This window comes from Mobula hypostoma, chromosome 4 (assembly GCF_963921235.1).
Source record: "Mobula hypostoma chromosome 4, sMobHyp1.1, whole genome shotgun sequence".
NCBI classification, from domain to species: domain Eukaryota; kingdom Metazoa; phylum Chordata; class Chondrichthyes; order Myliobatiformes; family Myliobatidae; genus Mobula; species Mobula hypostoma.
Window position 1 is genome coordinate 5,259,577 of NC_086100.1, and position 134,957 is coordinate 5,394,533.

At 42.5% G+C, this 134,957-nt stretch overlaps 2 protein-coding genes across 2 annotated transcripts; both read right to left on the reverse strand.

Annotated features, from left to right (window-relative positions):
- Positions 1-485: 485 nt before the first annotated feature.
- On the reverse strand, positions 486-82,915 carry LOC134345051 (deleted in malignant brain tumors 1 protein-like). Its single transcript, XM_063045184.1, has 17 exons — positions 82,723-82,915; positions 81,490-81,576; positions 81,315-81,401; positions 61,878-62,018; positions 51,494-51,805; positions 38,480-38,800; positions 35,204-35,518; positions 30,741-31,055; positions 25,276-25,587; positions 23,633-23,947; positions 9,509-9,823; positions 8,858-8,932; positions 7,839-8,144; positions 6,895-7,026; positions 5,143-5,229; positions 4,971-5,057; positions 486-911 (listed from the first exon to the last, which is right to left on the reverse strand). Exons 1-17 carry the CDS (start codon positions 82,913-82,915, stop codon positions 880-882), a joined length of 3,432 nt encoding a protein of 1,143 aa, XP_062901254.1. The 3' UTR covers positions 486-879.
- Positions 82,916-83,693: 778 nt separating this feature from the next.
- On the reverse strand, positions 83,694-117,668 carry LOC134345052 (deleted in malignant brain tumors 1 protein-like). The gene is made up of 7 exons (XM_063045186.1): positions 117,455-117,668; positions 114,990-115,304; positions 109,778-110,092; positions 99,710-100,021; positions 98,113-98,427; positions 85,308-85,622; positions 83,694-84,007 (listed from the first exon to the last, which is right to left on the reverse strand). Exons 1-7 carry the CDS (start codon positions 117,666-117,668, stop codon positions 83,694-83,696), a joined length of 2,100 nt encoding a protein of 699 aa, XP_062901256.1.
- Between the last annotated feature and the right edge of the window lie 17,289 nt (positions 117,669-134,957).

Consider the following 134,957-nt stretch of genomic DNA (forward strand, 5'->3'; position numbering starts at 1 on the left):
TCAAATATATGCCAGCATTCTTACCCTCATGGCGGGAGGCACCGGTGACAATATAAAGATTACGACTATAGTTCCTTGTATTTATCGATAAAGGAAAGTGTTAAAGTCCTCGCACTCGGAAAATGCTCTATTCTCTGCAAAGGAACTCGACGAGTGAATTAATGCAATGTCCCTCCTGATAGGTCCGAAGTGTCATTTACCTCCACTTCAGGACATTAGTACGTGAATCGTATCTATCCTTCTGCATAACCATTTTAAAGGTAACATAATTATTTTACCTCAACGCAAAGTGCTTGACGACAGATACCTCCACCATTTGTCCAACTTTATTGCTTTGGAAAATGTTAAATGTTGTAGATTAATAAAGGAAGCTTTCCTGCGCACATTTCACAAATTCTCCAATATCAAAACTCTTGTTTTCCAAAAACACTATTATAAAATTTACTGAAGTTAACGATTTGAATTCCGTTTTACGTCCATAGTTACCTGTCATTCAGCCATACACTCGAATACGGCCAAGTGAAACAGCATTCAGCCGGAGCCAGGCTACAAAACACAGCGCCAATAGTTACATCCAGCTCAAAGCACATATAACACATCAAATAACGTAAGCGCTAAATTCAATTTGAAGCCGTTTTACATTTTGCGTCATTGGTATCTCCCAAACTGTTCAGAAGTTTTGCTTTGTTTTCCACTTCCGGAAGGATCTCACTTCAAATCACAGAGGGGGTTGAATTCCAATGTACAATTTTACATTAAATGAATTACAAAACATACAGGGAAATTGCACGGTGGTTGCAAATCACCATAAAATGTTTCATCTGAATGATTATAATTCGCATTTCTTCAAGCGCATTATTCAACATCGTCATGTTCTTCTCAGAAATTTTCGTCAAGCGGCAAAGGGGATTCTGAAAAGTGAAAGACAATTCCTGAGTGTATTGCAGAAAATGCTGCCACAACATATTAAATAAAGTGAAGTTAACTGCCAATAATCCACCTTAAGTACCCATTCGGCTCATTCTCAACAAAGTATTTGTCACTGTCTCCAGAGATCTGAACAGTACACATGTTGCAAATAGGAAACAAGGACAGAGAAAACTTCTAATCGTGAGCAGGTTAGGTACCAATGTCCGACACAGGAATAAAGTTAACGTTACCATAAGACCAGAAGACATAAGAGCAGAATTAACCATTAGGCCAATCAAGTCTGCTCCGCCTGTCTAATGGCGATAAATCACTTCCATTATACACCATTACATCTTTGTTCTTATATTCGTGTCCTCTCAAGAATGTTCACATTACACTTGTCTTCCGCACCAGCGACTCAACCCTGGAGGTTAACCTTTACGGAATCCCACACGTGGCTTGTAAAATGGCTCTGCAACTCTGAATTTTCGATTTTATTTATGTTAGAAAATAGTCTACGCATGTATTCCTCGGGTAAGTTATTTAATCGATGAGTAGACGGTAGACACTAGAATACTACAGCACAGTACAGGCCCTTCGGCCCTCAATGTTGTGCTGACCCATATATTCCTTTAAAAAGTACTAAACCCACACTAGCTCTTAAATAACCCTAATATTTTAGCCTCCACCACCATCCCTGGCAAGTCATTCGAGGCACCCACAACCCTCTGTGTAAAAAACTTAAAACCTTAAACTTCAAAAATGCTTCATCCTATTTTCAGCATCAGGACGTTGCTCTCAAGCCCATTCCGAATTACGTTTTACTACGTAATGCTGAGCCTTGGTGTTGTATCGCCCTCGTCCTGCTGTGAAACCAAGCACGAACTTCTGCTCTCAAACCTCTGCAATGGAGGTTCCCGAGCCCGGCTGCGAAAGAAGGAGGGTTGGGCATTGGTTTAGCAAACCCATCCTGAAAATGCCCAGAGCTAGAGAAACGTCAACATAAACTACACAGTCCTTACACCTGAGAGAAAAAGGATCGATATCGAGAGGGGATACAGCTGGGAATTACCTGAAAGGCTGGCCCAGGACTGAGATCTCTTGCAAACTTTGTCAGCAGCCTATATCCCAGCAGAGATGATGGGCTTAATTAAATAAGTTGAGTAACCATTTGGTACTAGAAATGCCCAGCAAAAAGTTTAAGGTAGCCATGGGAAAGGTAGCCAGTGACCTTGCCTGAGATCATTAAACGAGACCTAGCAAACTACAAAATGATTAAGCAAGAACTGGAGATAGTTAATTGAGAGCAGCTATTTTAGGGCAATTCCATATCGCAGATGTGGAGGGTGTTGAAATACAAACTGCACTGACAGCAGTGAGAGGGAACGACCGGATGGCAATGTAGCGGAACCTCGGATATCGAGAGAGCTGGTATGTTTATTCAAGCACTGAAAAGAAACTAAAATAAAATCGATCCCTTCAAGATAATAAAGAAATGGGTTCTATGGTTTTATATATTACATCTATGTATTTCTGTATTTTATGGCTATCTAGTGAAGACAATTCTTAAAGTTGAGTCTACTTATATTTTGATTTAAAAAAATGAACGTTGGATTCTGTGAAGATAAGGAATACCTAATGAAAAGGATTAGGAGATCCATCAAGAGTCATGAAATGACATTGACAAGCTAATTGAAGAAAAACGTAAGATATTCTATATATAAAGCAAGAGCAAAAGGATTACCAGGGAGAGGTTTGAACCTCTCAAGGATACAGGAGGAAAAATGTATTTGGAGGAGGAGGATATGTAATTGTCTGTGCTTTGGTATCTACAAAGGAGAGGGACATTAAGGATAAGATGGTTTCTAATATACTATAGCATTTGGATAAGAAGGGAGACGTATTGTTGGATCTACTGAAGAAGATGAAGGTAGATAACTTCCACCAAGCACGATGGGAGATATACCACATATTAAGAGAGGTACAATGTCCACGGTTTTCATGTTCCATGATGTCGCAGCAAACTGAAATTAGTTAATGTTCTGTTATTCGATAGAGAACATAGGAATAACCTTGGAAACCATAGTCCTGTTACTTTCACGTTAGTCGCAGGGAGGATATTGATAGATAGATAGATAGATATACATTATGAATCCCGAGGGAAATTTGGTTTTGTTACAGCCGCACCAACCAAGAATAGAGCGCAAATTTAGCAATACAAAAAACCCCGACAATCAAGCACCAAAATGCAAACTATGCCAGATGGAAAATAAGTCCAGGACCATTCTATTGGCTCAGGGTGTCTGACCCTCCACGGGAGGAGCTGCACGTTCGATGGCCACAGGCAGGAACGACTTCCCGTGCTTCCAAGTGTTGGATCACGGTGGAATGTGGCCGAAGTCCAACAGTAAAAAGTTCAATATCCAGTCTGCAAACACGTTCCTCGATCGTAATATACCCCGGATTGCACCATCCGTTGTTAGCCAGACCAGTAAGCACCGAACTCCTTTAAGCTTACTGCTCTCAGTGTACTTCCGCTCAGTCGTAACGGTATTACCCACCGAACTCCTCTTCTCCAAAAGTTTCTGTGTCTCGACCCGGTCCTCTATCCTCGGCTTTGTGATCCTCCTCAGTGAGTTTTCCTCCGGATTTCAGCAGGGATGTCCACCGCTCTGTTCGCTAAACCGGCCGTTCCTTGCTGGTCAGTGAAATACACAATGCGACCTTGCTTCTGTCCCGCGTGTCGGGATGTAATATTTTCCAGCGCTAAAGAAAACCCAAATAAAACTCTCTCTACCAGCATGTTAGAGAGGGTGCAGCTTCGGCGTGTACCGTGAGAAAAAAAAACAAAAAATAACGTATTTTAAAAAGTAAGACGAAGACTGTAAGAACAGATCGGACCGTCAGTACCAGCCGACTTGCACGACCGGCGCATGCGCACTTAACCTTACTTTGTTGGAAATCATTCATAGGGATAGGATTTATCAACACAGATTAATTAGGAAGAGTTATCATGACTGACTGCGAGAGAGGCTGTGTCTTACTTAACTGAGATTTTCCGGTAGGCAAAGGTAATAGATGAAGACAGATATGAGGACGATGTCCTTATGGGATTTATTGTGAGGTGTTTGACTATGTCTCATAAATTGGGCTCAACCGGAAGAATAAAATGTACAGGATCAATAGTGACTTGTCTGTTTGGACTCGGGGAGGTTTGCCCACAGACATGGAGAAAAAAAGCACAGTGCTCTTTGGGACATTTGGCTTGAGGTCTAATCACTACTTTAATTAGTTTGCATAACATCGTGAACCAGAAGTTCCACTGTTGCACTGTCCCATGTTCTATGTCCCGTTCAGTTGACTACGGATAATGTTAATAGGATGTGTAGAGATTATGTCTCCGTTGACGCACACATTTTGTTTTTACAGTATTTCTTACAAGAATAGGTTAATATCACGAGATATTTCCGGCAGCCTATTTCTTATGCATCCTCTAAAGAAGGCAGGGATACTTTCTTCGGTCATATCTTTAAATCTATCACCCATTATAATATGTTATTTTAATGTTTGAGGAAAGTTATTGCATTCCAAAGTTTACAGTAAATCATCAGATATAAAAGCCTCAATAACAGTAATAGTTAGTACGTACATTTTTGAAAGAAAACGTGATCTAATTGTGTGCATGTTAACGAGATTTGGGTGCAGAAACGTCAGTATGTTATTGAGATATTCCTGATGAAAATATTTCGATCTGAAATATTGTCTCAGCTTTTTTGTTGCCCCTGTTGTTCATTGTTTTTGTAGGTATTGCTAAATGATTAGATTTCCCGATATTTTCCATACTTCTCTTGGCAGAAGGCTCGATGGGCAGAAAGGCTAAAATCTGCTCCAATGTGTTATGGTATTCTGATTCAAATGTTCTCAATCTGCATTTGATTGATTCCATTTTAATTATATTCGTTGTTGTGTCTTGTAATGTCCTTGCGTCTGGTTCTAAGACCATGACTTATTCCGCTTTCTTCTGATGAGACAATTGTGAGGTAAGGTTTTATCGAACTTACCTTCCATATCTTCATTTTGGTAGCCATGCAAATCACCGTCCAGGAAATATTCTAATTTATCTGCTGAGATGATGGATTGCGAATCTCCTGATGAAAGAAAAACCTGGACTTAATATAAAATAATTCACTCACATTGAAAGATAACTGATACATACTGTTTAAATACAATTACCGACTCCAGGCCCAGTCTCTTGAATGGCGATCTCTTCATAAAACGGCTCAACAAACTTGTGTGTAGAAGGCCGTGACTTCTTTTCGCCTGAAATACCAAATTTTATCCGATGAAGAAAACGGACAGAAATGTCTCCTGCTTTTGTCCTCTTTTCTTTACATCCGGGGGGAGGTGGTGGAGCGTGGAGGGTGGAAAAGAGAGAGAGAAAGAGAGAGAGAACAGAAAGCCGCATAGTCGCATATTTACTTTAGTTACTTCTCTGTTGACTATACGTTACTTCTAACATACTTATAAGGTACTGGGTAGTGGCTCCATATGTCACGACTGCAGACCGTGACATCCTGCCTTACACGAGTCCCGCGCTCAGCTGGCTCCGGCTGACAGTACCCGGTATGGGCCCCTATCCAGTGTTACGGTTCCCACTGCCTTGTGGGTATCTTCGGGAGAAGAGAAGGCTAAGGAGTAAACCCTGCACAACTCCACAATGGAACCCCTAACGCGGTTCGATGACGTATCACGTCACCTCCCAGCAGATGCTGCAGCCAAGCTGATGCAAATGTACTGCTTCGCATTCCTTGGAACTACATCCGCGAGGCCGAGAGGGGGATCTTGATGTCTGCGAAGCCCAGGATCTCCATATTCATCTCCCAGACAGGCGCATCCGTTGTCTACTTAAACAGACGGAGCTATTACATTATTACCTTCATTACTTAATTAACATCCTTCCATTTTATCAATACATTAAAATATCCTAGAAACGTTCTTCGCAACACTCCTTTGTGTGATAGAATTAAAAATAAAACCAACGACATCGTCTGTGCCTTCAGCAAATTCATCTGCATAAGTTCCAAAGTGCAGTGACCCATCATCTCAACCACACCGAATTATTTGTCATTACTGACTGCTCTCTGTTAATCAGACAATCTTCAACATCCAGCAGTATTCAGAATTGTCTGCTAAACATTGTGTAAGCGGACTAGTGTTTTCTTTCTGCAGTGAAGGACGATAAGAAGTAGCTGTTGGAGGCATGCAAAATGATAAGAGGCATAGATCAAGTGGATATAATAAGCATTTATTCCAGGGTGGAAATGGAAAATACGAGTGAGTTCAATTTTAAGGTGATTGGAGGGAAGTATAGGGCGGAAGTTTTTTTTTCCACAGAGCGGCGAGTGATACGTCTTCATACGGGTGGTGTTGGAGGCAGATATACGAGGGACACTTACAAAACAATTAGGTAAACGTACAGGTAATAGAAAAATGGAGAGCTACGTGTGCGGCATGGGGTATATGGAAATTTGAGTAAGTAAAATTGTCGGCACAACACGGGAGGCAGAAGGGCCTGTACTGCGCCGTAATGCTATGAGTTCAGTAATAATGTCATCCCAATTCCCAGAATGTGTTTCTTTCTGCAACAGCCTCCGCGTTACTTCCACGTGCTGTTTCGTCCGTCCATCCAGCGAGCAGATAAGCCTGACAGTATCATTTCGCCTTACATAAGCTGCATTCAGCAGTACCCTTCAAGCTGCGTTGTGGCGCAAACTTGTATTTTCTGGCTCATCTTACCAAGGAAAAGTACATTTACAGAGCACGCCTAAATAGTCGAGACCTGAGTATTGTAGACAGCCATTTAGAGTCTACCTATGCGTTTATGGACTCTCAATTCATGCAACATACCATATAGCAAGGAATCAACATGATGAATGTTAAATTAGTTCATAGTAATGAAGGCTTATGAGAATAGATTTAACCAACCATTCTGGAACTGTCTTCGTTTGCTTTTGATCAGGTAGAGAGAAACGATGACCAGAAGAGAACCAAGAAGGAAAGGGATGGCGTAAATGAAAGATCTCAGTTTCCTATAATTAGGAGTATGTGGTTCGTGATCTGAAAGAAAGAAATTACAAAAATTTAAATATATTTTGTCAGGAGCAGCACGGAAGCGCATAGGGTCAGAAACCTCGGTTCAATTCCACTGCTGTCTGAAATTAGACCACTCCTCCTAACAGCGTGGGTTTTCTCCAACTTTTCAACGATGTAGTGGTTATTACGTGAATTGGTCACCTGACTGCAATTGGGTGGAGCGGTCTTGTTGGGCCAGAATTGCCTGTGACCGTGCTGTATCTCCTAGTAAATGAATATCACAAAGCATATCCTTCATTAAATCACGGATTCAGCTATCAGAGCCGATAAAATTTGTCAGACTGCGTTAAGTGACATTTCCACGCGTTTCTCAGGATTTGATTTTAATTCTGAATATTATGATGTTAAATGCCAACTTAAAAGTACTTCTCAGTGAAGATAAAGGTATATAAATACTAATCTCACACAGGCTTTTTCCCGGAAGTTCGAAGTCGTGTGAAAATTACAATTCGAACACCAGCGGCGTCACAGGGGTGCAAATAATGCGTAACATTTTCAGAGGTAAGGGGATGGAAATCTGGATTTAAAGGATGGGCTTCAAGAGAAGTAAATGCTCGAGGAAAATTACAGGTATACAGAGGAAGAAAATTGTGTTGAACATAGATGTAGAACGGCACCAGCAGCTGAGGACTAGGACAACAAATGCTGGAAAGGATAATTCTGTGATACCCATTCGAAAATATCAGGGTTTCTTCTCGGGTTGTGTTAAGAAATTGAGATATGACGAGAACATAAGGGGAATTGATGAAACTTAGCAGAATAATTCGATTACTGACCAGAACATATCACACCGACGGTTTCTTTGTGCCCACAATCATGACGATGCAATGTAGAAAATTGGCAATCCGACAGAAAATTCTCACTCCCTTTGCATTTGACCTCGTCCATCCAAATAGTGCCGTTTCCAAGGGGGAATAGCATCCCCCCGGAAGCCAGGACTGGATCCCCACAGTTTAATTGGCGACAGACGACTGCAGCATCGTGTCTGTCCCATGAATCGTCACAGACCGTTCCCCACGTCCCACTGAAGAAAACTTCAATTCTTCCAGAGCAATTATCGAACCCCGCCACGAGCCGCAGGTCTGAAACAAAAGACGCACGAGTTCTTATTTGAGAATTAACTTGTACTGCAAGTGTTATGTACCAACATCTCCCTCTCAACTACTAGAGATGAGTCATGTGTTTAATGTTTTGGGATGCTAATTGTTCGTGGAAATAATCGGACCATAAAGTTGAAGAGCAACACGTTCGATAGAATATGTTGATCCATTCCGGTGCTGTCAATATTTTCATTGAAAACAAATATGCATAAAGGTATGTAATAGCCTATATTGCCATGTCATGCTAGAATTCAGAATTTAGCAAAACATGTGCCAGGATTTGCAACGGCGTCATTATACTCTTTTGCATTGAACGATGAAGTGTTATTTTTTTTTTGAAATCTGAGCCATACGCCGGTAATGTCTGGCACACAATTGTCTGTCCTACTGCAGTTAAACGTTCCAGTACTCTCCAAATTTAGTCTATCTCGAACTTTTGATAACAATTATTACATTCAGGAAGAATATTCTGTCGTTTTTGTTAAAGCAGCGAATTAGCCTACATTGTACTTAAATGTTCCCTGCACTGACACGACAAGAAATGAAGTGACAGCAGAAAAGTGAAATTGGGGGAGGAAAAGTTTGCATCCTTCTGAGACCAGGAATAGAAAAGACGACTTAAAACAAGAACCATGAAAAGAAAACAAATGCATGCATGTTGCATATTTTTGAATAATGAAAATATCAGTAACTACCGGCGGCTTTTGGAAATGGATTGATATTCTTCTCCTTCTTGACCTTCTTAATTAGCGGTTTCGATGGCCAGATTTCTGTAAAACATTCAACTCATCATTTCAGTGAAATATTCCAAATGCAGGTCCTTACGTTTGCAGATAAATAATAAAATAAAGATATCAATAACATGGCCAGCGTGCAGAGAACATCGTCAATTATGCAGCCAGGATTTTAGGCTATGAGTTATAGGGAAAGGGTGAATAATGCAGAAAGTTATACCCTAAAACGTAGAACAATGAGGTGTGATTTGTTCGAGATAACCGCCATTATGCGTCCCTTAGATAGGATCCATTCAAAAAGGCTTTTTTTCCACTCAGGTGCAGGAAGTCTAGAACTACAGTTCTTAGTTTAAGGGTAAAATGTGAAGTCTTTAAGGGAAATATAAGGGGATATTTCTTCACTCAGATTGCGGAACGACTAGTCTGCTGAACTGTGGGAAAGTGTTTATTTGAACAGTTAAGAGAAATTTGGACAGGTCCGTGGATGGGAGGGAAATGAAGAGCTATGATCCGGATACAAGCTGATGGGGCTAGGAAGATTAATAGTTTGGCACGGGAAGGTAGGCCGAAAGGTCTGTTTCGCAGTCTATAACCCTATGACGATATAATTACCTGAACAAATGATCCCAACATCCTCCTCATGTTTGCAGTTATGCTGGCCCCATGATGAAGATGGGCATTGCCATAAAAGTGAGTCGCCCAACCGACAGCTCACGTCATCCAGCCAGATCGGTCCAGTACCTTCTCCAAATGCTGCGCTGTCTTCTATTAATTTTGCCGAGCCGCAGTTGAGCTGGGAGCAAACAACTTGTGCATTCTCCATGCCAAAAGAATCAGAGCAAACTGTTCCCCATGTTCCGTTAAATAAAACCTCAAGTCTGCCCTGGCAGGGATTCTCCCCATTGGACAACCTTATTTCCCTGTGATCTGAAGAACAAAGAACAAACCTTATTCTTGATTATGGCTTCATGCTAATAATTACCTGTGATGTGGGTATATGGTGATCAGGGATGTGCAGCACCTCTGATGATGGGGCTTATGATGTCCAAACTCCCCTTTAGACACTCAGCTTTCACCAATGACTCAAGGTAGCTGTTTGCATGCGACACCGACCACACATTGGTGCACCGCTTCGACAGGCAAGCTGAACCACGCGAGGGGGAAGGCGGAATCCGCATCGCAGAGAGATGTTCACATGCCTGCGCTGGCATGAGAAGACAGCTCCGGCAGAGTGGACGTAAAAGGTCTACAGTGAGATTCAACGGACAGGAAGGGTGCAATAGTTCGATTCAAAACTAGTGTATTATGGCGGAACAATGGGATGAGGGAGGTATTGGCTCGTGTAGACTGGGAACACAGAAATGGTTAAGGAACAGTGGAAAACTTTCAAAGAGATTTTTCACGGTACTCAACAAAAGTATATTCCACTTAAAAGTAAGGACAGTAAAGGTGGGGAGATAAGAAGAGGAATGGTACATTGCATCCGGAGTTTCTCCGGTTAGCGGACGATGGTTGGACACACGAAAAACTGCCCAACGGTCACAGCCTTTTCACACTGCGACAGCCACTGATCGATCCTCCAAGAACGCACCTTTTCTGTGGGCACAACAAAGCTCATTCAGTGTCCAACGCCATGTGTCTGTCAGTCTATCAGCTACCCTTCTATTTATCTCATCATGCTGAACACCAGCTGTCCATCAAGCAGCTCCTCCCTTCTCTCTCTTTGAGATCACAGAAGCTGCCAGTGTGCTTGCAAAGTGCAAACATGCTGCAAGGAAACCATAACACCATATCAAAGCAGTCCTCACCTCTCTGTCTCTCTCTCTTAAAAATAAGGTGTCTGGTATTGAACAACTCTCTGTCTCTCTCATTTCAAAAGCACAGTTTATTCGGGTAATTCAGGACCTCGTCACACTGATGATACCATACTGAGTGGAAACGTAAACTGTGCAGAAGATACAGAGAGTCCGCAAAGACCCATAGATAGCTATAGTGAGTGGACAAGGGCGTGGCAGATGGCGTACAATGTTGGTAAATGCGTGGACATCCGCTTGAAAAACGAAAGAGCAGATCATTATTGAAATTTTAAAATATTGCCGCACGCTGTTGTGCAGAGGGGCTTATGGGGACTTGTGCATGAAGCTCAAAAATTTGGTTTACAGGTACAGCGGGTTATATACAAATTAATGGAATGTTGGCCTTCATTGCTAGTGAGATTGAATTTAAGAGCAGGGAGGTTATGCTGCAAATGCACGGCGTATTGGTGAGGTCACACCTGGAGTACTGCGTGCAGTTCTGGTCTCTTTACTTGAGGAAGAATATACTGGATGCGGAGGCGATAAAGAGGAGGTTAAGCAGGATGATTCCAGAGATGACAGAGTTAGACAATGAAGAGGGAATGAGGCGCGTTGGACTGTACTGTCTGGAATTCAGAGAGCAGATCTTATAGAAATATGTGAAGTTATGAAAGGGATAGATAAGATAGAGGCAGGAAAGTTGTTTCCACTGGTAGGTGATACTAAAACTAGGGGATATAGTCTCAAAACTCTGGGGAGTAGATTTAGGACGGAGGTGAGGAGGGACTGCTTTTCTCAGAGAGTGATGAATCTGTGCATTTATTGGCCCACTGAAGCAATGGAGGCTACCTCATTAAGTGTATTTAAGACAGGTTGCATAGATTTTGCATTGCAGTGGAATTAAGGGTTTTGGAAAAATGCAGATGGGTGGGGATGAATCCATGGTTTAGAAACATAGAAACGTAGAGAACGTACAGCACAATACAGGCCCTTTGGCCCACAAGGTTGTGCCGAACATGTCCCTGCCCTAGAAATTAATAGGGTCAACCTAATCCCTCTATTTTCTAAGCTCCATGTACCTATGCAAAAGTCTCTTAAAAGACCCTATCGGATCCGCCTCCACCACCGTTGCCGACAGCCCATTCCACGCAGACATCACTCTCTGCTTAAAAAAAACTTACTCCTGACATCTCCTCTGTACGTACTTCCAAGCATCTTAAACCTGTGTGCTCTTGTGGAAACCATTTCAATCCTGGGAAAAAGGCTCTGACTATCCACCCGATCAATACCTCTCATCATCTTGCACACCTTTCTCATGTCACCTCTCATCCTCCGTCGCTCCAAGGAGAAAAGGCCAAGTTTACTCAACCTGTCCTCATCAGGCACGCTCCCCAGTGCAAGCAACATCCTTGTAAATCTGCTCTGCACCCTTTCTATGGTTTCCACATCCTTCTTGTCGTTTGGCGACCAGAACTGAGCACAGTACTCCAAATGGGGTATGGCTAGGGTACTATATAGCTCTGGGTTCTTAAAATCAGTCCCACAGTTGATGAAGGCCAATACACCGTATTCTTTCTTAACCACTGAGTCTAACTGTGCAGCTGCTTTGAGTGTCCTATGGTCTCGGACCCGAAGACCCTCTGATCCTCCACACTGCCAAGAGTTTTACGATTGATTCTATATTCTGCCATCATATTTGAGCTACCAAAACGAACCACTTCACGCTTCGCTGTGTTGAACTGCATCTGCCACTTCTCAGCCCAGTTTTGCATTTATCAATATCCCGCTGTAATCTCTGACAGCCCTTCACGCTATCCACAACACCTACAACATTTGCGTCATGATCAGCCATGATCTTACTGAATGTCGGAGCAGGCTCGACTTGCCCGATGTCCTACTCCTGCTCCAATTTATTATGTATTTGTGCTTCTATCTTCAAAGGATAACACGTGGCACAGAATTGGTCATTCACTGCAGCTACGGAAGACCCCAGTTTGTGCGACTACTGGTACCACTGGACACGTACTTTCGAGGTCGAGAGAATGGAACTGTCCCAGTGCAACGTGTTTTAATTAAAATTCTACTCTCTCTACAGGATTCCTGTCATTGTTGGAGACAACTGACAAAGAAAAGCCTTAGACTATAGCGTGCTGTGAACTCAGAAATGAAGAAAGCATTATATCTGCGTCTCAAGTTCGTAGTCCTTACATCGCCAAGATGTGCAGTGCAATCTTTCGGAACCAATGAATCTTAACTGCATAATCAGATTTAGTGTGTGTTTTACTAGATATATTTCTATAAGGTCATAACCTATAGTTATAGAATTATAAATACGAGAAATTCTGTCGAAACTGGAAATCCAAAGCGACAAACACAAGCTGCTGGAAGAACGCAGCAGATCAGGAAGCTTCAACGGAACAAGTCGACATTTCAGATCGAGACCTTTCTTCTGGACATTCACAATTTTCCATTCTACCGGAGCCATTCCAGAATCTACAGATTCTTGACAGATCATCACTAATGCCTCCACGATCTCTTTAGCAACCTCTTTCAGAACACTAGGGTGTACACAATTTGGACCAGGTGATACGTACCTTCGCAACTTTTAGTTATAGAAGAACCTTCTCTCAAGTTCTGGTAACTTCATGCCTCCGACACCTGGAACTTCCACCATTGTACTTGCGTCTTCCACAGAGAAGACTCATGGAAAATATTTATTCAGTTCGCCTGCTGTTTTGTTGTCGCCTGTTGCAACTCTACGGCTTCGTTAACCCGTGGTCTGATATCCATTCTCACATCTCTTTTACACTTTATGCATCTGAAGAGACGCTTCCGAGCCTCTTCAATATTATTGACTAGCTTGTGTTCTTATTCCATGGTTTACCTTCTTAACGACTTTTTACTTGCCTTATGTTGGTATTTGAAAGCTTGCCAATCCAATAGCTTCCGACTACTTTTTGCTCTATTATATGCCCTCTTTTTGGCTTTTATAGTATTTTTGACATCTCTTGCTAGCCACGGTCGTGTCGTCTTTCCTTTCGAATACTTTTCCACTTTGAGATGTATATATCGAGTGCCTACATATTTTCTTCTAGAAATTCCAGCCATTGCTGCTCTGCCGTCATACCTGCCAGTGTTCTTTTCCAGTCAGTTCAAAACAATTTGTCTCTCATATCTCTGTAATTCTTTTTTCTCCACTGAAATACTGATACATTTCACTTTAGTTTCCACTTCGAAAATTTCAGGATGAATTCGATTGTATTCTGATCACTTGCCCCGGATGGTTCTTTTACCATGAGGTCTCAAATCAGCTATGGTTCATTGTACAACACTCAATCCAGTATGCACGATCCTCTAATAGGCTCAACTACGATCTGCTGTAAAAAGCTATCTCGTTAGCGCTCTGGAATTTCCACCTCCTAGAATGAGGCACCAACCTGATTTTCCCAATATTCCTGCATATTGTAGGGTATATGGATTTCAGCAAGGCATTTGATAATGTACCCTATGCAAAGCTTACTGAGAAAGTAAGGAGACAAGGGATCCAAGGGGACATTGCTTTGTGGATCAAAAACTTACTTGCCCACAGAAGGCAAAGAGTGGTTGTAAACGGGTCATATTCTGCGTGGAAGTCTGTGACCAGTAGTGTGCCTCAGGGATATGTTCTGGGACCCTTACTCTTCGTGATTTTTTTAAGTGACCTGGATGCGGAAGTGGAGGGATAGGTTAGTAAGTTTGCTGATGACACGTAGGTTGGGGGTGTTGTCAAGGGTGTAGAGGGCTGTCATCGGTAACAACGGGACATTAATAGCTTTCAAAACTGGTCTGAGAAGTGTCAGATGGAGTTCAACCCAGTTAAGTGTAAAGTGTTAAATTTTGTTAGGTCCAATAGGATGGCAGAATATAGTATTAATGGTAACGCTCTTGGCAGTGTGGAGGATCAGAGGGATATTGGGGTACGAGTCCACAGGACGCTAAAAACAGCTGCGCAGGTTGAATCTTTGGTTAAGAAGACATACCGTGCAGTGATCTTCAGCAACCGAAGGATTGAGTTTAAGAGCCGAGAGGTAATGTTCCAGCTATATAGGACCCTGGTCAGACCCCATTTGAAGTACTGTGCTCAGTTCTGGTCGCCTCACTACAGGAAGGACGTGGAAACCATAGAAAGAGTGCAGAGAAGACTTACAAGAATGTTGCCTGGATTGGGGAGAATGCGTTATGTAAACAGTTTGAGAGATCTCGGTATTTTCTCGTTGGAGCGACGGTGGAAGAAAGGTGACCTGATAGAGTTGTATAAGATGATGAGAAGCATTGATCGTCTGGACAAAAATTGGCTTTTTCTCAGGGCTGAAATGGCTGTCATAAGAGGGCACAGGTTTAAGGTGCTTGGGAGTAGGTACATAGGAGATGCCAGGGATAAGTTTTTTTTTATGCAGAGAGTGCTGTGTGCGTGGAATGGGCTGCCGGCAACGCTAGTGGAGGCGGATCAGATAGAGTCTTTTAAGAGACTTTTGGATAGGTATATGGAGCTTAGACAAATAGAGGGCTATAGGAGACCCTAGTAATTACTAAGGTGGGAACATGTTTGGCACAGCTTTTGGGACCGAAGGGTCTGTATTGTCCTGTAGGTTTTCTATGTTTCTATGATTCCATATTGAACATAGAACATAGAACACTGAATAGTACAGCACAGTACAGGCCCTTCGGCCCTCAATTAGCTGCCGACCCTTAATCCCTGCCTCCCATAACCCCCCCCACCTTAAATTCCACCATATACCTGTCTAGTACTCTGTTAAAATTCACTAGTGAAACTGCGTCCACCACTGACTTCAGGCAGTGCATATCACGCACCAACCACTCTCTGTGTAAATAAACCTTCACTAATATCCCCCTTGAACTTCCCACCCCTTACCTTAAAGCCATGTCCACTTGTATTGAGCAGTTGTGCTCTGCAGAAGAGGCGCTGGCTGTCCACTCTATCTATTCCTCTTAATATCTTGTATACATCTATCATCACCTCTCATCCTCCTTCTCTCCAAGGAGTGAAGCCCCAGCTCCTTTAATCTCTGATCATAATGCATACTCTCTAAACCAGGTAGCATCCTGGTAGATCTCCTCTGTTACCTTTCCAATGTTTCCACATCCTTCCTATAGTGAGACGAGCAGAAATGGACACAGTACTCCAAGTATGGCCTTACCAGAGTTTTGCAGAGCTGCTTCATTGTACAGCTACAGATTGACAGGTATGATATTGTGACTATCACTGAGACGTGGTTAAAAGAAGCATGTCTCTGGGAGCTGAACGTCCAAGGATACGGTGTATCGGAAAGATAGCCAGGTAGGCAGATGGGGTGGCGTGGCTTTATTGGTAAGAAATGATACTAAATCATTAGAAAGAGGTGACATAGGATCGGAAGGTGCAGAATCTTTATGGGTTGAGCTAAAAAAATCGCAGGGGTTAAAGGACTCTGATGGCAGTTATATGCAGGCCTTCTAACAGTTGCAGTGATGTGGACTGCAAATTACATGAAGTGATAGAAAAGGTTTATCAGAAGGGCAGTCTTATGATAATTGTGGGGGATTTTAACATGCGAGTGGATTGGGAAAATCAGGTCGGCACTGGATCTCAAGATAGAGAATTTGTAGAATGTCTGCGAGATGGCTTTTTAGAACAGCTTGTTCTTGAGCCCACTAGGGGATCGGCTGTACTGGATTGGGTATTGTGTAATGAACCAGAGGTGATTTGGGAGATCGAGGTGAAGGAACCTGATCATAACATGACAGAGTTCACTGTGAAATTTGAGAAATATAAGCCGAAATCGACGTGTCGGTGTTTCAGTGGAGTAAAGGAAATTACAGTGGCATGAGAGAGGAACTGGCCAAATTTGACTGGAAAGGGAGACTAGCGGGAAAGACGGCAGTGCAGCAGTGGCTGGGGTTTATGCGAGAAGTGAGGAAGGTGCAAGACAGATATATTCCAAAAAGGAGGAAATTGTCGAATGAAAGTCGAATGCAACCGTGGCTGACAAGAGAAGTCGAAGCCAAAGTTAAAGTAAAGGAGAGGGCATACAAGGAAGCAAAAATTAGTGGGAAGACAGAGGATTGGGAAGTTTTTAAAAACTCACAGAAGGAAACTAAGAAGTCATTGAGAGGGAAAAGATGAACTATTAAAGGAAGCTAGCAAATAATATCAAAGAGGATACTAAAAGCATTTGCAAGTATATAAAGAGTAAAGGACAGGTGAGAGCAGATATAGAACAGATAGAAAATGATTCTGGAGAAATTGTAATGAGAGATAAAGAGATGGCGGAGGACCTGAACGGGCATTTTGCATCAGTCTTCACTGAGGAAGACATCAGCAGTATACCGGATACTCAAGGGTGTCAGGGAAGAGAAATGAGCGCAGTCACAATTACGATAGAGAAAATACTCAGGAAGCTGAATAATCTAAAGGTAGATAAACCTCCCAGACCAGTTAGAATACACCCTCGTATTCTGAAGAAAGTAGCTGTGGAGATTGCAGAGGCATTAGCAATGATCTTTCAAAAGTCAATAGATTCTGGCATTGTTCCGAAAAACTGGAAGATTGCAAATGTCACTCCGCTATTTAAGAAGCGGGCAAGGAAGCAAAAAGGAAAATATAGACCTGGTAGCTTGACATCTGAGGTTGGAAAGTTGTTCGAGTGGATTGTCAAAGATGCGGTTACGGAAAACCTCGAGGCATATGACAAGATGGGCAGAACTCAGCATGGTTTCTTTAAAGGAAAATCCTGCCTGAAAAACTCACTGCAATTTTTTGAGGAACTTACAAGTAGGCTAGACAGTGGAGATGCAGTGGATGTTGTATATTTGGATTTTCAGAAGGCCTTTGACAAGGTGCCGCACATGAGGCTGCTTATCAAGTAAGACCCATGCAATTTCGGGAAAGTTGCACACGTGAATAGAGTATTGGCTGAGTGGAAATAAGGGATCATCTTCTGCTTGGCAGCCGGTTACCACTGGTGTTCCACAGGGGTCCGTGTTGGGGCCGCTTCTTTTTACGTTGTACATCAACGATTTGGAATATGAAATAGATGGCTTTGTGGCTAACTTTACTGATGATACAAAGATAAGTGGAGGGGCCGGTAGTGCTGAGGAAACAGAGAGTCTGCCGAGAGACTTGGATAGATTGGAAGAAAGGGCAAAGAAGTGGCAAAAGAAATACAATGTTGTAAAGTGTAGGGTTATGCACTTTGGCAGAAGAAATAAACGGGCATACTATTGTTTAAATAGGGTGAGAACTCAAAGTTCTGACATGCAACGAGACTTGGGAGTCCTCGTGCAGGGTATCCTTAATGTTAACCTCAAAGCTGTGTCTGTGGTGAAGAAGGCGAATGCAATGTTGGCATTCATTTCTAGAAGAACAGAGTATAGGAGCAGGGATGTGATGTTGAGGCTCTATAAGGCACTGGTAAGAACTCACTTGGAGTACTGTGGGCAGTTTTTGGCTCCTTATTTAGGAAAGGATGTGCTGACGTTGGAGAGGTTTCAGAGAAGATTCACCGGAATGATTCCGGGAATAAGAGATTTAACATATGAGGAACATTTGTCCGCTCTTGGACTGTATTCCTTGGAGTTTAGAAGAATGAGCGGGGACCTCATAGAAACATCTCGAATGTTGAAAGGCATGGACAGAGTGGATGTTGCAAAATTGTTTCCCATGATCCGGGAAGTCGAGTACGACAGGGAATGAATAAAGGATTGAAGGGCACCCGTTCAGTAGAGAGATGCGAAGATTTTTTTTTTTAGCCACAGGGTGGTGAATCTATGGAATTTGTTGCGACGGGCGGCAGAGGAGGTCAAGTCATTGGGTATATTTAAGGCAGAGATTGATAGATACCGGAGTAGCCAGGGCATCAAAGGTGATGGTGAGAAGGTGGGGTATGAGACTAAATGGGAGAATGGACTAGCTCATGATACAATGGCGGAGCAGAATCAATAGGCCGATTGATCGACTTTAGCTCCTTTGTCTTATGGTCTTATGGTTTTAAAAACCCTATCTACCTGTGAGGCAACTTTCAGGGATCTGTGGACTTGTACCCCCAGAACCCTCTGCTCCTCCACACTACCATGTATCCCACCATTTACTTTGCACACTGCTTTGGAGTTTGTCCTTCAAAGTGTACCACCTCATGCTTCCCCGGGTTGAGCCCCATCTTCCACATCTCAGCACACTTCTGCATGCTATCAATGTCTCTCTGCAATCTTGGACAATCCTCAACACTATAAACAACACTACCAACAAATGTGTCATCTGCAAACTTGCCAACAAGCTCTTCTACCCTCACATCCAGGTCTTCAAAAAAAAATCACGAAAGCTAGAGGTCCCAGAACAGATCCTTGTGGGACACCACCAGACCCAACTCTCCAATCCGAATGTAGTCCCTCCATCACGACCCTCTGCTTTCTGCAGGCAAGCCAATTCTGAATCAACCTGGCCAAACCTCCCTGGATACCATGCCTCCTGACTTTCTGAATAAGCATACCGTGTGGAACCTTGTCACATGCCTTACTACAATCGATGTGGATCACATACACTGCACTACCCTCATCTATGCGCCTGGTCACCTCCTTGAAGAACTCTATGAGGCTTATTAGTCACGATCTGTCCTTCAAAAAACAATGCTGACTGTCACTGATCAGACCATGATTCTCTCATAGATCATAGATCCAATCTCTATGAATCTTTTCCAACAGCTTTCCCACCACAGACGTAAGGCTCACTGGTCTATAATTACAAGGACTATCTCTACGATCTTTGTTGATCAGGAGGATAACATTTCCCTCCCTGCAATCCTCCGGTACTATTCCCGTGGACAATGAAGACATAAAGATCCTGGCCAGAAGTTCACCAAACTCTTCCCTCGCCTCGTGGAGCAGCCTAGATAATATTCCGTCAAGCCCCGTGGATTTAATGAATTTTAACAACTCCAACACTTACTCCCCCCTTAATAACAACATGTTTCAGAACATCAACCTCACTCATACTGTCCTCGCGATCAGTAAGTTCCCTCTGATTGGTGAATACCGAAGAGAAGTATTGATAGAGGACTTCGCTCACTTCCACATCCTCCAGGCACATCTTCCAACCCTTTTCTCCAATCGGTCCTACCTCACTTCTGTCATCCTTTTTTTCTTCACGTAATTGAAGAATGCCTTGGTGTTTTCCTTTACCCTACTCGCCAAGGTCTTCTCATGCCCCATTCTTGCTCTCCTCAACCCCTTCTTAAGCTCCTGTCTTGCTACCGTGTATTCCTCAATAGAAACATCTCATCCTTGCTTCTTAAACCACCTGAATGCTGCTTTCTTCCACCTGACCAGAATTTCCACCTCACTTGTCATTCATTTTTCCTTCACCCTACCATTCTTTATCTTCCTCACCGGGACAAATTTATCCCTAACATCCTGCAAGAGATACCTACACATCGACCACATGTCCATAGGACACTTTCCTGCAAAAACATTATCACAATTCGCACCCGCTAGTTCTAGCCTTATAGTCTCACAATTTGCCCTTCTCCGATTAAAAATTTCCCTGTCCTCTCTGATTCTATCCTTTTCCATGATAACGCTAATGTCGTGGTCCGGTCCGTGAATTCCGTTTTCCAGTTCACGGTCCGGTCCATCGACCCTTGATCCAGGTTTTCCTGCTTACCCTGTTTCTGTTCCTGTTAAACACTAAATAAGACAGCTGATGCTCATTGGGGCTGGCTGCATAAATACCTCCAGAGACCAGAGCGTGGCTGTTGGATTGTTCTTGTCCCTGCTCCTTGTATCCTTTGCTCTCCCTTCTGTTTCTTCGCATGAAGCCCTGCCTTGTCTTGCCGGTAACTCTCGCCTCGCCTGAATTTCTCGTATCGCCTTGCTTTGCCAGAAGCCACGCCTTGTCTTGTCGGTAACTCTCTCCTCGTCTTGCCTGCAGTCTTGTCCTGGATCCACCCCGTACGTAGCTCCCTTCCTGTCCCTTGCCTCCACCCAGGCATGCCAGGCCGTCTTGCCGTTACCTGGGGTTGGTTCTGTTCCTTCCTGTCCCTTGCCTCTGTCGGGTGGTGATCCGCGCCCTGCCCAGGAGCATGGCGCCCTGCGCAAGAGTACCGCACCGCACCCAGGAGTACCGCGCTCTGCCCAGATCCGTGCCCTGCCCAGGAGGAGCCTGCCAAGCCTCGTGTCAAGTATCCTGCCTCCAGCCTCCAGCCTCGCCTCGCTTCAAGTCTCCTGCCTCCAGTCTCCAGCCTCACCTCGCCTCCAGTCTCCTGCCTCCAGCCTCCATCCTCGCCTCGCCTCGTCTCAAGCCTCCAGCCTCCAGCCTCGCATTGCCTCGTCTCAAGCCTCCAGCCTCCTTCCAAGCCTCGCCTCAAGACTCCAGCCTCCTGCCTCCTGCCAAGGCTTGCCTCTAGCCTCAAGCCTGAAGACTCCAACCTCGCCCTTGCCTAGTTCTGGGCTCCGAGCCAGAAGCAAGACCCAGGTACTGGGTCCTATTCCAGTCTCTGCCTCGGAGTCCATCCTGCCTCCTACCAATCCTCGCCTGTAGCCTCAAGCCTCAAGCCTGAAGACTCTAGCCTCCAGCCTTCTGCGAAGTCTCTCCTCCAGCCTCGTCCTGCCTGCCTGCCAAGCCTCCTCCTTGCCGGGTTCTGTGGTCCGAGCCAGAGGCAAGATCCAGCTACTGGGTCCTTCTCCAGTCTCTGGCTCGGCGTCCAAGGCCGGGCTCCTAGCTCTCATGTCCAGTCCTGTTCCAGGTTCCTGGTTTCCCTGTCCATTTCCCTGCAATCGCCCTGTATCCTAGTCCTGTCCCTAGTACTTCAGTGTCTGTCTCTTGCAATTGACTCCGTCCCAGCCACCAACTTATGACAGCTAAAGGCCAGGGAGCGGAGGTCACTGTCCCCCAGATACTCACCCACTGAGAGATCTGTGACCTGACCCGGTTCGTTACTTAATACTAGATCTAGTATGGCATTCCCGCAAGTCGGCCTGTCAACACACTGTGACAGGAATCCGTCCTGGACATACTTAACAAACTCTGCCCCGTCTAAATCATTGGAACTAATCAGGTGTCAATCAATATTAGGGAAGTTAAAGTCACCCATGATAACAACTCTGTTATTTTTGCACCTTTCCAAAATCTGCCTTCCAAACTACTCCCTTGTATCTCTCCTGCTACCAGGGGGCATATAGAATTGAATTCATCCATTACCATTTTAATACGGTCCTTTTGACATTCATTTTGTATCTTCCGTTATAATTTGTAGGACACGTCCTTACTGCTGTTCACCGGTCTGTGTACAAATCCCATCAGTGCATTTTTACTTTTGCAGTTCCTTAGCTTTATCCACAATGATTGAACACCTTCCGACTCGATGTCACCTCTTTCCATGATTTGATTTCATTTTCATCCAACAGAGTTATGCCGCCCCCTCTGCCTTCCTGCTTGCCCTTTCGATGCAATGTGTATCGTTGGACATTATCTTCCAAGCTATAATCGTCTTTCAGCCATGATTTAGTGATACCTAAAACATCCTACCTGCCAATCTGCACTTGTGCTGCAAGTTCATCTATCTTATTCTGTGTACTGTGTGCATTCAAATACTGTATCTTTAGTGCTGTATTCACCCTTTTTCGATTTTGTCCACCATTAACGTTGCAACTCATCCTAATGACTTCAATTTTGCCCGATCAACAGCCTCAGCCTCTCCCGACTACCTATTGCCTCTATTTAAAAGCCAGTGACCACTTCGCCCGCACTATTATCGGCCTTTCTCCGATACGTCTTGTATTGAAATACATGCAGCTCAAGACATTGTCACACCATGCTCAGCCTTTTCATTCCTAACTTTGTTTGAGGTCACACCAACATATGCCTCCACAAACTCTCCACTAACTATTCTGGCATTGTGGCTCCCATCCACCGACAGCTCTACTTCCAATCACACGCAGGATCAACAAACCTTTCTTCCAGGGTATTAGTCCCCCTCTAGTTCAGGTGCAAGCTATTCCTTCTGTACATTCCTTATCTTCCCAGAACCCAATGATCCGGAAATCCTATGTCCCCCTGTTACACAAACTCCTTGGCCGCGTATTAAATTGCATGGCATTCCTAGTTCTGCCCTTACCTGCACTTGACACGAGTAGCATCCTGAGATCACAACGCGGGAGGATCCGCCCTTTAATTTAGCACCAATCTCTCTGTCATCCATTTTCAAAATGTCGTCACTCATGCTACGCACGTCATCGGAATCTACGTCGACCACCTCCTCTGGCAGTTCACCTTCTCACTAAATACTGCTGATATATCTCAGATCGTGGCACCTGGGAGGGAACATGCCATCCGGAATCTTGTTCTCGCCCACAGTACCTCCTGATTGCTGCCCTGACGAATCCACTGTCACCACAGCGTGCGTCTGCTCCCCACTTCGCTCCTGAGTCACAGGGCCAGACTCAGTGGCAGTAACCAGAGACGCATATAACTTGATCTGTAGAGTTCTATATATAAAAAAAAATTCCAACCACCCATACGTGCCGATGAAACCTTGCCCGGAAACCTCGATTGGAAACCAACAAAAGCAAGTGAGAGGGAGAGGGACATCGCTCAAACGCTGACAGACGATGTCGAACATACCGTTCTCGGCTTCTTTGGAGAGAGGATAGATCAGTATCGTTTCCCTTTAGAGTACCACAGGAATCAAAACCGAATTTAAAATATATAGTACTATTTTCGATTTATTTCTAGTTAATTCATTGAACATTTGTGGGTTTTGTGGTAGTGTTGGTGGACTTTCAATGAGAAATGATGACAATTTTATCGATTACCATTACGAAATATTCTTACACGGGTATATCAAAGATAGACTTCATCAGAGTGAGAGAAAAACATTCTTATGTCTGCATGCCTTAAGAAACTCCTCACCTGAACAGATAACTCCAGCATCTTCTTTGTGAACACAATCGTTCTCGCCCCAAGGTCTCGCCGGACATTGCCACAAGGCCGAATTATTCGCTGAACACTTGAGGTTGTCCAACCAGATTGGACCTGAGCCTTGGTCAAACCAACTGGAATTCGTGATATTAACAGCATGTCCACAATTCAGTTCGTTGCAGACAACATGTGCATCTATTAAATCCCAAGCATCATCGCACACGGTGCCCCAGATTCCGTCATAATAAACTTCTACCCTTCCGGCACAACGGCTTGCACTATTCACCAGCCTTACGGGAACATTATCTGCAGCACGAAATATTATTAATTAAATGAGTTGACTTTCTGGAAACAACTTGACTAAAGCTTGTAAACAAGCAGGCTGAACGGATAATTGTCAAGTGTAACTTCATTACTCTGCTTAATATAAATTCGCAAAACATTGGCCATTTATAAGAAAGGAGAGGGATGCGTTATGGGTGCTTGCAATCTTTAAGCTCAAGGTCAAATTAAAGATTGTTTAATTTTGTTTCCAGCACACAATTGAATAGGAGAACGTAATATTTTTCCTCCGGTTTCGATGCAGCGGGAAAAAAAAAAGCCCAATTAGATAAATAACCCAAAAATTAACCTACGTAATAAATATAAAACAATGTTTATAATGTGATACAATGCACAGGACTGCCTGTACAGAAGGTCACTCTGGTGACTGGAGTTTTTGATTAGTCTGACTGTTTGGGAAAAGTAACTGTTTTTGTGTCTGGTTTGCCTGCCGTGGATACTACGTAGCCTCTTCCTGAATGGGATTGGAGCAAACAGTCTATGAGCAACCACGTTTTGAAAATTGTTCCTTGAAGAACTGAGGATATTAGCGATGGATTACAGATTGTTCACATCCATTCAACATTTTTCTGCACTTTCTGAAAGTGCAATCTTTCTTAATTTCTTCCAGTCTGTAATTCAATTTTTCGCAGACTTGATCTGACAGGAGTGCGTAACATACATATATATATGTGTGTGTGTGTGTGTGTGTGTGTGTGTGTGTGTGTGTGTGTGTGTGCAGCTGTGATTACCACTGCCCTTAGAATGTGATTGTAAACTTGAATTAGAACAGTTTGGGGCTCTTACTGTGGCGATGGCCAACCGTATCAATATCTCAACATGTACATGTAAGTAAAGATAACTGTAAATTGTGATATACATAAGAGGTTCTGCAGATGTTGCAAATGAAGACTTACACACGCAAATTGCTGGTGGAACTTAGCAGGTTAGGAATCATCTTTCCAGGAATGCAGAGTGGTCGTTTTGGGCCAAGACCCTTCACCACGACAGAATTGTGGAAAGGCTAACAGTAACAGTATTAGGTGGATATTTGCCTTCCATATGTAAGTGGAAACAGGGAAACTAGAAGGCTAAAGTTGTGATAGATTATCCTTTGTTATCATAACTTGGTGCGGAAGTCGTGTCTTTTAAATTTAATTGAATTGTTCGTTAGGTAAAAATGATCACAATTGTAGTTTGATCCAGAAGACCACAGCAAATGAGATCCATTTGAATGGCATATTAGCACAGAGAATACACACTCTATCACTGCACAGGAGTACATACTTTATGAAGGAACAGAATGTTCTTACCAGAACAAAAGACACCAACATCACCACTGAGAAGTAAATGCTCCGCTTGTGTGTAAGTGCAGTTCCAGAGGTAGGATTCACTTCCAGTACAATTGACGTTGCTCATTATCACAGGTCCTTTCCCAATTCCATACTTCCGGTGGTTGTAAACATTTACTGCGGAGCCGCACTTCAGCTGCCTGCATACCACATCTGCGTCTTTGAAATCCCACAAATCGTCAGTCACTTTGCCCCAGACACCGCTGTGATAAACCTCCACTCGGCCATCGCATCGGCCCTCTCCAGCAGCCAGCCGCAAATGCCAGTGATCCGCTGAAAAATATAATTGGTTATCGATGTCCTTCGACATTCAGCATCAGCATATTGTAAACAACAGTTACACATCCACATGTGTCCAAGCTGGTTAAAAATAATTAAGTTAGACTCTTTTGTAAATATGCTATGCGACTGTTACTGGGAAGAAACAGAATAAAATGCTTACGCTCCACCATACTTTAAGAACATGACCTAACCGTGGTGGACAGAGGACACCTGGCAGACTCAAGGAATGTGATGATTCAGATCATCTTGGAGGGAAGGTTGGCCGGAGGTTCGTGAACCTCAGATGTGAATGTTATCAGAAATATGCACCATCATAGCAAGTTAGGTTACTTTGCTCCGTCCCTCAGAAAATAACTTCTGAAGACAAAGCTGGATTTTAATATCATGTGCTGTAGTCTTTCTACAATAACTTCATCCGTCGAGGATAACCTGCTGCTGATGTTACTTGATTGGGTGAATAGCTCATCTGTCATTTTAGGCTCATATGCTCAACAGAGATGTTTACGAAGTTTAAACCCTGCAGCTTAGCCGAAAACTCATTGAAATAGTATAGGTATGCATGGGCTTCAATTATTTAAATTATTTTATGCATTATCTTGAAATTATTGTTAATTAGCGGCCGAAAATTTAAGTTTGTATATGAACCAATGTGGATTATAGATAATTAGTATTCAATAATTATGTTCTCAGGAAGTTTCAGCACTGAAAGTTCTTCATTTATTATTATATGTAGTTACTTAACGTTAATATAATATTTACTTGAGCTACATTCTTATTTATATATTTCTTTATTTTTATGTATTTTATTTTGTCAGGTTAACATAGATTGCATTAATCCATTAGTTAATAGTGAATAACTGGTTATCAATATTTGTAAGTCATGGATGAACCACCAAGATATTCGTTTTTTTATGATAAAAGCACATCAGCAGGTGCACTCTTAATCATTGCTGCAGATTGGTTAGTGAATTTCCGTATTGTTTCCATGGCGCAGCGTCTTTGTTGTAGTGAATACACAGTCACAGTGTCATAATAACTTTAAAGCCGTGTCAGGTGAGAATACTACAGAGATTTGTTCAGAGATGTGTTGTAAGCTCCATCCTTGTAAATATATAAAACCAAGAAAATGGAGAGGGATTGCTGGGAATTTGCATGTTTCACAATTAGAAACTCGTTTGAGTTATTCCAAATGGCAGAGTTGCACACTGCTATATCTGTTTCCGTGACTATTTTATGTAATGTAACAGTGATGATAGGATATTTTCTGACCAATACAGAAATAAACTAGCCCTCATGATTTCGGATTGTAGATTAAAATCTTTCAATTGCCCGTCACTTTAAGTCGCTTTTAAATTGTTTGTAAAACATATGATGCAAAGACAATTTAGCATGGTAATTCTACGTTGTACAAATCGATTGGCCTTGGTTGCAGCTTACATAGCAAGTCGATTCCAGAGCACGACTGTTATATAGAGCTATAATTACGGATTTTTTTTTAAATTTCCATTGCCTTGCAAGTTGCAGACGAGTTGTATTTATTCCCATGCACAACCAGAAGCTGTTTCCACAATCAAGAGGCCATTTTGAATTACATTCCTCGGCTATTTCTGATAACTTCATGCCACGAACTCAGCTCCTCTGGCTCTTCAGATGCTCAGTACGTCTGATGACAATTTCAATATTCACTGATGTTTAAAAACAGCCAACATGAACTAACAAAAGAGCTAGGGGCAGACCCCTAATGTCGCCATGCATGCCCGCTCCAGCCCAGCATTCCCACAACGCTGGGCAGAACCACTGAAGCAGCAACAGCAAAAGCAACAAAACAATAGCAAAGCACCTTCGCTTCTTACGTTCAGACTACACTCTGCCGCGCAGGGAGAATTCACCATGATTTCTGTAAAGATAGATCTTGCCTGACAAACCTGTTAGAGTTATTCGAGGAAGGAACAATCAGGGTGGACAAAGGTGCGGAAGTAAGTGCCTTCTAATTGGATTTCCAGAAGGCCTTTGATAAGGTGCCATAAACAACATTGTCATATCTAATCTGTTCAGGTCTTTTAGCATTCAGATTTTTTTTCTATGAGATCCCCGCCACAATTCTCCCGAACTCCAAGGAATACAGCCTAATTTCCTCATAAGGTAACCCTTTCATTCCTGGAATCATTTTCGTGAATCTTCTCTGAACGCTCTTCAATGTCAGTACTTCATTTCTAAAATAAGGAGAACAAAACTGCACACAATACTCCAAGTGTTACGACTGCCTTACTGAGCCTCAACATCACATCGTTCCTCTTATATTCTGTACCTCTAGAAATGAATGGCAATATTGCCTTCTCCTTCTTCACCACCAGCTCAACCTGGAGGTTAACCTTTAGGGTATCCTGCACAAGGACTCCCAAGTCCCTCTACATCACTGCATTTTGAATGCTCTCCCCATCTAAATCATAGTCTGTCCGTTTATTTCTTCCACCAAAGTGCATGACCATACACTTTCCAAACATTGCATTTGATTTGACACTTCTTTGCCCGTTCCCCTAAACTATCTACGTCTCTCTGGTGGCTCTCTGTTTCCTCAACACTACACGATCCCCCAACTATCTTTGTATCATCGGCAAAATTAGCCGCAAATGCATTAATTCCATAGTCCAAATCTTGTACATACATCGTAAAAAGTACCGGTTACAAAATGCTCCACCCATGTTTGTAACTTCCCTGTAATTCCATGGACTCTTATCTTGCTAAGCAGCCTCATGTGTGGGACATTGTCAAAGGCCTTCTGAAAGTCGAAGTACACCACATCTACTGCATTTCCTTTGCCTATCCTGCGTGTAATCTCAAAAAAAATGTCAGTAGATTAGCCAGGCAGGATTTTCCTTTCAGAAAACCATGCTGGTTTTGGCCTATTTGGTAATCTGGTTTTAGGTACTCCGTAATCTCATCCCCAACAATCGATTCTAACAACTTCCCAACCACTGATGTCAGGCTAACAGATCTAGAATTTCTTTTATGTTGCTCCCCACCCTTCTTAAATAGCGGAGTAACCTTTGTAATTTTCCAGTTATACGGTACAATGCCAGTCTCTATCAACTAGGTATTCATTTAGCTAGCTGAATTCGTTGTATTAATTGTCACATAGCCAAGCACATTCATTTCTTAATGTCTGACAACGTTCGGACTATTCAAGTGGTGTTTAATATTGTGTCTTTCCGAAGATTAATGTAGATTTTACTGTGTAGTCCTAATTGTTTAATATCATTGTGGAGTGCGTTTGGGATGATAATAGTTGCAGATATTACTAGCGGAGCAATGTAATTCCATTAAATCGACAAATTTCTGGTGATTTTAAATAACTGATTTCTGTATGTCATGTGTGTTTGGAAAGGCTATACCTATTGATCTTGTTTGTTTATCTGTACTATCATATCTTGATGGTGATTATGAATTGTCCTATCTGTAATAACGGATCTGCCGTGATATAAATTTTGGGAAGCTGACTGTAAAACTAGATCAAGATTGTATTTATAATAAGGTCTGACATATTTCATCAGTTCGTATTTTAAAGCAAGAATTTGGTGGAAGATATTTGCCACTTGATTGTGCCTGTGCAAGTAATCAGATTGAGTTACACTTCTGCATGATCTTGTAATGTGTTGGATTGTTTCTGGTTTCACTTGGCATGTTCTGCATTTATCATATTTAATTTGTTGTTCTTTTATTATGGATTATTGATAATACTTTTGGATTAACCTGTCTTGCCAGAAGCAAACCTCTGTTTCTGGAAAATTTTCTTTATTCCTTGTTCCTGTTCTATTGTGTTTCAATTTCCTGTTTTTAGTCAGCACTTTTCATAGATAATTGATTATTATTATGATTATTATCCTTCTTTAAAAATCTGCTGAAGCTTGTAATCCCCGCGGCACGGTCGTAGCCAGCCAGCTCAATTGACAATTACGAGGCACTTTCGGACTATTCTTGTGGTGTTAAGTGTTGTGGTTTTTTGAAGATTCACATAAGTAATACTGTGCAGCCATAACGGTTTTATGCTATTGTGTAGTGACAACAGTTGTTATTACAATGTGTATCTTATCATGTTCCAAAGTCTTCCAATTGCCTCTTTTAATTCAGCAAATTTCTGGTGCTTTTCACTTACTGATTGCTTTAAGATTTCTTTGTTTATATTTGTGTTCTTCCTTGTTTATCCTGTTCCATTATATCTGGACGGTAATTTTATATTGTCCTATCTGTAATTAGTGACCGATTATAATATAATTTGTGGTGTCCTGACTCTAAAAATAGATCACTGTTATTTTTTTTTACTGAGGTGAGATTACATTTATGAATTTGTGTTTTAAAACAAGATTCTGATGAATGATGTTTGCCACTTGACTATCCCTGTATAAGTAATCAAATTGTGTTAAACTGCAACAGGATCCTCTAATGCGTTGGATTGTTTCTGGTTTTGCCCAGCATTTTCTACATTTATCACCTTTAATTTGTTGTTCTTCAGCTGTGTATTTCTGATATTTTTTTGTGTTAACCACCTGGTCCTGTATTTGCACAAGGAACCCCTCTGTTTCAGAGAGGAGGTCTACAGCTCTGAGTCAGGCGTGGAACGCTTCTTTGTCGACACCTGGTCTCTCAGATTGTGGGGATGTCTTCCCTACAGGGTCCTGCTCTAGCGTCGGTTAACGTTTTCATTTTCCTGGGCTGTGGTATCATTTAAGTTTAGTGGTGTATATTTCTTTTCGCCATTGCAAATGCTTGCCTGGAGAGCTGATAACAGAAATTCTGCAGATGCTGTAAATTCAAGCAACATACATCAAATTTGCTGGTGAACGCAGCAGGCCAGGCAGCATCTCTAGGAAGAGGTGCAGTCGACGTTTCAGGCCAACACCTTTCGTCAGGACTAACTGAAGGACGAGTTAGTAAGAGATTTGAAAGTTGGAGTGGGAGGAGGAGATCCAAAATGGGAGGGATGGAGCCAAGAGCTGGACAGGTGATTGGCAAAAGGGATACGAGATGATCATGGGACAGGACGTCCGGGAATAAAGACGGGGGGGGGGGGAGGGAATTATTATTAATACTTTCGAACTATTATTATTATGATAAGCGTGGCCGATTCTTATTGTCAAATCACCTACCGGAACAGATAACGCCGGCGTCATTTTGGTGTGTACAGGGTTGGTCTCCCCATGATGAAATGCGACAGTCATTCAAACGCATTTCATTACCGCGACATTCAGTGACGTCCTTCCAAATCGAGCCATTTCCCTCACCAAAGAATGCTCCCGCTTTCGCTGATAAAACTGGTCCACAATGGAGATGATTGCAGACGACAGAGGCATCCTTTAAATCCCAGAAAACATCGCAGACCGTTCCCCATGTTTCGCCGCGTAATACTTCCACTCTCCCCGAACAATTGTCCCTGCCGCCAGTTAACCGCAGTCCCTTTTGTCCTTTTGATCAAAAACATCAGGGGAAAGATGCTTACAATTCTCTGGCTAAAAAAATTCCTCCTCATCGCCTTTCGAAAGGCACGCCCCTCTCAGTCACCACACCTCCCCTCCCACCCGCTTGGTAGATAGTTCCCTGGTCTATACTGTGCGGTTCATCTTGAGAAATTCCAGAACCGTGTGTAATTGGAGGGATCTGTGACGCCTCAGGAGCTGCGCCTAGGGTGCACTATCACAACTGGAGACTCGGCAAAGCAGCAGATTCGACAATTACGTTCGTGAATATGCACATGATAGCTAGTTATTATTTATTATTGCGGTATTTAACTGTTTTCCTTTCGTTGTTGTAGCGTGTGTGGGGACTTGAACAAAGTACAGCAACACTACACTGCCTGATTGCATTCGGCCTTGACTGAGAGAGTGGACAATCGAATGGGCTGCCTTTGAAGACGAGTGGCATTCGTTTTATATTTAAATATTCGCTTTCACATGGTATTGGCATATAGTTCTCCGTTTGAGAGTTCCAGTTAACGGCCCTGTTTTTCCCAGCGTTCTCAGATCCGTCGACCTGCTTGTAAACAGCTTCGGTCTTAGCATTCTGCTGCCCGTACGATTGATGAGGATAAAATTAACCGGGTGAAGAAGAGAGCCCACCTGGATTAACGAGAGTTGAGTGTCTTTGCGTCCTGAATGTAGGACAGTTTCTTGTGATCTGCACAGATCAAGAATGACGCTCTTCCCCCTCCAACTAATGCCGCCATTCCCCCCCCCCCCCCAAGGCCTCACCGACAGTTAAATTGTCGCGATTCGCAATATCGTCGTTACTATCGGCAGGAGTCAAGCGACAGGAAGAAAAGCACAGGAGTGTAGCCGGCTATCCGTTACAAAGCCGACATCGACCATGCATGGCAGTGATGTGTCAGGGTGGTGCGGCACAGCAGCTGCTGTGAAACTTCGCTTCAGCTCCGAAAATGCTTGGTCGAGACCGTCTGTCGAATGGAATCCTGCCAAGTTCTTTCTGGTGAGGATATTTACGGGAGCCGAAATTCCCGATGTTTTAGAGTAAAAGTTCGCAAGCCCTATGAAGTGCCGTAACTGTTTGACCGTGGATGGTTTGAGCTACCTTGTACCTGCTTGAACATTACTACCCTCCACTTGAACACTAAATGGGGTAAGACATAGCCCCAATACGCATTTCTCGTGTTTAGAGTACAGGTTATTTTTGAGGAGCCGTCTGTGAACCCTCCAGGAATGCTGGACGTGTTCCTGATGAGAACGGAAATAGATAAGGGTGTAGACTAAATACAGAAAAGCAAACTGTTTCAGCATGTCTTTGAGCACATCGTGAATTGAGGCCTGGAAAACAGCGGGGGCGTTGGCCAGATCAAAAGGCAGCAAAAGGTACTCATAGTGGCCATGAGAGTTGTTGAAAGCTGTCTTCCACCCATCTCTTCCTCTCACATGGACCAGATTACAAGCATGGAGTGGATCAATTTCGGAAATCATAGTACTCTGTTGAGAAGTTCGAATGTAGACACCAGCGGAAGAGGGTAGTTACTCTTCACAGTGATGTTATTCAAGGGCCAATAATCGATGTTGGGACGGAACGTGCTCCTGCCGGAGATGATGATGTACCAATCAACCCCATAGCCGTTGCCTCATTGAAGCACTCCTCCATACCACCGTTTCAGGACGAGAGAGAGGGAAAAGTGCCGGTCCTGCGGAGGGTTAGTGCCAGGTAGGAGGTTGAAGGTGAAGTCGTCTGTCTGGTATGAAGCAGGGAGATGCTTTTACTGAAGACCTCAAGAAGATTCGTATATTCAGCCAGAATCAGAGGCAGGTCCATATCCTAGGGCACAGGACACGATTTAGGTGGAGCTGGATACAGACTGGTAGACAACCACGCCGGTCTCCACTCTGAGTGATTTAACAGACCAATTATTCCGTGGGTTACGTCGGGATATCCAGGGATTTCCAAGCACAATTAGCAGTTCAAGCGAATCGACCAGATAGAAGGAGAATTCTTCACTATGGTTGTATTCGAGCACAACTTTGACAGGTTCGGTGGAAAGTTGGATCTGGCCAGTGCTCTGAGATCGCCCACCCATGGTCTTTCTCTCAGTTCCTGAGTTGGGAATTCCCATCTTTGAGCTACAGAGATGTCCATGACATTCCCGGCTGCAACAAAGTCGATAAATGACGTAGTTTCATTGGCTCGAGACCCCCACGACCAGGAAGCTGCGAACATAACACAATTAGGGGAAACTGATTGCAGGGAGAAGCGACTCAACAGAGTTTCCTCATTGCTGACGTGCATCCTTTTACCGGACCTTTGGGAAATGCCGCCGGGAATTGTTCTGTATCACCACAATAGAGACCTGAAGCAGTCCTGTGCCACTCTCAGTTCGCCTGAAACATGCATATGCGCCCCACTCCCATTGACTTTCCGTGGACTGGGTGCTGGGTGATCAGGGAGAGAGAAAGGATAGACGGCGATTAGGTGGTATGTGGCATGCTTGAGATATTCTTACTCTGCGCCAAAGTTTCCCGGTCTTCAACGAGAAAAGCCACATTAATTAGATCATCCAGACAATCTTGCTCTTCAAGACAGCGACTGAACGATTCCTCGTTCAGTCCATCGGGAAGGCATTGAGGAGAGATTATGCTTTCCATCCCGGATCGACTGCAAATGTGCGGAATTTGACTGCTGAGGCCCTCCCCATGCCTCGCCTTGCCGCATCTCCTGAAGTTAGTGGACAGGCTTACCAGGTAATGAAAGGGCAGTAATCCTCCTTAACTCTGCAACGAAATGCCGGAACGACTGGGCTGCAGTGTATCTTTGTTCCCGTAAGGCGTTGAACTGCTTGAGTGTAGGAGCACCTAGGAGATTGACCACGTACGTCTATTTCTGTGCATCATGACCAAAATGTACAGGCAGGTCTTGGGATATCAGCTCGCATTTCGCTAATGAAATTCCGGCAGCCACCGAGATCCCCCGGTGATGGAATACTGGGTTCTTTTACAGTCGAGTGATTCCGTGGTGGTCGGAAAGCAGGAGGCATTTCTGAACCAGGCCGAATGTGGGAGCAGTAGTGTCAGAGGTTGTCGGGCAGCAGGAAACGAGAACCTGCTAGATGCTGGGAGAGGTACTGGGGCGGCCTGAGGCTGCTGAATTGCTTTGGCAAGAACGCTAATTGCTGTCAGCTGAAGCTGGCTGTCCGCAGTGACCTCGGTGACGGTGTTTGTAAGAGCAAAAATTGCAGGCACATCATTCCGATTGTTTGCGTTGAGTTACTAAACAATTACTGCGAGGGATGATTGCTGTTTCTCTGAGACTGGACTTGTCGGCACGAGTCTATCTGTCTCATTGCTGCAGTACAGATTGCATCATTTAGAACAGATTCAATTCCCTGTAGCTATTCTCCTACCTGACCAATGAATCACAGGGCCAAGATCAACTGCTCTCCCTCTCCTGTGTCTGTCTTGTGTGTGCTTCGAGATTTATTGTCACTGCATTCAGATATGGCCCAAGTGCGGAGAGAGAGAGACACTGAAGCAGGTTGATAATTCATGTATTTTAATGCGAATAGTGTTTAAAGGGAAAAGAGAACAACAAACGCGAGGCCAAACAGGGCAGTTATATAAATCTCTCAGACTAGATGCCAACACCGCGGCTAAAAGGAAATATCTAAATTCAAAACGAATACCGGAGGTCTTCTGCGTCAGTCGACTCGATAGACCACTTTCTCAGGCATGGTCGAGTGCAAGCAGACTAGTAACGTTGTTTTGCTTAGCTCAAGACTCGGCAAGCGCTACAAGAAGTGAATTAAGTACTGTGCCGCAGGAATGAAATAATGACTACCTGATACGTGCATATCAACGAGCACAGTTGCCGAATTCTATTGCAACATTTTTTTCTCTATTTGCTGTGAATACACGCAAGAAAATTAATCTTAGTGTCTTCAAAAATAAATTTACCTTTGAACTTTGAAATCCAGTATTCTGATATACCCTTTGTCCTCTGATATTTACTTCTCTGTTGAAGAGTTAGCATTTACCAACCAAATCATCAGGACTAATGCACTGTTTAATCCTGCAGTCAGTTCTCTCCGCTATGTAAATCCAGCTGTATAAACTACTGAAACACTCACCTGAACAAATGACGCTCACAGCACTTCCACCCGAACAGTTGTGTCCATTTCTTGGTGTGGTTGCGCAATCCCAGATAATGGTCTCATTGCCTTGGCATTCATAGGAATCCTGCCACATGGGACCACTGCCCTCTCCAAAGTATGCCCCTCCTAATACTGATATCACTTCCCCACATTTCAATGATCTACACACCACGCCTGCGTCCTGTAAATCCCAATTCGAATCGCACACGGTGCCCCACGTCTCTCCATGCTGTATCTCCAATCTTCCAGAGCATTCGTCGTATCCATCAATCAGTCTGGGCTTTCTATGTCCTGCGGTATATTAGATGAAAATAAAACTCCAGATTTAAAGGATAATACACAGATTAAAGCATGACAATAACTAAATTCATTAGGCGTTTGGGGAGACTTAGTATGTCACTAAAGACTCTCACATATTTCTACAGATGTACCGTGGAGAACATTTTGACTGGTTACAGCAAAGTCTGTTGTGGAGGCTCTGCTGCACAGTATCTGGAAAAACTGCATAATAGTGCAAAGGCGGACAGCACCACCTTTGACTTTCCATCACAGACAGCATCTTCAGCGATGCCTCAAAGAAGCAGAATCTGACATTAATGAAACAAACACTCAGGACCTCTTCGGATTACTACTATGAAACAGGAGATGCAGAAGCCTAAAGAAACACACTCAATATTTTGGGAACAGCTTCTTCTCAAAGTTAGATTTCTGAATGGACGGGGAACCCATGTATACTACCTCGCTCTTTGTAATGTTTTATTTTCGATTTAATTCATTTTTATATTTGTTCTTATTATAATTTGTATACTTTTTATTGTTGTGTATTGCACCAGACTGCTGACGGAAAACAACAACAACAACAAAAAGCATGACATTCCATTTGCCATAAGATCACAGCACCATAAGACAGAGGAGCAGAATTAGGCCAGTTGGTCCATCGAGTCTGCTCCGCAATTCAGTCATGGCGGATCTTTGACAGTGAGATTAACCAGGATCCTGAGATCCTGTGATCATCTGCTGACACAACTAGCGACTCATTTGGAATCTTGCAGCAAAGCCAACAGATCTAACCGTGTTTACTTTGGAAATCATACCACCTGAGACTGTTTCTTGCCCCTACATAGAAGCAGAAGCTGAAATGAGTTGATTTATTACAGAATTTACTTAAGTGCTGATTCAGGGAAACAGGTGACCTTCTTTGCGCCTGAGAGCGTACACTAGCCCATGTTTATTTGTGCAACTACCTATCTAGATGTGTTTGTCACTACAATCACTGGTTTAATCTGTAAGTGTGTTGAAGACTCTGTACTAAACTGAAAAATCTTGCTCAGAAGCCGGAAATCAACGTTGGCATTCATTTCTAAAGGAATAGAGTATAGGAGCAGGGATGTGATGTTGAGACTCTATAAGGTGCTGGTGAGACCTCACTTGGAGTATTGTCGGCAGTTTTGGTCTCCTTATTTAAGAAAGGATGTGCTGACGTTGGAGAGGGTACAGAGAAGATTCACTGGAATGATTCCTGGAATGAGAGGGTTAACATATGAGGAACGTTTGTCAGCTCTTGGACAGTATTCCTTGAAGATTAGAAGATTGAGAGGAGACCTCATAGAAACATTTCGAATGTTGAAAGGCATGGACAGAGTGGATGTGGCAAAGTTGTTTTCCATGATGGGGGAGTCTAGTACGAGAGGACATCACTTAAGGATTGAAGGGCGCCCATTCAGAACAGAAACGCGAAGATTTTTTTTTTTTAGTACGAGGGTGGTGAATCTATGGAATTTTTTGACACGGGCAGCAGTGGAGGCCAAGTCATTGGGTGGATTTAAGGCAGCGATTGATAGGTATCTGACTAACCAGGGTTTCAAAGGTTATGGTGAGAATGCAGGGGAATGGGACTAAATGGGAGAATGGATTAGCACATGATAAAATGGCGCAGCAGACTCGATGGGCCGAATGACCGACTTCTGCTCCTTTGTCTTATGGTCTTATGGTCTTCTCATGTTTAAACTGACTGATAACGTTGATGTCTGCAACATTCAAATCAGCCGACTCTGATCTTTACAAGCAATCGAGAAACGGCCTCCGGAGGTGTCTCATGGATACCAAAGAGCCTATAGTCAACTCGACAAACCACAAGTGTCATTCCAGCCGTCAGTCGTGGCAGGGCTTGCATTCTATACCGGACTATGAAACGAGGTCTGGCAGCATTACTGGCAACAACATCCTTGTCCAAAGAGGTTAACGCATTCTTTACACTTTGAAAACGGGGAAGGATTGGTATGCCACCACGCACCCCGCGGCCTGAATTGTAGCTGAATGCATAGTCATCGTTGCAGATCTAAGACCTGTCGTCCGGAGGATGATAGCACGGATGACATATGGGCCGAATATTCTCCCAGACCGTGAATTTAACTCCTGTGCAGATCAGCAGCTCGGCGGATTTCCAAATATTTTCCTACCTCCGTGTTTCGGTCCTCTTTAAGCGACGCAGTGTAAAAGGTATACATTTTGTATGCATCGCGGTTTATAAGGCAACGGGTTTGACGGTAACAAGTATTGTCTCTGATAATTGCTAAACATATACAGTCAGCCTCTTCTTACTTGCTGTATATGTCCTCACAACTGTTGTCAAAATAGTAATTTGGCGAAATTTTGTTATAATTTTTCACAGAGTTCACACATTAAATATTGCGTTTACACATAAGTGCGTTATTTATATTACAAAATGTTCCTCAATAGCAGCTGGGGTTTGCTTCGGGTGCTCCGATTTCCTACCATAGTCCAAAGACGGACTAGCCAACTAATTGATTAATTTCAAATTGTAAACTATTCTGTGATTAGGCTTGGGCTAAATACGTCGGTTACTGAGCGACCAGGCCCATTGGCCAAAAGTGCGCTGTAACGCTAAATAAGCAAATAAATACATGCCCACCCCCTTCTTTATATTTACTACTTGATAAATCCAGTTGGTACCTGGAACTTTGCTTCTGCATTCAGATTAAATATCTACCTTTTCTCTGCTTCATTTTTCGATATTTTTACACTCGATGCTACATTAGAATTTTGTCTAGACATTGAATTGCCTAATCGGTTAGTTGCAATAAAATGGCCACATAAAGATTTCAGCCATCATTCTGATCGGTAGTATGTGTGATAAACTATTAGTTCTTGCCCATTTATGTCCTTCGGTGCTTTTGGTGGCCTGTTGCGTGATCCCAATTTTATGGAGAATACAAAAAAATAGGACTTTACCCGAACAAATAACGCCGGCTGTTTCGCTTTCCTTAGAGCAGTTACTGTGAGCTAAGATTCTCCTCTCACACCTCCATGGGTCGCCCTCTGTACCATTACAATGAAGTTCTGCTTGCAAAACGGGCCATTGTCCATGTCCAAATTGTGAATTCCTTGATGCAGATACGGCGTCACCACAGCCGGCGAAATTGCACACAGTCTGGGCTTCATTCATACCCCAATTACGACCACAGAGGATCACGAAAGAAGGTAACCTGCTGCTTGCCTCCACTCGCCCTGCACAAGGGCTGCCTCCACCTGACAGCATTAAGTGTTGCTCAACTGTAGTATAAAAACAAGAATGCATAGAGTTAGTCCTCCACAGACACTGCGAAATTGAAACATGGCTCAAGGCATTCATAGAAGAAGTTCAGTTCGCTGACAGAAATATATGACCTTTATAAATAACACGTAACAATAAAAGATGAAAAGACGGCAAAACATATGAACAGAATTTACCCATTCGGCAAAACGAGTGGGCTCCTCCAAAACGTGGCTGATCCATGGCCCCTCCCAAATACATTCTCTTGCCTTATCCCGTAATCACAGACACCCTAGCTAACATAAGACCAACAAACTTCTGCTTTAAGTACATATAATTGCATGTTCTCCGCAGTCACCTGTGGCAATCAATTCCACAGATTCATCACACTTCGGCGAAAAATAAATCCTCTTCATCACTGTTCTAAATCGACGTCCCTCTATTCTGGGGTTGTGCCCTCTGGTCCAGGCTCCCTCACGAGAGGAAACATCCTGTACCTATGCACTCTGTATGTGTTTTTCATAATTCAATCGTATTCAATGACATCCTTCTGCATTATTCTAAATTCTAGCGAGTAGAGACCCAGAGCCAACAAGCATTCCTCGTGATTATGTTTGTCAACCTACTCTGGACGCTCTCGAACGTCATCACATTCAACATTAGATTAGTGGCACAAAACTGTTCAAAACCCCTCATGTAAGATCTGGCAGATACTTTATAAAACCTCAGCATTGAAATCTTGTTTCTATAATTTAGCCGTCATGAAATTAATGCCAACATTGCATTTGCCTTCAGAGATCCAAGAAATCAAAAGAGGATGGTATAACTACAGTTCCTCAGAGTGTAATCAGTTCCCAATATCTATGGCTTAGTACTGATTTCCTTAAGATCATAGACATAGGATAATAATTGGCCCCTTTGATCCATCGAGTCTGCACCGCAATTTCATCATGGCTGATCCAATTGCCCTCTCAGTCCTAATCTCGTACCTCCTCCCTGTTTCTCTCTTTGCACAGAGTAATTAGGAATCATCAACCTCTACCTTAAGTAAACCATTTGACCTTGCTTCCACAGCCGCCGTCGCAGCGCATTTCACATACTTACCACTTTCTGGCTAAAATAAAATCTCCTCATGTTCGTTCAAAAAATGACGTTCCTCGAAACCATGGCTGTGTGCTCTGGTCTTACACTTGCCCACCATAGAAAATATACGCTCCACATCCATTGTTTACAGACTTTAAGACTTAATTGTGTCTCCCGTTCTTGTGAATTCCAGCGAGAAAAGGCCCAGAGCTATTGAACGCCCGTCATATGACTGTCCTTTCAAACCGGGATTTATATATATATATATATATATATATGAGAGCCTCCTTTGAACCCTCACCAATGTCACCCTTCCTTAAATATCGGGCCCTGAACTACTCACAATACTCCAAGTGAGACGTCTCCAGTGTCTTATTGTCACGTACCCCAAGACAGGTAAAGAACCAGCAGAACTGAAAAACACTCTGGAGTCCGCTATTGCTATTAACTAATGGTATTTATTAGTAACTACACAATACAGTAAAATAAAATCAGATATACAACACAAGTTAGAAATGATTAGATATGTATAAGTGTGGAAGTATATGAAAACCAAGCTTCTTCAGGACTAGGGGCAAATAGATAGCCGTACGATGATGAGTAAAGTTCAGTGAAGTTCGTGGTATGGAGTTGAGTGGTGATAGAGAGAGAGAGAGGGTTGAGTCTTCAGGTGAGCTCACGCCTTCTTTCTTCCCGTTGTCCTCCCAAATCCTTTAGAAGTTACCGACTGTGACCACCACAAAGGGGACCGTTCTTCTGTGGTGGAATTATCAACCCAGGCAAGAATGGCACACACGAATAACTCCTCATCGTTCACACCCTTTTCACACTGCGAGAGCCACTGATCGATCCGCCTGATCGATCCTCCAACAACCCACCTTTTCTGTGGGCACAACAACGCTAATTCAGTGTCCAAAATAATGTGTCTGTCAGTCTGTTGGCTGACCTTCTATTTATCTCACCGTGGTGAACAGCAGCTGTCCATCAAGTAGCTCCTCCCTTCCCTCTCTCTCTGTAAAATCACAGAAGCTGCCAGTGTCCTTGCAAAGTAGAAACCTGCTGCAGAGAAAGCATAACACCATCTCAAAGCAGTCTTCGCCTCTCTCTCTGTCTTAGTAACAAGGTGCCTGGTGTCGAACAACTCTCTCTCTCTCTCTTTTCAAAAGCACAGTTCATAGGGATAATTCAAGACACGTCACACTTACCAATTCTCAACATTACATCCTTGCTTTAACATAATGGTCCTCTAGAAATGAATGCCAAATCGCATGTGTCTACCTCATCTCGAATCAACCTGTAAATTAACCTTCATCGAATCCCGCGCAGGCACTCCCAAATTCATTTGTGCCTCGGTATCTTTGTACTTCTCTTCATGTTAAAATGAGTCAATCATGTAAATTCTTCTATCAAGGTCCATGATAATACAATTCATTACACCTGCCATTTCTTTACCCTTTCTCTTCATCTGTCTAAGTCCTTCTGCAGCTACTGTACTTCCTAAAAGCTACCTTCTCCTCCACCAGAGAAGGCTCCATTTATCCCAGGTTTTGCCTCTTGCCAATCAGCCACTGTTTTATCCGCGCTGGTATCTTTTCTGTAACGCCATGGGTTAATTAATTGTTAGGCAACCCCATGTGCTACAATTTGTCAAAGCCCTTCTGAAGATTCAAACATCTACTGATCCACTGTGTGTATGACATCGTCCACTGATTCTCCTTTCTCTATCTTGCTTGGCATTTTCTCGAAGAATACCAACAGATTTGCCAGGCAGAGTTTTCTCTGAAGGAGACCATGTTGACTGCAGTCAATTTAATCATGTGCACTCAAGTACATATTGCAGCGGAAATTCAAGCCAACTCGCTGGAACTTTGGAGCATTGTTCTATCCACCACACTACCGTGCTGCTCAAATTAAAATTACTTATTTTAGTTGTCTTCTGTTGGTTCTTAAATGCCAATATTCTTCTAACTTCTCAGTAATTTTGTTTGGTATATTTGCCGTCTATTTGTTTATATATATATATATATATATATGTGTGTGTGTGGCTCTTTTCAGCCACAGTTGTGACAATAAGGAATAATTATATAATTATTACTCTTTGGGATGTACATACCCTGCGTCTTCAGAAGTGTTTCGAGGAATTCCAATCACTGCATCCTTGTCGTCGTTAGTTTTGGCCAGCTCGTCGCTTTTGCCCCATGTGATTACTTTTAATCCTCTGTAATACTGATACAACTGAAATCAGGTTCTCTTTCTCAAATTCCGAGGTGAATTCAGTCACATGATGATCACCACCCCTAAAGGTCCCTTTGCCGTGAGCTGTTTAATAAAATCCGCTTTATTGTGCAACGCCCAGTCCGGGACAAATGCCCCGTCTGTGGCATCAAAAGCGAGCTGCTCTAAAAAGTCGCCTTTTCTAATGGTTGTCTCTAAACGATTCTGCTCCTCCCTAATTTTCCCAAACTACCTGCATTTTAAAATCCCCCATGACTATCGCAATATTGCCCCTTTGATATGCATTTTCTATCTACCGCAGTAATGTGTAGCCCACATCCTGACTACTGTTCAGGGTATTTTTACCGTTGCAATTCCTAAGCTCCACCCGCAACTACTCAACACATTCCAACACTATGCCATCACTTTCTCATGATCTGATTTCTGCTTTGACCAACAGAGCTAAACAAACACCTCTGCCTACCTGCCTGTCGCTTAGATACAAAGTGTACAGTTGACGCTAAGCTCTTTGCTGTGCTCTTCTGTCAGCCAGGATTCAGTGATGCCCACAACGTCATACATGCCAGTCTGTCGCTGTTCTATCTACCTTATTCCACAGAGAACACCCATTAAGATATAACACCCTCAGACCTATATTCATCCTTTTCTCTTTTGTCTGCCATTTAAATTGTAACTCATCCTTTTTTCTGCAATTTGCCCTACGATCAGCCTCTCCTTGCTTGCAGACTCATTATGCACTGTCGGTGTTTGTTACCCAGTTCCCGATCCTCAGCGCTATCACAGGAAACATTAGTTTAAATCCTCCGGAAAAAGACGTGCCTGCAAGGAAGTGGTCCCCTTCTGGTTCAGTCTTAACCGCCCCTTTTGTACAGGTCGTCCGTCCTCAAGAAGAAATCCCAATGATTCATCACTGAGCCTCTGTCGCCTCCACCATTTCCGCAGCCATGCATTCACTTGCGAAATTGTGCTCTTCTTACTTTATTGGAGCGTTTTTACATAGTCACAGTCATAGTCATAGTCACACTTTATTGATCCCGGGGGAAATTGGTTTTCGTTACAGTTGCACCATAAATAATAAATACTAATAGAACCATAAATAGTTAAATAGTAATATGTAAATTATGCCAGTAAATTATGAAATAAGTCCGGGACCAGCCTATTGGTTCAAGGTGTCTGACCCTCCAAGGGAGGAGCTGTTAAGTTTGATGGCCACAGGCAGGAATGACTTCCTATGACGCTCTGTGCTGCATCTCGGTGGAATGAGTCTCTGGCTGAATGTACTCCTGTGTCCAACCAGTACATTATGTAGTGGATGGGAGACATTGACCAAGATGGCATGCAACTTAGACAGCATCCTCTTTTCAGACACCACTGTGAGAGAGTCCAGTTCCATCCCCACAACATCACTGGCCTTACGAATGAGTTTGTTGATTCTGTTGGTGTCTGCTACCCTCAGCCTGTTGCCCCAGCACACAGCAGCAAACATGATAGCATTGGCCACCACAGACTCTTAGAACATCCTCAGCATTGTCCGGCAGTTGTTAAACGATCTCAGTCTCCTCAGGAAATACAGACGGCTCTGACCCTTCTTGTAGACAGCCTCAGTGTTCTTTAACCAGTCCAGCTTATTGTCAATTCGTATCCCCAGGTATTGGTAATCCTCCACCATGTCCACTCTGACCCCCTGGATGGAAACAGGGGTCACCGGTAACTTAGCTCTCCTCAGGTCTACCGCCAGCTCCTTAGTCTTTTTTTACAGTAAGCTGCAGATAATTTTGCTCACACCATGTGACAAAGTTTCCTACCGCAGCCCTGTATTCAGCCTCATCTCCCTTGCTGATGCATCCAACTATGGCAGAGTCATCCGAAAACTTCTGATGATGACGAGACTCTGTGCAGCAGTTCAAGTCCAAGGTGTAAATGTTGAAGAGAAAGGGAGACAAGAAGGTCCGCTGTGGAGCCCCAGTGCTGCTGATCACTCTGTCGGACACACAGTGTTGTAAGCACATGTACTGTGGTCTGCCAGTCAGGTAATCAAGAATCCATGACACCAGGGAAGCATCCACCTGCATCGCTGTCAGCTTCTCCCCCAGCAGAGCAGGGCGGATGGTGTTGAACGCACTGGAGAAGTCAAAAAACATGACCCTCACAGTGCTCTCTGGCTTGTCCAGGATGGCATCATCAACTCCTAGTCGGGGCTGGTAGGCGAACTGGAGGAGATCTAAGTGTGGCCTGACCATAGGCCGGAGCAGCTCCAGAACAAGTCTCTCCAGGGTCTTCATGATGTGGGAGGTCAATGTCACCGGTCTGTAGTCATTGAGGTCGCTAGCGCGCGGCGTCTTCGGCACAGGGACGAGGCAGGACGTCTTCGACGGTATAGAAACCCTCCGGAGCCTTAGGCTCAGGTTGAATACATGGCAAAGTACTCCACATAGCTGAGGGGCAGGGGCTTTGAGCACCCTGGTACTGACACCATCCGGTCCTGCAGCCTTGCTTGGGTTGAGACGTTTCAGCTGTCTTCCCACCCTTTCAGCTGTGAAGCCCACCCTGGTGGTTTCGTATGGGGAAGGGGTATAGTCATGAGAGCAGGGTGGGGGACTGTGAGGAGGTGTAAGAGGGGAGAGTGGATTTTGTGTTGGTTGAGGGCCGACAACAGAAGACTCATGTGTGGGACGGGCAGGGACCACAACGTCAAATCTGTTCACGAACAGTTTATGTTCATTGGCCCTGTCCACACTGCCTTCCGCTCCTCGGTTGCTAGTTTGCCGGAACCCAGTGATGATCCTCATCCCTCTCCAGACCACTCTCATGTTGTTCTGTGGGAGTTTCCACTCAAGTTTCCTCCTGTACCTGTCTTTAGCCTCCCTGATCCTGGCTTTCAGGTTCCTCTGTATTGCCCTCAGCTCCTCCCTATTTTCATCTCTAAACGTCCTCCTTTTAGCGTTCAGGATGTCCTTAATGTCCTTTGTCACCCATGACTTGCTATTTGAATAACATAGGACAGTTCTTGCTGGAACATTGCAGTCCACGCAGAAGCTCATGTAATCAGTGATTCACTCCGTGAGCCCATCAATATCCTCTTCATGTGGCGCACAGCGTGCCTGCCAGTCTGTCACCTCAAAACAACCCTAGAGCGCCAAATAACCCTCCGACGACCATCACGATCATACAAATGATCCTAAACGAGCATTTGTGTCCAGCAATCTAGAAATTACAACTCTGGAAGTACTGTTATTCAGCTTGCTATCAAGCTCCCTAAAATTTCTCCTCTAAACCTTTTCATTGTTTCTATATTTGTTTCATTAAGAAGCAGGACATCCGGTTGTCATCCATACCTTTGAGAACGCCGGAAACCCATCTATGACATCCCAGATCCTGACTCTTGGGAACATCCGAGTGTCTCTATCCAGCCCAAAGAATCTCGTTTATATTCTTCTCTCTCTGGAATCTACCCCCTCCATTGCACTCCTTCTCATCTATCTTCTCTTCTGAGCCACAGCACCACACTCATTGCCAGAGACCCGGTACTGCGGCTGTCTACTCTCAGGTGTTTTCCTGTACAGTATCTAAATTGTTATAGTTATCGTTGAGCGGAATGGTCACAGCGTTACTCTGCACCGGCTGCGCATTTCCCTTCCTGCAACTGAGACTCACCCAGTTAAATGTCTCCTGCTACCTGGGAGCGATAACCTCCCTGTATCTCCCGACAATCACCTCTTCATTCTCCTGTATGAGCCGGTCTTCGATCTGCAGCTCCTGTTCCTCGATACGACCTCAGAGAGCTTCAGCTTGCATCACCTGGTGCAGATGTGTTTATCCGGAAGACTGGAGGTCACCCAGAATTCCCACCTCTAAAACACAGTACAAAACACAGCTCATGTTGCCATTCACAGCTCTGTCCTCAAAGACCAGGAATGAAGAATTAAGAACAAAAATTGAAACTTGTCAGATACCTTACCTCGCCTGAGCCGATGTCGAGAATGCCGGTGAGCTGAAGACACTCTAAGTATTGCCACACTTACAACAATGACCGATCCAATTCTGCTTGCGATTTTTATTAGTAACTTCAGGAAATATACTTAAGACAAGGTTCGGTAGATTTTTCATAGGAGAGGAATTAAGGGTTGTGATGAAAAGACAGGCAGTTAGAGAAGAAACCAGGGCCAGATCAGCGATGATCTTGCTGTAGGGCAGTGTAGGCTCGATGACACAGACGGCCTAATGCTGCTTCTATTTCTTATGTTCTTATCCGTTCGCCCTTTCGAATGATTACCACTGAGCGATTAGCCGCAGTCCAACTCCGGAAAAGCTGTTGCAAAGTTTCACCATTTTAATCTTGAGTGTGGACCTGGTTTAAATGATAACTCTGTTCTCCTATTATCACTTAGCAATTAGTGCCAGTCGAACTTCCAAAAACCTGCACCAAGTACTGCCTTAGTAATCTTGATTTTCGGAGATCAGTGGTCCTCAGTCGTCACTACCCCCCCCCCTCCCCACCCCCGCCACCGCCCCAGGCCTCTGTTGTTTCTGAATAGGAACCGGCTTTTGGGATCTATGTGCCCAACTATTCAGCATGTACAGGAGATGCGACAGATGGTAAGCTACCTCAGGTCGGCAGTGCATGTTATTTCAATGTGTGCGACCCTCAGCAAACTAGACGCCAAATGAAATGCTGCTTCGTCATTAAACAGAGAAACATGCAAGCGCCGCAGGTCATGAACTACCAGACTTCTTTTTCGCTTCTGCATCAGTTCATATTTTCAAAAAGTTGTGAATTTCAATATATATGAAAACTAAACTTTTATCAATTTTATTTGATCCATAAGACATTCTAGCAAAATTCGTCCATACAGCCTAAAATGGCTCCTCCGTGCCATTATAGCTCATTTATCATCTCTCTCTACCCCATTCCTGAACATTCACCCCATAACCTAACTAATCAAGATCCAATCAACCACATTGTGCCATTAGGTTTAAATATCCCCAAGGACGTATATGGCGATGAGTTTCATAAATTCACCAACCCCAACTGGAAAACATTTCTGTTCTGAAGAAAAGTCATTGCATTTTAAGGCTGTGTCCTCTGGTCCTAGAGTCGCCCAATTACTACGGATGCTTCTCAAATCCATTTGTTAAAGTTGAATTTAAATAGATTGAATTTTGATAATAAAAGCCTTAACCATTTTTTATATTCTTAATGGATTGCATGCGATCGTTGTCAGCATTTGCTTGTGGATCCATAGAAAAAGCGATTTCTTATCACAACTGCGACATAATTGCACTGGCTTATGCAACTTGGGATTGAAAAGGGGATGGAGGATAAACCAGGAGTCAGAGGATGATTTGTTTGACCTTATCTGACCAATCGCTCTACTTCGTTGGATTGCCTACTTTCGCCAACATCCTGCTGCAACACTGCAAGAATTCCCGCAGTATCCAGACCTTCATTCTAACGCCATCGGTGCCCCAGAACAGTTCGAGTATCGCATTACTTTGGGGAGTGGACAGACGAGGCACCCGGTCAGCGAAATCGAGCAGTTCGATTGTAGATGGCTCCACTTTTAAAATGGCATTTTCTTCAAATGCGGCGTTTTAATCGCTTCAGTGAAATTTGCGGAAGCAATAAGATGAATCACGGACTAACAGGCGGAAGATAAAATATTAGAGAAACACGATCCCCATTGAAGAAACAAAAACATCACCAATACATATTGCTATTGTAAAACATAGAAATGGAACATACTGTTGAAAATCTGCAGCGCATTACAGACCGTTCGGCCCATGGTGTTGTGCCGACCATGTAACCTGCTCTAGAAGCAGCCTAGAGTTCTACTACCACAAAGTCCTTTTTTTAAAATGTCCAGCTACTCATCTAATGTTTCTTGAAAAAAAACACTATTGTATCTATCTCTACCGCTGTTCCTGGCAGTGCATTCCACGCACCCACAACACTCTGTGTGAACAACTTCTCACCCTCATCCCCTATTTTTCTTCCGCCAAGCACTGTGAAACTACCCCCTCGGAAAAAGTCTCTTGCTATCCATATGATCAGTGCCTATATCAGGTCACCCTTCAAAAAAAGGCCAAGTTCACTCAACCTATTCTCATAAGGCATGCTCTCCAATCCAGGTAACATCCTTGTAAATCTCCTCTGCACTCTGTCTATAGCATCTAAATCCTTCCTGTAGTGAGGTGACGAGAACGAAACATAGTTCTCTTAGTGGGGTCTAACCAATGTATTGTATTGCTGTAACATTATCTCAAGGTTATTGAACTCAATCCTACGGTTGATGAGTGCCAACACACCATTCACCTTCTTAATAGCACTATCAAGCAGCGGTGGAGATTTGAGTGTCCTATGGACCCGGACGCCAACATCTAGCTGACCCTCCACACTACCAAGAGTCTTAACATTAACATTATATTCTGTCTTCAAACTTGACCTACGGAAATGAACTACTTCACACTTATCTGAGTTGAATTTCGTCGACCATTTCTCAGCCCAGTTCTGCATCTTATCGATGTCCCGCTGTAATATCTGACAACCCCACAGAGTATGGACAACACGCCGAATTGTTCTACCATCAGCAAACCTACCAACCCACCCTTCTACTTCCTTATCCATGTCATTTCTTAAAATCACAAAGTGGAGGGGACCCAGAACAGATCCCTGCGGAGCATCGCTGGTCATCGAAACTCCAAGCTGAGTACCATCCACAAACACCCTCGCCTTCTGTGGTCAAGCCAATTATGGATCCACAAAGAAAGGTCTCTGAATGAGCGTGGCAAGCAGAACCTTATAAAATCTCTTCCTAAAATACACATACACTACATCCTCTGCTCCACCTTCATCAAGATGATTTCTTACATTGTCAAATAATTCATTGAGGTTGGTAAGGCATGACCTGTCCTAGACAAAACCATGCTGACTACCTCTAATCAGATTATGACACTTCAAGTGTTCATAAAGCCTCTCTCTCAAGACTTTCTCAACAACTTGCCTACCACTGAAGTAAGACTCACTGGTATATAATTTGCAGGGTTAACTCTACTCCCTTTTTTGAACAATGGAAGAACATTTGCAGCCGTCCAATCCTCTGACACTTCTACCGTCCCTATTGATAATGTAAAGAGCATCGCCAGAGGCTCAACACTCTCTTCCCTTGCTTCCATCCCCACAGTAGCCTGGGGTATATCTCGTCCGGCACCGGCGACTTATCCATCTTAATATCTTTCAGAAGCTCCAGCACATCCTGTTTCGTTATTTCGATACACTCAAGCGTTTCAGTCCGAAGTAAGTCATCTCCATAATTGCCAAGATCATTTTCAGTGAAGAATACTGAAACGAAACATTCAGTAAGTACCTCCGCTACGTCCTTCAGCTCCACGCACATGTTTCCACTAGCACTCATAATTGATCCCATTCTCACACGGCTCATCCTCTTGCTCTTCACTTACTTGTAGAATGCCTCGTAGTTTTCTTTAGTCCTGCTCACCAATGTATTTTCATGGCTCCTTCTAGCTCCCCGTAAGTGTATTATTGTGTTCGTTCCTGCCACCTTTGTAATGTTTTACAGTTCTAATAGTACGTAATTTTTTGAACCTTTCGGAAGCTTTTCATTTTCCCTTAACTAGATTTTCTAAATCCTTTGAACACCAAGGTTCTTACCCTCCACCATTCATCGCCTGCCTCAATAGAACTCACCTATGCTGAACGCCATGCAAACCTTACCTGAATTTCTGCTGCATTTCTGCTGTGCATTCCCTTGAGAATGTTTGCTCCCAATTTATAATACCAAGTTCCTGCTCAATGGCATCATATTTCCCTCTGCTTCAGTTAATGTTTTTCCAGATTTTCTGTCCATAATCCCTCCAGGACTATGGTAAACGAGATAGAGTTGTGATCACTACCTGCAAATGCTCTCTCACTGAGAGATCTAACATCAGACCAGGTCCATTTCCCAATATCAGATCAATTAGCACCTGTCCCCCAGTTGACATATCTACCTATTGCGTCAAGAAAGCTTCCTGAAAACGCCCAACATGCTACACACCATCTAAACTCATTGCTCTAAAGAGATGCCAGTCAATTTTAGCAAAGTGAAAATCACCCATCGCAACAAGAGTATAACACAAATTGTTACAGGATCTCAGCAAGTCCGATAGCATTCTATGGAAATGAATAAACAGTTGACATTTCGCGCCGAGAGAATTCATCAGGACTAGAAACGAAGTGGGAAACGACAGAATATAAAATTTACGTGATATCTAGAAACCGACAACTGCACAGAAAAGGTAAACGGCTGCAGAAGAAGAAATCTGGCAGGACCATAGGAGAACAGGAAAGAGGAGAGGACCTAAGAGAAAATGATAGGCAGTTCAATATAGGTTGGAAAACGAAGAGAAGCGTAGTGTTTCTGATATTCTGATATTGGGATTTTTTTCTACCGGAAGGAGAAATACGCATTCATGTCTTCAGATTGGAGACTAACCAAACGGAATATAAGGTGTTGCTCATCCAGCTCTGCACCCTCAGGCTGGTCTCATCGTCGGACGAGAGGAGGCCATGAAGCTACAGATCGGAAAGGGAATTGGAATCAGAATTTAAAATCTTGGCGATAGAGAAGTTTCGGTCTCGATGGATCGAGCGGAAGTGCTCGACGATTGGGTCCCCCAGTTTTCGACGGGTTTCACCAATATAGAGGAGGCCGCACCAGGAGGGCTGACCACAAGAGACTACCACAGCAGATTCGCAGAAGTGCTATCTCTGGTATGGTTATTTGTGTGCAAAATGATAAAGTGGAATACGTTTCCTATATGCATCAGATGGCATACCCTCAGATTGAGCTACATCTATTTCTGAAAGAGATGAGGATGAATTGTTTTAGCCAAAGAAAACTATAAAGGCCAAGACAGTGAGTATATTTAAAGTAAAGGATGATGTGTTATTGATTAATCAGGGCATCTATGTTTATGGAAGATGGGAGGAAAAGGGGGTTAAGAGGGATAATAAATCGGTCATATTCGAATAGTGATGCAGACAGGTTGCACTCATTGAACTAACACTGTACATTGTGTCCTGGCCAGCAGAATGAAGGCAGGGACTTCTGAAAGTTGGAGGAGAGCTTGACCTAAGTACCGGCACCAACCACGGGGTCAACAAAGACAAACTTTAACAAAATTCCGGTTAAATGTCAAAGATCCACTCCCAAAAGACAATTCTAGCAGCTTTAATTTGCTGTTTTCTATGAGATGAAGAATGAAATTTATCTCATAGTCTGCATCATTCATTTCGTGAACTTCGATTTGGTTGATTCCCATAACTACATAGCCTTTATATTCAAGGATCAAATTTAGTTAACGATAATATAAAGAAAAATGCAGAGCCCAAATACCTTTACAAACGATGAATCCGATCGCTCCAGATTGGCAGTCCTCCTGTTTCAAAACAGTGAACGAACACTCCGACAATGATGTCTCTGTCCCATTGCACTGAAGCTTACTCAGCAGGGCAGCTCTGTCTTCGGATGTAATAGGTCTGATTGCTAAAGTGTCGTAAGACCAACATCCAGTCTGTCGACAGTGCATTTCTCCATCGGCTGCTTTCCATTGACTGCTACAGACGGGCAACCACTGACTTCCATATTTAATTTGTAGATTTCCTGCGCAAGGTGAGCCCGGGCCCACAACTCTGACTTCTCCGAAATCTTAAAGAAAGAGATAATGATTAACGGTATAGTCTCAGCCCAAGTGATAAACTAGTTATTGAAACAACCTAAGTATACTGAAATTAAGCAAGTTAATTAAATAGTATTATTATGTTCCGAACATCCCACTTACTGCTCGCTCACAGAAAATTCTGGAAGAGCTGAGCAGGTAAGGCAGCCTTTAGAGTCATGCTCCTAGACAAGGACTTTAGGCTCCTTCCAACCCATGGTGAAATCATTTAAATTGCATACTCCCATTGACTTGGCCAGTGATCATTGCCCTCCGTCTCCTTACTATCCACGTACCTATCAAACTTTGCATACATCAGTTGCGCTTGTGGCCAGTTCCATACTATCAGGACGCTCTGAGTGAATAGGTTTCTATTTATATTCCCTTTAAATTTTTAACCTTTCACCCTTAACGCATGACCTCTGGTTGTAGTCCCACACAACCGAATAAGTTGTCTCGGACGATGTCCGCCTGCATTTACCCTTCATAATTTAGTAGATTTCATAATTTAGTATATTTCAATCTAATTTCCACTCAATCTTCCACATTCCAAGCAACAAAGTCCTAAGCGATTCAATCCTTCCTTTTAACTTAGGTCCCTCAGAGGCGATAACATCCTTGTAAATGTTCTCTGTACTTCTGAAATTCATGGAACTGGATAAACAGTCGACATTTCAGGCCAGTACATTCATCGAGGTCAGTTCTGGACGGACCTAATAAGTACTGTGCGTCAGACTTCACGTGGAATACACGAGCATTATGAAGAAGTTGTGACGTGTCAGTAGGCAGAAGTGAGTGAAGTTGCTATTAATAACAGAAGGTTCTTGGCAAGCTGAAAGATCTGAATGCAGACAAGTCTCCTCGACAAGAAAGAATACACCGTAGGGTTCTGAAGGTGTTAGCTGGAACACATGACAGAGTTGTGAAAGTGTAGATATTAGTGATGATCTTTCACGAATGACTAGATTTCACAACGGTTTCGGGGGACTGATGAATTTCAAATGTCACTCCACTCTTTCAGACGGACAGGAATCAGAAAACAAATTAAATTATAGGCCACATTGACTTCATTTACTGATTGAGAAGATGTTGGAGTTCATTCACAATGAGAAGGTTTTAGGGTGCTTAGAGACACGTAATAAAGTTGGCAGAACTGAGCATGGTTTCATTGACGGGAAAATCTTGCCAGAGAAATGTATTGGAATTTTATGAGAAATAATGTGAAGCAAAGAAAAGGAGCGTCAATAGATGGCGTATCCGCGAATTTCCATAATCGGTCTGAAAAGGTGCACAACATGAGGCTACCTAACAAGACAAATGCACATGGTACTCCAGAAAAGATACTAGCATGAACAAAAAGGAAAAAAACGTTGGCTAGCAGAAAACAAAGAGTGGAAATAAAAGGGGGCCATTCTGGCTTGCGCTCTGTAACTAGTGACGTGACGTAGGTCTCTGTGTTAGGACCACTTCCCTCATGTTATCTATCAATGAATTAGATAAGCATTTGGTGCATTTGTGGCCCAGTCTGCTGTTCGTACGATGGGGGTGGGGGATGGTAAGGTGGTGCGGAGAAAGCAGGGACTCTGAGGAAAGACTTTAATGAATTAAGAGAATTGGCAAGGAAGTGGCAGTTGAAATATAGTGGATTTTATAGTGCAATTATAGAGTATAGTCTTTATTTTTTTTTCTCCCAAAGACATGCTCTTTTGGAGAAGGAATAAAGGCATAAACTATTTTATAAAAAAGAAGCACATTCTGGTCTAAGTAAAAAAAAAGCGACTTGGGAGTCCACCTGAAGCGTTTTCAAAAGTGTACCCTACAGGTTTAATTGGTACTAGGGAAGGCAAATGGAATATCAGCATTCATTTCTAGAGCTTGAACGCTAAGTTAAAACGGCAAGACTTTATATGGCATTGGTAGAAACACACGTGGAGTACTGTGAGCTGCTCAGATCGTCAAAAATGACGAAGAACATGCTGCAAATGGAGAATACTCGGAGAAGTTTCACTTTCAGGATCTCGGGACCGAAAGGGTTAACACACGACATGAGTTTGATAGCTCTCCGGCTGGACTAGTTGAAGTTAAGACGAATGAAGGGATAGCAAACTGGATATTGAAAGGGCTAGATAGAATGCAGCATATAAACATAGAAACGTAGAAAAACTGCAGCACGATACAGGTCATTCGACCCATAATGCAATGCCGAACATGTAGAAATTACCTTGGGTTGTCAATAGCCTTCTATTTTCCTAAGCTTCATATACCTATCCAGGAGTCTCTTAAAAGATCCTATCGTAAATGCCTCTGCCACCATCACAGGCAACCAATGCCATGCACTCAACAATCTCTGCGTAAAAAGCTTATCCCTGATATCTTCTCTGTACCTACTTCAAGTACCTTAAAACTGTGCCCTCTCGTTACAGCCTTTTCAGCACTGGGAAAAAGAATTTAACTATCAAGACGATCAGTGCCTCCCATCACCTGATATACCTCTGTCAAGTCACTTCTCATCCTCCGTCGCTCCAAGGAGAAACGGCCAAGTTCATTCAATCTAATCTGGTAAGGCAGCGGATCCAACTACCGGGCCGCGGACCAGTGCCGGGCCGCAATGCCTGCGGTACCGGGCAGCGAGGAAACGATATGATTTGGCGATAGGAGTCAGCTGCACCTTTCCTCATTCCCTGTCACCCACTTTTGAGCCATTACGCATGTGAGGTTATTATCCGCGCGTCATTCATGTCAAAACGTGAAGAAGATTAACTCCTCGAGCTTGCAAATGACGGCGGCCGAAAAAGTATGTTTGACATAACATCTCTGCCGACATGCTGGATCAAAGTCAAGGCTACATATCCTGAGACAGCCAAGAAAGCACTGAAAACGTTGCTTCCATTTCAAACATATTTCTGCAATGAATGCAACGAAAACTAAGTTGCGGAATAGACTGGACATAAGGAACCCCCTTCTAGTATCGCTGTCTCCCATCACCCCTCGATAGGACCGTCTTGTTGCAGGAAAACAAGCCCAGGACTCCCACTGATTTAGTGATATTGGTGTGTTGCAATGATTTAATATGTTCATGCGGGGAAAATATGTGCTGTGTGTTTAATATCCAAACATTGCTTAAAATGTGATGATGCTATTGACTTATAAGTGACTTATATAATCATATAACAATTACAGCACGGAAACAGGCCATCTCTGTCCTTCTAGTCCTTGCCGAACGCTACTCTCACCTAGTACCACCGACCTGCACTCAGCCCGTAGCCCTCCATTCCTTTCCTGTCCATATACCTATACAATTTTTCTTTAATCGAACCTGCCTTTACCACTCCTACTGGAAGTTCGTTCAACACTTGCTTCAAGCTCCCATCTCCTCTCCTGATAATTGACTTATCACTATATTCATGCGAAGAAAATATGCTTTCTGTGTTTAATATTAAATTCGTTAGATAATCCCTTTTAGAAGCGAAATTGAGAAATTGAGTGTATTAGCCATTTATCGCCTAAATTCCCCTCGTGATTAACACCTCCCGCCCCCCCCCCCCCGCGAACAGAATCGCCAGAAAAGATGTGTGTGGGGCGGGGGGGGGGGAACGCCACGTACAGGCATGCGCGCCGGTGCCCTCGGAAGGCTTCACGGTCATTGTAGTCTTTCGCGGGGCAAACGAAACGTATTTGACTGCTCCTCTTGTCCGTTGGCAACCCTGCAACACCACAGTCCCCACCCCCCGCAAGAATATTGTCAATAATAACCGAGTCCGCATTGCAAAAACGTTTAGGGACCCCCGTGGTAAGGCATGCTTCCCAATCCGGGCAACATCTTTGTAAATCTACTCCGCTCCCTTTTTATAGTTTTCACATCCAAGTGGGGTTTGACCACGATCTATATAGCTGTAACATTACCTCTCGGATCTTAAACTCAATCCCACGGTTGATGCAGGTCAATACATCTCTCTTAACTACAGATTCAATCTGCGCAGCAGCTTTGAGTGTGTTATGGACTCGGTCTCCAAGATCCGTCTGAACCTCCACATTGCCAATAGTCTACCATCATTATTATATTCTGCCATCATATTTGACCTACGAAAATGAAACGCATCACACTTATCTGGGTTGAACTCAATCTGACACTTCGCAGCCCAGTTTTCCATCCTATCGATGTCACGCTGTAAATACTGACAGCCCTCCACACTATCCACACCACCACCACCCGTTGTGTCATCAGCAACTTTACTGACCCTTCCACATCCAGGTCATTTATAAAAAAAAAATCAGAAAGAGAATGGGTCCCAGAACAGATTCCTGAGTCACACCAATGGTTACCGATTTCCACGCAGAATATGACCCGTCTACAACCACTCTTTTTCTTCTTTCTGCAGGCCAAATTTGGGGATCCACAAAGTAATCGAATCCTTTTTGATCCCATGCATCCTTACTTTCCCAATAAAAATAAACCTTGCATGGGGTGCCTTATCAACTGGCCTGCTGAAATCCAAATATACTCTATCTACTAATCTACCTTCATAAATGTGTATAGTCACATCCTCTGAAAAAATTCAGTAAGGCTCGTAAGGCATGACCTGCCTTTGACAAAGCTATGCTGACTATTCCTCATCGTATTATGTCTCTTCAAAAGTTCTGAAATCCTGCTTCTCAGGATCGTTTCCATGTACATACCAGCCACTGAGGTAAGACTCATTGGTCAATAATTTCCTCGGCTATCTCTACTCCTTTTCTTGAATAAGGGACCAATATCTGCCATCCATTCCTCTGGAACTTCCCCCGTGGATATAAGGCGGAGGTTTCCTATCGTGGATGTCTCTATGACCACAGGGCCCTCCTTCAGAATAGCGTGCTGTTCCTTGTATTAAAAAGAAAAAAAGTTTGAGAAGGAATTTGTTTCGCCAGAGTATAGAGACATTCTAAAATGTTTTGCACACGGCTGTGGAGGCCAGGTCATTGGTTATATTCCGTATGCAGGCTGATAGATTCTTGATTAGCAAAAACGTCAACGTTACAGGCAGAATGCGGGTGAATGGACGTCAGGGGGCCATATTTGGAATGACAGAGCAGACATAAAAGGCTGCATAGGAATTTATCTGCATTTTATTGTGGTCTTCTATGTGACACCACTAGTAACGATAGCGACGTCCTCTATTGCATTACCCTAATAGTTTGTTTTGAAAAATACTGATACAGTTTAATATATATGGTTAGCAAGACGAATCATCAGATTCGCAGTGGAAAAATGTGGAAGGGACAGTTGGAGAAAGTCATATGGTATTACATCAGATAAAATGGCTATAATTCAGTTATATATTCAGAGATAAAGCACCGAACTGACACTCCCCAACGAACAGAGCAACCCACCAATTTACTCACTTGATTCTCGTTACTTTTCTAGCGTTTAGGGCAAGTATGAATGCCCTTTATTTTGACGGTATTCAGGGCTTCCTTGCTCATGTCAATCACACACTTTCAGATTTCACTATTGTCAGTCATGCAAGTCCCAGGTGGTCACAGGAATCAGTTGTTTCAGATGTAGAATGGTTCTTGACTGTTTTACCATAGCATTTTAATTTTACCAGTATGGGTTGCTAACCCTGAGATGAAAACCCGAAACTGGAGTACCTGAACCTCCGCACTGCAAAAATAGAACTATTGTAGGAAAGTCCTACTGACAAAAAAAAACGTAATGTACGTGTTAGGTGCGTGGGTGGCACATGTTTTTACTTAATTAAGCACTTAAAACCTTTGCGCCTTCATCTTTGTGAAATTGCACAAAACATAAAAAACAACAAAATCTGCATGAAAGCGATAAAATTGAAATTCAAAGTATGTCTAGAAAACAATAAGCAGTTGATACATTAAATGTGCAAAAGCAATTATGAACATTTCAGCAGTACAAAATCTGCTTCAACATCCGTGAATGTTTCCGCTTGTAGTGACACTTCCGCGCCTTATACTGCATATAGGGCAATATATACCTTCAGTTCACCCTTTAGCGAGAAATGACATCTGCGTAACATTCAGGATCAGGATCTCCTGAAGCTATGGCAGAAGATGGATAATGATCGTATGCGTAGTTTGAGCATATCACAAATCCTGATGTACGAACGCTCGACCACCGACGCCAGGTATAAAATACCTGAGGATCAGTAACACTGGCTGGGGTTACCGTCTTGTAAAGACACGCCCAAAGGAAGACAATAGAAAATCCCTTCTGTAGAAACATTTGTCAAGAACATTCATGGTCATTAATAAGACCATGATCGCCCACGTCATACGACACGGTACATAATGATGATGCTAATATTGTATGTCTGTGTGCTCGAATACAGAAAACTGGATTCTGTGTACATACATCTACTGATGCTTCTGGACACATCTTCAGTGATGTTCCTGGAATCATCGGGTGTTTCGGGTCTTTCAACATCATACACCTTCCTCCAGGTGACCCAGCCGGGGCTGATCAGACCTCAGCTTGTGTCCAGATGGCTAGTTACTTATGACGCCATAGCTCCCCTCTTTTGAGCCAGAGCCATCTCCAGAACCTCTCTGCCGCATCGGTGGTACCTCGGAAGGCTCTCCTCCTCCTCTCCCCCTCGATGCCTAAACGTGCCAAAAGTGTTCTGTTTTATGCCCCTCTCTACCTGTGACGCCACCTTCAACGACTTTTGGACCTGTAGCTCCAGATGCCTTTGTTCTACGGCGCACCTCAGTGCCCAATCGCTCAGCGTAAAGCACCGATCCTAGTTGGACCTACCACAGAGCAAAACTGCAGACTTGCTGCACTGATTGAGCTCCAGTTATGACCCAACCACTATCTATCATTTCGATTGCAAAATTATCTTCTAAAGTTAGCTCGATAGACTGTCTTATTCCACAATATTTCACCCTTTCTGTGTCCCTCAAAAAATAATCTAATTGTTCCAGCTGTACAAAATATTTGAAAGTGGATATTTCCGCAGCCCTGCGAAGGAGGATGAAGTCGGTATTGAAAGTTTGTTTTGTGAATGGAATTCAGCCCCTGCAACAGATTATTTATTCTGCCCTTCGAGGATGTCATGATTATTCTTTGAAGTAATAAGCAGAAGAACGCAGTGCTTGTGAAACGCCCAGGAAAATATCACCAGAAAATTGTTAAAAAATATTCAACTTATTTCAGGTCCTAGACACTTCCTGATCTGTGGAACTGCTTCAACATTTTATATGTTGCATTCGGCATTTCTACATCGACAGAATCTCTTGTGTTTGTTGGATTGCTAGGAACATCAATAGTAATATAAGGCAATAAAGATAATTTTTCTATATTCTGAAACGTAGCGAGATCTTCTGCTGCGGATTGTATCTTAATCGCGGAACGGGAGGTCAATCTTTAAAGTAACAATCAGAAATAAACAGATACTTGTGTAAGTTCCTTTTCAAAATTTCCAGAAATAATTGACAAAATGTAACAGAACAGAACCAAAAAATCGTTTCAATATCCTTATTAATCCGCAGAGTTTCCAATCAGAAAAAAAAAATCTGATTTCCAAGCATCATCGTTTAAAGTTTATTTTCTACTCGTATATTCTCTGCAAACACGAGAGATTCCAGAATACTAGACCTACATTCATGAAGGAATTCAGACGGGCAGGTGGCATCATCCAAAAAGAAAGGAGTCGACGTTTCCAGTCGATCCCCTTCAGCAGTCCAAAGACATCGACTGTTTTTTTCCAGTCCATCGAAGCCGCCTCATTCAGGATTCTCTACAGTAATCTGTTTTTGTAGTGTGCTTATTCGAACTCTGACACGGTGTTTTTGCTTTATTTTTCCCTCGTGGTGAAATTTTCGATATGGATTTTTTTTTTTGTTTGCAACATCTATGTTCATTCTCAAAGAGACAACAGAGACATGCTGACCCAACAGATCGAGGTTGCCCTCCGATCCACTCACCATTTCTACTCGCCAGCATACTTGATAATATACTGACAACATTCTTCCTTCTCTTCCCTATTGCAACGTTAAAATGCTGGCCTCTTGCAAACAGCACTGTGGGTAAGAAAATAACTCAAAATCTGCAGTGGTTGAAGAAAACAGCTTGCATACACGTTCTTGGAGCAACAGACTATAGGATTTTAAATATTTACTGATCATACGAAGGTCACTTCCGCTGAATGCATATTAAAACATTCATTTGTTCATTCACCGCAACACGCACAAAAAGCTGGAAGGGCTCAGTAGGTCATTTTAAGGGATTAAACAATTTTCGCTTCGGCCTGAATCCTTCATCAGCACTGCCAATGAAGTGTCCTGGCCAAAAATGTCCACTGTGTATTATTTTCGATGGATCCTGTCTGACCTGCTGAGCTGTTCTAGCACTTGGTGTGTTACAGTGGATTTTCAGGATCGGCAGAATCTCATGTTTATGATTCTTTCATTCTCCAGATAGATAGTACGAACCACAGTCCTCCGATAAAGTACCATTTTTCTGGAAACTCTGCGAAGTAAGCTTCAACGGGATCATCGCCATCGAACGTAAAGTCAATCAGCTTCGAATGAAACTATTCTGGGTTAATGGGGAACAGTCTGTTTAATATAATATGGAACAATCGCTGGAAAAAATACTCTTTGTGCGTTCGAATGAAATACGTAGGGAACCAATAGAATGAAAACGCATAATCATGGAGCCCGTCATTTTCTCTCTCCACAGATGCACCAGAGAATTTTAGTTTTGTGCGTGTTATCGTTTCAGAATTCCATTAAATACTCCGCCTTTCTTATTACTGAAACCGATTCGCACAGAAAAGCAATTGCTTCTACCAATAATATTGAGATTTGTTTTTAAATTTTCATTTTGGAAACTCTTGAATAGCGCCTTGCTTTGCTAATTAGAGCAGCCTAGAATCGGTGAACTGCGTTTTCCGGTTGCTACCCGTGCTGAAGGGGGTGAAGGAATCGTCTATCTGATCTGAAAAAAATAACATGTTTTGCTTCTCTATAGGTTAATTATGGGGATTACAGAAATTATGGCAAATACGAAATATTCCCAAGAAGGGTTTGATTGATTTTATAGATGGTTAAAAGTTCCGTATCACATCGTGGGCTAAAAAGCCCGTGCGCTGCTGTACTGTTTTGGTTTCTCTGTTTTATAACAGGGAAAGGACGCTACAAGTATGGACAGCTTCGTTTATATTCATACAGCGAAGAACAGGATCAGAAAAAACGAATTAGATCTCAAAATGGCGTTTGAAATGCCCGCCGAGAATCTGAAAAGATATCTCGATATCTCGTTATTACAGAATAATTCCTCGGATTTGTGATTCCAACATTCTCTACTAAATCCTTATCCAATCTGGTTGGAAGGGCAAACTGTTAAATTCGTGAATTGCAATGAAATGATTCTTTACTTTGATTAACATTACGTTCAAGAGACTGGAATGCAGATTTATACAATTCACTGCGGACGAAGATTGTAAACTAACTTCCACGATAGAACATCAACATGAATATAAAATGCCCCGTGAGGTATCAAAGCCAGCAATAGCTGCTGATTTCGACCAAAGTTTGCAAACGGTCTGTCCTTTGTAGCTGTTCCGCCAAATATAAGTTTTAATCCTCGTCAGCAGAAAGGTACATGGGGAAAAATCCCGGATCACCGCACAGAACAAGAAAAGTGCAATAACTTTTATATACATAGACTCCTGATTTTTTTGTTTGAACAATGAACAACGACTCATTAACCCGAAAGTGAGAGACAAAAATAAGATTTTAAAGTCACTGAACAATGCTGATGAATTATGTGACTGATTCCTGCAGACAAAGTCAAATGGTACCACATCGATCCATTGTGTCTCTGTTGTTACAATCCACTCCAAAGAAAATTAAACTGAGGCAATATTCTTTATCGTTATGCTCCGCACTGCTGAATATTTCTGCATTCTAACCAGTATAATGACAACCTTTCTGTCGGGAAGAGTAGAAGCAATTCAGCGGTAGTCAAACTTCTGAAACGGTTCAGATATTTTAACATATTTAATTTTGAACAGTTGGTGGAAAGCAGAAAATAAAGTTACTTACACCTTGGAATGTGCAGGATTAATACGAGTATCCACAGAATCTTCATTTCACTTTCTTGCACATAGATGAAGAAGAACTTCACCAATAGGTCTTTGGAAGACGGGCGGTTCCGTTTGCTACTTGATTCAACAGAGAATGTCTCTATTAAGTCGTTTGAAGAACACTCTTAAATAGGCGGAAATGAGAGGTGGAAGCGTTTCTACAGATTACCAGAATCGACACACCAATAGCAAACATTGTTGCCATTTCAGGCAGCAGAACTTGCAACAGGAATCTTTGATGGGGTGTGGCTGCGACCGTTCTCAATGTCCCGGTTCTCAAAATGTTCCTAATCGTTCACGTTTATATGCAAAACTTCTTTCATCAGCTTAATTTCAACTGATGACGATGCCCTCAATTTTATCCATTTCAAAGCTAAGCATTCCTGATGGTATTATGGTCATCATATTTGAAAAGTTGCTTAGTTAACTCCAGACCTCCAGTTCTGTACAACAAATGCCTGGAACTGTCTGGAATTCAGCGTCCTGGCTGGAACGTCCTCGCTGTGTTTTGGGAAGCAAACGTCTCCATGATTGCAGAACTCAGGCACCTGCAACTAGATATTTGCAAGTTTTGTTAATAAGTGTCCCTACCTTTTTTTTTTCCAGAATTTTAAATTGCAGCAGTGAGCATCTAGAGACGTAAAACGCCCTAATGCTTCAAGGTAATTTAATTTAAAAAATATATATACATATATGTTCTGTCTTTGGACGTAAAATCGCATAGCACGAAAAAAGGCCCTTCAAAATATCGTAACCATTAATGAACCATTCACAAAATCCAATATTTTAGCACTGCTCCGTGGTCTTCAGTCATTGACAATTCAAGGGCTTATTATACTGTGAGCACACGCTTTCAACAAGATACTGATCTTCTTTTCAGATTCCAACTATAATCACAGTTCGAAGTTCAAAGGTCTGAGTAAATTACTAATCAAAGTGTATATCTGGCATCATATCCAACTAAGAGGTTGATTTTCCTGCAGACATTCATCGGAGATGTTGTACAATACCATGGAGTCAATAAAAATCGCACAAAGAAAACAATCAACACGGCGAACCGTGCGAAAGCAATTAATTCAAATATTCGAACTATAATCTAAATACATCAACAATGTATAATTGCCCAGATAATGGTAGAACATTAAACATAATGAAAAGTGCATTAGAGTTAAAGGAGTTTTGAACAGGGCAGCAATATGCAATGCACCGCTGGATGAAAATGAAACATATAAGCATCTAAGATATCAACAAACAAAATCGATCATTGTGTGATGAAGGAAAAAAACTTTTGACCGAAGTTGCTTCTAGGTTTGTAACGATCTGCAAAGAGGGGTCAATAGTAAATGAAAATAACAAAGTGAATAAGCATGTTGGTTATCCACATATTGACGTATTCTCTTGATCGGTCTGAAACCGACCACGAAAGCTTACAAAGCAAAGTAAGAACTGAAATGACATTTCTGTAGAAAACACTCTGTACATTGTAACACGCTTAGATTAACACTACACAAAACAGAAGGAAGAAAATGAATAACATACATAAAAATACAAAATAATCAGTTCACACTTCAAAGGATACATTTTCAGGATTCGGCACTCCGTCCAAATATATAATTGTATTGAAATACACACCACTAAACATAAATGAAAGCAAAACACAATTGAAAAAAACAAATAGCTAATCACTATAGAAGAGAATGTTAAACAATGGAAGTCTATGACCCTCTATGGAAGACATCCAAATGGATAACCAGCCCTTGGCTGTGCAAGTACTTGTATATCCGATCTCTCAGAACACCTTCCATTAATTTACCTACTACTGATGTCAGGCGCACCGGCCTGTAATTACTTTTGCTGCGTTTTATAAACAACGGAACAACATGAACCACCCTCCAATCCTATGGCACCATACCATTGGCTAAATACATCTGAAATATTTCTGCCAGGGCCACTGAAATTTTTGCACTAGTCTCCTCAAGATGCGATGAAATCTCATGTCAGGCTATAATCTCAAAGGCAGTGCTAAATAGTAAGCAATTTGGCCAGCACAGTAATATTTATGTAAATATCCAGAAAACCGCAAATATAAACACTACTCGGATATTCCGAAGGACGTCTTCCTTCTAGCATATAGATGGTTCAGATAGGACAGGGAGGGAGGAAAAAGAGGCGGAGCCGTGGCAATGCTGATCTGAGATAGGGTTCCGGCTACAGAAATGGAGGAAGTCATTGAGGAATTGTCCACGGAGTCTCTATGGGTGGAAGTTAGGAACAGGAAGAGGTCAATAACTCTACTGGTGCTTTTATTGACCCCAATTGGAACAGAGACATAGAGGAGCAGATAGGGAGACAGATTCTGGAATGGTTCAATAACAAGAGGGCCGTTGTGGTGGGAGGTCTGAATTTCCTAAATGTTTAATGGCATCTCCGCAGAGCAACGAGGTTAGGTGGGGTGGAGTGTTTTAAGTCTGTTCAAGAGGGTTTCATCATGCAATATGTAGATAAACCTACCAGAGGAGCGGTTGCACTTGATCTGGTATTGGGAAATGAACCCGGACAGGTGTCAGATATCTCAGTGGGAGAGCATTTTGGAGATAGTGCAGACATTTTATTGTTTTACCATATCACTGGAGAGGGATAGGAACAGACAAGTTAGAAAGACATTTAATGGCAGTAAAGGGAACTGTAAGGCTATCACGTGGGAAGGCCGAATCATAAATTGTGAACAGATGTTCTCAAGGAAATATGCGGCCAAAATGTGGTAGATGTTCAGAGGATATTTACGTGGAGTTGTGCATGGTTACATTCCAATGAGACAGGGAAAGGATGGAAGGGTATAGGAATGTGGTGTACAAAGGCTGTTGTAAATCCAGTCAAGAAGAAAAGAAAACCTTGTAAAAAGATAAAAGAACGAGGTGATGACAGACATCTTAAAGATTATAAGGCCAACAGGAAGGAGCTTAAGAATGAAATTATGAGAGCGAGAAGGGGCCATAAGAAGACCTTGATGACGGACAGGATTAAGGAAAACCCGAAGGCTTGGAAGTAGGTGCAGATGAGATGTCAGGGGTATTTTTTTTTATTTGCACAGAGTGTGTTGTGGTGGAATGGGCTACCGGCAACGGTGGTGGAGGCAAATACGATAGGGTATTTTAAGAGACTCCAGGATAGGTACATAGACTTAAAAAAATAGAGAATTATGGGTAACGCTAGTTAATTTCTAGCGTAAGGGCATGTTTTGCACAGTTTTGTGGGCCGGGAGACCTTATTCTGCTGTAGGCGTTCTATGTTCTATGTCCTATGTTCCTAACAATTGAGAGATGTGTGTGCCTGGCTATATCTCTACCTCAGGGTTAACATATTTGGGGTGAGAAAAAAAATATGTATAATAATAATGCACAGTAAATATCGAGCTCATCAGTTCAATCAATTGATAGTGTGATCAATGTTGGGGTTATGAAGATGAGTGAAATTCTGCGCCCGTATCGAGACTGATGGTTCAGAGGTAATCGCTCTTCGTGCACTCTGTGTTGTGGTTCTTGAGTTTCGTGGAAACCTTCCTGATAGACTTCCATTTTATTCGTCCTTATGTCTGCATTGCTTTACACACACTGTTCATGAGTAGTTATCTTGCTCAGTCATCTCAACTTACAGAGCAGCCGGTCTCAACAGCAGTCGGTTATCTGCATATCTCCTTGCTTCTCAGGAAGTATCGCAGAAAACAGTTTGCAGCACATGCTGTTGTATTTTTATCCATAAAGTCGGTGAGCCTTTACTCAATCTAACTCTGTTCTGGGATGTATGGCGCCAGCGTTCGCGTTGGATTCAAGTTACTCACTGATTTTGTTATGGGTTGGAGCAGTAATCTAACAGTAATGTGTAACGAACCTGCGGTCGTTTACTGAGAATGTTTCTGTAAGAGCGCCTGAGTGAGGCGGGACTGTGACGTCAGTCGTAGGCTGACACTGCTGACTGTGGACTTAAATAGAGAGAGAGAGAGAGAGAGAGAGATAGAGACAGGGAGAGAGAGAGAGAGAGAGAGAGAGAGAGAGAGAGAGAGACAGACAGACAGACAGAGAGAGACAGAGAGAGAGAGACAGAGCGAGAGAGAGAGAGACAGAGGGTACAGTTACTCTCGCACACTTCGCAAGACTTGCAACTACGAACTGCCGGAGCAAGTTTGCCCTAAAATGGGGGAAGTCTCAAGCTTACCCATTACCCTAGAGATTGGGTTAATCCACGATACCAGGCATACCGAAAGTGTGACTGTCACTTCGTATAATCCATAGGAGTGGATTTTGGGGTATCCTGTTGGACCACTTGTGTGTTACACTTGCCTGGGTATGTTGTTTGGTAACCACTTCAAATCGATATTCCTGTGACCGGTTGCTTTTGGTGATAATTCGTATGTGGATTTCGAACGACTCGACGGACAAGATCTTGGGCGACTATTATTTTGTTTTACATGCGTGGAACCTGTGGAATGCGACGTGACACGCTGTCTTTGTTTAATCCACTCTGAATTACCATTTGAAATATAGGGGTTAAGGCTCCAGAGACAAACTTCTGGTTCTAGGGAATCGGTTATACTGTTTGCTGCCAGTCAAGAGGTTAGATTGGTCCCTCCATTTGACGAGGCTGTGGTGGATAAATACTTCCAGCAATTTCAGAAAGTTGCTCAGAGTCTACATTGGCAAAAAAGGGGTTAGCCACTTCCTTCACAAAGTGTAATTAAAGGACAGGGTAGATAGGATAGTTAATAAAGCTTATGGGGTGTTAGCGTTCATAAGTCCAGAGATAGAGTTTAAAAGTCGCGAGGTAATGATGCAGCTCTATAAAACACTGGTTAGGCCACACTTGGAGTACTGTGTACCGTTCTCGTCGCCCCAGTATAGGAAGGATGTGGAAGCATTGGAAATGGTACAGAGGGGATTTATCAGGATGCTGCCTCGTCTAGAGTGTATGCATTATGATGAGAGATTAAGGGAGCTAGGGCTTTATTCTTTGAAGAAAAGGACGATGAGAAGAGACATAATAGAGGTGTGCAAGCTATTAAGAAGAATAGATAGTGTGGATAGCCAGCGCCTCTTCCCCAGAGCACCACTGCTCAATACAAGAGGACATGGTCTTAAGGTAAGTGGTGGGATATTCAAGGGGGATATTAGAGGAAGGCTTTTTACTCAGAGAGTGGTTGGTGCGTGGAATGCACTGCCTGAGTCAGTGGTGGAGGCAGATACACGAGTAAAGTTTAAGAGACTACTAGACAGGTATATGGAGCAATTTAAGGTGGGGGGTTATATGGGAGGCAGGGCTTGAGGGTCGGCACAACATTCTGGGCCGAAGAGCCTGTAATGTGCTGTACTATGTTCTAAGTTCTATGTTCTATGAAAAGCTCAACAGGCTTGCTCCGTCCTATCAATTGAAGATGCAGCTAATCATGAGGCCGTGAAGCAGGCTGTGCTTAAAACCAATCAGTTGGTTCCAGATTCCTCCAGGCAAAGGTTTAGAAACTTGAAGAAATCTGTAAACCAGACTTATGTGGAATTTGCTTAAGAAAAGTCTGTATGCTTTGAGCGATGGTGTACATCCAAAAATGTGGATGGTAATTTTAACAACTTGAAAGAGTTGGTTTTAACTGAAGAATTTAAAAAAGTGCGTCCTTAATGATATAGAGGCAGAGTTAGATGATAAGGATGCTGCCAGGTTTACCCCAGGTAAGTCCTTCCAAAAGAGTAGCATGGACTGTCAGGGTAAAGCAGAAATTAAATCTAGGTCTAGTGACAAAGGTAAGGATGAAGGGAAGCAAGTGAAGGAGAAATATTTTGGTCTTACTTGTTACTATTGTAGGAAAGCTGGTCTTATTATGGTTAACTGTTTCCTTCTGGAGAAGAAAAAGGATAGTGAGACAGTTCCAGATGCATGTGTTCAGCGTGTTGAAATGGCCATAAACCCACAGTGGTCTGAACATGCTGATGAAGCTCTGTCAAAGACTAAGATGTCGGACCAGATTAGGGAAGAATTCGATCATGTGTCAGTGTAGGAAGGGGTAACCCCAGTACCAGAGAAAATTCCTCGGGTTACTGGGGCTTCTTAGTCACTCCTGTTAGACAGCGTTTTAGAGTTTAGTGATGAGATTGCCAGAAGTGACGTAAATCTTATTCACGGCATTGGGGATGGCATTGTTTCTGTACCTCTTCACGAAGTAATTTTGAGTTCAGAGTTAGTTTCAGGACCGGTTAAGATAGGACTACGGCCCAGTTTACAGCTGGAAGTTTTTTCTCTGTTGTTAGGAAATGACCTAGCAGGTGGTAACGTTGTTCTTGCTGTGCAGCTGACAACTAAGCCAATGACTGATGATTCAAAAATGGATTCTAACATTTATCCGTCCTGCACAGTAACTCGAAGTATGACGAAGAAGTCAGCAAATACATATAGTTATGTGCAGCATGGCTCTGTTGTCCATTATAGCCCAAATCGGGATTCAGGTTTTGATGACTTTTCTGCCTTCACTGTTTCACTAGAATCCAGTTATAAAACCTGATGAGAAAGATGTATCTCTGTCTAGAAAGGAGTTTAAAGCAGATCAGAGCACAGACCCTGAGATTGAAGCTTGAAAACAACAAGCTCTCTCAGATACTCAGATTACGAAATAGCCATTTGGGTATTATATTAAAGATGGAGTGTTAATAAGGAGAGGAGACCACGTGATGTTCCTGCAAGTGAGGAATGGGCAATTGTTCACTAGGTTTTAATTCTTAAAGTTTATATGAATGATTGTCTAACTTTGGCCTATAGTATGCCCTTGGGTGGTCATCAAGGTGTGAATAAAACTATAAAGAACGTTATATAACAATTCTTCTGGCCTAGTTTGAGGAAAGATGTTGCAACATTTTGCAGGACTTGTCTTACTTGTCAGGTTGCGGGTAAACCTACTCAGGTCACCCCAGTGGCCCCATTGCAGCCTATTCCTGCATTTATGAACCCTTTTCAAAAGTTATTGTGGATTGTTTTGCCCATTGTCGAAGACTAAAGTGGGCGGGTGGGGGGGCATCAGTATTTGCGAACTATCATATGCACCACATCAAGATTTTCCAAGGCAATACTTCTGCGAAATATGAAAACCAAAACTGTGACGAACGATCTCACAAGGTTTTTTTTTTGTCTTTATTTGGTTTCCCTTATGAAATTCAGTCTGATGAAGCAAGTAATTTTACATCTGGAATATTCCAGCAGATAGTTTATGAATTGGGAACCAAGCAGATTACGTCGTCTGCGTACCATCCAGAATCATTCCGGGTTTTAGAAAGATTCCATTCTACCCTCAAAACAATCATTTAGACCTACTGTATTGAAAATGAAAATGATTGGGATGAGGGAGTTTATTTCCTTTTATTTATTAAGGCAATCAATACAGGAACCACTTGGCTTTAGTCCATTTGACCTTGTATTTCTTCATAGGGTTCGAGGACGTGGCTGAGGACGAACCCAGGAGCAGGACACAGGCACGGAGACTGGGTCGGGAGGCGCAAGCAAAGTCGCAAACATGGAACAGGTATCCAGGAGAGTCTTTACACGGAGACAAGGTTGACGTAGATTTTCCAGGGAATGGTGCGGAACGTAGAACTGACAGTCCTAAGGAATGAGTATACGAGGTTTACACACATTAGAATTGACCAACGAACTGGCGAAGAATGGCTGTGACGCCGAAGTTCTTATCCTGCGTTCGCTAATGGGAGCCAGGTGTGCTGTAATTAATGGAACTAGCAATAATTGGGAATCAGCCGAAAGGAATTAAGGCGCAATCAATGATATAATAGCAAGGATTCGGAATTGCCCGACAGTCCATGATAGTATACACCCCACTCCCTAACGGGTGCCTACAGGCGAGCCCCCAGGCTTGTGCAGATGGTCCCGATGGAAGTCCTGGATGAGGGAAGGATCCAGGATGAAGTAGTGGGTAACCCAGAAACGCTCGTCTGGGCCGTACCCTTCCCAGTCGAACAGGTATTGGAGCCCCTGCCCGACGGTGTACATCCAGTAGCCGCCGGACGGTGTATACCGGCTGGTGGTCGGTCAGAGGACACAAGGGAGAATGGAAACTGGTTTTAATTGGGAAACGTGAAAAGTAGGGCGGATGTGCATAGATTTAGGTACCTTAAGTCGGACTGCTGTGGGGTTGATGATATTCCGATTTCAAAATGTCCCAGGAAGTGTGGGGCGAGTTTCTTAGGAGGAAGGGGAAAACAGAAATAAATCTAAGATAGTGAGCAGTAAAGATGTCAGGAAAGGCAGGCAGGTGATGGGGCAAATTTGTAGCCATTAGGATGAGTTGCAGTGCAATAAAGTTGCAGTGAAATCAAAGGAAAAAGTATCAAAAACTGGGCTTAAGGTGTTGTACGCAGCATAAGGAATAAGGTGGATGATCTTGTTGTACAACTACAGATTGTCAGGTATGATATTGTGGCCATCACTGAGACCCTGCTAAAGGATGCATGTCTCTGGGAGCTGAAGTCCAAGGATACACGGTGTATCGGAAGGATAGGAAGGTAGGCAAAGGGAGAGGCGTGGCTTTATTGGTAAGAAATGATAGTAAGTCATTAGAAAGAGGTGATATAGGATTGGAAGGTGCAGAATCTTTATGGGTTGAGCTAAGAAATAGCAGGGGTAAAAGGACCCTGATGGCAGTTATTTATAGGCCTCCTAACAGCTCCAGGGATGTGGACTACAAATTACAACTGGAAATAGAAAAGGCTTGTCAGAAGGGCAGTGTTATGATAATTGTGTGGGATTTTAACATGCGAGTAGATTGGGAAAATCAGGTCAGCACTGGATCTCAAGAGAGAGAATTTGTAGAATGTCTGCGAGATGGCTTTTTAGAACAACCTGTTGTTGAGCCCACTAGGAGATCGGCTGTACTGGATTGGCCATTGTGTAATGAACCGGAGGTGATTGGAGAGATTGAGGTGAAAGAACCCTTAGGAGACAGTGATCATAACATGATTGAGTTCACTGTGAAATTAGAAAAATAGAAGCCGAAATCTGATGTGTCGGTGTTTCAGTGGAGTAAAGGAAATTACAGTGGCATGAGAGAGGAACTGGCCAAAGTTCACTGGAAAGAGACACTGGCGGGAAAGACAGCAGAGCAGGGAGTGGCTGGAGTTTATGCGAGAAATGAGGAATGTGCAAGACAGGTATATTCCAAAAAAGAAGAAATTTTCGTGTGGAAAAAGGATGCAACCGTGGTTGACAAGAGAAGTCAAAGCCGAAGTTAAAGCAAAAGAGAGGGCATACAAGGAAGCAAAAATTAGTGGGAAGAGAGAGGATTGGGAAGTTTTTAAAACATTACAAAACGAAACCAAGAAGGTCATTAAGAGAGAACAGATTAACTATGAAAGGAAGCTAGCAAATAATATCGAAGAGGATACTAAAAGCATGTTCAAGTATACAAAGAGTAAAAGACAGGTGAGAGTAGATATAGGACCGATAGAAAATGATGTTGGAGAAATTGTAATGGGAGATGAGGAGATGGCAGAGGAACTGAACAAGTATTTTGAATCAGTCTTCACTGAGGAAGACAGCAGTATACCGGACACTCAAGGAGGGCAGGGAAGAGAAGTGTGCGCAGTCACAATTACGACAGAAAAAGTACTCAGGAAGCTGAATAGGCTAAAGGTAGATAAATCTCCTGGACCAGATGGAATGCACTCTCGTGTTCTGAAGAAGGTAGCTGTGGAAATTGCGGAGGCATTAGCGATGATCTTTCAAAAGTCGATAGATTCTGGCATGGTTCCGGAGGACTGGAAGATTGCAAATGTCACTCCGCTATTTAAGAAGGGGGCAAGGAAGCAAAAAGGAAATTATGGACCTGTTAGCTTGACATCCGTGGTTGGGAAGTTGTTAGAGTCGATTGTCAGGGATGAGGTTACAGAGTAGCTGGGGGCATATGACAAGATAGGCAGGTTGAGTCAGTAGTGAAGAAGGCGAATACAATGTTGGCATTCATTTCTAGAGGATTAGAGTATAGAAGCAGGGATGTGATGTTGAGGCTCTATAAGCCGCTGGTGAGACCTCACTTGGAGTACTGTGGGCAGTTTTGGTCTCCTTATTTAAGAAAGGATGTGCTGACGTTGGAAAGGGTACAGAGAAGTGTCACTAGAATGATTCCGGGAATGAGAGGGTTAACATATGAGGAACGTTTGTCCGCTCTTGGACTGTATTCCTTGGAGTTTAGAAGAATGAGGGGGGACCTCATGGAAACATTTCGAATGTTGAAAGGCATGGACAGAGTGGATGTGGCAAAGTTGTTTCACATGATGGGGGAGTCCAGTAGGAGAGGGGATGACTTAAGGATTGAAGGGCGCCCTTTCAGAACAGAAATGCGATTTTTTTTTTTTTAGTTGGAGGGTGGTGAATCTATGGAATTTGTTGCCACGGGCAGCAGTGGAGGCCAAGTCATTGGGTGTATTTAAGGCAGAGATTGATATGTATCTGAGTAGCCAGGGCATTACAGGTTATGGTGAGAAGGCAGGGAGTGGGACTAAATAGGAGAAATGGATCAGCTCATGATAAAATGGCGGAGCATACTCGATGGGCCGAATGGCCTACTTCTGCTCCTTTGTCTTATGGTTTCTGAGAGGATTGTTCCTGGACGAGAGACACGCCTTTTGCCCATGTGGAAATCCATGCGGCCGAGTCGGATGTCGATCGGCAATCCTGCTGTTGCGATCAGCTAATCGGAGCAGGGCCGTGCGTGTGTCCTCGCAAACATTGCGGCACCGACTAATGTGGGCCTGAACAGACGGCACGGCAATCTCCTCTTCTTGAACGGGGAAAAGTGGGAGTTGGGACCCAAAGGAGCATTCGAAAGGAGACTTTCCGGTGGCACTACTAACCAGAGAATTTTGGGTGTACTCTACCGACGCGAGGTGGTCACTCCAGCTGGATGGGTTGTTGGTTATTATGCAACGTAGCGCCGCCTCCAAATCCTGGTTGACCCGTTCCGTTTGTCTGTTTGTCTGTGGATGGAAGCCGGATGACAGACTAACAGAGGCACCCAGGGCTTGAGGGAGGAATTTAATACCTGCGAGACGAATTGTGGACCCCCATGGGAGATGATATCCGCAGGAATTCCGTGGAGGCGGAAGAGCTGGCGGACGAGAAGGTCTGCGGTCTCCTGAGCAAAAGGGACTTTAGGGAGGGCTACAAAGTACACCGTCTTGGAGAACCGGTCTGCCACGGTGAGTACGGTGGTGTTTCAATGTGAATGGGGTCGACCAGTGACGAAATCTAGGGAAAGGTGCGGGCAAGGACTACCAGGGACAGGTAGGGGACGAATTAATCCAGCATGTGGCCGGTAGAAGGCTTTTACGCGGGCACAGACGGAACATGCAGAGGCATAGTAAAGGGTATCCGCATCCATGGAAGGCCACCAAAAGTGTCTTTTCAGTGGAGGCAGTGTCCGATCACTCCCGGGGTGGCAGGTGAAACAAAATGTGTTCCCCCACTGGAGAACCTGAGACCTGACGGAATTAGGCACAAAAAGGCGATCGGCAGGTCCATTGCCGGGGTCAGTGTCATCCCGTTGGGCCTCTTTTACTATGGACTCAATCTCCCAGTTGTGAGTTGCCACCACACAGGAAGGTGGGAAGCTGGTGTCTGGGCTGCAATTGTCCTCCTTGGAATTGTATTGGCGGGACGGCGAGTCAGAAAGACACAGTTTTGGCTTTGACACAGTTTTGGCTTTGATATTTCGGAGAGGTATTGCCTTGGAAAATCTTGATGCGGTGCACAGGATAGTTCGCAAATACTGATGCCCCCCCCCCCCCCACCGCCCCCTTTAGTGTTCGGCAATGGGCCGAAACAATCTAAAATAACTTTTGAAAAGGGTTCACCAAATGCAGGAATGGGCTGCAATGGGGCCACTGGAGTGACCTGATTAGGTTTACCCGCAACCTGACAAGTGTGACAAGTCCTGCAAAATGTTGCAACATCTCTCCTCAAACTAGGCCAAGAGAATTGTTTCATAACCTTCTTTATAGTTTTATGGTAAGGGGTGGGAAGTTTCTCCATAACGGACATCGCTATCGTTACTAGTGGTGTCACATAGAAGACCAGAATAAAATGCAGCTATATGTCTATACGACCTTTTAAGAGCTGCAATGTCTCTCCTGAGAGTCCAAAGTGTCATTAACCTCACTTCGGGACATTGATAGTGAATCGTTTCTATCCTTCTCCGTAACAATTTTAAAGGTAACTGAATTATTTTCTCTCGAACCAAAGTGCTTGACGGCAGATACCTCCACCATTTGTCCAACTCTATGATTTTGGTTAACTTTCATTCAGCCATAGACTCGAATACGCCCGAACAAAACAGCGTTCCGCCGTGGCCAGCGTGCAAAACACAATGCCAAAGTAGTCACATCCAGCTCAAATCACATATAGCACATCAAATAACGTAAGCAGTAAAAGATACATTCATATAAAAGGCCGAAATCCCTAACGATCATGGCCTGTAATCAATGGTGCTTGGGATGTTATTCTTAGGTCCCGCTCTGCAAGAACAAAAGCGCAGCGCTCCACGTGACGTGCTAGTGAAAGCAATGCGGCTTGTCTTTCACCGCGCGAACATGGAGGGCAACACCGACGCTGCAGTCTGTAAAAATTACTCATTTATTAGAACGGCATGAAACTAAAACGCACGAAAGATTAACCGAGATTATAGTTTCTATTTCACCTGGGATGAGTTATAGTATTGTTCATTTAATTATGTGGTAGGAGAGATCATCCCTCGTGACTATGATGTGTATTGATGCAAAGTACTCTGTCAGTTGACCCATGCTGGAATTTTGGGGAAGAAATAAAATAGAGATAACAGGAAGTCCGGCTTTGATTCATAAAGTCCGGTTTGAAATGGCTGGATCTTTATTTACCTCAACTGTAAACTAGTTCCTGTTTAAAAAAAAATAATAATAGTAGATCTTTATCTGACTATCAAACACAAATGTGAGAGCAATCTTCAAAACTGGGTTATTTTCATATAGTTCACAAGGAATAGAAAACTCCTGAGGCTTACAAGTGGAGACACTATGAATAAATAAATAACGACAGAATGACATACCAATCATCTGGCAATTAGAAAAGATATTTCACAATGTTACCCATCAATGCATACTATTGGTATGTCGAGCTTATTTCAATTTCGTCATTAGAACGTGGAGAGTCCCAAGCCCGGCTCCCAAAGCAGGAGGGTTAGACATGATGTTAGAAAACCCATTTCGTAAACAAACTCAGAGCTAAAGCTCCAACGATCTCATCCCTGGGAGAGGAAGGATCTTCGCCTAGAAGATGGTCTATTCTGTGAACTACTTGAAATCATGGCCCATGAGGACTCTGGCGAGAGACTGTCGGCAGCCTATGCCCCAGTATTTGTGTTGGGTTTAGGAAGGTCGGCCATTCAAAAAAAAAAATCAAGAGTCGAGAAACATATTTCAGCAAATATATTTCAAGGACGGATGCATACATTGAAAGAACAATTGAAAAACTGCATCGTTTGTTAAATAAACCATTAGCAAGTGTAACGTGCTGGAAGTTTAGCTGTGTCAAATAGCGAGACATTTACAGACAGCGCTAAATTCAATTTAAAGCCATTTTACATTGTGCATCACTGGCACCTGCCAAACTGTTCAGAAGTTTTGTTTTGTTTTCCACTCACGGAAGGATCTCACTTCAAATCACAGAGGGGGTTGAATTCCATTTACAGCATTCCATTAAATGAATTACAGAACATACGGGGAAATAGCACGGTGGTTGCAACAGACCATAAAATGTTTAATCTAAATGATTGCAATTCGCATTTCTTCAAGCGCAGTTATTCAATATCGTCATATTCTTCTCCGAATTTTTCGTCAAGCGGCAAAGGGGATTCTGTAAAGTTAGAGACAATTCCTGAGTGTATTGCAGAAGATGCTGCTACAACACAATAAATAATGTCAAGTCAACCGCGAATAGTCAATCTTTTACGTATGCAGTCGGATCATTATCAACGGAATATTTATATCTCCAGAGATCTTAATAGCTCACATGTTGCAAATAGGAAACAAGGGTAGAGAAAGCTTCTAATCACCAGCAGGTTAGGTAGCAATAGCCGACAGAGGAACAAAGTTACCGTTACCATAAGACCAAAGGACCTATGAGCAGAATTAAATCATTCTATAAAACCCCACCATTATATCTTTGTTCCTATATTCGTGTCCTCTCACGAATATTCACGTTACATTTGTCACCTTCTCCACCGTCTCAACCCGCAAGTTACCCTTTACAGAATCCCATACAAGGCCGGTAAAATCCATTTACAACTCTGATTTTTGTTTTTTTTTTTTTTTCTTTTTCTGTTAGTATACAGTCCACCCATGTATTCCCTCAGGTAAGTTATTTCATCGATCACTATAAAAAAAATTCTTCATCACATTTTCAGCATCAAGACGTTACTCTCAAGCCCATTCCGAACTATAGCGGCAGACGCTAGTGACGAAGTTGCTGGGGCAGTATTGTTACAGAAAGGTGTGGATGACATTGTACACCCAGTAGCTTATTTTTCAAAGAAATTTAATGTGCGTCGGGAAAAAAAAAAATATTCCACTGTTGAAAATGAGTTGGTATCTCTTATTCTGGTTTTACAACATTCTGAAGTCTATGTTTGTCCTGCCCAGAAACCACTTGTGGTTTACACAGACCGCAATCCGTTAGTGTTTCTAACTAAAATGAAGGATAAGAATAGGAAGTTATTAACCTGGAGTCTGAGATTTCAATAATATGACCTGAAAATAAAACACGTGAAAGGTACTGACAACATTATAGCTGATTGTTAATCCAGATGTTAAGTTAGAAATTGTACACGTATTTGCCCTGTTATCTGAAACAGGAAAGGTATGGCCACATTAGTGGGATTGTATTACAGACTACCCAACAAGACTTGGAAGAGCCAATCTGCAGAGAGATAGCAGGCAACTTCAGGAAACATAAAGTTGTGGTGGTAGGGGATTTTAATTTTCCATACATTGATTGGGTCTCCCATACTGTTAGGGGTCTAGATGGTTTAGAGTTTGTAAAATGTGTTCAGGAAAGCTTTCTAAATCAATATATAGAGGGACCAACTAGAGGGGATGCAATATTGGATCTCCTGTTAGGAAATTAATTAGGGCAAGTGACAGGAGTCTGTGTAGGGGAGCACTTTGGTTCCAGTGATCATAACACCATTAGTTTCAATTTGATCATGGACAAGGATAGATCTGGTCCTAGGGTTGAGGTTCTGAACTGGAAGAAGTCCAAATTTGAAGAAATGAAAAAGGATCTAAAAAGCGTGGCACACATCAAAGTTGCTGGTGAACGCAGCAGGCCAAGCAGCATCTATAGGAAGAGGCGCAGTCGACGTTTCAGGCCGAGACCTTTGATGGTCTCGGCCTGAAACTTTGATGTGTGTTGCTTGAATTTCCAGCATCTGCAGAATTCCTGTTGTTTGCGTCTAAAAAGCGTGGATTGGGACAGGTTGTTCTCTGGCAAAGATGTGATTGGTAGGTGGGAAGATTCCAAAGGGGAAATTTTCAGAGTGCAGAGTTTGAATGTTCCTGTCAGAATTAAAGGCAAATTGAATAGGAATAAGGAACCTTGGTTCTCAAGGGATATAGCAACTCTGATAAAGAAGAAGAGGGAGTTTTATGAAATGTATAGGATACGGGGGGTAAATCAGGTGCTTGAGGAGTATAAGTAGTGCAAGAAAACACTTAAGAAAGAAATCAGGAGGGCTAAAAGAAGACTTGATGTTGCCTTAGCGGTCAAAGTGAAGGATAATCCAAAGAGCTTTTACAAGTATATTAAGAGCAAAAAGATTGTAAGGGATAAAACTGGTCCTCTTGAAGATCAGAGTGGTCGGTTTTGTGCGGAACCAAAGGAAATGGGAGAGATGTTAAATAGTTTTTTTGCGTCTGTATTTACTAAGGAAGCTGGCATGAAATCTATGGAATTGAGGGAATCAAGTAGTGAGACCATGGAAACTGTACAGATTGAAAAGGAGGAGATGCTTGCTGTCTTGAGGAAAATTAAAGTGGATAAATCCCCGGGACATGACAGAGTGTTCCCTCGGACCTTGAAGGAGACTAGTGTTGAAATTGCGGGGCCATGGCAGAAATATTTAAAATGTCACTGACTACGGGTGAAGTGCCGGAGGATTGTAGAGTGGCTCATGTTGTTCCGTTGTTTAAAAAAGGATCGAAAAGTAATCCGGGAAATTATAGGCCGGTGAGTTTAACGTCAGTAGTAGGTAAGTTATTGGAGGGAGTACTAAGAGAGAATCTACAAGCATTTGGATAGACAGGGGCTTATTAGGGAGAGTCAACATGGCTTTGTGCGTGGTAGGTCATCTTTGACCAATCTGTTGGAGTTTATCAAGGAGGTTACCAGGAAAGTGGATGAAGGGAAGGCAGTGGATATTGTCTACATGGACTTCAGTAAGGCCTTTGACAAGGTCCCGCATGGGAGGTTAATTAGGAAAATTCAGTCGCTAGGTATACATGGAGAGGTCGTAAATTGGATTAGACATTGGCTCGATGGAAGAAGCCAGAGAGTGGTGGTAAAGAATTGCTTCTCTGAGTGGAGGCCTGTGACTAATGAGTTGCCACAGGGATCAGTGCTGGGTCCATTGTTATTTGTCATCTATATCAATGATCTGGATGATAATGTGATAAATTGGATCAGTAAATTTGCTGATGATACAAAGATTGGAGGTGCAGTAGACAGTGAGGAAGGTTTTCAGAGCCTGCAGAGGGACTTCGACCAGCTGGAAAAATGGGCTGAAAAATGGCAGATGGAGATTAATACTGACAAATATGAGTTATTGCACGTTGGAAGGACAAATCAACGTAGAACATACAGGGTTAATGGTAAGGCACTGAGGAGTGCAGTGGAACAGAGGGATCTGGGAATACAGATAGAAAATTCCCTAAAAGTGTCGTCACAGGTAGGTAGGGTCGTAAAGAGAGCTTTTGGTACATTGGCCTTTATTCATCGAAGTATTGAGTATAAGAGCTGGAATGTTATGATGAGGTTGTATAAGGCATTGGTGTGGCCGAATCTGGAGTATTGTGTTCAATTTTGGTCTCCAAATTACAGGAAGGATATAAATAAAATTGAAAGAGTGCAGAGAAGGTTTACAAGGATGTTGCCAGGACTTGAGAAACTCAGTTACAGTGAAAGGTTGAATAGGTTAGGACTTTATTCCCTGGAGCGTAGAAGAATGAGGGAAGATTTGATAGAGGTATATAAACTTATGATGGGTATAGATAGAGTGAATGCAAGCAGGCTTTTTCCACTGAGGCAAGGGGAGAAAAAAACCAGAGGACATGGGTTAAGGGTGAGGGGGAAAAAGTTTAAAGGGAACATTAGGCGGGGCTTCTTCACACAGAGAGTGGTGGGAGTACGGAATGAGCTGCCAGACGAGGTGGTAAATGCGGGTTCTTTTTTTAACATTTAAGAATAAATTGGACAGATACTTGGATGGGAGGTGTATGGCGGGATATGGTCCGTGTGCAGGTCAGTGGGACTAGGCAGAAAATGGTTTGGCACAGCCAAGAAGGGCCAAAAGGCATGTTTCTGTACTGTAGTTTCTATGGTTTCTATCTGATGATTATACGAGTATTGATTTAAACGTTGTAATCTACAGTTAAACTAAAAATGTTTCCTTCGTTAAATTTCATTTTCGAAAAGGAAGGCCGTGTGACGGGATCTTGAATTATCCCTGTGAACTGTGCTTTTAAAAAAGAGAGCGAGAGAGGTGTCCACACAGACACTTTGTTATGAAGGGAGAGAGACGAAGACTGCTTTGAGTTGGTGTTATGGTTTCTCTGCAGCATGTTTACACTTCTGCAAGGTCACTGGCGGCTTCGAACTTCTTACAGAGAGAGAAGGGAGGAGCTACTTGGTAGACAACTGGTGTGCAGCATGGTAAGGTAAATAGAAGGTCAGATAAGGGACACACAGACACGTGGTTTTGGACACTGAGTGAGCTTTGTTGTGCCCACAGAAAAGGTGGGTTTTTAAGGATCAATGAGGCGGATTGATCAGTGGCTCTCCCAGACTGAAAAGGGTGTGACCAGTGGGGAGTTATTTGTGTATCTTCCCTCGCCTGGGTTGATAATTCGACCACAGAAGAATGGTCCACTTTGTTATGGTCACTGTGGGTGACTTCTAAAGGAACTCGGAGGACAACGGAAAGATCGACGGCATCAGTTCAATTGAAGAACCAGACACCTCTCTCTCTCCATCACTACTCAACTCAATACCACGAACTGAACTGAACTTTACTCATCACCGTAACACTGCATCCATTTACACCTGGGCTTGAGGAAGCTTAGTGTCTATATTTCCAGACCTATAGCTGTATATACTATTTCTAACCTGTTTGATATATCTGCATTTATATCACATTATTACGTAGTTATTAAATAAATAGTATTAGTGAGTAGGAATACCGGACTCCAAAGAGTTTTCTATTTCTGCTGGTCTTTTAACGCGTCACGGGGTAAGTGACTAGTGTTCTTTGGGACATTTATGCTGGAAGCCGAATCAGTAATTTAACTAGTTTGGCATAGCATCGTGAGCCAGACGTTCGTCTGTTGCACTGATCCGAGTTCTATGACCCGTTCAGTTGACTACGGCTGAAGTTAACGGGATATGTAGCGAGTATACCGCCGTTGAACGAACACATTTTGTTCTTACAGTCCTTCTTACCAGACTCGGTTAATATGACGATGCATTTCTGGCAGCCTCTTTATTATGCATTCTCCAAAGGAGGCAGGGATAGTTTCTTCGGTCATATCTTTAAATATATTATCCATTGTAATGAGTTTTATTTGTGTGTTTGAGGAAAGTAATAGCATTTCAAAGTCTACGATAAAGCATCAGAGATAAAAGCCTCAATAACAGAAATAGTTAATACGTACATCTTTGAAAGAAAACGTGATCGCATTGTATGCGTGTTGATAAGATTTGCGTGCAAAAACGTCTGTATTTCGATTGATATATTCCTGATGAAGCTGTTTCGATCTGAAATATTGCCTCAGCTTTATTGTGGTTCCTTGTTGTTCTTTGTTTTTGTAGGTATTGTCAAAATGATTAGATTTCCCGTTATTTTCAATACTTCTTTTGGTAGTATACTGGAAGAGAAGAAAGGCTAACATCTGCCCCAATGTGTTATGGTATTCTCATTCAAATTTCTTCTGTCTGCAGTTGATTGATTTCATTCCAGTTATAATGTTGTAATGTCTTTACGTCTGATTCGGAGACCATGACTTATTTCGCTAACTTCTGATCAGACTATTGTGGGGTAAAATTTTAGCGAACTTACCTTCCATGTTTTCAATTTGGTAGCCATGCAAATCACCGTCCACATAATATTCTAATTTATCTGCTGAGCTAATGGATTGCGACTCTCCTGTTGAAAGAAAAACCTGTATTTAATAAAAAAAAATAATTCTCTCACACTGAAAGAGAACAGATGCATACTGTTTCAATACAATTACCGACTCCAGGCCCAGTCTCCTGAATGGCGATCTCCTCATAAAACGGCTCAGCAAACTTGTGTGTAGAATGCCGTGACTTCTTATCGTCTGAAATACCAAAAATGGGAAATGTATCCGGTGAACAGGACGGACAGAAATTTAAACTGCTATTGTCCTCTTTTTCTTTACATCCAGCAGAGTGGGGGGGGGGGCGGCGGGTGAGAGGGGACATACTTCGCAATCCTCCTTTGAGTTATAGAATTAGTAATAAATCTAGCTACATCGTCTGTGCCTTCATCAAATTCATCTGCAGAAGTTCCAAAGTCCAGGATCCTTTCTCAGTGAACCAACAATGCTTACATCATCTCAACCATAATGAAATATTTGTCTGTACTAACTGCTCTCTGTTAAGCAGACAATCTGCAACATACAACAGTATTCAGAATTGTCTGCTAAACACTGGGTAAGTGAACTAGTGTTTTCTCTCTGTAGTGAATGACGATAAGAAGTGGCTTGTTGGAGGTATGCAAAATGATAAGAGGTATAGATAAATTCGATAAAGTGGGTATTTATCCCAGACCAGAAATGGGAAATACGAGAGAACATAATTTGAAGGTGACTGGAAGGAAGTATAGGGCACATTTTTTTTTACACACAAAGTGGCAAGTCATACGTCTTGCTACGTGTGGTGGTGGAGGCAGATACATGAGGGACACCCACAAACCAATTAAATAAACATACAGGTGATAGAAAAAAGTGGAGGACTTGGTGGGCGGGCTGGGGTATATCGAAATTGGAGTATGTTAAATTGTCGGCACAACATCGGACGCAGAAGGGCCTGTACTGCGCCGTAATGCTGTGAGTTCAATAATAATGTCATCCCAATTCTCAGAATGTGTTTATTTCTGCAACATCCTCCGCGTTACTTCCATGTGCTGTTTCTTCCGTCGATCTAGCGAGCAGATAAGCCTGACAGCATCATTTCGCCTTACATACGCAGCATTCAGCAGTACCCTTCAAGCTGCACTGCAGCGCCAACTTGTATTTTCTGGTTCATCTTACCAAGGAAAAGTACATTTACAATGCACGCCTAAGTAGTTGAGTCCTGAGTATTCTAGACAGCCACTTAGAGTCTATTTGTGTTTATGAACTCTCAATTCTTGGTGAGCATACCATATTGCAAGGAATCAACATGATGCATGTTAAATTAGCTTACAGTTATTCATCAAGGTTTATGATAATAGATTTACCAACCATTCTGGAACTGTCTTCGTTGGCTTTTGATCAGGTAGAGAGAAACGATGACCAGAAGAGAACCGAGAATGAAAGGGATGGCGTAAATGAAGGCTTTCAGATTAGGAAAAGTAGGAGAATGTGGCTGATGGTCTGAAAGAAAGACGTTAAGCAAATTTAAATATATTTTGTCAGGAGCAGCACGGAAGCGCATAGCGTCGGAAACCTCGGTTCAATTCCAATGCAGTCTGAAAGTGAATTGTACCTACTCCCCCTGACAGCGTGGGTTTCCTCCGACTTTCCAAAGATGTAAGGGTTATTAGGCGAATTTGTCACCTGACTGTAATTGGGTGGCGCGGTCTTCTTGGGCCAGTAATGATTCTGAGCGTGCTGTATCTCCCAGGAAATCAATATTACAAACCATGCTTTTCATTAAATCACGGATTCAGCTATGAGAGCAGATAAAAATTGGCAGTCTGCATTAAGAAATTGGCCGTCTGCATTAAGTGACATGTCCATGCTTTTGTCAGGATTTGATGTAAATTCTGAACATCATGATATTAAACGTAAACTTATAAGTACTGCTCAGTGCAGATAAAGGTGTATAAATGCTTATCTCACCCAGGCTTGTTGCCGGGAGTTCGAAGTCATGTGAAGATTTCAATTCGAATACCACCACCAACACAGGGGCGTGAATAGTGTGTAACATTTTAAGAGGTAGGAAGATTGAAAGTTGGATGTAAAACATCGGGTCCAAGGGAAATTAATGCTCAAATAAATAAAGCAGACATGCAGAGAAAGATAATTGTGCTGAACATAGATGTCGAACGGCACAAGCAACTGAGGACTAGGACAAACAATGCTGGAAAGGTTAATTTTGTGATACCCATTCGAAGACGTTAAACAAATTTAAATATATTTTGTCAGGAGCAGCACGGAAGCGCATAACGAGAAAATAAGCGGAATTGTCGAAAAGTAACAACATAATTTGATCACTGACCAGAACATATCACTCCGACGGTTTCTTTCTGCCCACAGTCATGACGATGCAATGCAGAAAATTGGCAATCCCACAGAAAATTCTCACTCCCTTTGCATTTGACCTCGTCCATCCAAATAGTGCCGTTTCCAGGGGGGAATAGCATCCCCCCGGAAGCCAGGACTGGATCCCCACAGTTTAATTGGCGACAGACGACAGCAGCATCGTGTCTGTCCCATGAATCATCACAGACCGTTCCCCACGTCCCACTGAAGAAAACTTCAATTCTTCCAGAGCAATTATCAAACCCCGCCACGAGCCGCAGGTCTGAAACAAAAGACGCCCAAGTTCTTATTTGAGAACTAACTTGTACTGCAAGTGTTATGTACCCACTTCTCCCTCTCAACCGATTCCGCCGAGTCACGTGTTTAATATTTTGGGATGCTAATTGTTCCTGGATGCATTCGTCAATAATGAGGATGATCAACGCGTTTGATACAATTATGTATATCCGCTCTGTCAATCTTTCATTCGGTATACAAGTCGAATCAATCTTCTTCTTGATAACAAATATGCATACAGGTATGCAATATCTTATATTGTCCTGTCACGCTGAAATTCAGAATTAAGCATAAAATTCAACAGGATTTGTAATGACACCATTATGGCATTTGTATTTAACGCTGAATTGTTTTATTGACAACTGAGCCATGCGCCGGTAATGTCTGGCACACACATTTCGGTCCTTCTGCAGTTTAACGTGCCGATAATCTCTAAATGTAGTCTATCTCGTACTTTTGATGAAAAAGCCTTCAGCAAGTTTGTTCCATTGCTTTGCTATAGCAGCGAATTTGACCATCGCAAGGCTTACATTGTACTTAAATGTTCCCTTGCACTGACACGACAAAAAGGGTGATGACAACGGAAAAGTGAAATTATGTGAGGAAAAGTCAGCATCCTTCTGAAACCAGGAACAGAGAAAACGCCTTAAAACAAGAAACGAGAGAAAAAAAATGTATACATGTTGCCTATTTTGAATAATTAAAATATCAGTAATTACTTGAGGCTTTTGGAAATGGGTTTATTGTCTTCTCCTTCTGAAACTCCTCAATTAGCAGATTCGATGGCCATATTTCTGTAAAAGAAATTCAACTCATCATTTCAGTGTAATATTCCAAATGCTGGTCATTATGTTTATAGTAATTAATTAATTAAGGTCGATCTTTATACGCTAGAATGTAGAAGAATGAGGCGAGATTTGTTAAAATATTCACCACTCTGGGTGGATTCGATAAGATACATTCAAGTAGGCTTTTTCCATTGTAGCTTTGGGGGACTAGAAATCCATATCGTGGTTTAAGGGTAAAAGGTGAGGACTTTAAAGGAAATACGAGGGGATATTACTTCACTCAGAGTGTGGTAAGAGGGTGGAAAGACCTGCCTGCGGAACTGGTGGAAGCAGATTTGTTTCAAAGTTTAAGATAGATTTGGGTAGGTCCGTGGATGGGAGCAAAATGAAAATCTGTGGTGCAGGGACGAGAAGTCCTTGGAAGATTAAGAGCTCTGCACGGGTAGGTGGACCGATAGGCCTGTTTCACAGTTTATAACGCTATGACTGTATAATTACCTGAACAAATAATCGCAACATCCTCCTCGTGTTTGCAGTTGTGTTGGCCCCATGCTGAAGATGGGCATTGCCATAAAAGTGAGTCACCCAACCGACATCTCACGTCATCCATCCAGATCGGTCCATTCCCTTCTCCAAATGCAGCGGTGTTTTCTATTAATTTTGCCGAGCCGCAGTTGAGCTGGGAGCAAACGACTTGTGCATTTTCCATGCCAAATGAGTCAGAGCAAACTGTTCCCCATGTTCCGTTAAAGAAAACCTCAAGTCTTCCCTGGCAAGGATTCTTCCCATTTGCCAACCTTATCTCCCTGTGATCTGAAGAACAAAGAACAAACCTGAATATTGATTATAGCTTCAGGTTAATAATTAATTGTGATGTGGGTATATGGAGATCAGGGACATGCAGCGCCTCTGATGATGGGGAATATGGTGTCTTTTAACCTCACCTTTGGACACTCAGCTCTAACCAAATACACGCAGTAGCTGTTTGCATGCAATGTCAGCAACACAATGGTGCACCGCCTCGACAGGAAATCTAAATCAGGCGAGGGTAGCCGGCGGGACAGTATCGTAGAGGGATACTCACCTGCCTGCGCTAGCATGCAAAGACAGCTCCGGCAGTGTGGACGTACAAGATCAAGAGTGAGGTAATAATAACAGAGTTGCCGTAATGGGAGATTTTAATTTCCCAAATATCGATTGGCATCTCCCTAGAGCAAGGGGTTTAGATGGGGTGGAGTTTGTTAGGTGTGTTCAGGAAAGTTTCTTGACACAAAATGTAGATAAGCCTACAAGAGGAGACAGTGTACATGATTTTATGGGGAAATGAACCTAGTCAGGTGTCAGATCGCACAGTGGGACAGGATTTGGAGATAGTGATCATAATTCTACCTCCTTTACAATAGCATTGGAGAGGGATAGCAACAGACACGTTAGAAAAGCGTTTAATTGGAGTAAGGGGAATTATGAGGGTATCGGGCAGGGAAATGGAAGCTTAAACTGGACAACTGTTCTCAGGGAAAAGTACGGAAGAAATGTTGCAAATGTTCAGCGTATATTTGTCTGCAGTTCTGCATAGGGACGTTCCGATGAGACAGGGGAGTTACGGTAGCGTACAGGAACCACGGAGTACAAAGGCTGCAATAAATCTAGTCAACAAAAAAGAAAAACTTCCGAATGTTTCATAGAGCTAGGTAATGTTAGAGATCTGGAAGATTATAAGGCTAACAGGAAGCAGCTTAAATGAAACTAGGAGAGCCAGGAAGGGCCACGAGAAGGTCTTATCTGGCAGGATTAAGGAAAACCGCAAGGCATTCCAAAAGTATGTGAAGAGCAGGAGGATACGACATGAAAGATTGGGACCTATCAAGTGCGACAGTGGGAAAGTGTGCATGGAACAAGAGGAAATAGCAGAGCAACTTAATGCATACTTTACTTAAGTATTCAATATGGAAAATGATTTTGGTGCTGAAAAGCTTGCGCATGTTCTAGATATTAAGAGGATTGACTGGAGGTTTTGGAAAGTATCAAGTTAGATAAGTCGCCGGTACCAGATGAAATGTAGGCCAGGCTACTGTGAGAGGCGAGGAAGGAAATTGTTAGGGCTCTAACTATGGTCTTTCAATCATCAATGGGGACGGGACAGGTTCCACAGGACAGGAGGGTTGCGGATTTTTTTTCATTTAGACAAAAAGGGGAGTAGGTATAGCCCAGGAAATGATAATTCAGGGTGTCTTACTTCAGTCGTTAGTACGTTGATGGAGAACATCCTGAGAGGCAGCATTTATGAATATTTGGAAAGGCGTAATACAATTAGGAATAGTCAGCATGGCTTTGTCAAGGATGAGTCGTGTCTTGCTGATGATACAAAGGTTAGAGGTGTTGTGGATAGTGTGGAGGGCGGTCGGAGGTTAAAGTGGGACATTGCAAAACTGGGCTGAGAAGTGGCAGATGGTGTTCAACCCAGATAATTGTGAAGTGGAGCTTAGGGGTAATGTTGCAACTATATAGGGCCCTGCTCAGACACCACATGGAGTACTGTACCCAGTTCTGGTAGCCTCACTACAGGAAGAATGTGGAAGACATAGAAATAGTGCTAAGGAGATTTGCAATGATTTTGCCTGGATTGGGGAGCATGCCTTATGGAAAAAAAAGGTTGATTGAACTCGGATGATGAGAGGCATTGATCCTATGGATAGTCAGAGGTATTTTTTCCCTCAGGGCAGAAATGGTTGCCACAAGAGGACACAGGTTTAATTTGCTGGGGACTAGGAACAGAGGAGATATCAAGGGTGAGTTTTTTTTTACTCAGAGAGTGGTGAGTGCTTGGAATGGGCTGCCGGAAACGGTGGTTCAGGCGGATACGATATGGTCTTTTAAGAGACTTTTGCATAGGAACATGGAACTCAGAAAAATACAGGGCTATGGGTAAGCCTAGTAATTTCTAAGGTATGGACATTTCGGCACAACTTTGTGGGCCAAACGGCTTGTACTGTGTTATAGGGTTTCCATGTTTCCATCCAATGGCCAGGAAAGGTGCAATAGTTCGATTTAAAACCAGTATATTATCCCTGAACAATGGGATGAAGCAGGACTTGGCTCGTGTAGACTGGGAACACAGGCTATGTGGTGAGATGGTTAAGGAATAGTGGGAAACATTCAAAGAGATTTTTCACGGAGCTCAACGAAGTATATTCCACTGAAAGGCAAGGACAATAATGGTGGTGAGAGCTAGCCCTGGATAACTAAACAAATAAAGGTATTAAACTAGTCCTTCGTGCATACAAAGTCGTCAAGACAAATGAGAAACTGGAAGTTTGAGAAAATTTTAAAAAGCAACAAAGAATCAGGAAATGAGCAATGAATAAAGGGAAGACAGATTATCAAAATAGAACAGCACAAAAAAAGATAGATAGTAAAATTATAAATAATATCAAGCGAATACAGTGGCTAAAGTGAACACACGTCCCTTTGCGGACGAGAAGGGGAATTCATATTGAGCAATGTCGAAATGGCAGAGGCTTTGAATTACTATATTGTGTCAGTATTCATGGTGGAAGATACCTCTAAAATTCCAAAGAGAGATGTGATAGATGCAATGGCAGAAAAGGACATCGATACAATAGTTATCATTACAGAGGTAGTGCTAAGTAAACTTTTGGGCCTGAAGATAGAGAAGTCCCTTTCTCCTGATGGAATGCATTCTAGCGTACTAAAAGAAACGAACATAGAATAGTACAGCACAGTACAGGCTCTTCGGTCAACAATGTTGTGCCGACCCTCAAACCCTGCCTCTCATATAAGCCCGCACATTAAATTCCTCCATATACCTGTCTAGTAATCTCTTAAACTTCAGTAGTGTATCTGCCTCCACCACCGATTCCGGCAGTGCATTCCACGCACCAACCACTCTCTGAGTAAAAACCCTTCCTCTAATATCCCTTTTGAACTTCCCACCCCTTACCTTAAAACCCTGTCCTCTTGTATTGAGCAGTGGTGCCCTGGAGAAGAGGTGCTGGCTGTCCACTCTATCTATTCCTCTTATTATCTTGTACTCCTCAATCATGTCTCCTCTCATCCTTCTTCTATCCAAAGAGTAAAGCCCTAGCTCCATTAATCTCTGAATATAATGCATACTCTCCAAACCAGGCAGCATCCTGGTAAATCTCCTCTGTACCCTTTCCAATGCTTCCACATCCTTCTTATAGTGAGGCGACCAGATCTGGACACAGTACTCCAAGTGTGTTCGAACCAGAGTTTTATAGAGCTGCATCATTGCATCGCGACTCTTAAAACCTATCCCTCGACTTATGAAAGCTAACACGCCATAAGCTATCTTAACTACCCTATCCACCTGTGAGGCAACTTTCAGGAATCTGTGGACATGTAGCCCAGAACCCTCTGCTCCTCCACACTACCAAATGTCCATAAGACCATAAGACCAAGGAGCAGAAGTAGGCCATTCGGCCCATCGAGCCTGCTCCGCCATTTTATCATGAGCTGATCCATTTTCTCCTATTTAGTCCCACTCCCCTGCCTTCTCACCATAACCTTTGATGCCCTGGCTACTCAGATACCTATCAATCTCTGCCTTAAATACACCCAATGACTTGGCCTCCACTGCTGCCCGTGGTAACAAATTCCATAGATTCACCACCCTCTGACGAAAAAAAATTCTTCGCATTTCTGTTCTGAAAGGGCGCCCTTCAATCCTTAAGTCATGCCCTCTCGTACTAGACTCCATCATGGGAAACAACTTTGCCACATCCACGCTGTCCATGCCTTTTAACATTCGAAATGTTTCTATGAGGTCTCCCCTCATTCTTCTAAACTCCAAGGACTACAGTCCAAGAGCGGACAAACGTTCCTCATATGTTAACACTCTCATTCCCGGAATCATTCTAGTGAATCTTCTCTGTACCCTCTCCAACGTCAGCACATCCTTTCTTAAATAAGGAGACCAAAACTGCCCACAGTTCTCCAAGTGAGGTCTCACCAGCGGCTTATACAGCCTCAACATCACATCCCTGCTCCTATACTCTATTCCTCTGGAAATGAATGCCTACATTGCATTCGCCTTCTTCACTACTGACTCAACCTGGAGGTTAACTTTAAGGGTATCCTGTACGAGGACTCCCAAGTGCCGTTGCATCTCAGAACTTTGAATTCTTTGCCCATTTAAATAATAATCTGCTCGGTTATTTTGCTGCCAAAGTGCATAACCATACACTTTCCAACATTGTACTTCATTTTACCACTTCTCTACCCATTCTTCCAATCTATCCAAGTCTCTCTGCAGACTCTCCGTTTCCTCAGCACTCCCGGCCCCTCCACCCATCTTCGTATCGTCAGCAAACTTAGCCACAAAGCCATCTATTCCATAATCTAAATCGTTGATGTACAATGTAAAAAGAAGCGGCCCCAACGCTGATCCCTGCGGAACACCACTGGTAACAAGGCAGCCAAGCAGAATAGGATCCCTTTATTCCCACTCTCTGGCTCCTGCCAATCAGTCAACGCTCTATCCACGTATGTAACTTTCCCGTAATTCCATGGGCTCTCATCTTGTTAAGTAGCCTCATGTGTGGCACCTTGTCGAAAGCCTTCTGAAAATCTAAATATACAACATCCACTGCATCTCCCTTGTCTAGCCTACTGGTAATTTCCTCAAAAAATTGTAATGGGTTTGTCAGGCAGGATTTTCCTTTAAGGAATCCATGCTGAGTTCTGCCTATCTTGTCATATGCCTCCAGGTACTCTGTAACCTTGTCCTTGACAATCAACTCCAACAACTTCCCAACCATGGATGTCAAGCTAACAGGTCTATAATTTCCTTTTTGCTTCCTTGCCCCCTTTTTAAATAGCTGAGTGACATTTGCAATCTTCCAGTCCTCCGGAACCATGCCAGAAACTATCGACTTTTGAAATATCATCGGTAATGCCTCCGCAAATTCCTACAGCTACTTCCCGCAAATTCCTACAGCTGCTTCCTTCAGAACACAAGGGTGCATTCCATCTGGTCCAGGAGATTTATCTACCTTTAGCTTATTCAGCTTCTTGAGTAATTTCTCTGTCGTAATTGTGACTGAGCACACTTCTCTTCCCTGCCACCCTTGAGTGTCCGGTATACTGCTGTCTTCCTCGGTGAAGAATGATGCAAAATACTTGTTCAGTTCCTCTGCCATCTCCTCATCTCCCATTACAATTTATCGAGCATCATTTTTATCGGTCCTATCTCTACTCTCACCTGTCTTTTACTCTTTATATGCTTGAAAATGCTTTTAGTATCCTCTTCGATATTATTTGCTAGCTTCCTTTCATAGTTAATCTTTTCTCTCTTAATGACCTTCTTGGTTTCCTTTTGTAAAGTTTTAAAAACTTCCCAATCCTCTCTCTTCCCACTAATTTTTGCTTCCTTGTATGTCCTCTCTTTTGCTTTAACGTTGGCTTTGACTTCTCTTGTCAACCACAGTTGCATCCTTTTTCCATTCGAAAATTTCTTCTTTTTTGGAATATACCTGTCTTGCACATTCCTCATTTCTCGCATAAACTCCAGCCACTGCTGCTCTGCTGTCTTCCCCGCCAGTGTCTCTTTCCAGTCAACTTTGGCCAGTTCCTCTCTCATGCCACTGTAATTTCCTTTACTCCACTAAAATACCGACACATCAGATTTCGGCTTCTCTGTTTCAAATTTCACAGTGAACTCAATCATGTTATGATCACGGTCTCCTAAGGGTTCTTTCACCTCAATCTCTCCAATCACCTCCGGTTCATTACACTATACCCATTCCAGTACAGCCGATCCCCTAGTGGGCTCAACAACAGGCTGTTCTAAAAAGCCATCTCGCAGACATTCTACAAATTCGCTCTCTTGAGATCCAGTGCTGACCTGATTTCCCTAATCTACTCGCATGTTAAAATCCCCCACAATTATCATGACACTGCCCTTCTGACAAGCCTTCTCTATTTCCAGTTGTAATTTGTAGTCCACATCCCTGCAGCTGTTTGGAGGCCTATAAATAACTGCCATCAGGGTCCTTTTACACCTGCTATTTCTTAGCTCAACCCATAAAGATTCTGCACCTTCCGATCCTATATCACCACTTTCTAATTATTTAATATCATTTCTTACCAATAAAGCGATTCCCCCCCCCCCCCCCGCCTATCTTCATATCCTTCCGATAGACCGTGTATCCTTGGACCTTCAGCTCCCAGAGACATGCATCCTTTAGCTAGGTCTCGGTGATGGCCACAATATCATCCCTGCCAATCTGCAGCTGTACAACAAGATCATTTACCTTATTCCTTATGCTGCGTGCATTTAAGTACAACATCTTAAGACCAGTATTTGATACTTTTTGCTTTGTCCTGCCATTTACTTTGTACTCTGCATTGGAGTTTGTCCTTTCAAAGTGTACCACCTCACACTTCTCCGGGTTGAACTCCATCTGCCACTTCTCACCCCACTTCTGCACCCTATCAATGTCTCTCTGCAATCTTTTACAATCCTCTACACTATCTACAGCACCACCAACCTTTGTGTGGTCTGCAAACTTGCCAAGCTACACTTCTATCCTCACATCCAGGTTGTTAATAAAAATCACGAAAAGTAGAGATCCCAGAACAGATCCTTGTGGGACACCACTCGTCACAATCCTCCAATCTGAATGTTCTCCCTCAAGCACGACCCTCTGCCTTCTGCAGGCAAGTCAATCCCGGCCAAACATCCCTGGATCTCATGCCTTCTGACTTTCTGAATAAGCCAACCGTGTGGAACCTTGTCAAATGCCTTACTAAAATCCATATAGATCACATCCACTGCAGTACCCTCATCTATATGCCTGGTCACCTCCTCAAAGAACTCTATCAGGCTTGTTAGACACGATCTGCCCTTCAGAAAGCCATTCTGACTGTCCCTGATCAGACCATGATTCTCTAAATGCCCAGAGATCCTATCTCTGAGAATCTTTTCCAACAGCTTTCCCACCACAGACGGAAGGCTCACTGGTCTATGATTACCCGGACTATCCCTACTCCGTGTTTTGAACAAGGGGACAACATTCGCCTCCATCCAATTCTCCGGTACCATTCCCGTGGACAACGAGGACATAAAGATCCCTGCCAGAGGCTCAGCAATCTCCGCCCTCGCCTCGTGGAACAGCCTGGGAATATTCCTTCAGGCGCCCGGAATTTATCCTTCCCAATATATTTTAACAACTCCAACACCACCGCTCCAATAATATCAACATGCTCCAGAACATCAACCTCACTCATATTCTCCTCACCATCATCAACAATTGGCAGAAGTTAAAGTCAAAGTAAAACTTTGGGGAATATTCTCTGGACGCTGAGTAGCTCCCGGCGGATTAGAAGAAGGCGAATATCTCGTCAGTGTTTAAAAAACAATGTAGGCAAAAGCAGGTAACTATAGGCCAGTTAGGTTAACATCTGTAGTTGTGAAAATGCTTAAAAATATCATTATAAATGAAATAGCGTGGCATCTGGATAGAAATGGATCCATGAGGCAGACACAGTATCGATTCAGAAAAGGCAAGTCCTCATTGAGAATATAACGAGCACAGGCGATAGAGAGGAACAGATGGACATTATTTACCGAGATTTCCTGAAGGCGTTTGATAAATTGCCACATAAAAGGCTTATCCATAAGATACAGATCCATAGAGCTGAAGGAGTATATATTAGCATGGGTGGAGGATTGGTTAATTAATAGAAATCACCCAGATGGGATACATGAGTGTTACCCTGGTTGGTAAACAGTGGAGAGTGGAGTGCGTCGGGTGTATAGGTCATGGATGCATTAACCATCCGGAAGAGGGGACCGAGTGCATTGTATCTAACTTTGCTTTTGATACCATATTGAGCGGAAAAGTAAATTTTGCTGAAGATACAGAGAGTATGCAGAGAACACATCGATAGGTAAAGTGAGTGGTCAAAGGTTTGGCAGATGGCATGCAATGTTGGTAAATGCGAGATCATCCACTTGAAAACGGAAGAGCAGATTATTATTTAGGTGGTAAAATATTGCAGCCCACTGCAGTGCAGAGGGTCTTAGGAGTGCTTGTGTATGAATCTCAAAATTTGGTTTTCTGGAACAGCGGGCTATCAAGAAGGCAAATGGAATTCATTCCTCGAGGGATTGAATTGAAGAGCAGGGATGTTATGCTACGTATAGATGAGGCCATCCCTGGAATACTGCATGCAGTTCTGTTCTCCTTATTTAAAGGAGGATATACTGGATGTGGAAGTGGAGCACAGGTTTACCAGGTTGATTCCAGAGATGAAGTGTTAGACAATGAGAAGAGATTGAGGCTCCTTGGACTGTACTCGCTGGAATTCAGAAGAGCAGATCTTACAGAAATATATAAAATTATGAAAGGAATAGATAAGTAAGAGGCAGGAAATTTGTTTCCACTGGTAGGTGATACTAGAACTAGGGTATATAGGCTCAAGATTCGGCGGAGTAGATTTAGGACAGAGATGAGGAGGGACTGCTTTTCTCAGAGAGTGATCAATCTGTCGAATTATCGGCCCACTGAAGGAGTGGAGGCGACCTCATTAAGTATATTTAAGACAGGTTGGATGGATATTTGCACAGCAGGGGAATTAAGGCCTTTGGGAAAAATACAGGTCGATGGAGATGAATCTATGACCTGATCAGCCATGATCTTACTAAATGTCAGAGCAGTCTCGACGGGCCAGATGGCCTACTCCTGCTCCTATTTCTTATTTTCTTGTGTTCAAATGACATGGCGAGACACAGAACTGGTCATTCTCTGCATCTACGGAAGACCCCAGTTTGTGCGACTACTAGTACCACTGGACACGGATTTACAAGGTCGAGAGAATGGAACTGTCCCAGTGCAACGTCTTTTCAGTTAAAATAATCACTCCCGCACAGGTTTCCTGTCATTGTTGGATACGACGGGCAAAGCACAACCGTAGACGATAACGAGCTTTAATATCAGCAGCGTAGAAAGGTTTATATTTTTGACTCAGATTTGCATTCCTTGCACAGTCAAGTTGTGCAGTGCAATCTTTTGGGAAAAAAAATCAATCTTAACTGCATAATCTGAACTATTGCTGCGTCCTACTGGATATATTTCCATAAAGTCATAACATACGAACAGAATTAAAAGTAGGAGAAATTGTGTCGAATCTGGAAATCCAAATCAACGCACACAAGATGCTGTAAGGACTCAGTAGATCAAGAAACTTCAATGGAACTAGTCGACATTTCAGGCCAAGACCTTTCTTCAGGGCATGTGCAATTGTCCAGACTTCTAGAACCATTCCAGATTCTGCAGATTCTTGAAAGATCATCATCGATGCCTCCACGATCTCTTCAGCAACTTCTTTCAGAACAATGGAGTGTACACCATTTGGTGCAGGTGACATGTACCTTCAGACCTTTTAGTTACACAAGAACCTTCTCTCAAATTATGGTAACTTTACACACTTCATGTCCCCTGACACCTGGAACTTCCACCATAGTACTTGCGTCTTCCACAGTGAAGACTGATGTAAAATATTTATTCAGTTCGTCTGCTATTTTGTTGTCGTCTGTTACAATTCTGCAGCATCGTTTAACTGCGCTCTGATATCCAGTCTCACCTCTCTTTTACACTTTGTGCATCTGTAGAAACGTTTATGAGCCTATTTAATATTGGCTAGCTTGTACTCTTATTCCATGTTTACCTCCTTAATGATTTTTTACTTGCCTTATGTTGGTATTTAAAAGTTTGCCAATCCAACAGCTTCCGACTACTTTTTCCTCTATTTTATGCCCTCTCTTTGGCTTTCATGTTGGCTTGGTCGTCTCCTGTTAGCCACGGTCGTGTCATCTTTCCTTTAGAATACTTCTCTTTGAGATGTATATCTCCTGTGCTGTCCGAATTGCTTCCAGAAATTCCAGCCATTGCGGCTCTGACGTCATACCTGCCAAGTTCTGTTCCAGTCAATTCTCACCAACTCCTCTTTCATGCCTCTGTAATTCATTTTACTCCACAATAAAACTAATACATTGATTTTAGCTTCCCCTTCGGAAATTGCAGGGTGAATTCGATTACATTATATTATGAACTGTTCCTTTACTTTGAGGTCTCAAATCAGCTCGGCTTCATTGCACAACACTCATTCCGGAATACACGATCCTCTAATGGGCTCAACTACGATCTTCTGTGAAAAGAAATCTTGTTAGCGCTCTAGAAATTCACCTTACTAGAATGCAGCAACAATATGATTTTTCGAATCTACCTGCCTATTGGCATTCATTTTCTATCTCCGTTATAATTTGTAAGCCACATCCTTACTACTGTTCACAGGTATGTATGCAAATCCCCTCAGCGTATTTTTACCTTTATGGTTCATTAGCTTTACCCAAAATAATGCAACGCCTTCCGTCTCGATGTCACGTCTTTCCAATTATTTGATTTCATTTTTAACCAACAGAGTTATGCCGCCTCTTCTGCTTTCCTGCTTGTCCTTTCGATGCAATATGTATCCTTGGACATTATGTTCCCAGCTATAATCGTCTTTCAGCCATGATTAGAAGTTACTTAAAACATTCCACCTGCCAATCTGCATTTGTGCTGCAAGTTCATCAGCGTGGGGTGATTGATAAGTTCGTGGCCTGGGGTAGAAGGAGATGAGTTTCAAATGTCTTGCATGACCACTCAAAGCGCTGAACTGCATGTGCATGTAACAAGAGCTGTATAACTCATCTGCTTCTACCTTAGGCCACGAACGTATCAATCACCCCTGCTGTGGACCACTTACTGGAGGCCCAAGACGCCGACTTCTACAAAGAAGGGATTCGTATGCTCCACTTCGTATGCTGGACTAAGTGTGTAAATGTGGTAGGGGACCATTTTGAAAAATAAATGTGCTAGGTTTTCTCAAATTGACGTTCTACCTTAGGCTACGAACATATCAAACAGCCCTCGTACTTTCTTCTGTGTACTTTGTGCATTCGAATTTTATATTTTCAGTACTGTGTTCACCCTTTTTTGATTTTGTCCACAATTCATGTTGCAGCTCATCCTGTTGACTGAAATTTTGCCCTATCAACAGCCTCAGCATCTCCTAACTACACATGGTCTGTATTTGCAAACCAGTGACCACTTCCCCTGCACTATTATCCGCCTTTGCTCCGATACGTCTTGCATTGAAATACCTGGATCTCAGGACACTAGTGGCACCATGTTCAGCCTTTTGATTCCTAACTTCGTCTGAGGTCTTACCAACATTTGCCTCCACATCCTCTCCACTAGCTGTTCCGGCACTATGACTCCCATCCACCAACACCTTTAGTTTCAAGCGCACCATGCAGGATCAACATACCTTTCCGCTAGGATATTAGTCGCCCTCTAGTTCAGGTGCAAGATATCCTCTTACACACGTATTAAATTGCATGATCTTAACCAGGTATTAAATTGCATTACCTCCCTAGACTGGCCTCACCAGCATATGGGACAGTTAGCAATCCTCAGATCACAACCATGGACGTCTACTCTTTAAATCAGAACTACGGCACTCAATCCCTGCTGAAAACCTCATCACTCGTCCTGCTCATGTCATTGGAAATTGCATGAACCACGACCTCTGGCAGTTCATTTTCCCAGTAAATAATGCTGAGATATCCTAGACCGTGGCACCAGGAGGGAGCATACCATCCGGAAATCTTGTTCTCACACACAGTACCTCTTGTCCGATCCCCAAACTAATGAATCCCCTCTCCACACAGTGTACGTCTACTCCTCCCTTCTCTTCTAAGTCACAGAGCCAGACTCCGTTGCAGTAACCAGAAACCGGAAACGCATATAACTTGATCTGCCGAGTCCTATAAAAAAAATGAATCCAAGCACCAATACGTGCTGATGAAATCCTACCCCGAAACCACGATCCCTGCACCTTCCTCCAGCAAAAGCAAGTATGAGGTAGAGAGAGAGGGGCCTCGCTCAAATGCTGACAGACGATGTCGAAGGTGCCGCTTTCGTCTTCTCTCGACAGAGGATAGATTAGTATCGTTTCCCTTTAAACTACGACAGATATCAGAATGAATTTAAAATATATATTTTATCGTAATATTTCTCGATTTATTTGTAGATAAATCATTGAATCTATTTTGGCTTTAGTGGTAGTGTTGGTGGTTATTCGATAAGAGATAACAATACCAATTTTATCCAATATCATAGCGAAATTATTTTACAGTGGTATTTCAAGTATGCATCTCATTATAGAGAGATAAAATCATTCGCATGTCTGCATGCCTTAAGGAACTCCTCACCCGAACAGATAACTCCAGCATCTTCTTTGTGAATGCAATCGTTCTCGCCCCATGGTCTCGCCGGACATTGCCACAAGGCCGAATTATTCGCTGAGCACTTGAGGTTGTCCATCCAGATAGGACCTGAGCCTTGGCCAAACCAACTGGACTTCGTGGCATTAACAGCATGCCCACAGTTCAGTTCTTTGCAGACAACATGTGCATCTATGAAATCCCAAGCGTCATCGCACACGGTGCCCCAGATTCCGTTGTAATAAACTTCTACCCTTCCGGCACAACGACTTGCACCATTCACCAGCCTTACGGGAATATTATCTGCAGCACGAAATGATATTAATTAAATGAGTTGGCTTTCCGGAAAAAAACTTGACTAAGGCTTGCAATCAAGCAGGCTGGATAAATAATTGTCAAGTGTAACTTCATTACTCTGCTTAATATAAATTCTCAAACCACGGGCCATTTATCAGAAAGGAGAAGGCTGCCTTATGGGTGCTTGCAATCTGTAAGCTCAAGGTCAAGTATAAGATTGTTTAATTTCGTTTCCAGTACACAATTGAATAGGGAAACATTTTTTTCTCCGGTTAGAATGCAGCAGTAAATAAAAAAAAAAACATTAAGATAAAGAACACAATATTAAACCTACAGAATAAATATAAAATAATGTATATAATGTGACACAAGGCACATGACTGTCTGTACATAAGGTTATTCTGACAGGAAATGATAAAGCAGTGGGGGTTGAGTGTGTCGAGGTGTGTGATGTTGATTGGAGTTGTTGATCAGCCTGATTGCTTGGGAAAAGTAACAGTTTTTGTTTCTGATGTGTCTGGCCGATACTATGTAGCCTCCGCCTGATGGCAGTAGAGCAAACAGTCTATGAGCAACCACGTTTCGCAAATTGTTCCTTGAAGAACTGAGGATATTTGCGATGGATTGTAGTTTGCTCACATCCATTCAACAGTCCTCTGCACGTTTTGACAGTGCAATCTTTCTTAATTCCTTCCAGTCTGTGGTTCAAATGTTCACAGACTTGATCTGGCAGGAGTTTGAGACATATATGCTTATTTAGCTGTGATTACCACTGCGCTTAGAATATGATTGTGAACTTGAATTAGATCAGTTTGAGGCTCTCACTGTGGCGATGGTCAATCGCATCAATATCTCAACATGGACCTGGAAGTGAAGATAACTGTAGATTGTGATATACATAAGAGATTCTGCAGATGTTGCAAATGAAGTGTAACACACACAAATTGGTGGATCTTAGCAGGTCAGGAATCATCTTTCCCAGGAATACAGAGTGGTCGTTCTGGGTTTAGAACCTCCACCACGACAGTATTGTGGATAGGCTAACTGTAACAGTATTAGGCAGATGTTTGCCTGCCTTGCAAATAGGGAATCAAAAGGGCTAAAGTGGTGATAAATTATCCTTCCTTATAACTCGTTCCTGAGAAAGTCGAATCGTTTGATCTTTATTTCATTGTTCATGAGCTGATAAATAAGCAAATGGTATCCATGGGAATGGCATACTAGCACAGAGAATACACACTGTGACTGTACAGAGTACATACTTTATTAAGGAACAGAATGTTCTTACCAGAACAAAAGACACCAACATCACCACCGAAAGGTAGATGGTCCGCTTGCGTGAAAGTGCAGTTCCAGAGGTAGGATTCATCTCCAATACAATTGACGTTGCTCATTATCACAGGCCCTTTCCCGATTCCATATTTCCTGTCGTTGTAAACATTTACTGCGGAGCCGCACTTCAGCTGTCTGCATACCACATCTGCGTCTTTGAAATCCCACAAATCGTCAGTTACTCTGCCCCAGACTCCACTCTGATAAACCTCCACTCGGCCATCGCATCGGCCCTCTCCAGCAGCCAGCCGCAAATGCCACTGATCCGCTGAAAAATATAATTGGTTATCAATGTCCTTCGACATTCAGCATCATCATATTGTAAGCAACAGTTACACATCCACATGTGTCCAAGCTGGACAGAATTAATTAAATTAGATACTGTTGCAAATCTGCTATGCGACAGTTACCTGAAATATATAGTATAAAATGCTTACGCTCCAAGGGAATGTAAGAACATGTCAGAACTGCGTTGGCCAGAGGAAACCTAGCAGACTGAAGGAATGTTTTTTTTATTTAAAAAAATATATTATATATATAATTAATAAAGCTAAAGAAAAAACTAACTCATATAAGTTATTGAAAAAAAAATAAAAGAGAAAGAAGGAAAAAAGAGAACCCCAACTAACTAAAAATTATTCCCAGGAACTACAAAACAAAAGAGAGAAAATACGCATCAGGAACCAACTCCCGGAGCAATACGCCTTAGAATGATTTATATATATGAAGAAAAAGAAAACGATAAACGTCAAATCACATTTACTAAACATAAAATTGGAGGGAAACAATGTATATTAATTAAAATTAAATGATAATATTCAGCAAAAGAGCCCCACCTGCTCTCAAAATCAAATTGGGGATCAAAAGTTCTACTTCTACTTTTTTTCCAAACTAAGACATAACATTTCTTGGGAAAACCACTGAATTACTGCAGGAGCAGAGATATCTTTCCAGTTCAATAAAATAGCCTTTCTTGCCAACAATGTAACAAATGCAATTCCATGTTCGTTTGAAAATGAAATACCCTGAATATGATGTTGAATTTTTCCAAATAGAACACTCAATGTATTAGACTGTAAATTCATTTTCAGAGCTTTAGAAATTGTATAAAATAAAGATTTCCAAACAGATTGCAATGAGCGACATGGCCAAAACACATGTGACAAAGTAGCTACTTCATCTTTACAGCTTCCACAGTAATTATCGATATTAGGAAATATTTTGGATAGCTCTCCTTCGCTAAAGTAGAGCGGTGAACAATTTTAAACTGAATTAAACAATGATTGGCACATATCGAAGAAGAATTAACCATTTTCAAAGCTCGCAACCAATCTTCATTAACAAAACTTATATTAAGTTCTCTCTCCCCATCTTGTTTAATCTTTAGTGAGAGGGGGTCTTTTTGTAGAAAAAATTAATTATAAATTCTACCAACGGAGCCTCTCACTAAGGGATTCCTATTCAAGGAATTGGATGATTCAGAACATCCTGGAGGGAAGTTTGGCCGAAGATTCGTGAACCTCAGATGGGCATGTTACCAGAAACATACACCAAGATACCAATTTGGGTTACTTGGCTCCAACCCTCCACCTGTCATTTCAGGCACATATGCTCAACAGTTTACAAATTTTAACACCGCAGCTGCGCCGAAAACTCCTTGTAATACCATTTCTATGCATGGGCTTCAATTATTTAAATTAATTTATTGTATGCATTTCGTTGAAATTACTGTTAATTTGTTGGCCAAAAATTCAAAATTTGTGTATTAATAATGTGGATTATAGATAATTAAATTTCAATAATTGTTTTCTCGCGGTTTTAGCACTGAACATTCTTCATTTATTATTATATGCAGTTACTTAACTTTAATATTACATTTTCTTGAGCTACATTCTTATTTATATATTCCTTTATTTTTTATATTTTATTTTGTAAGGTTAACATAGATTACATTAATGCATTCATTTTAAAATTTCAACATATTTATCAATATTTATAAATCATGGATGAACGAAAATGTTCGTTTTTTTCATTATAAAAGCATATCAGCAGGTGCATTCTGAATCATTGCTGTATATTGGTTAATGTATTTCAGTATTGTTTTCTTGGCGTAGCGTCTTTATGTAGCAAATACACAGTCACGATGTCATGATAACTTTAACGCCGTGTCACGTGAGAACACTGCGGAAATGTGTTTTATCGAAACAAGTAAAATGGAGAGGGATTGCTGGAAAATTCAGTATTTGACAACTGGAAACTATTTTGTGGTATGCCACATTACAGAATTCCGCACTGCCCCATCTGTTTCCGTGGGAATTTTATTATATGTAGCAGTGATGAGAGGATATTTTCCTAACATCAGAGAGAGAAAAAAAAACTAGCCCTCATGTTTCAGATTGTAGAATGAAATCTTCCAATTGTTCGTTACTTAAAGTCGCTTTTAAATTGTTTGTAAAATATATAATTCAAAGACAATTTTCCGTCGTTATTCTACGTTGTACAAATCAATTGCCCTTGGTTGCAGCTTTCATAACAAGCTGATTCCAGCCCGTGACTATTATATAATTCAATAATTGTAGGGAAATCGTTTTAAAATTTGCATTGCGTTGCAAGTAGGAGACGACTTGCATTTGCTCCCGCACACAACCAGAAGCTGAAGCCACAATCAAGAGGCCAATTTGAATTGCATTTCTCGGCTATTTCTGATATCTTAATGCCACGAATTCAGATTTTCTGGCTCTTCAGATGCCCAGTACGTCTTATGACACTTTGAATATTCTATTTTGTTTAAAATTTCTAGCAAACGTCCCTTTTCTATCTCACTGTTCAACAATTTACTCGCTGTCTATTCACTCCAACTGATATCGCTCATCGGCCTCTGCATGTAGATTCAGGTTTAGATAGAGATTTATTCATTACATCCACTTTGAAAGATCGAGTGAAATGCATCAACAGCCAACATAAACTAACAAAGCGCTAGGGGCAGCCCGCTAATGTCGCCATACACACCGACGCCGACCTAGCATTCCCACAATGCTGGGGAGAAATACTGAAGTAGCAACAGCAAAAACAAAAAATCAATAGCAAAGCAGCTTCCGTTCTGCGTTCAGACTGCAGTCTGCCGCGCAGGGCTAAATCACCATATTTTCTGTAAAGAGGAATCTTGCCTGACAGAGCTGTTAGAGTTCTTCCAGCCAGTAACAAATAGTGTGGAAAAGGAGAGGAAGTAGATGTCTTTTACTTGGATTTCCTGAAGACCTTTGATAAGGTGCCATACATGAGGCTGCTCGACAAGATACAATCCCATGTCGTTCAGGAAATATTGTGACATGGATCGATCAAAGGTTCAGAGGTAGGAGGTAGTGAGTGGGAATAAAAGAGGCGATTTCTGAGTGGGCACAGCTAACGAATGTTGTTCATCTGTGGTCTTTATTGGGAACGTTGCTTTTCAATAGCAGCATCTGGTGTCAGCGAAATGTATACAAGGACGTGGCAGACCAATTGAATAATTACTTTGGTTCTGTCTTCACTAAGGAGGACATAAATAATCTTCCAGAAATAGTAAGGGACAGAGGGTCCGGTGAGATGGAGGAACTGAGCGAAATACATGTTAGTAGGGAAGTGGTGTTAGGTAAATTGAAGGGATTGAGGGCAGATAAATCCCCAGGGCCAGATGGTCTGCATCCTAGAGTGCTTAAGGAAGTAGCCCAAGAAATAGTGGATGCATTAGTGATAATTTTTCAAAACTCGTTAGATTCTGGACTAGTTCCTGAGGATTGGAGGGTGGCTAATGTAACCCCACTTTTTAAAAAAGGAGGGAGAGAGAAACCGGGGAATTATAGAAAAGTTAGCCTAACGTCGGTGGTGGGGAAACTGCTGGAGTCAGTTATCAAGGATGTGATAACAGCACATTTGAAAAGCGGTGAAATGATCGGACAAAGTCAGCATGGATTTGTGAAAGGAAAATCATGTCTGACGAATCTCAAAGAATTTTTTGTAACTAGTAGAGTGGATAGGGGAGAACCAGTGGATGTGGTATATTTGGATTTTCAAAAGGCTTTTGACAAGGTTCCACACAGGAGATTAGTGTGCAAACTTAAAGCACACGGTATTGGGGGTAAGGTATTGGTGTGGGTGGAGAATTGGTTAACAGACAGGAAGCAAAGAGTGGGAATAAACGGGACCTTTTCAGAATGGCAGGCAGTGACTAGTGGGGTACCGCAAGGTTCAGTGCTGGGACCCCAGTTGTTTACAATACATATTAATGACTTGGATGAGGGAATTAAATGCAGCATCTCCAAGTTTGCGGATGACACGAAGCTCGGTGGCAGTGTTAGCAGTGAGGAGGATACTAAGAGGATGCAGGGTGACTTGGATAGGTTGGGTGAGTGGGCAAATTCATGGCAGATGCAATTTAATGTGGTTAAATGTGAAGTTATCCACTTTGGTGGCAAAAATAGGAAAACAGATTATTATCTGAATGGTGGCCGATTAGGCAAAGGGGAGGTGCAACGAGACCTGGGTGTCATTATACACCAGTCATTGAAAGTGGGCATGCAGGTACAGCAGGCGGTGAAAAGGGCGAATGGTATGCTGGCATTTATAGCGAGAGGATTCGAGTACAGGAGCAGGGACGTACTACTGCAGTTGTACAAGGCCTTGGTGAGACCACACCTGGAGTATTGTGTGCAGTTTTGGTCCCCTAATCTGAGGAAAGTCATCTTTGCCATAGAGGGAGTACAAAGAAGGTTCACCAGATTGATTCCTGGGATGGCAGGACTTTCATATGAAGAAAGACTGGATGAACTGGGCTTGTACTCGTTGGAATTTAGAAGATTGAGGGGGGATCTGATTGAAACGTATAAGATCCTAAAGGGATTGGACACGCTAGATGCAGGAAGATTGCTCCCGATGTTGGGGAAGTCCAGAACGAGGGGCCACATTTGAGGATAGAGGGGAAGCCTTTTAGGACCGAGATTAGGAAAAACTTCTTCACACAGAGAGTGGTGAATCTGTGGAATTCTCTGCCACAGGAAACTGTTGAGGCCAGTTCATTGGCTATATTTAAGAGGGAGTTAGATATGGCCCTTGTGGCTACGTGGGTCAGGGGGTATGGAGGGAAGGCTGGGGCGGGGTTCTGAGTTGGATGATCAGCTATAATCATAATAAATGGCGGTGCAGGCTCGAAGGGCCGAAGGGCCTACTCCTGCACCTATTTTCTATGTTTCTATGTTTCTATACATCCTGAAATGATTTTTCACATTGTTTGTCAATGATTTGGATAATGGAATTGATGGCTTTGTGGCAAAATTTGCCGATGATACGAAGAAAGGTGGAGAGGTGGTGACTACTGATGAAGATATCACATTGCAGCTGGACTTGGGTAAACTAAAACAATGGGCAAAAAAGTTGCCAATAGAAAACTGTGTCAGGGAATATATAATAATGCATTTTGGTAAAAGAAACAATAGCCGGGACAATTATCTAAATGAGAAGAAGGTTCCAACATTAGAGGTGCAGAGGGACTTAGAACATAGGGACTTCGTGAAAAACTCCCAGAAGGTTAATTTACGGGTTGATTCTGTAGTAAAGTCATATATTACTTTGGCATCTATTTCAAGCGGGATATATTGTAAAATCAAAGAAATAATGTTCAGCCTTTATAAGACATTAGTCACACTGCACGTTGCATAATGTTGGACCCCATATCTCAGAAGGAATGTGCTGTCATTGGTGAGCGTCCAAAAGAGGTTCAGAGGATGATTCAGGGAATAAAGGGGTTAATATCTGAGAAGAGCTTGGCAGCTTTGTGCCTTTAGTCTCTGAAATTTAGAAGAGTGCGGGAGCATCTAATTGAATTTTATCTAATGTTGAAAGAACGAAGCAGGTGGACGTGGTTGGGTGTTTCCTAGTGTGGTGGTATAAAGAACCAGAGGGCACAGCCTCAAAATTAAGGTATGGGGATCTTTTTCGACAGAGGTATTGAGGAATTCGTTTAGCCAGAGAACAGTGAACTCATGGACCTCATACTGCCAGTTGGACAAGCCTATAGGCATATTTAAGGCGGAATTCGATCATTTCCTGATCGTTTAAGGCATCAAAAGATATAGCGTGAAGGCAGGTGAATCCGGAATTAGCTGTGGTGGTATGGCGACTCCATCTAGATGGGCAGAATGGCCTAATGCTTCTCCTTTATCTTATGGTTTTATTATTTTCCAGTCGTTCTCACGCACACACGGAAAGGACGCCGAGTCAGGCTGCCTTCGGGCCTACAACATCCATTCCTGGGCACTGGACACTGAGTCTGGCAGACATTGGGCCTCGAATCACAAGTCCCTTGTTGGCCTATGCTCACAGTCTCTTAGACTGTTCGCCATGACAAACAACTACGATGATGATACCATCGATCAAAGTAACTGTTCCACCTGGATAGTCAGAGCCTTCATTCGCATAGGTATCCCCTGTGTACCCTCCCACCACTCTGTTTACTTTACCGTAACTCAAGTTATATTTTTTTAATGTTTCCAGAGCAGATGAACGGACATGTCGCTCAAAGCCTCACATGTGTTGAGCTTCCTCAGCTGCTACCTGATGGGCTGATTATCAGCAGAATTCCTTTCTTCCATTTCAGATCTCTAGTATCTGCAGTTTTTTTTTTCTTTCCAGTTTTGTACTTCTTATTTACGGCAAATAATATTGACTCAATATCCTGGAATCCTACGTGCATAACCCTATATTATGCACATGGAGTTCCAGGGTATTTAACCCCATATAATTTTCTATCAGCGCAGACCACAATTAGAAAGAACTCATTTAGCTAGGTAAATTCGTTGAGTTGTCACTGACGGTCGTGGCGGCAAAATCATTGAGTATATTTAAAGCCGAGTTTGATTGATGGTTAGTTAGTAAGTGTGTCAACTGTTGTGAGGAGAGTTCAGGAAACTCTGGCTTGGAGGGATAATAACTCAGCGTAGTTCTGCTCCATTGTCTTACGGTCTTATAACGCCAGCAGATTACACGCCTTGCAACTCTCACGTTTTTTAATTATAAAGAGGTAAAGGCAGTTTCCAGAGTTCCACAGTTATTATAATATATTTTCATTTTTTTTCCTCAGCTCAAGCTGGTTAGACCTGACGTAAAGGCATAGACAAGCAAATTCGTTTCTGAATTGCTAGTAACGTTTTGAGTAATCAAGTGGTGTTTAATATTCTGTCTTTCTGGAGATTTATGTAGATTTTGCTGTGTTGCCCTTTTGGTTTAATGTTATTGTTAGTGAGTTTTGGATCATACCAGTTGTAGATACTGCTAATATACCCTGTTTATGTCTTTCGGTTTCCTCATTTAATTCGGCCCATTACTGGTGATTTTCACATTGATTTCTGTGTGTTTTTGGATTGTCTATAACTATTCCGTATCTTGTTGCTGGTTGTTGATCTGTATTATCATATCTTGATCGTTATTGTCCTCTCTGTAATAACTGATCTGTTGTAGCGTAATTTGTGGGACGCTGACTCTAAATCCAGAGCAGGACTGCATTTATAAGGTACGACATACTTCATGAGAGGATTTACAAGGATGTTGCCTGGGGGAAGCATACCTTATGGGAATAGATTGAATGAACTCCACCCTTTCTCCTTGGAGCGACGGAGGATGAAAGGTGCCCTGATTGATGTGTTCAAGGTAGTGAGAGACATTGATCGTGGGGATCATCAGAAGCTTTTTCTCCAGGGCTGAATTGACTACGACGATACGGCATAGTTTTAATGTGCTTGTAAGTAGGTACACAGGAGATGTCAGAGGTTTTTTTTTTTTTTTAATACACAGGGAGATGGGAGTGCGTGGAATGGGCTGCCGGCGGCGATGGTGGAGGCGGAAACGACGGGGTCTTTTTTAGGGACTCCTAGATGGCTAAATGGGGCTAGAAAAATAGAGGGCTATGGGTAAAGCCTAGGTAGTTCTAAGGTAGGGATATGTTCGGCACAGCTTTGTGGGCCGAAGAGCCTGTATTGTACTGTAGGTGTTCCATGTCTCTATGTTTCTGTGTCTATGAGCTTGCATTTTAAATCAAGAATTTGGTGAACACTGTTTGCCACTTGATTTTTGCACTCCAAGTAATCAGATTTAGTTAAACTACGGCAGGATCCTGTAATGTGTTGGATTCGTTCTGGTTTCTCTCCGCATCTTCTGCATTTATCGTCTTTAATTTGTTGTTCTTATATTATATATTATTGATAATACCTTTGAGTTAACCTGTCGTTCCAGAAGCAACCCCTTGTTTCTAGGAAAAATCTCTGTCTTCCTTGTTCATGTTCTATCGTCTTTCAAATCCCTCTTTTTAGTCAGCGTATTTCTCTTGTTTTACACATATAATTTATTATTATTATGATTATTTATTTTGTTCACATTTGCTCAAGCTTGCGTTCATTGTGGTATGGTCATAGCTAACCAGGCTGAATTGACAATTACGAGGCACTTTCGGACTATTCTTGTGGTGTTGAATATTGTGGCTTTCTGAAGATGTACATAGATATTACCGTGTAGCCATGACGGTTTTATGCTATTGTGTAGTGAGTTTGGAATGACACAAGCTGTTATTACTATCGGTATGATGTGTACCTTGCTCATGTTCCAAATTCTTCCAATTTCCTCTTTTAATTCAGCATATTTATGGCGCTTTTCTGTCTGATTTTTTTTTTTTTACGTTCTGTGTTTAAATTTGTGTTATTGATTTTTTTATCCTGTATTGTTATATCCGGACGGCAATTTTTAATTGTCCTTCTGTAATAAGTGATCTATCAGAATATAATTTGTGTTATCAGACTTGAATGCTTATCTCGGTAGATTTCATTTATGATTTTATATTTCTACCAAAATTCAGATGAATGATGTTTGCCACTTAATATTGCCTGCATAAGTAATCAGATTGTGTTGAACTGCAAGAGGATCCTATAATGTGTATTATTACTTCTGTTTATCATTCCCCCGGCATTTTCTCCATTTATCACCTCGAATTTCTTTCTCTTCAGGTTTGTATTTCTGATCTTTCTTGTGCTAACCTCCTGGTCCTCTATTGCCAGAAATAACCCTCTATTTCTGGGAGGAGGTCTCCAGCTCTGAGCCAGGATTTAGATGTCATTGTCTACACCTGGTCGCTCAAATCGTGGGGATGTCTTCCCTAGAGGGTTGTGCTCTAGCTTCGGCTAACATTTTCCTCAACAGTGATAATGTCTTCCCTTATCTGGGCTGTGGTCGTATTTAAGATTATTGGTGTATATTTCATAACGGAATTGCATATGCGTGACTGGAGTACTGATTCCTGTTTTAGTTGATGAAAGTATATTTTTACAAGTTTTATGTGACAGATGTGTAGATTTTTAATGTCACATATTCCTATTTCCCCTTTTGCCCTGGACAGAGTTAACTTCAGCGCATTCGATGTACATAATGTTTTCTGAAGTTGTCAATTCAGGTCTTATTTTTCTTTGTAAATGTTGCAGCTTAGTTTCGGACCAAGATATCATGTCAAAAGGATATATTAATATAGGTAAAGCGAAATTATTTATTTTCTTGGTTATATTTTATACTGTTGGGCTCTGTCTGCTGGATTGTATTAACCCTTGGGATAAATTCCGTCGAACACTTTCATTTTCCTCAACGGGACCTAATTCCTTTCCTGGTTGATACCACAGATACATAATATTTTTATATTCACCCATCGGGATAATTGCATCCTACTCCTCTCTTTTCTATTGTCTTAGCTCTATTGCACCTATCTTTATGTTTAAGGTTCTGCATTTATCCAGTCCAAAATTCATGTTTATACTTTTCGATTACTATCTTACTATTTTGAATTAACTGTTTTAGCTTAACTGATGAAAGAGTACTTAATTTCAAATACTCCATCTATAAAATGTGTTATAAGATATAGCTCACTTCGTTGTTTCTGAATTGATGTTATTACCATTACTTTCGATCCATCGTTATTTTGATAAGTGCGGCTGATACCAAACGGCAATTCACCTACCTGAACAGATAACGCCGGCGTCATGTTTGTGTGTACAGGGGTGGTCTCTCCATGATGAAATGCGGCAGTCATTCAAACGCATCTCATTCCCGCGACATTCAGTGACGTCTTTCCAAATTGTACCAGTTCCTTCACCAAATGATGCTCCCACGGCCGCTGAAAACACGGCTCCACAATGGAGATGATTGCAGACGACAGCCGCATCTTCTAAATCCCAGAAAACATCGCAGACCGTTCCCCATGTTTCACCTCTTAAGATTTCCACTCTACCCGAACATCTGTCCTTGCCACCAATTGACCGCAGTCCTTTTTGACCTTTTGAATTAAAAGAATTGGGGAAAATTGTTATACTGTCCAGTACCGACCGACGCCACCAAACACACCACCAACAATACTTTATCATATCCTTACGTACAGACACTCACGCGTCCAGCGTCAATTTATTTATTAATCTATTTATAAAAACGATGTTATCTTTTATATTTGTTTGTGTTCTGTCGTTGTGTTTATTTTGCGCCACAACGGGTCTGACGTAACATGTAATTCCTCCGGTTTCACTGGAAATTACATTAAAAAGCCGCGAATTTGTCTCTCCCTTCTGGCTACTTTATAACTGCCAAAAGTCTGAATATTTCTTCCTGAGCGTTAATAATGCAGTACTCTTCCTCTTGTCAAGCATAGTCCCTTCAACCGCACCTTCTGTTCCCCATTTCAATGGAGCAAACCTTCTCCCGACACTACCTCCATGTTTCTCCTGTGTACTTCCAGGAAAACATCTGCTCCAAATTAACAATATCAATTTGCTGTTGAGTGCCCAGAAAATACCTTCGCTCAATTAAATATTTTCACATCCTTTCTGCTGCTATGTTTATACACGATTGTACTGAAAATCAGGGAGCTGTGGTCACTATCTCCCAACTGCTCGCCCAGCGACACAGCTGAGACATAGAACGTGTCTTTGCTTGGTAATAGGTTCAATATGGCCTGTCCTCTAATCAGCCTGTCCACATACTGTTCCTAGAATAGTTCGTGGGCATTACTAACAAATTATGGCCAAAAGACATGCGAGCAGAATTAGGCCATATGTCCAATCAATTTCTCTCTCGGCCCCTATCCCCACCTATAATGCCGACCGACATTGGTGGTGTTGAATGTAATGGAATTCGACTTCATCCATGATAACAGACTGCTTCCAAGCTGTGAGGAATATACCATTTGGTATCAGCCGAGACTCTGGCGATTCTTCCTATAGGCATGAATGATTTCACTTAGCTCAGTACTGAACTGATTACTGAACATGGATTCATAGAACACAGAACATAGAATAGTACAGCACATTACGATTCCACATATGGATGTGGAATCGATATGGGTAGAGCTGCGTAACACTAAGGGGCAGAAGACGCTGGTGGGAGTTGTGTACAGGCCACCTAACAGTAGTAGTGAGGTCGGAGATGGTATTAAACAGGAAATTAGAAATGTGTGCAATAAAGGAACAGCAGTTATAATGGGTGACTTCAATCTACATGTAGACTGGGTGAACCAAATTGGTAAAGGTGCTGAGGAAGAGGATTTCTTGGAATGTATGCGGGATGGTTTTTTGAACCAACATGTCGAGGAACCGACTAGAGAGCAGGCTATTCTGGACTGGGTTTTGAGCAATGAGGAAGGGTTAATTAGCGATCTTGTCATGAGAGGCCCCTTGGGTAAGAGTGACCATAATATGGTGGAATTCTTCATTAACATGGAGAGTGACGTAGTTAATTCAGAAACAAAGGTTCTGAACTTAAAGAGGGGTAACTTTGAAGGTATGAGACATGAATTAGCTAAGATAGACTGGCAAATGACACTTCAAGGATTGACGGTGGATATGCAATGGCAGGCATTTAAAGGTTGCATGGATGAACTACAACAATTGTTCATCCCAGTTTGGCAAAAGAATAAATCAAGGAAGGTAGTGCACCCGTGGCTGACAAGAGAAATTAGGGATAGTATCAATTCCAAAGAAGAAGCATACAAATTAGCCAGAGAAAGTGGCTCACCTGAGGACTGGGAGAAATTCAGAGTTCAGCAGAGGAGGACAAAGGGCTTAATTAGGAAGGGGAAAAAAGATTAAGAGAGAAAACTGGCAGAGAACATAAAAACGGACTGTAAAAGCTTTTATAGATATGTAAAAAGGAAAAGACTGATAAAGACAAATGTAGGTCCCCTGCAAACAGAAACAAGTGAATTGATTATGGGGAGCAAGGACATGGCAGACCAATTGAATAATTACTTTGGTTCTGTCTTCACTAAGGAGGACATAAATAATCTTCCAGAAATAGTAAGGGACAGAGGGTCCAGTGAGATGGAGGAACTGAGCGAAATACATGTTAGTAGGGAAGTGGTGTTAGGTAAATTGAAGGGATTGAAGGCAGATAAATCCCCAGGGCCAGATGGTCTGCATCCCAGAGTGCTTAAGGAAGTGGCCCAAGAAATAGTGGATGCATTAGTGATAATTTTTCAAAACTCGTTAGATTCTGGACTAGTTCCTGAGGATTGGAGGGTGGCTAATGTAACCCCACTTTTTAAAAAAGGAGGGAGAGAGAAACCGGGGAATTATAGGCCGGTTAGCCTAACGTCGGTGGTGGGGAAACTGCTGGAGTCAGTTATCAAGGATGTGATAACAGCACATTTGAAAAGCGGTGAAATGATCGGACAAAGTCAGCATGGATTTGTGAAAGGAAAATCATGTCTGACGAATCTCATAGAATTTTTTGAGGATGTAACTAGTAGAGTGGATAGGGGAGAACCAGTGGATGTGGTATATTTGGATTTTCAAAAGGCTTTTGACAAGGTCCCACATAGGAGATTAGTGTGCAAACTTAAAGCACACGGTATTGGGGGTAAGGTATTGGTGTGGGTGGAGAATTGGTTAGCAGACAGGAAGCAAAGAGTGGGAATAAACGGGACCTTTTCAGAATGGCAGGCGGTGACTAGTGGGGTACCGCAAGGCTCAGTGCTGGGACCCCAGTTGTTTACAATATATATTAATGACTTGGATGAGGGAATTAAATGCAGCATCTCCAAGTTTGCGGATGACACGAAGCTCGGTGGCAGTGTTAGCAGTGAGGAGGATGCTAAGAGGATGCAGGGTGACTTGGATAGGTTGGGTGAGTGGGCAAACTCATGGCAGATGCAATTTAATGTGGATAAATGTGAAGTTATCCACTTTGGTGGCAAAAATAGGAAAACAGATTATTATCTGAATGGTGGCCGATTAGGAAAAGGGGAGGTGCAACGAGACCTGGGTGTCATTATACACCAGTCATTGAAAGTGGGCATGCAGGTACAGCAGGCGGTGAAAAAGGCGAACGGTATGCTGGCATTTATAGCGAGAGGATTCGAGTACAGGAGCAGGGAGGTACTACTGCAGTTGTACAAGGCCTTGGTGAGACCACACCTGGAGTATTGTGTGCAGTTTTGGTCCCCTAATCTGAGGAAAGACATCTTTGCCATAGAGGGAGTACAAAGAAGGTTCACCAGATTGATTCCTGGGATGGCAGGTCTTTCATATGAAGAAAGACTGGATGAACTGGGCTTGTACTCGTTGGAATTTAGAAGATTGAGGGGGGATCTGATTGAAACGTATAAGATCCTAAAGGGATTGGACAGGCTAGATGCAGGAAGATTGTTCCCGATGTTGGGGAGGTCTAGAACGAGGGGTCACAGTTTGAGGATAGAGGGGAAGCCTTTTAGGACCGAGGTTAGGAAAAACTTCTTCACACAGAGAGTGGTGAATCTGTGGAATTCTCTGCCACAGCAAACTGTTGAGGCCAGTTCATTAGCTATGTTTAAAAGGAAGTTAGATATGGCCCTTGTGGCTACAGGGGTCAGGGGGTATGGAGGGAAGGCTGGGTTCTGAGTTGGATGATCAGCCATGATCATAATAAATGGCGGTGCAGGCTCGAAGGGCCGAATGGCCTACTCCTGCACCTATTTTCTATGTTTCTATGTTTCTATATTACAGGCCCTTCGACCCACAATGTTGTGTCGACCCACAAATCCTGCCTCCCATATAAACCCCCACCTTAAATTCTTCCACATACCTGTAGCTAGTCTCTTAAACTTCACTAGTGTATCTGCCTCCACCACTGACTCAGGCAGTGCATTCCATGCACCAACCACTCTGAGTAAAAACCCTTCCTCTGATATCCCCCTTGAACTTCCCACCCCTTACCTTAAAGCCATGTCCTCTTGTATTGAGCAGTGGTGCCCTGGGGGAAGAGACGCTGGCTATCCACTCTATCTATGCCTCTTATTATCTTGTACTCCTCTATCATGTCTCCTCTCCTCTTCCTTCTTTCCAAAGAGTAAAGCCCTAGCTCCCTTCCGATCATAATGTATACTCTCTAAACCAGGCAGCATCCTGGTAAATCTCCCCTGTACCCTTTCCAATGCTTCCACGTCCTTCCTATAGTGAGGCGACCAGAACTCGACAAGTACTCCAAGTGTGGCCTACCCAGAGTTTTATACAGCTGCATCTTAAACTCTATCCCTCGACTTATGAAAGCTAACACCCCATAAGCTTTCTTAATTACCCTATCTACATGTGAGGCAACTTTCAGGGATCTGTGGACATGTACGCCGAGATCCCTCTTCTCCTCCACACTACCAAGTATCCTGCCATTTACTTTCAACTCTGCCTTGCAGTTTGTCCTTCCAAAGTGTACCACCTCACAATTCTCCGGATTGAACTCCATCTGCCACTTCTCAGCCCACTTCTGAATCCTATCAATGTCTGTCTGCAATCTTCGACAATCCTCTACACTATCTACGGCACCACCAACCTTTGTGTCGTCTGCAAATTTGCAAACCCAACATTCAACCCCCACATCCTTTTCAAGGGCACTACAACGTGCTCATTATTATTTATTTCTTATTACCATTTTTGTAGTTCAATAATTTGTCTTCATTTGCACATCAGTTGCTTCTCAGTTCATGCAAGAAAATGAATCTTAGCGCAGTAGATGGAACTTCTTAAATGAAGTTACTTTCAACTTTGACCTTTGAAATGAAGAATTCTGATAGAGCCTGTCTTGTTATATTGTTACTTGCCTGTACAAGAGTTCCAATTAAATCGCTAAAAGAATCGCGAATAATACTTTGTTAACTCTGTTATCAGTTCTCTCCGCTTTCTGAATCCAGCCGTATAAACGACTGAAGTACTTACCTGAACAAATAACGCTCACAGCACTTCTGTGCGTGCAATTGTGTTCATTTCTTGACTTGGTTGCGCAATCCCACAAAATAGTCTCATTGCCTTCACATTCATAGGACTCCTGCCACATGAGACCGCTGCCCTCGCCAAAGTATGCCCCTCCGATTACTGAGATCACTTCCCCACATTTCAACGATCTACACACTACACGGGCATCCTGTAAGTCCCAATTTGAATCGCACACAGTGCCCCACGTCTCTCCATGCTGTATTTCCAATCTTCCGGAACATTCGTCGTATCCATCCACCAGTCTAGGCATTCTGTGTCCTGCGGTAAATTAGCAGAAAGTTAAATTCGAAATTCAAGTGACAATTCTAAGATTAACGGACGACAGTAGCTGAATTCATCTGGGGTTTGAGAAGACTTAGCATTTCAACAAGTCTCTTGCAGTTTTCTTTCCATGTACTGTGAAGAGTGTTTTGACCTTTTGTATGCAGAGCTGGCATATAGGAGTCCACTGCAGAGTATCGGAAAGAGATAGAGAAATTGTAAGCTTAGCATGGACTCTATCTTCTCTATCATCGAGCGCAACTTCAAAGAGCGATGCGTCAAAAAGTCTGCATCCGGTTATGAAGAAAACTAACACACAGGACGTACCCTCTTCTCAGAGCCACCATCATGGAGGAGGTACAGCAGCATAAAGACACACACTGCCATTTTGGGAAAAGCTTCTACCCCTCTGCCATCCGCTTTCTGAATGAACAATGAACCCCTGTTCACTACCTCACTGTATTATTGTTTCACTGCTTTGGAACCATTTATTTTATTAATTTATGTATTTTTATTCTTATAATTTGCTTTATTTTATTCTTATGGATTGCAACACACTGCTGCCTGAAAGCAACAGCTCCGCAATTCATGACCTGCCAAACGGTAACTATATTCAATCTGATCCTCTGATAATCTGCTGATACTATGGAGTATACCAGGGAAGTCAAGATCAGGCCCGCCTAGAGGTAGATGGCCGATCTAACCCCGTCTACACTTCGGTACAGCAGCCTGCCAGTTTGCACTCCTGCTAGGTCACCGCCATGACAAGCTGCAGACGCATTGTTGAGGACAGTGCATCAATGAGGATAATCTTAGTATTCCCACATTGAATGAAGAATTCAGTCAAGAATGAAGCGGGAGGCCCACTCCTCACTAACACTGTGGCCTGCAGCATTCACAGACCTTTAGCAGAAATCCATAACCGACCCCCGGAAAGTTATGGGGTAAGTCAGGAGCCAACACTACTCAAACATTGACTGCCAGACCAGCCATCAGTCGTGACAGAGCTTACATGCGTCAGCAGATGACAACACAAAGTCAGACAGCATAGTCAAAACATTTTTAAAACGGATAGGGTTGTTATCTCACCACCCACCTGACCGCCTGTAATGCAGATGAATGCAGAGTCATCGTTGCAAATGTGAGATCTCTTTTCCGGAGAGTGACCACACTGAACACATACAACTCGGTTGACCTCTCTGGCTTTGTACCTATATCCTATGCAGATCAACCGTCTGGCATATTTCCAAACATTTTACTCCCTCCCAATTGCAACCATCTTTAAGCGACACACCCGAAAATACGTTTTTTTTTTCCCCGTGTGCATCACAGTGGTATGACATCTGGTCTGCCGCGAACAAATATAATCTTTCAGAAATACCGAGTATGTGCGGCATGACTCGTCTTACTTTTGCATATGGCTTCAGAAATACTTCTGCTTTCAAAGCTGTGCTTAAGGGCTATTTTTTTCATCATCTCTCAGAGAGATTACACATTAATAAGTTTTGTGTTTTAGGCTAAATGTGTTACTTATATTGCATAATGTTTCCCTTTGACAGCGTGAGTTTGATTAATATACTCCGATTGCCTCCCGCAATCCAAAGACATATTGACTGGTAGGTTAATTTATCATCATAAAATGTACTGTGCCTCTACAAGGATTAATTAGGTGAGTTGCTGTGCGATTGGACCAGAAGGGTCAATCCATACTGTACCTGTCAATGAATGAATAAACGAATGAACGAATAAGTAAATTAGTAGTTAATAGGCAAATAAACAAACAAGCAAGCAAACAAACGAATAAGCGCACAGAAAAACGCCTTCCTTAACTGTAATTAATGCATAGCTAATCTCGCTCCTCTGTAGACCTCTGTCTTCTAAATTGAGATTAAACATCTACTTTCCTTTGCTTCGTTTTCCTATAATTTTACATTCCTTTCAAAATTAGTGACTTGTCCAGGGACTGACTTTTTAAAATTGCTTAGTTACAGTAAAAGGTTCGCATGAAGCTGTGAGCCATCATACTGATTGGACGAGTATGTGTTAATTTAGAAGCGTTAGTTCTTATTCAGTTATGCCCTTCGGTATTTTTGGAGGGGTGCCGCTCAATTCTAATTTTTCCGAGAATATCACAAACAAAAAATTACCCGCGCAAACAACGCCGGCTGCTTCATTTTCCTTTGAGCAGTTAGGGTGAGCCAGTTTTCTCCTTTCACACGTCCAGGGGTTTTTCTCGGTACCACTGCAACTAATTTCAGTTTGCAGAACGGGCCAGTGTGAAGATCCAAATTCTGAATTCCCCGATGACGATACGGCGTTACCACAGCCGACGAATTTGCACACGACATCAGCTTCATTCATATCCCAATTACGACCGCAGATAATGAGGAAGAAAGGTGGGTAGTTGGCTGCCTCCACTCTCCCAGCACAAGGGCTGCCTCCATCTGACAGAACCACTTGTTCTTTATCTATTGTATATGTATAAAATGCATCGAGTTAGTCCTTCTCAGATACAGTTAAATTGAAACAGGATTTAAAGGATTCATACAAGACGCTTAATTAGCTGATGGAAATACCTGGCCTTTATAAATAGAGAATAAAATGATATGTAAACGAGACTCCACAACAGAAGAACAAGATTCGCCAATACGGTACAGCGAATCTGGTCCAACAAGTCATAGCTGATTTATTATCACTCTCATACCCTATTCTTCTGTGTTCTTCCCATAAACTTTGACGCCATACCTAATTAAGAACCTATTAACCTTCTCATTATATACTGTCTATCCAATAATACGACCTCCACAGTAGCCTGTGGCAATGTATTCCACAGATTTACTACAATCTGGCGAATGAAATTTCTCCTAATCTCTGTTCTAAATGGACGGTCCTCTATTCTGGGGCTGGGGCCTCTGATCGTCCGCTCCTCCACTATTTTCACCAACTGTACCTATCTAGGCTTTTCATCATTTAGGAGGTTTCAATAAGATTCCCTTTCCTCACGCATCCTTCTGAATTCCAGCGAGGACAGAGCTATTAAACGCTCCCTACCCTTTTTACTGGCGAGGACAGAGCTATCGAGCGCTCCCTACCCTTTTATTTCCGGGATCATTCTCGTGAACCTGCTCTTGGCGCTCCACAATGACTGTACATTCGGTATTAAAGAAGCGTTACAAAAATGCTCCAAGTGAGGTTTGAGTAATGCCTCACATCTTCAGCTTCACATCCTTGCTTTCATGTTTGTATAAGGGCTAAGAGTGTTATAAAAGTAAGCCTGAAGGCTTCGTGTGTCAGTGCAAGGAGCATTCGTAACAAGGTGGATGAAGTAAAAGTGCAGATTGTTATAAGTGATTATGATATAGTTGAGATCACAGAGACATGGCTCCAGGGTGACCAAGGATGGGAGCTCAACATTCAGTGATATTCAATATTCAGGAGGGGTAGACATGAAAGAAAAGGAGGTGGTGTACCATTGCTGGTTAGAGAGGAGATTAACGCAATAGAAAGGAAGGACATTAGCCGGGCTGATGTGAAATCAATATGGGTAGAGCTGCATAACACTAAGGGGCAGAAAACGCTGGTGGGAGTTGTGTACAGTCCACCTAACAGTAGCAGTGAGGTTGGGGATGGTATTAAACAGGAAATTAGAAATGCGTGCAATAAAGGAACAGCAGTTATAATGGGTAACTTCAATCTACATATAGATTGGGTGAACCAAATTGGTAAGGGTGGCGAGGAAGAGGATTTCTTGGAATGTATGCGGGATAGATTTTTGAACCAAGATGTCGAGGAAACAAATAGAGAACAGGCCATTCTAGACTGGGGAATGAGGAAGGGTTAATTAGCAATCTTGTTGTGAGAGGCCCCTCGGGTAAGAGTGACCATAATATGGTGGAATTCTTCATTAAAATGGAGAGTGACATAGTTAATTCAGAAACAAAGGTTCTCAACTTGAAGGGGAACCTTGAAGGTATGAGTCGTGAATTAGCTAAGATAGACTGGCAAATGATACTTAAAGGATTGACGGTGGATATGCAACAGCAAGCATTTAAAGATCGCATGGATGAACTACAATGATTGTTCATCCCAGTTTGGCAAAAGGATAAATCAAGGAAGGTAGTGCACCCGTGGCTGACAAGGGAAATTACGGATAGTATCAACTCCAAAGAAGAAACATACAAATTAGCCAGAAAAAGCGGCTCACCTGAGGACTGGGAGAAATTCAGAGTCCAGCAGAGGAGGACAAAGGGCTTAATTATGAATGCGAAAAAAGAATATGAGAGAAAACTGGCAGGGAACATAAAAACTGACTGTAAAAGCTTTTATACATATGTGAAAAGAAAAAGATTGGTTAAGACAAATGTAGGTCCCTTACAGACAGAAACAGGTGAATTGATTATGGGCAACAAGGACATGGCAGACCAATTGAATAACTACGTTAGCTCTGTCTTCACTAAGGAGTACATCAATAATCTTCTGGAAGTAGTAGGGGACAGAGGGTCTAGTGAGATGGGGAAACTGAGGGAAATACATGATAGTAGGGAAGTGGTGTTAGGTTAATTTGTTGGGATTAAAGGCAGATAAATCCCCAGGGCTAGATGGTCTGCATCCCAGAGTGTTTAAGGAAGTAGCACAAGAAATAGTGGATGCATTAATGATAATTTTTCAAAACTCTTTAGATTCTGGACTAGTTCCTGAGCATTGCAGGGTGGCTAATGTAACCCTGCTTTTTAAAAAAGGAGGGAAAGAGAAAGCGGGGAATTATAGACTGGTTAGCCTAACATCGGTGGTGGGGAAAATGCTAGAGTCAGTTATCAAAGATGTGCTAACATCACATCTGGAAAGCGGTGAAATCATCGGACAAAGTCAGCATGGATTTGTGAAAAGAGAATCATATCTGACGAATCTCAGAATGTTTTCAGGATGTAACTAGTACAGTGGGTAGGGAAGAACCAGTGGATGTGGTATCTTTGGATTTTCAAAAGGCTTTTGACAAGATCCCACACAGGAGAATGGTGTGCAAACTTATAGCACACGGTATAGGGGGTAAGGTATTGATGTCGATAGAGAATTGGTCGGCAGACCAGAAGCAAAGAGTGGGAATAAACGGGACCTTTGGAGAAGAGCAGGCAGTGACTAGTGGGCTACTGTAAGGCTCAGTGCTGGGACCCCAGCTGTTTGCAATACATATTAATGACTTAGATGTGGGAATTAAATGTAGCATCTCCAAGTTTGCCGATAACAAGAAGCTGGGCGGCAGTGTTAGCTGTGAGGAGGATGCTAAGAGGATGCAGAGTGACTTGGATAGGTTGGGTGAGTGGGCAAATCCATGGCAGACGCAATTTAATGTGGATAAATGTGAGGTTATCCACTTTGGTAGAAAAAGCAGGAAAACAGATTATTATCTGAATGGTTGCCGATTAGGAAAAGGGGAGGTGCAATGAGACCTGGGTGTCATTATACACCAGTCATTGAAACTGGGTATGCAGGTACAGCAGGCGGTGAAAAAGGCGAACGGTATGCTGGTATTCATAGCAAGAGGATTCGAGTACAGGAGCAGGGAGGTACTACTGCAGGTGTACAAGGCCTTGGTGAGACAAGACCTGGAGTATTGTGTGTAGTTTTGGTCCCCTAATCTGAGGAAAGACATTCTTCCCATAGAGGGAATAAAAAGAGGGTTCAGCAGATTGATTCCTGGGATGGCAGGACTTTCACATGATGAAAGGCTGGATCGACTAGGCTTATACTCGTTGGAATTTAGAAGATTGAAGGGGGATCTTATTGAAACGTTTGAATCCTAAAGGGATTGGATAGGCTAGATGCAGGAAGATTGTTCTCGATGTTGGGGAAGTCCAGAACGAGGGGTCAAAGTTTGAGGATAAAGGGGAAGCCTTTTAGGACCGAGATTAGGAAAAACTTCTTCACACAGAGAGTGGTGAATCTGTGGAATTCTCCGCCACAAGAAACAGTTGAGGCCAGTTCATTGGCTGTATTTAAGAGAGAGTTAGATATGGCCCTTGTGGCTAAAGGTATCAGCGGGTATGGAGGGAAGGCAGGTACAGGGTTCTGAGTTGGATGATCAGACATGATCATACTGAATGGTGGTGCAGGCTCGAAGGGCCGAATGGCCTACTCCTGCACCTATTTTCTATGTTTCTATGCTCTATTCCCCTCGGGATGAATGCTAAAATTGCATATCCTTTGAGGAGATCCAGGTGACTGAAAGAGTACGGGGGAACTATACTCTATCAAACTGTCAACACAGTTATCAATTTATATGTTTTCAGATATTCTGTCACCGTGAGCAGCAACCTGTCATTTTTGTTCTAGATATGCTCCCCTTTTGTAGACCTACATGGACGGCCATATTCGTCAGCCAGTACAATTGAAAGGCACATAGCTGGCTACCTCTGGTCCGTAAGGCATCTTATTTCAGCGTGTTGACTTACCAGCACACGGTAAAGCCGAATGCAACGATAAACATGAAAACATTTTTTTCTCTCTGCAGGTCCTGTCTTTGGTATCGTCATATGTTCAAATTTCCAAAAGAAGAGGTAGCAAATTTAAAAAGAGAATGTGCAAATCAGCATTTTGTCAGTTGTATTTCGATTAAAAGTGCATAAGATATTGGAACAGATTTAGTTCATGCGGCCCAGCGAGACTTATCCGCCATTCCATTATGGCTAATTTATCATCCCTCTCAACTCCATTCTCCTGCGTTCTCCGAATTACCTTTCACGCCCTGACTGAGGAACAACCTAACAACCTCGTGTTTAAATAATGACGCTGCAGCATTGCGGTGCAATAAAATCCACTAATACAGTACCCACTGCTTCAAGATTTTTTAATTAAACAAACGCCTTAGTATGCTGCAGGTTTGTTGCCTACTTTTAGAGTCCCACAAGTTCTTCACAAATCCATTCGTTAAAGTTGAAATCAAATTGACTGAATATTGAGAATATACATTCTGCAAACTTAATGTTTTGTTCAATATTATATGCTGAATGAATTGGAGATGATGGTCGTAACTATTTGCTAGTGGATCCACAGAGGACCCGATTTCTTCTCTTAATTTAAGTAAAATTGCACTGATTTATGTGTCTGTGGATTGATTCAGTGACATAAAAGTTAATGCAGGAGTCAGAGAATGGTGTATCTGACCTTATCTAACCAATCGCTCTATGCTATTGGGTTACCTACACTCTCCAGCACTAGATGGCGAATGCTGGAAGCATTTTAACGCTCTCGGTGCTTCAGAACTGCATCTGGAGCATATTATCATATTACTGCGGGGAGGGAGCAGATGGAGCCACCAGCGAACAGGAAAATAGAGCATTTGGAATCTGGATGGCTCCACCTTAAATTATGCTTTTTTTTCGCATCGCGGCCTTCAAATGTGGTGGAGAGATTGGCCTAAACAGCAATATCAACTAAGGACCAACAGGCAGTAAACAAAATCTTTGAGTAACAACATTTCCACAAAATAAAATCACAAATATCTATCATATACAGCGGGTTAGGTATTATCTATGGAAGCAATACACAGTCGGCATTTCTGGTCGAGGCGCGTCCTCAGGATTGGAAAGGAGGTGGAGCGACGATAGGCCACAGTATTGGGGCAACAGGAAGGAGGATAGCTAGAAGGTGATAGGGGAATTTAAATGGGTAGGAAATGTAAAGTGCTGGAAAGGAAAAGATCTGACAGGACAGGAGAGTGGACCATAGGAGAACGAGAAGGAGGAAGGGACGTAGCAGGAGGTGACTGGCAGTCGAGAAGAGGTAAGAGGCAAGGCAGGGGAATAGAAGAAACAAAACACGCACAATGCTGGAGAAACTCAGCAGGCCAGGCAAAATCTGTGGAGAAAAGTTTCAGGCCGAGATCTTTCTTCGTGTTTACTCTTTTCCATAGATGCTGCCTGACCGGCTGAGATCCTCCAGCATTGTACGTGTCTTGCTTGGATTTCCTCATTGTTTGGAATGAGAAAGCCACGAGCCGAGATTTTGAAATCGACTCAGAAAATAAAATATTTTAACACCGGGAAGTTCCACATTTGCAAATCAAGCGGAAGTGCTTGATGATGCAGTCCCGCGATTTACGATAGATCTCTCCAATGCAGAGGATGCCGCTTCGCGAGCACCGGAAACAGAGAGACTACCCCAGCTGCTTCACAGGTGAAGTGTTACTATTGCTAGTATGGTTATTTTTGTATGCCGACTGGTAGAGTGGCTGTGGAGAGGATATTCCCTGCAGCAGGGGAGTCCAAGACCAGTGAGCATACTCTCAGAAATGAAGGACGTCCAATTAGAGAAGGGCGTGGAGAAATCTCTTTTGCCAGAGGGTGATGTATTGCTGAAACATATTGCCACTGACGGCTGTTTAGACTCAGTAAATGAGCGTATTTAAAGCGGAGGGTGCTGGTTACTTGAGTCAAAGTTTAAGGAAGAAGGCAGCAGAATGTGATTGAGATGATTAATAAATTAGGCAGAAGATGTTTATGCCAGCTCCAGTTTGGCATTTTTCTAAACTGGTGATTAGTCTGGAACCAGAGGCAGCGGAATCCTGTTGGCTGGGTGGAGACTAGGAGGTGCCTGCATGTGCAGGCTGGGTGGTGTCAGCACGATCAGTTCCTGACACAATTAGAATCGGAACCCTGATATGTACGCCACACAAGCTACACAACCGAACACGGATTAGATTAACATGAGCTGGCCAGAAGAATGTGGACAGCAACTTCTGAAAACTGTTGGATAATTTGGTCGAAGCGTAACCCCAATCATGGACTATCAGCTTGAAGAGAAAATGAGTACTGACGGAAATACAATTTTCTACGCCCAAATGCTGCTTAGAGCAGGATACGTTTTGCTGTTATGAGACAAAGACTAAAATTTATCTCAGTCTGCATCTGCCATGACCAGAACTATAGTTTGCTTGGTGACCATGACTACAGATACAATGGAAGAAAGTCAGCTTGTAACAAAGTTACGAATACTTTGGGCGATGTTAAATTCAAGGATCAAAGTCAGTGAACGAGAATATTGAACAAAATTGAAGACCGCAAGTACCTTTACAGTAGATGTATACGATGGTCCCAGATTGGCATTCCTCCTGGTTTGAAACAGTGAACGAACACTCCAATAAAGAAGTCTCATTTCCTTTGCACTGAAGGTTATTCATCAGGACAATTTCGTCTTTGGGAGAAATAGGTCTGACTTCTAATTTGTCATAAGAACTGCATCCAACCTGCCTACAGAGGATATCCCCATAGACCGTATTCCACTGACTGCTACAGACGGGCAGCCACTGATCTTGGAAGTTAATTTGTAAATATCCAAAGCAACGTGCGAACTCTCCCACAATTCTGACTGCTCCGAAACCTTAAAAAAAAGAGATAATGATTAATTGTGTAACCTGAGTCCAAATGATGCCGTTAGATATTAAAACAACATAAAGCAGACTGAAAGTAGAAGACGTACTTAAATAGTATAAATGTGTTCCACACTTCCTTGCTGTTTCTTGCTCTCAGCGAATGCAGGAGGAGCTCAGCAGTTCAAACTGCATTTAGAGTCATGGAATCATAGAAAAGTTCAGCGAGAAACAGGACCTTCGGCCCATCTATTCCATGCCGGAAGATTTTAAACTCTCTACTCCCATCCACCTGAACACGACCAACCATGCCCTCGATACCCCTATCATCCATATACCTGTGAAACTTCGATTAAACGTTGAAATCAAGCTCGCAAGAGCACTCGGGCTGATAACTCGTTCCATGCTCTCAGAACCTCTGAGAAACGATGTTTCCTCTCATATTCTCCTTAAATCATTCACATTTCACGCTTAACCCATAACCTATGTTTGCAGTCCCATCCAACCTCAGTAGAAAAAGTTAAAGACAGATGCAAGATTGGTTATGTTGTTCGTCTGATATTTCCTTGTCCCCCATTAATAGTGTAAATTTTCCAGCTTTCCAATATCCTCTCTTGTATTTGTTTGTGTCTTTATAGATCTGAAAAAAGAACTATGTCCCCTTTGATGTTTTTGGACAACTAACATCTTTAATGTTCCCCTGCTTAAGGCTTTTTCGTTTCTTCTGTTAATTTTCGAAAGCTTCCTAACCTTTTAACCTCCCACTAATTTTCGCATTGCAGCATGCCGTCTCATTTGCTTTTATGTTGGTTATGACTTCCATTGTCAGCCACTGCTTCGCCATTCTGCCTTTGCAATGCATCTTCTTTGGGCTATGTCTATCCTGCATCTATCTATTCTGATTTTCTTCCAGAACTGTAGCCTTTGCTGTTCTGCGGTCATCCCTGCTCGTGTCTCCTTCATTCAGCGTTGATGATTTCCTCTCACGTGCCTCAACAGTTCTCTTTCCCAACTCATTACTGATTCTTCCCTCTTTAGCTTCTTCTACACACTTGCAGAGTGAAATCTGTCATATCAAGATCATTGGCTTCGTAGGGTCTGTTGTCGAAGCTGCCTATTGAAATCAGGCTTATGATGCACAATGCGGAATAGCCCTTCCCCTGGCGGGCTCAACCACTCAGTACTCTTTAAAGCCAAACTCGTAGGGATTCTACAATTCCTGTCTCTTCGGATACAGCACTAACCTAATTTTCGAAACTACCTGCATATTGAAATTATCCATGACAATTGTAACATTGCCCTTTTGAGACGCCTTTTCAATCATCCGCTGTAATTTGCAGCCCACATCATGGATTCTGTTAGGAAACCTGTATTTCTCTCCCACCTGAGTCTTTTCACCCTTGCAGTTTGTCAACTCTACCCGCAGGGATTCTACATCTTCCTTCCCTTTTCATCGCTTTCTACTGATTTTTTATTCACTGTACAGTTATCCAGCCACCTCTGCCTAGTCGACTGCACTTGTGATGCAATGTTTATATTTGGTTGTTAAGCTCCCTTTTACGACCTTTTAGCTACGACTCATTGAAGCCCAAAACATCGTGCTTACCAATCTCAAAATGCTTTATAAGATCTTCTACCATACACCTCTCATCCATGTATCTGAGCAAGATTTTTCTTAAATGTTAAAAGTGAGCCCGTATTTACCATTTCAACTGACAGCTCATTGCACACTCGCACCACTGTGTGAAGAAGCCCCTCCTAAACTTCCCTTTAAACTTTTCTCCCTTCACCCTTAACCCATGTCCTCTGTTTTTTTTTCTCCCCCAGCCTTAGTGGAAAAGGGCCTGCTTGCGTTCACTCTATCTATACCCATCATAATTTTATAAACCTCTGTCAAATCTCCCTTTATTGTTCTGCACTCCAGGAAATAAAGTCCTAACCTATTCAACCTTTCCCTGTAACTCAGTTTTTCAAGTCCTGGCAACAGCCTTGTAAACCTTCTGTACACTCTTTCAACCTTATTACTATCCTTCCTGTAATGTGTTGACCAAAACTCCACAGAATACTCCAAATTCGGCCTCACCAATGCCTTATAAAAGCCAATGTACCCAAAGATCTCTATACGACCCTATCTACCTGTGGCACCACTTTTAGGGATTTATTCTTCTGTATTCCCAGATCCTTCTGTTCTACTGCACTCCTCAGTGCCTTACCATTAACCCTGTATGTTCTACCTTGGTTTGTCCTTCCAACGTGCAATACCTCACACTTGTCTGTATTAAACTCCATCTGCCATTTTTCAGCCCATTTTTCCAGCTGGTCCAAATTCCACTGCAAGCTTTGAAAACATTCCTCACTGTCCACTAAACCTCCAATCCGTGTGTAATTAGCAAATTTGCTGATCCAATTTACCACAATTTCATCCCTATCATTGTTATAGATTACAAATAACAATGCACCCTGTCATATAACAATACCCTATCATATGTGAGAATTTCTGGAGATGTCCCCTTCCTGTCCAGTCCTGAAGAAATGTCTCGACCCAAAAAGTCGACAATTCGTTCATTCCCATGGATGGTGCCTGGCCTGCTGAGCTCATTCTACATTATGGGTCTATTTTCATGGATTTCCATCAGCAGCAGTATTTCCTAAGTTTATGATACTGTATTTCTACCGTTATTAATAGCCATACTACACACTGCATCTAGTTGTAAATTAACTGCCATCCTCAGCACTATCACTCTGGATCCCCCCATCCCCCACTCAATGCCAAATTAGTTTAAACCATTTTCTGTCATAATGGGTGCTCTGAGAGCGAACCCAAATGCAAGACACAGACACTGAAGTATTCGGAACCGGCCTAGAGTTAGGGACGGGACTGGATTCAGACTAGGAGCTGGGTCACGAGCACAGACTTGGGCTCCGAATTGACGAGGGAAGCGGCACCTGCACGAGGAACTTTGTAACTTGGAACCTGGACAAGGACTGCAAGTCAGAAACTGGACAAGGACCCGAAACCTGGGTCTTAACTAGGGCTCGGAGTTCGGATCTAGGTGAGGAGATGACGAAGCTTGGGTTCCTCGAGGCGAGCATACGAGGAGACCTTGGTTTCTTTCTGGCTTAGGTATGGACTCCGAGCCAGAGACAGGGCAAGGACCAAGAAACTGCGTCTTCACTGGGGGTCGGACTCCAGAACTAGACGAAGACATGACGTGGTTACAGGACTGGATGAGGCTTGGATTTTTCGAGGCTTTCCTGGGCAGGACGAGGTACTCCTGGGCTGGTCGAGTCATAAGGACGGGACGAGACCCCGAAGCCTTGACTTGGTCTTGGCAGAACAGGGACACAGAGATTTTGTCTTGGCAGAACAGGAAGATGGAAGACGAAGCCTTGCTTTTAGGAGAATAGGAACATGGAACACAGAGCCTTGGTCTTGGGAGAATAGGAACATGGAACACAGAGCCTTGGTCTTCGGTGAGACAGGAACACAGAGACATAGAACACAGAGCCGGGACCCTACACACAGTCAGTACCCCTCTTAGGGAGCAGGACGTAGGGCCGGGACTCGTACACAGAACACCGAGAGATGGTTCCTAACACAAGGCAGCGGCGAAAGTCTGGACCTACCTAGCGAAGGTGTGGACACAGAGACAGTTCCAAACTCAAGGTAGCGGCAAAAGGGCCGGACTGACCTAGCGAAGGCGTGAACACAGAGACAGCTCCAAACAACGAAAGACAGTTCCTTTTCTAGACACAGCAAGGCTCCGGTCTTGCTCCGGCGGTAGAACTTGACAGCGGTGCAGGCAAAGGTTGCAGGCGAGGTTTACAGGTGAGGCAAGGCCTGAGACGAGGCAAGGCTTCAAGCGAGGCAAGGCTCCAGACACAAAAAAAAGGTGAAGGGAACAGTCCAGCAACTGAAGCTGACCCAAGGATCTGTTTATGTAGTCAGCCCAAAATCAGAATCATGTGTCACAATTAAGGCACACGAGAGGACACGAAAAAACGGAAAACCGGGAATACGGATCGATGGATCGGACCGTGAACCGGAATGTGGATTTGACGGACCGGACCATGACATTTCCAACAGCTCCAGTAAAACTGCCTGCAAATATATTAGTCGAACTCCAGTTTTGATGTATCTCGTCACTTTTGCACAGGTCATACCTTCCCCAGAAGACGTCCTGACGATCCAGAAATCTGAAGATCCAACCCCAGCACTATTTCTTCAGCGAAGCATTCTTCAATGATATTATGCTACTCTTCACGCCACTTCCCGTGGGACGGGCAGCAATTCATTGTTAGCTGCCCTGGAGTTCCTGTTCCTCAGGTTTCTGCCTGACTTCCTAAATTCATCTTAAGGGCCTCCTTCCTATTGCTCCCTACTGTATGGCATTGGTGCCATGTGTACCAAGATTTCTGGATGCTCACGCTTCCCCTTTATAATGCTGTGGATCTGATCCGAGACGTCCTTGACCTGGCACTGAGACGAAACATAATATCCATACAACCCGCTATCTTATGGTGATGTGCATCTATGGGCTGCAGGCATGTACTACAATTTAATATGGATACCTTTAGTTCAAAACGAGCAATAACTGATTTTGGACATAATTATCTCATTATTTTGTCTGATTATGATGAACCCGTGATAATGGGCTAACAGCTGTGAGCACCTTCAGATGCTGGTATCCTGGGTATTCAAATAAATTTCACGCTAAACATGCCGGAACACTCAAAATTGGCTTCTGTTTTAGCTGCTAATGCAGCGAGTATGCTGTGTATATGCAAGAATTTACAATAGGTCAGATATAGACTCTGGGACATAATACTATCATCGTCGATTATATAGAGTTTCGAATTCATGGGTGAATTTCATTAGACGCTAGCCATACGACACTTAAGTCGTTAGTGTTATTTATCAAATTGACTCCAATAAATGGATCTATTGTCATAGAGTCTCACTTAAAATGGTACAGTGCGAGTTAAGTGCGGCTTGTGTATAGCACAAGTCATGGTTATGCGACCATTGACGTCAGGCATACAATCTCCGAAGAGTATTTGTAATGGTTAGTGTCACCCGCCTTGTAAAGACACTACCCAGAAGAAGACAATGTACACAAGATTAAGATGAAATTCAATGTCCACGATGGGTGAACCTCGAGTGTTAATCTGTACAGGGGTTCTGATTGGCTTCTATTTTAGGGGCTTCATTTCCCTTTGCATTTACGAAACTGAATAAACAAATGATTAACCCAATAATTAAACATACAATACGAAAACAGTTTCAATTCCGTAAATATTTTGGAGTGAATAAATTTATCCTATGAAGTCCCATTATATTCATTTGATTCTTCCAATCATCCAGAACTGGTCAAGCTTTTCTTTTATGGAAAACGAACGGAATAATATGTTTTCGTGATGTATTCATAGATAATTGTCTCATGTCCTCTAAACAGTTGTTTAATAAATATAATTTGCCTAGATCTCATTTTTTCAGGTGTTTTACCTACTTCTCCGCCATCACATCAAACTGAAATTACAGGAAACATTTTTTTTTAGGTTTAAACTCCTGTCAGAAGAGTTTAATAGCAATTGTTTATGATTTAATTACGAAAATACGTTTAGGTATGTCTGATAAAATTAAGAATGAATGTGAAAGAGAACATCAGGTATCTTTACCCACAGAGAAATGGGAGGAAATTATCCAAATAGTTGACACGTCTTCAATGTGTTTTAGAGACGCTTTCATACAAGTTAAGATGGTTCATAGGGGTCATATTGTTTATATGGTCATATAAATCCTGTCTGTGACAAATGTAATCTGAGGTAGCTTCCTTGGCACATATGCTCTGGTCTTGCCCTATTTTGGAAAATATTGGGAAGACATTTTGATATTATTTCAGTAGTTTTGCGTATTGATTTACAGCCTGATACTATTATTACAAATTATGGATTATCTATGATAGTTTTTAGTCATTTGTCCCCTTCAGCTTGACATCTATTTTCATTTGTTACATTAATAGTCAGAAGATCCATTTTATTTAAAAGGAAAGATTTTAATCCCCCTACTACATTTCAATGGTTTTCCCAAACTATAACATGTTTAAATTTGGGGGGAAAATAGGAATGGTTCCATTGATTCTTCGGTTATATTTGAAGAAACTTGGAGGCCATTTATTCAATACTTTCATATGATGTAAGTTGACCTTTTCCGAATCCTTTGTAATAACTTTTTGTTTGTATATAGAGGAGCGGAATTAATGATAAATAATGCTCTCAAACGCTGAAATACGGAAGCCCAGTTTTTTTTTAGCGAAGGGTTTTTTTAAAATTCTTTTTCATGTTCAGTTATTGAGAGATTGGGAGGTTTAAATTAAATATGTTACTCGGAGTCTGTGTCTGTATACGTTAACCGTTATTAATGTATCAACGCGAAAAAAATCCGCTTTATTGTCGGGGAAACAATATAGAGACACCAGAGAATACAAACGCTAAACCCCGAGGAAAGAAAAATATGCTACAGGACCTCATTTGCCCGAAAAAGCTGCCCGATTCCCCCCAGAAAATTTGGCAGATCTCGCACCAGCATTGAAACAATAGTGGTTCTCAAAGGCAGAGTCTGTTCTAACCAATGTCGTAATACAATCTTTCATTTGTGAGCCTTCAGTTACAACCGATGCAAAGAGGAAAAACAAAACAGAACAATGAATAAATGATTTTCTGTCTTCGAAGTCTTACTGTTCGATTTGATGCGTATGTTAATTTAAAAGACATTTCAGCTTCGTTTTGCTTTTATCTAGCTCAGACCAGAATCTGCAAAACATATCAGATTCAGAAATTACGTTTGGATTACTTCTGAGAATCTGAAAAGCTATCTTGATGGTCGTGTAGCAGAGAAATAGTTCCTCTGATTTGTAGTTTCAACATTCTCTACACTATCCTTGCTTCATTGTTTGAACTAACCTCCATGAAAGAACATCAACATTAATATGAATAAACATGTCGATTCAAAGACAGCACAATCTGCTGAATGCGATCAATGCTTGAAAACGGCATGGTCTTTCGAATAGATCAGCCTTAAGCCGCCTGAGCAGGCAGATACGTGCAGTAATATCCCAGATCAACGCACAGAATGAGGAAAGGACCTTTATGGATATCTCCTCTTATTTCTCTTTATAACGAGCCGTGACCGAATTATTCACATTAACACTCGAGTGACGGAGATAAACATGAGTTTAAGTTGTGGATGGACTTTATATGCCTGATTCCTGAAGTGATAGTTATATGGTAACAGATAAGTCTATCGTATCTTTGGTGTAAATACCTGCTGCAAAATAAAATTAAACAGTGCGTACGCGGCTTTCCATTATGCTCCATCGTAATGAACCCTCTTTGCATCCTCCACATTACAATTACACCTTTCCTATGGAGGCTCCCAGAAACAAATCAGCAGTGGTCTCACTTACGAAACGGCTCAAAGCCGTTCAGAGATTTTAATATCTTGAGCTGTGAATAGTTCATGGAAAGTGGAAAATAAAGTTACTTACAGCTTGGAATGTGCAGGAGCAAAACAAGAATCCACAAAATCTGCATTTCACTTTCTTGCACATAGATTAAAAAGAATGTTGCCGATAGATTTCTGGAAGAATAGCTATTCAGTTTACGGCTCGATTCAACATAGAGCATATCTATTAAATAACCAGAAACATACTGTTAAATAGGTGACAATGAGAGCAGGAAGCGTTACTGCACAGTACCAGAATCGACACACCAATAGCAAACATTGTTGCCATTTTAGGCAGAAAACCTTGCAACAGAAATCATTGAAGGGGCGCCTCTGGCGTTTGCTCTTGTTACCACAGATCTCAAAATGTTCCGATTCTTCACGGTTAAAAGCAAACTTCCTTCACCTAATTAACTTTCCCGGAGAGAGATGCCCTCGTCTTTTCCGTTCCAAAACACGATATAGCTCATGGAATTGTGGTCATCGTATTTGAAAAGCAGTTCATTTTGGTCTGCATTCCCAGTTCCATTTGGGTATAACTGCATAGCAAAACCTGGAACAGTTTTCTAGCTTTCTCCTTGTTAGGTCGTCTGCTCCATGTTTTGAGAACCAAACGGGCCCATGATTCCGAAACTCTTGCACTTGGAGGTAGAATTTTGCAAATTTTATCAATAACTGCACCTGCCTTTCTTTTCTGGAATTTGAAGCCCAGCAACCACAGGTAGAAAAATTACCGAATGCTTCGAGTTAATTTAAAACCGGTACTTTGTACCATTGGACTTAAAGTTGTGTAACACAAAAGCAGAACCTTCAGGAAATTATTATCGGTATGATTATCAATTAATTATCACAAAATCCAAAATGCAAGCACTTGCTACATGGACTTTAATTCATTGACAATTCGACCGCTCTTCTCATAAATGCTGCGAGTACCCGCGTTCAGCACCATTCAGGATCTGTGGTTCAAATGCCAACCCCACTCAAAGTTAAAGGTGCAAAGTTGGAAGTAAAATTTGTTATCAAAGTACATATCTGTCATCACATAGAGGCCTACAAAGGCACTGCACAATAGCATTAACCAGTTAGGTTACACAACAGCATCTGTGTATCGTTAGAAAACCACGATACTAAACACCACCAGAATAGTCCAGAAGTTCCTAGAAATTGAGAACTGAGCGTAATCGGCTGTGCCCGTGCCTCAGGTTTACCAGGGTGAGCTGACAGAAAATAATAAACAACAACAGCAAATGAATAATATCTTGGACGACTTGAAATTATATGGTCATTCATCTTTAAGGTGGAACAATTAATTCATAATTTTAAATACCTCCAATAAGTCCCCCTCAATCTTCTACCTTCCAAAGAACAAAGACCTAACTTTTCAACTTTTCTCTGTACCTCAGGTGATGAAACCCAGGTAACATTCTATTAAAACTTCTCTGTACTCGCCCTGTTTTTTTATACATCTTTTCTATAATTCGGTGACCAGAAATGCGCCAAAAGCTTTCTTCACCACCCTATCCATATGAGATTCTTCCTTCAGGGAACTATGCACCAATATACCTAGATTCATATGTTCTACCGCATTCTTCAATGCCCTACCATTTACCATGTATGTCCTATTTTGATTACTCCTACCAAAATGTAGCACCTTGCATTTTTCAGCATTAAACTCCATCTGCCATCTTTCAGCCCACTCTTCTAACTGGCCTAAATCTCTCTGCAAGCGTTGAAAACCTACTTCATTATCCACAACGCCACCTATCTTAGTATCATCTGCATACTTACTAATCCACTTTACAACCCTATCATCCACATAATTAATATATATGACAAACAACATTGGACACAGTACAGATCCCTGAGGCACACCGCCACACACCGTCCTCCAATCTGACACATAGTTATCCACCACTACTCCCTGGCGTCTCCCATCGAGCCACTGCTGAATCCATTTCACTACCTCGATATTAATGCCTAACGATTGAACATTCCTAACTAACCTTCCGTATGGAAACTTGTCAACGGCCTTACTGAAATGCTTATAGACAACATCCACCTCTTTACCCTCAACAACTTTCTTAGTAACCTCATCAAAAAAAAATCAACAAGATTTGTCAAACATGACCTTCCACGCACAAATCCATGCTGACTGTTTGATATCAGACCCTGCCTATCCAGATAATTATACATATCATCTCTGAGTATACTTTTCATCAATTTACCCAACACTGACGTCAAACTCACAGGCCGGTAATTTCTAGGTTTACTCTTAGAACCCTTTTTAAACAATGGAACAACATGAGCAATACGCCAATCCTCCGGCACCATCCCCGTTTCTAATGACATTTGAAGTATTTCTGTCAGTGCCCCTGCTATTTCCACACTAACTTCCCTCAAAGTCGTAGGGAATATCTTGTCCGGACCCGGAGACTTATCCACTTTTATTTTCCTTAAAGCGCCAGCACTTCCTCTTCTTTAAACGTCATACTTTCCATAACTACGCTTCTTGTTTCCTTTTCCTTACAAAATTCAATCTCTTTCTCCTCAGTGAATACCGAAGAAAAGAAATTGTTCAAAATCCTCCCCCAACACCCCCCTCCCCACCCCCCACCCCTCGCCATCTCATTTGGCTCCGCACATAGCCATCCACTCTGATTCTCTAATGGACCAATGTTATCCCTCACTATCCTTTTGCTATTCACATAACTGTAGAAAGCCTTTGGATTTATTTTCACCTTACTTGCCACAGCAGTCTCGTGTCTCTTACCTTCTTTTAGCT

Bases quoted from the DNA above. Each gene is read 5' to 3' on its own strand.
- LOC134345051 (XM_063045184.1), bottom strand. From the start codon at position 82,915: ATGCGCTTCCGTGCTGCTCCTGACAAAATATATTTAAATTTGCTTAAC. The intron at 62,019-81,314 runs GTAAGTTCGCTA...ACGACTTAATAG, and splicing joins CCAAATTGAAAACATGGAAG to AGACATTCTCTGTTGAATCA. The intron at 25,588-30,740 runs GTAGGTGATTTG...TATATTTTTCAG, and splicing joins CGCCGGCGTTATCTGTTCCG to CGGATCACTGGCATTTGCGG.
- LOC134345052 (XM_063045186.1), bottom strand. From the start codon at position 117,668: ATGAATGAAGCTGATGTCGTGTGCAAATTCGTCGGCTGTGGTAACGCC. The intron at 115,305-117,454 runs GTAATTTTTTGT...AATTTACCGCAG, and splicing joins AGCCGGCGTTGTTTGCGCGG to GACACAGAATGCCTAGACTG. The intron at 84,008-85,307 runs GTAATTATACAG...CTTTTGTTTCAG, and splicing joins TGTTGCGATTATTTGTTCAG to ACCTGCGGCTCGTGGCGGGG.